This window comes from Xiphophorus couchianus, chromosome 20 (assembly GCF_001444195.1).
Source record: "Xiphophorus couchianus chromosome 20, X_couchianus-1.0, whole genome shotgun sequence".
NCBI lineage: Eukaryota > Metazoa > Chordata > Actinopteri > Cyprinodontiformes > Poeciliidae > Xiphophorus > Xiphophorus couchianus.
In genome coordinates, this window is record NC_040247.1 from 21,474,564 (window position 1) to 21,618,742 (window position 144,179).

The window sequence follows — 144,179 nt, forward strand, 5'->3', positions numbered from 1 at the left end:
TAAATGATGTATGTGAGAATGTGGCTGTTCTTTTTTTTTTTTTTTTTTTGGCTAGTTTGTTGATTCTTGCATTGTGTGTGAATTGTGAGACAGTTATTTTTTGTTTTTGGGCATGTGCACCGACTGATGGCACCCTTTGAATTTCGTTGTCCTTGTGACAATGACAATAAAGATTGATCTTATCCCTATCTATATAAACCTTGAGCCACTATAAAACAAAACTAAAAACTCAAAACACTTCTCTGGAAGTAACTCTGTTTATGAGGGAGAAGAACGTGATTAAATCTCATCTGCATTTTTACTCGCATGGCAAACGCAGATTTAACCCTCTCCGCTCAGAAATGTGTGGCAAATAAAGAATCAAGTTTTGAAGCAAAGGAATAAAGATTGTGGTTATTTTATTGGAAACAGTGAAAGTGGATTATTTGAACCCCTTTTTCCCTGAATTAGCTCTACCAAACATCCTCTTTAACTACACTATGTTAGGATGAAATACAGTTAAATACTCAAGACATTACAACACAGAACCGATGATGGAAAACAAAAACAAAACAAACAAACAAAAAGAAAACACAACGAAAGTGGGAGGGTTTAACCTAAAAGCCCGCAAACCATCCAGAGATCAGCGCCTTAAAGACGACGATGCTGGCAGGAGAAGCCGTTTCGCAGCTGCATGTCTGAACACAGTGGTTGACGGTTTCGCCGCCTGCGTGTGTCGACAGATCTACTCCCCCCCCCCCCATTTGGCCTGAAAACAGACAATAGGAAAATTTGCCTCAGACAGCTGGGAGCGTCTTCCCAACATACAGTTACATAAATACGTCTTTGTGCAGAACAGGGGGGTAGTTTGTTACAGCTTTCAGGCAAGAAAACAACTGGCCTTAAATCAGTTTTAGTAATAGTAGGTCCTAAAAGTCTGGATTCACATGAACACATACATTTTTCTTTCCAGTAGACATGAAGCAAGGGGGAGGGGTTTATTTTATTTACCCCCCGCCCCCCACTTCCAAGAATCTAAAAAATTTTTTTTAAAAAGCGCTTTTCACATGATCGCTTCGGGAAGGAGATCACGCTCTGAACTTTAGCAGTACATTCAGCACTCTGTTTTAAAGTTCTCTATTGCATACAAACATGATCGATCCGTCCGATACGCCGTCACTACAGAAACACAACAACCACGATTTAAATTAAAAACATAGCCATCACAGTTTTCGCCGCAACTCTTCTCTGAACATCTTGGCGGAGCTTCCTCTTCCATAAACATCATAATTAAAAAAAAAAAACAAAACAGTAAAACGACATGAGTAAACAAACATGGGAAGGGCGGGGGCAGGGAGTTACAGTATTTATGTTTGCTAAATAAATACAGGGCTTCAATGGATTAGTGTGGAAACTTAAGGCTCATGAGAAACTGAGGACTTGTTTTTGAGCATTTCTGCTGCTAGTGACAGGAGGACGATCTCTCTTTACAACAAAACCTCAAAATAAACAGATTTAACACAACGTCTTAGAACTGGATCGACTAGGATGGGGATAAAATATGAGCCATAAGGGGGAAAGTATTAAGATACATTACAAATAATACCAAAAGTCATTTCAAATACACTAAAATAGTCCAAAAGAGCATATAGATAGCTAGGGCTGAAATGCTTTCTTGTGGTTAAAAGCAGCAAACAATTAAGTGACAGACAGTAATTCTTAAGTTTCAGTGTCCCTTTGTGATAGTATGCGAGTGGGGCAGTAGATCATCTCTACTTTTTTTTTTTTTTTTTATAATTGCATTGGTTCCCTATAGGTAGGGGTACTGTGTCAGGCGCCTGGGGCTCAGCTGGTAGGCGCTGTACGCCTCGGCTCGGGGCGTCACGCTGACGTAGGGCGAACCGGCCGCGAACTGGTGCTGGTAGGCGGCGGGCAGGCTGTGCAGCAGGTTGCTGACCGACTCCTTTCGACCGGCCGAGTCCCTCCTGGAGGATGACGAAGATGAGGCGTACGTTGCTGCATAGGCGGAGGGAGAGTGTCCGTGGCTGCCGTGGCCCCGGCTGAGTAGCTGCTCCATGGCCTGGGAAGCCGAGGAGAGCGCCGTGGAAGCTGGGTAGGTGTACAGGCCGGCCGCTGCTGCTGCGGCGGCGGCGGCCGAGCCCGGGGCCAGGGCCGACACCTCTGGGAAGCTGTAGTGAGAGGCGGGAACAGTCGGAGGGAACGTCGGCTGGCGGTGTAGAGAGGAGTCGCCGTGGGAGACCAACGAACGCTCCTGAGACGAAGAAACCACTGACTGAACCTAAAAAAAAAAAAAAGAAACATTTTAAAGCATTAACGTTAGCTGTTAGCAAAGTGTTCATCATTTAAAACGGTATGTTTTAGCTCAAACTAGTTTTGCTCAGTTTGTTTATTGTCCCACCCAACACCCAAGTTTCTCACACATACTTCCTCGATCAGAAAGTTCCTAATTTTATTCGACAAACATTAATGATGTAAAAACATATGGATTTAAAAAAGCATGGATGATGTCTATATGACCATAAAGATGAAAGAGTGAAACTTCATTATTTAATTTTTTCCATGTTTATTCAGATCTGGAAAATACCTTTAGTTAATTTCCTACTTTCCAGTCAGCAGAGAGCAAAATTATTTATTGTTGTTGGATCAAGACAAAGTTATAAACATCCATGGAATACTAAGAAGGGATCAGATCATTTCCAAACCCAGCTGCCATTATAGTCTCATCCAGCAGGGGGCAGCTTTGGCTCAGTCAATTTCTTCTCCTCTCTTATTTAGTGGGTTATTCTAATTCATTTTAGTAAAACTAAAACTTCCTAAACAGTCCTGGGAGTAATTTGTAAAAGTGTAAATTGAGTTTGCTCCGGCCTTCAGTTATAGAAAACTGAATGGACCTGCAACAAAGTTCAACTATTCTGGCGAATTCTGCATCCTTTAGCTGATGCCACAGTTTGCAGAATGATTACAAGGATCTCATTAAAGGTTTAGATCTACCTCAGTGAAAACAGTCAACAGAAACTAAAAGGAACACCACACCTACAGATGGTGGCAGCATCATGCTCTGTGGTACATTTTCTGAGTTGGACTATTGTCAAGATGGATGAAGTTGCGAACAGCTCCAAAAACCAGTCGGGTTTGATGCGAGACCTTCTAACATGGTTTTCCATTTATAGTGATTCTAAACATACATCAAGGTCAACAAAGGTTGACTTTAAAGGAGGAAAATTGCATGTTTAGTCCAGCCAGAGTCCACAATCTGATATGAGACTCTGTGGGAAGATCTGTGATGTTACAATATTACATCGAGATGTAACATGTTTTAGTCAAAAACAGAGACTGTATTATGAAACTAAAATAAAAGCTGTATTGTACAAGATATGACGCACTGAACGTGGCAACAGTCTGAGATACGGAGACGATGATGCATCATTCCAAACTCCAGGAATATTAACAGGAGCCAAGCCACAACCTGGAAGATTTCATCTCCAACTGAAGGTTCTGCCTGAGCCGTTTCCCCCCCCCAAGCAAAATCTACTGTGGTTTGGTGCAAAGACAGCGTTTAAATAATCGTTTTCTCTCCCATCCAGTCTAGTCAGTGATAGAAATATACAGAAATTGTTCACAAAATACCCCAGAGACACATGTTCATGCTTTATGGCTAAACTGGAAGTGCCTCAATGCTCCAATGTTCCATTTTTGTCTTTTTTTCCCCTCTGATCTGAAAACCGCAGAAAAGAAAAGAGGAAAGTCTATCAGAGCAAGTTACATAAGAAATGACTGCAAAGTGAAGTTGCCTTTTCAAATAAAAATGATTTTTTACTACTACTTATTATTTTAATTTGTTAATCCACTGATGATAATGTCAGTGTTATTTCATTCAGTTCACCATCATTGCTTACACACATTCATTCACCTACATTTTTTTTTCCTTTACACTACGGCACCCTTGCTATGGATTTTGTATTGTGATGTATAATTACTGAAAAAAACAGAAGAAAAAATTGACACAAACAAACAAGGCAGCAAGATGAAGCCTCACCTGGCTGAGGTTCAAAGGGTGGGACTGGCTTGGGAGCAGCGCAGCTTGATCCCGGCTTTCCCCTGAGCTGCAGGGCTGCCGGTTGGATGATCTTTTCGGCTTCATGTAAGTACCTGAAGGTCCAAAGTGGAATCAATATTCATTTATCATTAATGCTTGGGATTAAACTCGACTGACATCTGCAGCGCTCTCACCAGTCTCCACGCGGCCGTGTGAAGCCGCCGCCCTCTCAGAGGTCTGGCTCTTGACCGAAGGAGCCACCACTGCCAGGGACTTGGCCTGCCGGGACGGCAGGGGGCCGGCGGCGTTCAGACTGCGAGGCAGCGGGGTCAGCGGGCTGGTGGTGGACGAGTCAGAGTCATGCACCGTGACGCAGCTGATCACATTGGTGCGCTCGGTTCGGCTCAGTCCAACACTAGACGGATAAATATTAGTTAGGATATTTTTGCCCAAAAGCAATAAGGAGTTTAACGCGGAGCAAAGGGTTGGACTCACCTGGCCGGATGGAACTTGCGCTCATCTTCTGTGTCTGTGTCGCTGTGAATGGTGATGATGCTGACCGCTGGGCTGGGGGTGTCCGAGATGACAATAGGCTGGGACAAGGCCACAGAGGAAGTGGGCGGGGTCACGCCGCTGCTGAGTATAGATGTGGTGGATACACCCCTAGATGGAAACAATTTATGTTTTTTATTTCTCTCCATCCAGACCAGGCAAAATTTTAGAACTGATGATGAAGGTGTGGGGGATTTTATTTCAGATTATTTGAAGATTTTTCTAACATTTCACCTCAACTCATCTAATCATTATTTGTGTCTTAAACAGGAACTGTTGTCACCCAAGTGTCTCCAAGCCTCTCTATTCAACTACAAACAGGTTGGACGGACTCCGTGCGAAGCATCAGAGGCGGCTAACGGATGGCTCAGAGAGGCACAGTTTAAATCAGAAAAAAATTAATTAAGGGATTAAGTTTGCCTTCATCTGGTACAACACCTTTTCCCAAGGGAAGCCGCAACCATTTAACAAACCTGTTTCTGTTCTCCCCACACCGGGCTTTTCCTTTCTTTCTCTCTTGCTGCGTTCTGGCTTGAGATCCGTTTCTGTTGGGGGTTAACAAATAAAAAAAATGAGCACAGCAAACAACAAAAGGAAAAAAGAAAAAACACAAAAATGGCAAAGATACAATTCTGAGCTATTTGGAAAGAGAGAGAGAGAGAGAGAGAGATCAACATATCACAGCTAGGCCTGTCACGATAACTAATTTTGCTGAGCGATTAATTGCCTCAAAAATTATTACGATAAACGATAATATTGTTTGAAGACCTTTTTACACTGATTTAATGGAAATAACGTAATAATGCATGCGATTTCCTGCCAAAGACAGATACACATTATTTTCAAAAGAACACTTAACACTGGAGCTGATAAACAAAATAAACAAAACAACCAAAAACAATAGTAAAATATATTCTCAGTCTCCATAAACAAAAAATTTACTTAAATTAAAAACTAAACAACACAAAGCCAAAGTGGAAATAAATACTGCATTCAACCAAAAGAGTGCAGATTATGAAGTCTGTATACTATGTTGCCCTATAGTAATAATTAGATTTAAATAGAGAAGATGGGCATATCCACTACCTGACACAATAGTTCACACTAAACATTTTTTTTGCCCCGATTTTCCCCTTATGACAGTCTTAGAGATTGTCGCTTGCAATTTCGTAACCTATCATCCTGTAGTGTGTGGTGTGTTACGGTAGATCATCATGGCCGCTCTGATCTAAATCAGGGCTTTTCCCCGACTGGGAGAGTTAACGCAGCTTGTTGAATGTGACAGGTAGCCAATCAGAAAGTGTGGATTCCCCCTTGTGCTTTCTGAGGGGAAATTACAGAGGGGATTCCCAAACCGCTGACGGTGCAACCCAAAGTCCAGCTCTGACTTATTTATAGCATCTTGGTAAAATGAGACAAAATGTCCAAAATGTCATTTTTGTTTATATTTGGGATGATAATTTCTAGTAAAAAAAAACAAAAAACCTCACCAACATCTTAGAGACACTAAAGAAGATGAGCTTTAAAAAAAAGCTATTTTTTAATAGCGATTAAGTTCATTTTGCAAGACAAAAGTACTGCTTTCAGCATTATTTAGTCAAATAGAAAGTAATAAATATTTACTAAAAAAATAATGCAATATTCAGCTTCTATATTTCTGAGTTCTTTCCTTCTTTTATTTTTTAACTATTTATTGTATTTACTAATGTGATAATGCTTCAACGTTGAAGACTATTGACTAACCGTGTGAAATATGAAAAAAAGAAAAAACTCAATTTGTCTAGAATTATTTTTAACGGCCCGTCTTCTTCCCACACTCTGAGCTTTTTCCTCTCCAAACATGGAGTCTCATTTCTGACCTACAGATGCCAAAATGGCATCAAATGAACCTCAACATTGAGACACTAAAACTAAAACGGCAAGTATACCAAATTCCTTGTCGTCCCACAACCCTGCGGCATGTTTCAACCAGTTCACCCACCGCCAGCTTTGTCCCGTCTGCACAGCAGCGCCCGAGTGAATGGCTTCCAGGGGAGATGCTGTGACGTTCGCCTGGTGGGCAGAGCCATGGATGGCCACACCTGGGACCTGCTGCCATGACGAGGGGATGAGGATTTGTTGGGCGCCAGTTGGCCAGGCCTGCTAAGAAAGACAAAAAAGACCCATGAGTAGATGCACCCAAGTAGATACCTAAAAATGAGAATCGGTTTTCTAATTGCTGCCATGGGCCAGACGTATTAAGCCATGCTGAGAAATCCACAAACTAAAAAAAAAAGAAGTAAATAAATAAATACAAGCCAGTTGCCGGGATCGTCTACAGGCAAAAGCACAAAACTAGAGAAGGGAGCAACCTTTCCCAAGCCATTCCTTTAATTATAGCATTGGCCTGCAACAAATTCACAGGATGAAACCATGCAAAGCACAAACAATGAAGCGCTGTAAACAGATCAGATAAAGAGTCGAGTATTTACAGAACCGCGGTGCCTGTTAAAGAAGATCCAGATTAGTTCAGTCCCCTGATGCCAAACAGTCTGCTGATCGTAAATGTTGGGAAAGAGCATGCCACATGTTCAGGGGCTGAAACAAAAGAGGTGTGTGTGAGAGCTTTTAGTAGTCGCAGCTCCGACCTCCACTGCTGGAAATCGATGGCAGGACAGGACAAAGAGAAGCTACAAGCAAAGCGCAGACCAACTCAGCAGCGCATGCGCTCCATGCCCTGAGCACACCTACTGGGGGAAGAACTAGGGAATGAAAATGGGCGGATGATGTAGCGGTGGGGGAATAAAAAGGGGAAATGTCATCAATCTTGACGTCATGTTCAAACACGAAGTTTCAAAAAAAGTAAAAAAAAAAAAAAAGTGCTGTTGGATCATAAGGGGGAATTTGAGCATGGACCAAATGTGATGTGTCCATACATGAGATTGGAAACTACAAGGACTAGCCCCATACAACGTGTGGCACAGAAGGAACAGAGAACTTGCAAACGAATGGAGGGACGGAGAGAGAGAGAATGGGGAAGGAAAGCTGCCAGTGTTAGTGAGCGAGACATTCTCCACAGGATGCCGTCGGTGCTTTACCAGCACAGTGGCCGTGTGCTCCAGGAGGGCGGGCCGACCCACTCCAGGGCCCAGCCCCAGGGGAAGGGAATACTGAGGGGCTATGCCTGCTGGGGGTGGGTGCAAGGTGGCCACCATCAGGGGTGTGCAGGAACCCTGGAGGAGGAAGGGAGGATAGAGGAGGGCAGCGTTAGGTGAGAAGTTAAAAAAAAAAAAAAAATTGCAAGGTCAGGCCCTTCAGCCCTGTGATTGGCTGAGGGGAAGCACAAACAGCTGCAAAGAGACGGACAGAGGGAACATTGGTCAGCTATGTGACTGACGTAGGAGTACTCAACATCCCCCACATTAAAAAAAACAAAACACTCCAACCGGCTCTGAAAGGAAATCCACAAAGAGCCAAAGCGCAACAGAAGTACAAGCAACTTCATCTGCACAACCTTTGAAAAACCTAGATTATCTAGTAAAAACCAATTGTTAAACCCATAAGATTTTTTTGCCTACTTTAAGCCATGTTGTCAGAGGATTATCACAAAATGTGATAAAATCCTGTTATGTTTCTTCTAGTATTCACATATAAGAAAGTCAAAATCAAACACATTTTTGATCAACCTTGTGGTCAAAACTCTGAAAGAACTTATGAGTCAAAATTTATCAGGACTTCTTTTCTTAGCAAGGTCAGACAGTATTTGCTAACCACACTGAGAACAATCATTAGGGAAGCGCGAAGTTTGGCCAGAATATATTTTGAAACATATTTTCCCAACTCTAAGTTGTGTAAACTTCAAGGTTTATGGGCTTAACCGTAGAGTATGAGGCGAAGCATAATGAGGGAGAGTGAGGCCTCTGGAGATCAGCACCCTAGATCAAGGTATCCAAAATTATTAGGCAGCTAAATTAGGGAAAAAACGGTTTAAGAGATTCTGAAAACTGAAAAATTGCAAAAAGTCTGAGCGGGATGCAGCACTGTTGTGATAAATAATAAAAACCAGCAATTTTTTATTTAAAATAGTTAACCGGTTCCAGAGAAACATGACTGCAGCAATTTTAGAGAATACTTTAAAACAAATTGCTAACAGTTTCCTACAATATACGGTCGGTAACCAATGGCCTTTGCTACTAAACTGATTCCAGTAGCAGACTGGTGCTAGAGTTTACTAAACACCAGTTCTTTGAGTCTGTAAACAGAAACCTTCACCCTGGTCCCAGAATCCACCAGTAATTCTGCAGCTAGCCAAAGGAAAAAGCTCCTTTATTCAGAAACCAAAGGCTCATGGGTAACTGTAGTCAAGAAAAACATTACGCTCATTTTATATTCACCCGTCAGAGTTTAAACAGCTTTTCCCCTGAATCTATAAATGTTATTTCTGATGCCTTAACTTCTTTAACATCACCTTGATGCACTAAATTTAGCCATCTATAACTCCAGTCCTTCAGCTCTCCTAGTGCAAATCACAGATCAGCAGTTAATGGAAATAAAATTTAAGAGCTGAATCAGTGTTGTTTTTATTTTACCCCTCCAGGTGGTCTTTTGTAGGCTCTAGTGTCCCTTATATGAAAGTAGGCTGACAGGAAAGGGAGAAGAGGGGGGAACGCATGCGGCAAATATCGTTGGGTCCGGGAGTCGAGCCCGTGACGGTCAAGTCAAGGCCTCAAGGCCTCCAAACATCGCGCTATCCCCTACGCCACCACGGCACGCCCCTATTTTAAAAAAAATTATGCTTCTATAAAAATTTGAAAGTCTTGTATCTTGTTTCCCAACCCTTTTGTGTTGATGTAACACATAAAATCCAACAAAAAACACTGAAGGTTATAGTGATAATGTGAAAAGATGAGCTTTTGCAAATCCCCAACATATTTGAATATCATAAAAATGCTCACCTGGGTGAGCATACTTGGTTGGATCTGCAGTGACTGAGCAGTCTGGTTCTGAGGTACTATCGGTACAGAGTTCTCCACCCTGACAGGGAAGCTGGAGCTCTTACTCGATGGTTGTAGCCCTGAAAAACAAAACAACAATTGAAACAAAAACACAAAACCAGAAAAACAAAACAATAAAAAATAATCCAAAGATCATAAAAAGCAATTTTTTCAAATAAAACTAAACCCTATTTTTTCGTTCTGTTTATTAGCATAGTTGTGAGAATGCAAGGCTTCTCTAGTACAAAGTGGAGGCTGTGGTTCCGTGGGTTGCCACCAGGGGGCGCTAAGGTGGCCTCAGAAAGTTGGGAAGATGAAGGAAACAAATGCAAAAATAAAAACTGAACCCCATCTATTTTTTAATCAATACATAAAAATATAATCAAATCTGTTTTTCAATCATTAATATAGAATACAAGTTAAAATAACTTAAAACTGATCTATATACATTCAATATTAAAAATATAAGTATTTATAATATTTGTCATGGTCATCCTTCTGATCAAGCTGCTTTCTCCTCAAGCTAGCATAGCACAAGGAAAATGGACAAGTATATGAAACATAGCTTAGATTTTATTTTACTTTATTGAACAAGACTTGTGTTGGAACTGTGGGATTAATCTAAAAAAAATATAACAGATTTTCTTAGAATCAAGAGGGGATTGTGGCGATTTTTGTTTAGTATCAGGTAAAACTTTATGACATCAGAATGAATAAAGTTATATTACCTGATAATAAAAATGTTCACCACAGAATTCATGGCCAAATAAATTTAAAATGCATGAGACAGCATTTATGTTAAATGAAAGCAATAATTATTGAATAGTGAATAAAAGTGGGGAAAAAACATTGTAAAAAATTGATATCCCTTACATATTTTGAAGCATTTTCTGTGGGCTTCTAAAGGGGCAGAAGGTAATGCTGTTTGGGGGACCAGAGCATCAAAAACTTTGGGAACCGCTGCCTTAGTCTAGTATATGCTAATGCAGAATAAATTCTAAGAGAACTGCTGTGTGACTAAAAGTCTAAGATCTACCTTGAATAGTAGAGGGTGGACACACAATAAGGGTCTGCTGGAACGGTTCTGTCTGGCTACACAGCCCAGCAGGACGGGCTGGAAGTGGGACGCTTTGTTGAGCCAAACCAGGAATGTTGATAGTGGCCTGTTGGTAAAGAGCTGGCTGGTAGTTCAGCAAAGGCACCGCACCCCCTGCAGAAGGCACCTGTTGGGATGACGCCACTGATTAACACCAGAAGGCTTAAGGGTTCAGAAACACATGTTTACTGTCATTCATCTTAGATACTTCACAGAATGCAGTTCTGCTTTAATCTGGTAAACCACAGCGTCAATGCTGACACAACTGCCCTAAAATAACTTGATATGGTCAACTTCACTGTCCAGCTCAAGAAAACACCACTTTAGTGGACACACTGCAAAAACACAAAACATTACCAAGTATGTTTGTTCTAGTTTCTAGTACTTTATCTTATCAGTATTAAGAAAGTGACTGAAAACAATCTCCTCTAGCTTGCTGAACTGCTGCTTGTAAGTTCGTTTTGTCTTATCTCAAGTGTACCAAGATATCTGCAGTAGAAACTAGACCAAACATACTTGGTAACATTTTGTGTTTTTGCAGTGGAAAGACAAAGATCTCTGTAATTATTCCCCTGTAGAAAGTGGCACTCTTTGAAAAGCTACAGATACCACACATGGACTCTGCTGAAAACAATTTCTAACTTTTTGGAGAAGAGTAGAAAATACATTTTGTAAACCAAATTGGCTTGAGAGTCATTTAAAGATATCAGGATGAAGTGTTATAATACATGACATAAGCAGAGTCAAAGGCTTAAAAACCGGTTTATGACAGAGAGCAAAAAAAAACAATGAATAGCCACATTTAGTGTGTGCTATTATAGCCAGGTGTGCATAAATATTTGCACGCACAGCTCCTACCTGGTTATGCTGGTTAAGCTGGCTACTGAAGGTAACAGTGAGGTTTCCTGCGGCAGCACTGGGAACAGCATTGGTGGAGTACAGAGACTTGCTACTGTCGTACGTGCTCCGACGTTTGCAGATCTCCATATTTTGGAAGCATGACTTGACACTGGGGGAAAAAAAGTTAGAGTGCCAATATTTTAGCAGCTACACCTAGGTAAGCACTTTCTCCAAAAACTGATTCGACTCCCCCCCCCCCCACCGCCTCCACTTACTGTGAGCTGTGCGGATAATTTATTAGGTGACTCATCGTGACAAAAGGGTGACCCAGCGTTTTTGTGGGAGTGATTCTTTTGTCAGCATCAAGACGAAGCATCCGTTTTAAGAGATCTATGAACTCTCTTCTGTCAGCTTTCTCAGCCAGCATGTCCGTCCCCTCCAAATGAGATGACAGGTTGACCTGAATGGAGAAAGTAACAAAAACGGTTTCATAGTCAACAAATACTTCATAAGATTTCCGAGACATTAAAACAAAGTCTACAAACTAAAGATGAAGCGTACCTGCATCATGTCATCTAGACAGTTGAAGATGTACTTTCTGGCCTCCTTCGATTTGATACCCATCTCCATTTCATGCTCTGCTGGTGTCTGGGGGGAAAAAACCAAACAAACAAAGAATATAACGCATGTATATCTTTAGAAATAAAACCATTTTGGAATGATGAACCAAATTATGAGAGAACTTAAACATTATGCCAATTATGAGAGAATTTTAATGAAACATTGCATCAAAAAATTGGGGCAGGATTTGTTGAACAGCTTTAATTGTTTAAACTTGTTGTTTTATGAGACAGATTAATGATCTGTAAAGTAGGAAGTATATGTAGGAAGTTTTATAGAGCAACACAGATTTCTGCCTGATAAAATTGTAATGTCATGTATTAAATATACTTTTACCATTTCAAGTCTGTTATGTTTTTACTTTTGTTTTTAATCTCTAACGACTGTGTTGCACAATTTGTACAAAATTCTCTAAGAAATAAAATCTAAGCTGTGTTTCATAAAGATATTTTATGCAACAAAACACTAAAAAATACCTTAAAAAAGGTTTGACTTGTTTTGGATGGTTTAAGTTTTCTCAACTAAGCCCTAGTCTGTGCAGTAAATCACTTTATTGTGCTACAAGAATCTCTTAAAACTGGGATATTTTAGCAATGTTTCCATCTAGTTGTCATCTACTACATATGAGTAGTAGATGTGTGGTAAGCTTTAGTATTCCATATCAACCTTAAGCCGCCAGAGCGGGTAGCTGGAGTCTGGGCCTCGGTTGAAGAAGCGGCTGGTCTTTGTGCCGGCGCTCAGGAGGTATTCAGCTGGGAGGCCTTGAGTCTGAGAAATGTATCGGATCTGGAGACACAGAGGAGAAGGAATCAGTTTGTTTCGTATGACCTGCTGCATCTTCTCATTTTAGATGACTAGATTTAAGATCTGACCAACATCCATACTGACCTGGTCATACTCGGAAGCTCCAGGGTAAAGAGGCCAGCCTAAAAACAGCTCAGCAATCACACAACCCAACGACCACATGTCGATGGCCTCACAGAACGGCAGGCCCAAAATGATCTCTGGAGCCCTGGATGGCAGACAGAAATTGGCAATTAATGAATGAAGTGACAAATCTGATCCCAAATGTTTTTTTCCCCCCAAAATAACAGCTTGCGTCGAGTTTAGTAAAATACCTGTAGTAGCGAGACTGTAAGTAGGTTGAGCACACAGCTTTCGACACATGACTCGCAGAGCCGAAGTCTATAACCTTCACCCGGTACGGCTGCCTGATCGGGTCAACCAGCATGATGTTTTCAGGTTTCAGGTCTGCATGGATCAATCCTAAACTCTTCAGTTTCATCAGTGCTGTGGCCACCTTAAAACGCAAACAGCTATTACAACTTCTTGACATACAATGACGACGACGACAAAAAGAAGACGCGACGTTTAGCCAACCTGCTGCAGGATGGGTCTGATGTGTCGTAAGGGGAGCGGGCTGAACTTGCTGTGCTTGAGAAAGTCATACAGGTTCTGCTCCAGCATCTCAAACACCAAGCAGGTGTGGCCCTTGTGTTGGAAGCATTCATACGAGCGCACAAAATTGTACTCGTCTGCGTTCTCTGCACTCAGCCGATTCAGAATGCCCACCTGTGGAAAACAGAAACCAGCTAGTTAGAAACAAAAGCTGGTTTACGAAGCTTTCCATCAGAAAAGTCCAAATCCAGTGAGATGAAAAGCTCCTAGAGATTCAACCTACTGAATCATGAACGTGCTTTACCTCGATTTGTCCCTGACGAGCATATGAAGGATGGTTTTTCAGAATCTTGATTGCCACGATCTCATTGGTGCCCCTTTTCCAACACTTGGCCACTTGCCCGAATGTGCCTCTTCCCAGGAACTCTAGGACTTCATAGCTGGAGGACATGGAGCAGAGGATCTCATGCTGAACGAGCTGATAATCCCCCTCGCCGTTGGAGCTGCTGCTCTTGGTGGTCGGAGCCGAGTGAGGTATAGACTGGCCCGTGCCGCCTCCCCCCCCTCCGCCTGTGCGGGTGGAGTAGGTCGCTGCGGGAGCCGAGAGCTCCTCCAGGATTTGAACGCTGCCACACCCGCTCCCGCTGCCCTCACTGACCTCCTCTATCTTTCTCTTCTGGCCATGCCTTTGGCTCCTAACTTCTGACGATCTCTCGTGATTGTATGAAGAAGAGGTCGCCTGCTCAGGGACGCGGCGACTGGACCCGCGAGGAAGACTACCTGTGCTATCAGCGGCTCGCACCACCACCTGGCCCCTGGAGCCCGTAGCAGCAGGAGGGAAGACGAGCGATGGCGCAAACGGAGGCACGGCCATGGCTGGGGTGAATGCGTACGCCGACTGGCCTGCTATGGAACCATAGGCTTCAGTGGTGGAAACGTCCCAAACATTGCTCTCCACCTTGAGCTTCTTAACTCGGCAAAAGGCACTGGAGGAGATTGAAGGGGGAGAGAAGACTTGCAGCTGTGAACTCATTGCTGCAAGAAGGAAAGAAAAAAGATTTACAATAATTGGAAAAAATGGAAAATAATCAGCATCCTCAATGTATAATTGGGTATATTACCATACGTCTGTGGCTGCAGATTTTTGCGCAAAGCGCTGAATGTATGATTATGCAACTAGCAGTGATACCTCATCAACAACATCTTATTTGCTTCGGCGAGTTGCAGATAATTTATACAAGAAATGTAAGGAAAACACACCCAGAATGTTATTCGTCAGCCAATTTCTTCCTTGGTGTTAGTGATATGGCTTGTGAACAGAGCTGAAATGTCATTCAGTCAAAACAAGAGTTGATTTACTTGAGAAAACAACATAGATATAAATATATATACCATTTCTAAAAAAAATGCTGTTTTGTGGAATGTCTGGAGCCCACCAACAAATCAATAAATAACTCAAAAAATTTTAACAGAAAACTTTAAATCACCAAATATAATGTAGTAAATGTGACAGTTGGCTGAATAATGCCCCTTTAAAAGTCAATTAACCGAAATTTATCTTATTTACTTTAAAAATGTGTATGATCGATTAAAAACCCAGGAAAATATCAAATACGTTTTAGAAATTCTCAAGATTTGTTATTTAGGGTAACTGCTTTTAAAAGTTTTAATTAAAATCTGCACTCCCCAATTTCTGTGTGGCGTTTGAACTTTTTATTGCTGTATTCAATGGGGAAAAAGGTCCAGAATATTGCATAAATTATTCCAGTTTTGTAATTTTGGGTCACAACTTTTCACATTTTTATATGAAATTTGAGAAGCCTAACTTTTCTGAATATTTTTGACAGACTAGTAGGGAAATTCTTATGGGGATGCACTAAGAAATTTTGATGCAGACTTTACCACTTGACCGACCTGTAAAAAACCCAACAATTTAATCTTTTACCAATTGGTGACCAACAGGCCACAGAATTACATCTCACTTGGGTATGAATGCTGTTACCAACTAAAGGACACTCCAATTTTGATAGTTTCAGAATCAATGACATGTTCAAAAATCAAGCAGCATTTAAATTACCATTTAAATGATCAACTCTGAGTCATTATCCTCTTAGAATAAGAAATCCCCTGGTTAACAACAAGAGCACACAAAACGGGACATTGCCCCTGCTCACAAAAATAATTAGTGACAGGAAGGCTTCAATTTAAAAAAAAAAAAAGTATAGTTTTATATTTTAGGGGGAAAAAATGACATCAGGAGGTCTAAGCTTGATACAGATCAGAAAAGGGGTGGAGATCAGTCTCTGCTTGAAGCATCTCTAGAAACTGTTGTCACAACATTAGAAGAGAAACGAAAAGGACTGCTTATCTCTTCTCAACATAATTATACAGAGAAACTTTGAAACATGAGCATGGATGACAGTACCAGATGAACTATGCACTAGAACACCGTCACACATCACAGGCTCCCAAACAGCAAAGGCCTGTCCTGCAGGGAAAATGCAAGGACAACCCCCCAAGGCCTGGACAATATGCTGACCGATACCGACTTACATTAACATTTACTACCAATTCTGTCCTGATCTAATGAGATTAGGACAACTAAAACAAGCCCAAAACGTTATAATCTGAAGCTGTCAACGTGCTTTATCTTTCAGAGAACATTATTATATCTAAATCCTTCATTTCTCAGAGAACAAAAGAGATAAAAAAAAATATGTCTAAAATATATATTTCAGTTCTATAAGGACAGGTTGATAACAAAAATCTTTGGAAATCGAAAGTGTTTCTTAATATAATCCATACATGTATAATTACATGCGACAAACTAATCAGCAAAGCATCGTCATGAGATTGAAATGCAGAAATTTTATATTTTTAAGGATGGCTTCATCTGCTGTACCCAACTAAAGCAAAATCACCACAATATTCTTTCAAATCAGATAAGTTTAAAAAAAAACCTTTACAAAGAGGTTATTACTGACTGGGTGTTGAAGAACAGATTTCCCCAACACTGGTGTTAGAATATAAACGTATATGTATTAAAAAGTGTACCTAGGAGTTTCTGTCAGTTTTTGGCCCAAATGCATTCATAAACCTGAAGGATTTTTCAACCAAAAGCACAAAGATTGTTACTCAACAGACTAAAGCTAGCATGCTAACGCGTTATCTCCCGACAGTCGTGGCCTCACAAATCCAACGTTTCAATGTACAAAAATGAAACCAATGTTAACATACATGTCTACATCCAAACGTACAAACATAAACAGCTGTAACCTACTGCTTTATGTCGCCCCAACAGCTTTAAATCACAGCTCCGTCCACGGTTTAAATCCCACTGGTCGGCCAGTTATCCGGTTAGCCTCCGCTAGCTAGGCCTGCATTGTTTCTTCAGTCGAAGGCGAGCTGGTCAGCATTACAGCGCCGAGTTCCCACTGGAAAAAGCCCAAAGCTCTCATTTTCTAGATAAATTAAATACTCTACTTCTAAAATATGTACAATTCATAGTTAAAGGATCGCTTGCTCTGCTCTTAAAATCCGCCCTCCGTGGAGTGGCCAAATCCACTTTTCTCCGGAACGAACCACGGCCTTATATCAGCTGCAAGCTTTACGACATGTCCGGTTTCTACCGTACTTACGGTAAATTTTCCAAGGCTCGGATGCAGCAAATAAACCACATATTTTTACTGTTTTTGGGAGAGAAACTGAAAAATAATAACAAGTCTAGAGTTACAAAATAAATCCCAGACTCCTGTATATGCTACAGTGTCCTAAAAAGTAGAATCAGTGAGAGGACAGTAATATTGAGGAGGGTATCACATATTTACGGTAAAAATGAATTGACGTATGTACTGGTAATTTTCCGGATTGCCTTGGAACTTTCTGTTAACACTGGAACTGAGTGTTGTAATCTGTAGTCCTAAGTAAATACTCTTCACGCTGTTTTGAAAAGTTTATGTAACTTCTCTCTAAAAGATGTCGACTGCAGAGACAAACACTTGGTGTATTTGAATACATGGAAAACATTGGTAAATGTAGTAAGTTTCATTTTAAAACATATTATTAGAATACAGACAATACAAGTACAATTTATTTGTTTATTCTATAAATCGAGTAGCTGCAGTTAAGTATTTGCACTTTAATTAATATCTTACGAACACAGCTGTATTTATAATATGTGTAATAAAATTAGCTATTTTATCTTATTAATTATAAGTGCTTTTATTACTGATTTTCTTGTGGTATTTGTAATTAAAATACCACAAGAAGAAACTCCCAGGTTTTTAAAATTGGAAGAAGTCCTTGTCATCAACCTAATCTTTAACTCATTTCAAGTCTGGACTCTGATTTTAGTAATCCTGACTGATATTGTCTGCTTTTATGTCTATGAGAAAAAAGGTAATGTCATTATGGAGTATTTAAATATCCCAGATCATTTACTGAAGTACTCTAAACATTTGCAAAATGTACATTTTAAACATCAGAACTAGAGTTTAATTTCATAATGGTGACCAATCTTTTTATGATTGTGTTCACGTATATGTAATAAGGAATAAGTGTTTTCAAATATTTTCAAAGTGCAAAAATCTATTTCTTTTGCATACTTTTGACTACTGGACAAGTTTTACACTTTAGCCACATTCTAACCCACCACTCTCCTGGATCTGCATGTCACCATGAAGTACTTCATCCGGGCCATTTGGGGAGTAAGAATGAAAATAAGAAAAATATACCAAATAAGAAAGAAAACATCACCCCCCCAAAAATAGGTTAAAGTGCAAATTTTCTTTTTATTCTGATTTCATTTTACAGCAGAAATTATGTAAAGCATTCAGAAGACATATTCCACATATAAGGGCAATATTCAAAAACACTTTGCATGGCCTCAGCAACAAAATATTCTTTTTGAAAACATCAACAAGTTAGTGATGCTTGTGCATGCATGTTTGTAAAACAAACAAACAAAAAGAAGGGTTAAAAACTAGGCTACAAAACGAAAGAGAGAAATGAGCGGTTGAGATCGGCTTGAGAACACAACAGCAGGCAGGATGATGGTACAGCAGGAGATGAGAGAGAAAAGGGAAGACAGGGGGAAAGAGGAGGAAGGAGAGGTCTAGCCATAGGTTATCTATAAGGGTCTACCATTCTAGCATGCAATGTGGTGTTTGGCCACGCCCTCTTGAAACAAGGCCTGAAAGATTATACGGTTCATTTCTAGGCGGACGTTTGAGAACAGAGGCTACCTCCTGTTTACTGTAGCAAAGGTTCTTACCTGTCAGTCTTTACTTTATCTTAGTTACATACTCTTTACAGTCATCATCCTCTGCGAAACATGATCCTGCTGATGGAGTTTCTGTGGTGTGGGATGGTATTTTGTTTATTGTACATGTTGTTGAACTGATGCCTGTGTGTGTACATATGTGAGGGAGTTTCACAAAGTCATCTTTAGCTTTGGTGGTGAGAGAGGGAGGACAGTTTAATGTCTGTTCAAGAGGAACTGTCCTCAACATGGCCGTCAGCTAGATTAAAAAACAAACAAACTGAAAAATAAACGCCAAACATGAAGATTGTTATGATGATGGAGATGTATTACTTACAGTGCCTTTAAAAAGTATTCATAACACTGCAATTTTTTTTCTTCTGATTTTGTCTTGTTTCAACTACAAACTTTAATGTATTTCATTGGGATTATCGGGTGGCTATGAAGTGAAAGAAAAAGAATACACGATTTTTAAGATGTTTCAAAATATACCTCTGAAAAGTGTGGCAGCCATTTGCATTCAACTCTCTTTGCTCTGATACCTCTAAGTAAAGTGCACCCAGTTGCCTCTAAGGTCACATAAGAGAGTCAAATGTTTTATAGAGAAAATTACTGAACATCTTGAAGTCCAAGGAACAGAGCAGACAGGTCTGGGAGAAGTCGTGGAGAAGCTTAATGCAGGGGAAAGCTATAAAACAAACCTACAAAGACAAGGCTGTCCAGTCGAACTGAATGGCTGAGCATAAAGAGCATTAATCAGAGAAAGATTCAATCAGCTCCTCGTTACTCTGGAGGAGCTGCAGAGCTCAGCTGGGGGAATTTGTTCACAGAACCACAGTAAGGTTTTTGCACCACAAACCTGGCTTCTATAGAACGGAAGCTGACCAGATTCACGAGAAGAGGAAAAAAAGAGGAAAAATCCTGGAGAAAAACCAAGAGTCTGTAAAAGACTTGATCAGAGCTGAATTTTCTGCTGGAATGACCCTAAATATGCAGTCAGAGCTGCAGCAGAATAGTTTCGATCAGAGCATATTCCAGGCTGAATGATCAGTCAAAGCCCGGATGTAAAATCTAACTGAGCTTGAGCTTAACAAAGAAAATGGGCTCAATTTTCAGTCTCTTTAGGTCTGAAGAGCTGGTAGAGACCACTTATTGCAGCCTTAATTGCACCACTAAATTCTGCATAGAATGAATATGGCGAGTTGCATCAAATGCATATCACGCTTTTCATATTTTTATTACCAAAAGATTAAAAAAAACAACAAACATGTATCAATTTCCTCAAATTTAACATGTTAAGGTCTGGGATTGTAACATGACAATCCGCTGAGCCGAACAGCGACTTTCCATGAAAAAAGACGTTTGTGTTGCTATTTGAGCTTCGTTATCCCAGTTCGCTAAAGGGATTTGGGTCCTGCTTCAAGATCAGCTACGCTTGCTTTACGAATGCAAGCTAAGCTTTGTTTGCAACAGTATTTATTAGTGTATTGTTTTTGTTGTGAGAAAGTACGAGGGTTTAATACTTTTGCAAGACACTGCAAGATACTGTAATTCAGAATAATCTAAAAATTATAGGATCCATTATAGGATCTGGTGAGTACATTAAAGTCAAGAATATTTGCATCATTGTAGTTTCTTATTACTTGCTTTGAATGTCATTTAAATTTAGACAAAAATCTACAAATCTAGGAGTATTTTGAGCGTTTTTTTTAATTTGGAAGCTTGATCCATGACACACCTTAGGTGATGATTTTTTTGGAGGGGGTTATAAGAGCATGTGTGTCAAACATTCACGTTAAATCTGAAGGTGCTACACAGTGACTGAACAGATGTTACAGTATAAACCATGCACGCACACATACACATACAACCAAATGTACACAGCCTCCACATGTGGGACACTTGCGTTAACGCAATCCACATACCATCTCCCTGTCCTTCAACCCTGAGTATAATCTAAAGGAGAGATTTCATGCCTCCCAAAGACACAAGCACATGAGAGAAAGAGTGTGGCCTTATTTGCGTATGAGCCAGACTGTGTACGTTTGAGTTCCACGCTGTGTGTGAGCACATCGGAGTCAGCGACCAAGTGACAGAAAAAAAAAAAAAAAAATCCACAAAGAGGATGACTATGAAAGTAATTTAGCCAGATAAACACGTTAGAGTTCTGTTTAGCAAAATTATTTTCTGGGAGTAAAATAAGAGTGAGATTCAGAAAACACACGAGTCTCCCAATAGTGATACTGTGAATTGGCATGTGATAGTGCCTCTCATAGACAGAAGCAGAATTCAATGGGTTTTTTTTACTCCTCTGATAGGTACACACAAAGGTAGGGGAGATACTGTCATATTTGTTAGCCCGACATAGTCACACATATGATCAATTAGGCCATGAGCGTCCATTCATACCAGACAAATTAGGGTTTTTAACAGAGAGCAGAACACTGTCAAGTTCAATTTTAACACACAATTTAGGAAAATAAAGAGATAACTGGGAACATTTTTGGAGAATATACAATACTTCCTGATATTAGTTTTCTGTTGTTGAGCAGGCACTTTCTAAACAAAACTTTCCACAAGATTAAACTACATGTCGTACAATTATGGCAGTGACAATGAGGAAAAAAAAGAAAGAAAGCAAAAAAAAAAAAAAAAGAAACAAACCATGAGTTCAGAGACATTCTGTTTGAAGATGGAAAGCTTTGACTGGAGGCCTGGCTGGATCTGCTGTAGGTGAGATCGATGGTCTTAATAAAAGCAAGTATGTTGCTGGAGCACAACCACACAGTAAGAGATGTTAAATGGATATAAAAAGTCTACACACCTCTGGCTTTGTAATGTAAAAAAAAAAAAGTGACAAAGATAAAACTTTTTCCTCCTAAACAAACTGAAATCTTTTAGGCGAAACAAAGACCCCTGAAATAAAGTGGTTGTATAAGAGCGTAGCTCCTCTTTTGTGTGTTTGAACTCCAACACTCTCCTGTACCTGCCATGTGCCTGGGCTGTTAGGATGGCAACACAAATGCCTTTTCTTACAACGAGATTGAGCCAACCAAAAATCTGTAAAGCAACCATCAAAGTCTTCCAAAAGCATGTTTGGAAATGCATTACGCTTTGACAGAAAAAAGGTTGGACTTTTTGTTGTTTTTATTTTGGTGGAACTGCAGGGGTTTAATCAAATGAGGAGAATTCTGAACAGCAAGCACTAAACCTTCAGGTTTCTGCTAGAAAGCTGAAGATGAACAGCCGGTGCTCAGACGTATCATCTGAGGAGGGCTGTGTACAGCAGAGGCTCTCGTAATATGGCAAATTTGGATAATTTTCAAGTAAGAGTGAACAAATATTACCAAGTCAACATGTGTCCTGCTGATAGACTCTAACTCAAGCTGTAATAAAATCAGAACATGTTTCAGGAAAGCTTTAGTTCAGGGTTGTCCACACTTTTGCAACCACGTTATTATTATTATTTAAAAGATTTCAGTTTGTTTTTAACTGAGTGGTAAGGTTCACAGAAAAAAAGAGTAAATAAACTGAATTTATAAAGCCCCATCCCCAGACAAAAGGTCACCAAGCTCCCCCCATATTTTCCTATACTATACAGTTCAAATTAAATTAAGCAAATAAGCAGTTTCACGTAAAAGTTTATACACCAACGCCTATATATAAGCCTATGTTTCACATTAAAGATGGTAAGAGATGAACATCTTTTTGTATCACAGGATCCTGGCATTTTAATGTGTGCAGACTTTTTACACCCACTGTGGCACCCTCTTCTCTTCATTATTCACCAGTCATAGCATTCACATTTTAACATCATCGGCAACTTTAGCATCATCTTTTATACTTGCATCGTCCCCATCATCACTTTATGCATAAATCTACCTTTTTCAGATAAACTTCAGGACTTGTAGGTCTACATCTGAGCTAGAACTAGGTTACTATTGTTTACTGTCAGCATGTGCTGCCTCTGTGGATCTTGCTGATAACTTTAGAGTTCTGGTTTCCCCAGCATAACATACTGTGTTTGTTAGGCAAAAATAGCATTCATAATGATTGGCACTACTGGCAAAACGGGTTTAATTTTTGCTAGCCAAGAAACAAAAGCACAAAGTGTAAATGTTTATTTATTTATTTTTTTTTCGTCTGAAAGATCATGGTTTCAGTTTACTTTGTTTTCCCACTTATAGTTCTAATGTTAGATTTTTCGTTTGCATGCTTTTAAGAAAATGTTCTTTTTCAATAACACTTATACTGGATACTCTTAAAGTGAAGCAGTTAAAATCCTCTCACAGTCCATAGCCACTAACATGTTCTTTTAGCTGTTTCTTTTGTCTTAAATCTCATGCACATTACTTTGTCTGTATTATCTACATTATTTACAAGCAATATGCCGTCCTGTGTACCCAGATCTCTGTCTAAAGTTCTCGTTACGGGAAGTAAAATAATTTATAATCTTAAATACAGTCTTCTTATGAAAAAGTTTCAGGGTCCTTGTATCCCCTTACCTCGTCAGTTTATATACAGAAATATGCAATAGTCCAAAATATGGATTTGATCGCCCATATAGGGCTAATACAGGGAGCGATGCCCTATATAGGGGCAAGTATAGGACCCATGTCCTTTACAGAGCAAGCATAGAGACCTCTTGGAGTCAAGAAGAAGTCAAGGCAATGTTATGTGACTCTGTCCTCAAAACCACAGTCAGGATTTGGAGGTTCACGCAGAACAAACTAACAGAGACATTTAACCATTGGAACATGTCATATTTTATCACACCGGGAGGGGAGGGGTTTTTGAGTTGGGGGACCAGTCTCGAGTTAAGCCACTCTTGAGCCAGTTAAAGAAATAATTAGACCCTTAAAATAAATACATAATAAATAAAGCACCCAAAAAAGAAGTCGTTTGTCCTTACACAGTTCACATTACACAGGGCAAGGATAAGTCGATGAAGACATGAGACACAGTTACACATAGAAATACAAAAAGAAACAACACTAAAGCAGTTTGGCAAGCATGCAGGAGCTCATAGCTCAAACACATGCATTGAATTGAACGAACATGGACACACCACGTCGGGCGAGCAAAAGTGCTGCCGCTGAGAACAACTCCATACAAAGTCCATGTAGCAAATTAAGACATCGTTATTCAGGCCGCTTCCCTTTTCTCTAACAATGCTCCTTGTACATTCAAGTGCAGTTCCTCCCCCCCTTTTTTTTTTTTTTGATTAGGTGACTAATAGCTTTGTAAGCCGGTGAGTCAGAGTGGTTGGGTGATACTGTGAGATACTGAATCAGCAGAATGATTTGCCACTGTAGCCTTGTAGGATGATATAGAGGAGGAATAAGCGGGGGAGGGGGAAACCTTGCATGCAAATGCAACACAGAAGTGAGTTTTTTTGGTTTATGGTTTCTTATTCTTTCACAGATCTGTTTGGATACAAAAAAACACAGCGGGTTTTGTGTTTTCTGCATGTCAAAGTTGCCTCTTTCGCTAGCCAGCTGTTTCCCGTCGGAGCCTCTTCAGCACATCCAGCCGCTTGTCTTAAACAGCAAGATGTTGTCAGGCACTTCCTCTTTTTTTTTTTTTTTTTTTCCTTTTAACTGCTTGTCCCGCTCGACAACTTGCTCTTGCAAAAAAACATACCCATGAGGAGTGCAAAGAATGCCATGAGGTTAATGTGATGGCCTCCCAGTTAAACTGGAGGAGGATCAGTGCTGTGAGCAGAGCCTGGTTCTGGGACTCTGCCCAGCAGTATGTCTGTCTGAGCTGCCATGATGGACACCTATCCTGTCCTCAGTCTGTCTGGGAAGAGTTTTTTTTTTCCTCTTGAGAAATGAGGCCAGGGAGGTTGAGAGCAAGGAGGAGAAAAGAGGGGACAAGGAGAGGCTGGGCGATGGAAAAGGAGAGGAGTGGGGTTGGGACAGGAGAGATGGATTGGGGGAAAAGAGGGGAGGAGGGTAGATTGATCACAGGCTGATGGGGCTGTGTGCAGGGCCTGGTGATGCATTCTCAGGACCCCTGGCCTTTCTCTGCTCTCTGGCCCTGAGGAGAACCAAACACACATTAGACACAATCAGAAAATACGTTTACAAGGTCAGTGTGTACGTATGAAGTGGCTCGCTAAGCTATTCACATTGCATTTTGTCACATTGCAACCACAAAATTCAGTCTATTTCACTGGGAGTCAATATGAGAGACCAACACAAAGTAGCGCATGCTTTTCTTACATATAAAAAACCTGAAGCTTAGCATGCATTTGGATGCAGCTCCTCCGACTCAACATTATGAAGAGACACCTGTTGTTGCAATTACAACTGCAAGTCTTATAACATCCAAAACTAAATCTTTGACCCATTTTTCTTAAAAGAAAAAAAAGGAGCGAGAGCATCTGTGAACAGCAATATCTTAACAAATTCCCAGTCAGTAGGCCTGGACTTTAACTGTCTCGTTCAAGCACATGAACAAGCTTTTACCTGCACATCTCGGCCTGTAGTCCTGCTGGGAGATGAACCTTCACTTCAGTCTTGACTCTTTTACAGTCTCTAACATATTTTCTCGCAGGATCTGTAGTTTTAGCTCTGCTTTCCATCCTTCACGACTACCTTGCTACTCTAATCTAAAGGCCAGATCTGTGGAATGGATGGCTAATGGTAGAGGATTTCCCCACCTGAGCAGTGGATCTCTGCTGCTCCTCCAGAGACACCATGGGCCTCTTGGTATGAGGCTGATTAATATTCTCCTGTATTTTGCAGTTAATGTGGGCAGTCATTTCTTGGTGGGTTTGCAGTTGTGACAAACTCTTTTCATTTTCACACTATTGATTAAATAGTGACTCTGAGTTGTTCAAAGTTTGGAATGTTGTTAATATAACCTAACTCCAATTTAAACTTATCCACAACTTTCTTCCTGACCTGTCTGTTGCATTTCTTGTTCTTTCTGATGGTGTTTGTTCACTAATGTTCTCTAATAAACAACAAAGAAATTTCCAACATACTTCTCATGGTTTCATCTGAAAAAAAATCTATTGCTAAGCTTCCATTTCCTAATAAAATATATTGAACTTTGTGGTTGCAATCAAACAGAATCACAAAGTGATAAAATACTCTTGCAAAGCACTTTAACAGCAAGTTGTTTTTCTTTTTTGATATCCCTCAAATGTCAAAGAGAAATCAGTAGATGTTTGACAAAATCTCCTTAAATTCACATCCTTACACAGCAGACGTACACTCAAATCCTCTGTACCAGCGCCATCCATCAAGGCACACAAAAATTTGCATGCCAAGCAACCCTCGATGTCCCCTTGTGATAATCGGAACATGCCCCCAAGAAGACCGTATGCAAGATTTGCGTCTCTATCTGTCAGTCATGCACATTTATTGTCATCATTCGGCAGTCCTTCGAGGCAGACAGAGAGAGATAGGGATGAAAGAAGAGAGCAGGAGGGAAGGATAATGATCCAGGAACTCCTCTAACTCTCCCTCTCCTTCTGCTGTCATGCAAACAGGTATCAGCCTTTGAAAGAGAGGGACCAAGAGGGGACTCACCTGTTTCAGAGGCCTGTGGTCCATCAAGGGGCTTCACAGGAGCAGCAAAACAACAGCAACTATTAGCACCGCTGTTAGTCTGTGTATGTGTGCTAGTGGGTGGGTGGTATGAGAGTATGACATGGTGCCCTTGTGTGTGTGCACGTACATGAGTTTGAGAATGTGGTCGGAGGTTCACGGCTCACCTGTGGCGGCAGCGGAGCAGGAACCTCAGGATCTTGCGAGCAGCCTGGTTCTGTTTTTTAGTTAGGATGCTGCTGTAAACAAAAGATTGTGGTAGATGCTTTAGTGACGTTTCTTATGCAATCCCAGCGACGTCATACCTGTGTGTGCACATGGAGCACCTGAGGGAGTGCTTATAGGAGCGGTAGTATTGCTGGATGAGGACTGCTGCTCTACGACTCTGCTGGAACTTCCTCTGCTCATGGAAACTCCGGAAACGACTCTGGATCAGGATGGCTGCCAAAGTCATCCTCTTATAAAGTGCATACTGTAAGGGAAGACAGACATGAAGCATGATGTTAGCAAAATAGTGACTTCTGAAATTTCTTTGTATATTTTTTTTCTTACTTTTCTACATGGCCTTCCTCCAGTATTTTTACCCCTTGGAGCTTCCCACAATTTTTATGCTACAACCACAAATGTAATGTGCTGTCTTTGGATTTTGTGCAATCTTGCAAAATTAAAGTGATCTTACACATGTTTTTTTTATGTTTAACCTATAGATATCTGAAAAGTGTGGCTTGCATTTATTTTAGCTCCCTTTAATCTGATATCACTAAATCAGTTTCCTAATTCAGTCCACAGGGGTCTGTGTCCTGAATGTTCTGATGTTTTCCTGTTTCATCACAGGGAAACAAAGAATTGGTCATTGGTATGTTCCTGGAGAGCTAAATAAGAATAGCTTCATACAGTAGTGTTGGCAGTACATGTAGAAAGAATGAATAAGGACTCATTTGAATACACAATTCCCATCAGCATAAGTAAAAATGAACCAGAGCTATTTGCTGTGTGAATCAGACACTGAGATGAAGCAGGAGCAAATGATTGTTTCTCAGTCCTTTCTGAGAGTTTTTACATCTGTTTTCAGTGCCCATAACGGCCATGAAGGAACATTAATTTCCAGTCAAGACATTCAGAGTATTTTCTTTAACACACGCAGGGACCTACAAGTTATATTTACACATTTAGTGTAACACAATCCATTCCAACAAAAAAAAAAAAAACAACAAGTCTCTATTAACATCAGCAATCCTACCTGCTTGTATCTCTTGTAGCAGCGTTGAATCACTGCTGCAATCTCTTTGTGTTGTTCCTGAATGGGACCCTGAGAAGAATGTTGGAAATAATTTAACCTAACATTGCACATGTAACACAATTACATCGAACTGATCACATCGAACCCCTGATTGACAACAGTGCAAGAAAGCATCACAGAGCATCAGCCGCACCGTCTGCAGGAGCAGAAGTGGAGGTCTTACTTGCCTTGTGTTTTCTGAGGGAGTGCAGAGCACGCCTGATGGTTTCGTACAGCTCTTGCTGCTCTGACTCAGTCATGGCTAGAAAGGAGGAGTTTGCTTTCAACTTCTCCTCCTGCATAGCTGCACAGAGGAAGGAGCTCCAGTCAAAGGGAGACGAGGGCGCTTGGTTTGCATGAGGAGTCGGCTGCTCCTCCAGCCCTGAGAGTGAATTTGGTTTGGGGCTTGTAGCCTGGGGCTTAGATTTTAGAAACCTGCACAGAAAACAAAAATAAAACCAAGATACCAAGCTGAATGCTGTGACAGTGACATATATACTTAAAAAATGACTTCACATAGCAATTTCTTCTTGCATTTTTACTTCACGAGAAAACATTTAATGCATTATTTAAAGAACCATGGTAATATCAGAGATTTAGACTCACCTTTCCACCTCATCAAGGTAACCAGACAGTGACTTTATGTCACTACTGATGCCAACCTTTGCAGAATCTGTTTCAGTGACTGTAGTCTGCTTAAGCCTTCCTGCTGAAGCATCCATGATGTGATCAGCAAGCATCGTGATGTCCACCTATAATATGTGAAGGAAGTTTTAAAGTTAACTTTTCCTATCTTCTGCATGAAATCGTTACTCTTTATGTATTTTTTTAAAAATGTATTCCTTGCACCAAAACATTTGCTGAGTAGAGCAAAATAAAACTGCTCACTATACCTGCAAGTCATCTGAGTTATCCTGGTAGGTCAGCAGCTCAGTCTCCTCTCCCCTGTCGGACAGCACTCTCTGCCGCAGATGAATGGCCAACCGTTCTTTTCCTTGAATTCTCCGGACCAGACTGTTTTGTCCAAGAGACCGTCTCAGGCTCCACATGTTGCCCCCCTCAGACCTCCTTATCCTGGCCTGCAGGTGAGAGAACGGGGCACTGGGGAACTGGGGCCGGTCCGGGGTGGAGCTGGAAAGAGGTGCTCTCTGGTAGGTGAGCTCAGTTTTTTGGAACTTGGGTAAGACGGATTGGAGAGAATTAGGCCTCAGGGAAGAGTCAAGGAGGGAGCTGATGGTGTTGGCGCCGGGGGCTGAGTTGGTGAGCTGCTGTTGGCTCGCGGGGTTAGATTTGAGACGCTTGGCAGGGGGTGGACCTCCTTGTTCCACGTTGGCTCCAGGTTGGGGTGTTTGACCAGTTTGGCTCCAGCTCTGGTTTAATGGTTGGCTCTCTGTTCTGCTTCTTCTCACCTCTGCACAGGTGAAAAAAAAAAAAAAAGTTAAAAATGACAACAAATCTTACAACGCACCGCAAATTCCTACCAAAAACGACATCCTGCTCAGTCACAAAAATGACCAGAGTTCAACTAAGCCAAAAAGTATTCAAGAATTAAAAATCAACACTAATTCACGACGTGAGGAGCTCTCATTTCTTAGCAAACCAAAATGAATGTTGGAGGAGAAACGTCTCGTATTAGATAACAGCGTCGCTATAATTTGGCATAATTTGTGAAGTGGTGCTTGCCTGTGTTAACACATAATAACAGTGTCTTGCAAAATTATTTACACTCTCTTAGATATTTATATCTAACATCTTTAACGTCTCAAAATGGTTTTTACCTGTTGTAGTCACATTCTTCAATGTATTTTACTGGAAGTTAATGAGATAAGCTCACGCAACAAAGTGAATAAGTATAGAAATTAAGGAAAATGATCCATCATTTGTACGTTTTTATTTATTTATTTTTTACAAATAAAGTCCTCTAATCTGCTACCCCAAAATAAAATCCAGTGCTGCCGACTGCCTCCAGAAGACACTTAATTAGTACAGAGTCAACAGCCGCCTGCGTGCGATTCAATCTCAGGATAAATCCAGCTGTTCTGTAAAGGTCTCAGGGGTTTGTTAAAGAACATTAGTGAACAAACAGCATCATGAAAAGGCTGTCCTGTTTGCATTTTGCTGCAAGCTATTTAGGGAACACAGCAAACACGAAGAAGAGGGCCTTTGTGTCACATGAGGCAAACACTGAACGCTGCGCTTTCATCTGAAATGCTGTTTACCGGAAAACCACCTCAGATCACTGCGAACACAGGACTGCAACAGTAAAGTCAGAGTCACACTGTGGCATGTTCTTCTTCAATAGGGCCAGGGAAGCTGGTTATAGATGGATGGAGCAAAACTCTGTAAAATCTTAGAGGGGGGTTCACCTTCCAGCAGGACAGCAACTCTATGCAATGCAGCGAGAGCCACAATGAAAGGGTTTAGATTACAGCATATTTATGTGTTGTAATGGTGAACACATATTCAGGGCTCACATTTCAAATCTCTATTATCAAAACCTTTGGAAAACATTGTATGGAACACTATCCCAATTTGATGAAGTTCTCACAAGACAAAAAGTAAAGACGTTCAAGGAGTATACTTTTATAATTCACTGATTTTATCCTTGAGAATTTAGATTTTTTACATTTTTTATAAAAATGCATTGGCAGTATTATTAGACTTCTACAAATTTAGTGATGGGTGGTGTTAATGTTGCAAAAAGAACATAATTAATGTTTTTATCCTTCTTTTCAGCTTAGTGCCATTTAGTCTCACCAGTAAACATTAAGTATATCTAAAGCTGGGATAAAAGCTCAGATAGAGCTTTTCTAAGTTAAGAAAATCAGTCTGCCAGTGCAGCGTATAACACAAGACAGAAAATGATACTTAGTGAGCTTGAAACAGGCTGTTGGATGGATTTTATGACTTTGGCACAATTACTGACCACATTTGTGCAGAATACTCCCTTAATACCAACCAAAATCCTTATAAAAACGTTTCTAGTTAGTTTCCCTCATCAATTAATACCTCAATCCTGAACAAAATATATTATGCTTCTGAAAAAACAAACACAAGATGCTTTTGGACCTGGGGTTGGGTTGGTGCTGGAGCTGCTGTTGATTCCTCTGTTCTGTGATCCTCCTTTCCACTTCTCCATCCAACTGTCCGCAGGCTGTCCCTTAGTTTGAGGACTCTGCTGCAGCTGCTCCAAGAGCTCGGCCAATCGAGTGTGACCACGGGATCGGGCGATATTCAGCGGCAGGCGACCCAGAGAGTCAGGAATGGCAAGAGCTCTTGGGTCCCACTGGTACAGAACCAGTGCTGCCTCAGTGTGGCCCAAAGCACACGCCCACATCTGCAGAAGATAGAATAACATCAATCTCATACACACAGGAAAAAAAGTGAAAAAAAGAAGAAGAATGTAACAGTATTGATCACTCACAAGTGGCGTGCAGGAGAAGTGGTCGACGTTAAGAGGATCCACTTCCAGTTCCAGGTCAATGCTGTCGGCATGCTTTGTGCTGTGGAGCGAAGCAACAAATGAGAAATTACTTCATCTTCACAGTGGAGGGTCACGTCTGAGTGTTACTCACCGCCAGCGGATGAGTGTCTGGATGAGCCCCGCGTATCCCTGAGCTGCGGCCAGATGCAGCAATGTCATTCCTCTGGAGTTCTTACTGTGGACGAGCTGGTTTGAAGAAGTCCAACAGGGCTGGGACATCATCTTCTCACACACCACCACCACACGACCCTCAAATGTGCTCTGATCAGGGGGGCTCTGATGGTTGGAAAGGAAAAAGGCAAATTAAATAAATGTTGGGAAATCTTTAATCCAAATGTCTAGCTGCCAATACTACTCTCTGGCTTTGTTTGGGTTCTGTCCTGCTATTTAAATTTTTTTTTTTTTAAGTTATGAAAAAAAACAACAATATCCTGGGCTATAGAGGTAGCAGGTATGGAATTATGAGATTAAAATATCATCTTTTGCTTTATGCATCAACTCATATTTCCTTTTCCTTTGTATTATTTTTGTGATGTCAAAATAGTAAAATAAAAAAAAGCCCATGTTTTGGTGGGTGAGTTTAAGGACAAAACATGTGGAGAACCTCACGTTTTGTTGCATTCAATGAATAGGGGGACAAAAATTCAATTTTTCATTACTGTACCTGTCAATCTCTGATCTATGGGAGAGGATTGGGACCATAGAAAGAAATAAAAAGAATGTTGACTTTAATCTCAGATTTTTTTCTGTGGATCTAATCTTCTTCTCTATTGATCAGAGTCAATTGAGGAAAGATTTGTTGAGTTAACTCTCTGTCCGGTTGACTATTGTATCTCCTGATTCCTCTGGCTTTCTGCAGCACATTTACAGGAAAATGTAAAAACATGCACTTTATTTTTTAGATCAGTAAATGGACTGAAAAATGTGACAAAGATAACTCATAGAAGTGTATTTTTATCAAAATTATTTTTGTGTTTATTTTATATGATTTGTTAAGGTTTAGGGTATTCAATTCTGTCTGTGCTTGTAAGTTCGAAGAGAATAACACGTTGCAGGACGAAACTTCATCTTTATGAAACACAGTTTTACAAATTAACCTTGATTGATTTTCTTAACTTTGATGCTTTTTCTTCTTCTTTCATGTTAGACACTTTTATGTAGTTGTACATTTCCACACAACAGACTCCATGTCTTACTTGAGACCGCTGATCATTGGCTCCTCCCCCCTCCACTCCTCCACCCTTGGTTGCCATGGCTTCTGAGCCAGGGTTCTGATTGGTTATTTCAGCCATCCTTTGCTCCATTTGCTCCAAACGCTCCAGAATGGACATCCTGAATTGGGTGTCTGTGGAAATGCAGGTCAGAGGTTTAAATCTGTTTACCTTACTTAGGTAAGTGGGCAGAGTGCTTTACCGAGTCCTTCTTAAAAAACACAGTGTAATCCCATCTTCTGCTCGCTCTCTTAGTTTTCTGTTTTGGTTACTACCTATTTTATCTATGCTCCTCAAAACACAGGATCAACAGGGATGGTGGAGCAACACGTTCAACTAAAGAGCTTCCATCTTACTGACATCTTGGTGAGAGCATTTTACTGCTAATAGAGAGTAAAAAAAACATCCCTGTATCGTAGCTGTCATGCACATTAATGCTCTGTTGTTCTCTCAAGAACACATCAAACAAAAACAGATTCACACAGACTGTTTCACAATAACAGAATATAATTCAACCATCCAGCAGCTTGTCTGTATATATGCAGGGAAGAAAAGCATTGCAACCATTTTTTTAATATGCAGATATTTAAATCGTTTTGATTTGAGTTTAGAGTAGAATATGAGGTATAATTACTGTTTTTTTTATCACCAGAAGCTCCACAGCTCCATTGCTGTCAAAATTAATTTACTAGTACTTTGATAATGGCTCTTCAGCATCACAAAAAGGCTAAATACAACTGTCTTGCAAAGACCTCAGGGATTTTAGAGAACATTAGTGAACAAACAGCATCGTGGAGTACATAGAAGATAGGTCAAGGATAAAGTTGTGGAGAAGTTAGGGTTATGAAACAACACCTTGACTTTTGAACACGTCACTGTCCATTGTTATTTTAGAAAAAAAATCCAAAAATATCTAATGAATGCAGTCGTACAAGTGAGAAAGCCTCCTCAGTTCTGTGTTGTTGTCATGGGCCTTTACAGGAGCAAGAGACTCTTTCTATTGTGGTTGGAGGGATCAGTGGAGCTGTCCCCTCCTCTTGGTGCTGAAATCGCACAGGTCAGCCAACAAGAATAGACAAGGAACATTGTTTACTTCAGTCAAACAATTTTCTGTCTTACTGCAAATATAGCTACAGTCATGAGTTAAATTGCAAAAAAAAAAAAAAAACGGAAGAGAAGGGTAAGACTCCACGGCAACGAATTAACCCAGCCGCCTTCACGTCTTTTCAACTGCAACATGGCAGATAAGTGCGATCCTAACGCAGCAGCTGTAAACAATACACACCTGAACGTCAGTAGAGCAGCGCGGTGAGAAGATACCATCAGAGTCTTTGTGTCTGCTGCTGTTTTGGTTTCTGTTCCCGCTTCTGCTAAACCTCCATCAGTCTGAGGTGAACGACTCACAGCCTCGCTTCTCCAGCCGTAAAAAAAAAAACACAAATAAAATAAAAAAAATAAAAAAAGCGGAATGCAGGGAGGGACGGACGGAAGGAAGGAAGGAGGGAGGGAGAGACAGAGAGCCGTGTCTCCACGTTGTGTGTGTGAGGGGGAGCAGCGCTTCAAATCCGCCCGCCACTGTTCGAGCTGCGGGAGGCTCGCTCGTCATCGCCACAACAGACTGCACAGACCTGGGCATTAGCGTGCTGGCGGTGCCGTGTCCAGACACGTGTTTAATAGCAGAAAGCAGTTCTGTCCCTACCCTCCCCCTCCTCTCCTGGAGTGAGTATTTGCCCTCATATGTGAAGCCAAAACAGAGAAAATGTGCAAAAACAACACAGGTCGCGTCTCGATGTCCTCACTTACGGACAAAGACGCAGCGCATGTACATTTATCGGCTCCCATTTACAAGATCTGTCCGCAGTTGTTAACTGTCAAACGGAGCGCTGTGTGTGCCGTCATGTCCTTGTCCTTTATTACAGCCAACAGTCAGCATGCTGTGACTAAAAAGCCGCATTGCCGCATTGCGCAACGCAGAGACGGGGGCGAAAGCGGAGTCAGGACATGGATCGCCGATGGGACCCATGTGTTTCCAGGCTGCAACTGCATTGGGAGATATATTTACACACAGAGGCTGACCCTGGAGCCGTGAAGACATCTGCAGTAATTGCCTCCAAAGATTAGTGAAAGAACGTGTCATTGTCCTTTAGCGTCGTTTAAATCCGCGTTAAATGCAATGAAACTCACAACAGGTTACACAACCAGAGGTGAATGTAAAAAGTGTGACTCTGGTGTATGCTCACGCCTTAAAAATATGCACCAAACAGCTGTTTGTCCCATTTTCGATCTATCGATCAATCAACCAACCAACCAACCAATTCGAATTAATTTGCCAATTTATGATCAATTTGCATGCAGACAGAATGCAACAATAGGAGCAGCTTCAAGACCAGTCCAGACATATAATGACATAATGCTTCTCAAAATAGTTTTAGCACAAGTCATTTAACACACATGCACACGCCCCCACGCGCACACACCCGCGCGCGCGCACACACACACACATATATACATGTATATAACCCAATACTGAAAATAAGGAGCAAAGCAGAAAATGAATTAAATAAAACCCACAACCAATTGCATTTAGAGGTTACCTAATTACTCAGAGTCCACCAGTGTGTAATTTAATCTCTGTATAAAACCAGCTGTTCAGTGAAAACAGAGATTTTATTTTGAAACTATAGTTTCAAGCCACACATGATAAAGGTCAGGCATAGAAAGCCTTAGTGGGAATAAGGTTTCATTTCCCCAAACCTCACTAAGAGAACAGATAATCCATCATCCAAAAATGAAAAGATTACGGCACATGTGTGAAGTTACCAAAACAAAGTCATCCACCTAAACTGACAGGTTGGGCAAGGGCAGCACAACTCAAAGAAGCAGCCAAGAGGCATATTTCTAGAGGAGCTCCAAAGGTCAATGGAGCAGCTGGCTTTGAAAAAAAAAAGCTGTATGAAATCCTGTTTGGAGTTTGTCAAAACCTATTAAGGGGATACAGCAAGTATGTGGAAAAAGTTGCTCTGGTCAGATTAGGTCAAAATTCAACTTTCTGTCCAACAAGAAAAAACAGAACACAAAAAGTCTCTTAGAAGCTGGAAAAGACTTGAGATTGGGTGGAATACAAATGCACAACACTTCTCAGTCTTTTATTTATAAAAAAATATTAAAGACTATGTCTGAAACGATCTATTACTTTCCACGTGAAAATGGTGGAAGGTGTGAACCATCTAGTAGAGTAAAAAAATAATAAAATACAATAAAATAAAATAAAATACGGCAAGCTTCCTCTTATGAACCAGGAAAACAATACTTGTCTTGATTATATGGGTCAATTTCCGTCTGTGAAGTCAGATCTTTTAGTTGTTTTTAGGGGTTTGTATCAAACAAATACATGTGAAAACGACACAAAAACAAGTCTTTTGCTAACAGCAAATGTATTACATTTCTCATAGTTAAAGTTCATTCATTGTACTTTGTTTTCTTATTTTCATCCTGCTTTACATTTGTTGTCTTTGTGAACCTTATTTTTTCATCACCAAATAAAGAGAAACACACTGACAAATACTGAATTATTGTTCATTTCAGGAGTGAGTCAGTCTGCAACAAAAAGCATTTGTGCTTAGGGCACCCAAGTAGCTAGTGCCGGCCCTGGTTATGGCGTATCTAAAGCACATCCATTTCCTGGGCTTCACCCATTTGTGTCACTGCTGCTTGTTATGTTCTATGGAAATTTCATATTTAAGTAATGAAGCCTAGGCGCAAATTCAAACTGGAAGACTCTTTTATCCCCACCGGGACCCGTTAATTGAAGCGACCTGCCCACAATCGTCGACCTATCAACGCCGGACCAAGCCACGTCACGTCCAATCATCGACCAAGTCCCAGCTTCATTCATGGCGTCCTTCGCTCTCCAGCCGAGCTCAACCCACCACCACCCCTTCTCCTCCATTCGCCCGGTCCTTAGGCCCGCACCCTTCTTCAACCTCCACCACCAGTGCCGGGCCCTGGGGGATGACGTTCCTAACAGCATCATGGATGCTCATCTGAAGCCTATCGCTAACGCTGCCATAACCGTTATCCCCAGCCGGGGCCCGAGCGCCAAAGACTTTAAATTCTGTTTGTCAATAAACTCTTCTAATTGTCTTCTCATCTCCGTCTGAGTCTCTCCAGATTGAATTGCGTGAATATATATAGAGAATATAATAAAACACAACCAAAGCAGTTAAAAACATGTTTTGTTTTAATTTTCTTTACCAATCGATGTGAAGAGAAACAGTAACCCATGTACCCACATCCTCTTCCATACATCCACTCTCAGACAGTCCTCCATCTTGTTTCATAATGCCAACTTCAACCACAATACAGTAATTTTTTATCAGGCAGAGAAAAAGGCTGCCGCATAATGTGACTAAAATACAGAACCTATCTTAGGTCAGCACTGACCATGCCTCAGAAACTCTAAAAAAATCACCAGCATCTAAATTTAATAATTGTTCAAATGAGGCAGCCTTATTTGATTCATATGTAATTACATGTTCAGTGTGATTCTTTTTAAAACTTAAGAGCATGTGTCAAATTAGGACCAAAAGTACTTCTGCTTTTCATTCAGCACAGTTAAAACCTTTTCTGTATCTTTGCTAATGACTTCCAGAGGTTCCAACTGGGGCACACGTAGAACCAACGACTGGTTCTATACTGCACAGAGGGGATAGCATTTATCTCCTCAGAGTCTAGATCTTTCATGACATTATCTATTTAAAGGACAAAGAGACTGTGAAACAGGGGCAGCAGAAACTGGATTTTTTTTTCTGAAGAAATTGAAACAAACATCAGTCCCTGCAAGCATTCCCAGAGTGTGCACAAAGCTGTGGTCGGGAGAGGGCTGACATACGGCGTCTCAGCATGGTACTCCAGCTGCAATATGGTAGATAAGACGGCCCTGCAGTGGATAGTAAGGGGAGTTGAAAGGGCCCCTACCCTCTGTCCAAGATCTGCTTCAGGCACTGAGAGACTTCTCATCCCCTTTCCCTGAACTGCTGCCATCGGGCAAACTGCAACATCAAAAGTAGAAACACCCGGCTGCTACATAGCTTTCTGCCTCAAGCTGTTAAAAGACTGAAATGCTGTTATTATCGTTCAGTTTATAGTACAGCACTTAATGTATGCTCAAGCTATACATTAAGCTATGTTTAAGCTATACATAGCTTATACATAAGTTTTCTTTTATCCATTTAATCACTTTTTATTCTAACCTGTTGAGAAATAATTTGTACAATCACTTACAGTATAACTTTTCTCATTCAAAAATGTGTCTGACACATTCAGGCAAATGTCGAGGTGTGCATGACTGAAAGACTCTTTCGTCTTGAATGTGAACAAACGCGTTTATCTCTTCAGTAAACAAATATTTTCTCTCACCATCCAGGGACAGCCAGTCGTGCTGAGAAGATGGCAGTGCTGGTAGATCACGTGCCTTATATTCAAACACCACAGAAGAAGAGATGACCTCACCACCCATGGCCACCTGCAGCATCACCAGTCCTGTGTCATGAGCTGGAAAAAAAGACAGACATCAAGAGATTATTAGAGTTATTTTTTAGTTAACACTGAATAAACTCCACACAATTTAGATACATACAAAATTATTGATTCAAACCTAATGTTGCCCTAATACGGATTATACAAATCACACAGCAAGGTAGAGGGCAATATTTACTATATTTTCCTATGTCTTGTTGAAAGAATATTCTAAACTGACCTATATCTTATTTATTCAGCAAACACAGAGCCAACTCCTTTCTGTATCTTCTTTACCATCTTATACGTCTACCTCATCTCTTTTAGCCTTTTTTTTTTTTTACATTTGCTATGTCTTTGTGCTCTGGAAAGCATTCTGTAAACACAAGAATATGTGGAATATTAGGTGTTTGATACATTTTATTCTGGCGTTAATTTATTTTGGAGAAAAATTGGTGTGTGTTACCTGGGCAGTAGCAGCGCAGCACCCCGGGCTGGATGAGGGCAGCTGGGACACTGATGTGGTCGAAGAGGCAGCTGTATTCACTGCTGGACTCCAACCATGGACCAGTAATCAACACCTTTACTCCCCCCTGTGGAGCAAAAAAAAATAATAAAAAAAAAAGCAACCATTTTCTGACAGGATTACGTAGCTCAAAATCTTTACAATGAAACTAGGAGCCATAAAAACCTCTAATAATGAGAAAAGGATGTGGATACCACAGCAACAGCATTAAAACTGAAAACTTGTTTTCAGTCTGCAAATACATCAGCAAATAGCAAGTTCTTTGATGCACTCGATGCTTATTTATAGTCTAAAATAAGCCTGAAATGGGATTATTTAATGACCAGTCATTTACATTTAAGAGTTGGATTATAACTAACCTCAAACAAAATCTGTAAGGGTTAGAGCAGTGGAGGTGGACACCCTGTCTTCGTAGGTTTGCAGTGGTTTGTATAAATAATTACGTTGAAAGTACTCAAGGGTCATATTTTTTTTTCTGAGAGAAATGGCAAATCATTTAATAGTGAATTATTTTCTATTTATCTGCATGTTGATCAAATAAATAATAACGCAGATTATTCTAGTTCTGAAAAAGGGTCTTACATGCTTGTTTTTATTAAAAGGAAGTTGTTACCTGACTATTTGGGTTGAGTGTTTTATGTTTTGTTGATCTACAAAATGTTTGAAAACTTATTTAACTAACATTAAAGAATGGTTGTACCCAAGTCTGTTTTTAAAAGTAAAATGTTCAGTGTTTCAGGTTTTACTTGCTATTATGTTAAAATGAAAGCAAAAAAAACAACAACCCCCAAACAAAACAAAACAAAACATGGTTTTTAAAAGAGAAAATATTGTGTTGTACCTAACATTTTGCATTTATATATAAAAATAGAAAATCATACACAATTGTTCCAAGGGCCACAAACGGCCCTCAGGCTACATTTTAAACACCAGTAATTTATAAGTAGCAGACTACAGGGTGCATAACACAAACTTTTTGTAAACAAAATGTTAAAAACCATGAATCATTTTCTTTCCACAGCAAAATTATGCCCTAAGTTATGCTGGTCTATCACATAAATTCCTAATAATACACATATAAGTTCATGATTGGAACAAAATGGGGAGTTCAAAGGGTCTGTGTATTTTTGTAAAGTACTGTGCATTTTGGATGTTTTTTATGTTCTGAATTTCTTTTCAAAAAAAATCTCAGACTAAATCTGCAGTTAAATGTGGGTTTTATTTAATAATTGTTTATAATTATTTCCGCTATGAGACTGCTTTTAAGACATGGTGGTTCAAAGATGAAGAGTTTCCTCAACTTTCATCATAATTCAATGATAGAACCACTGCCTGAGTTATTAGAAGTGGTACACGCTCAAATTAATGAGGCCACCCAGGGGAATCTGGGGAAAAATTGAAATTTCATTAAAACCCAATCAGCTGAGTCTGAAATATTCGGCCTCCTTAATGACCACATACTGTAGCCAAGCTGTCAGTACAAACTGGGCTAAGCGTGATTGCAACAGTTAACGTCAGTACAAGCTACCATCAATCATGTGGAGCATGGACTAATTTTCCTGTGGGGAGCAGTGATGAGTAAATAATGATTACATGTTGGGTTTACTAACCTCTGGATAAGACCACTCTGGGGAGTAGTCCGTCACGCCGAACAGCCTGCCAGTCTCCTGGAGCAGTCCCAGTGCCCCCTGCTCCACCTCGGATGCCTGCAGGTGACCGGCCGCTGTGCTGTGTTCCTCTCCTACTGCGCCCTCCTGGGGCATCAGGACCCCAGAGACTGCTGCCGCCACCCCTCCCCCAGACCCCTCCACGGAGATGAAATCATTGATAAGATCGGAGAATTGGCTTCCAAATGACGCTTCAAACCCTTCCAGACTGATAGCCGCCCCGGCCCCTGCTGTCGTTGCCGGTACCCCTGCACCTTGCTGAGGTAGCGGAGAGCTGTAGAGAGCACCTTCGATGTTTGCACCTACACCTATCGACTGAGGACTGGCCACCACTGAACTACTAGCACCTGAAATGCTCACGCCATTACATATAATTTCATTTTCCGTTCCTCCTCCGCCACCTCCACCCTCGTCCCCCCCTCCGGTGTCATCTGTGGGCTGGAGAAAATGCTTGGCGTCAACACTCGCATAGGCCTCATGAGGATCTCCGGCCTTGAGGAGTAAATCTTCTCCATTTTCTGTCGGTTTCTCTAAGGCTGCGACCTCCTGGTGGCTCCTGCTGTCTGGTTGCTCAACGTCTTGTGTTGTCAGGGGAAACGACCCGACTGCTGCTGCTTGCCCATTCCTCGCACACAGCGCCTGCTGGTCTGTGCTCACTTGGTGGAGGTGTGTATGCGCTTCTCCGTTAGTGACAGGAGAGTCAGTGACCATCGGGGGGAGGCCGATGTAGGCCCGCGTTTTGCTGGATTCCTGCGTTGCCTTGGTGCCGTTGACCTGCAGCTGAGAGGGCTGGGTTGTCTGGGGGGAGGTCTGGAGGAAGAGGCCCGGGGAGGGGTGGTGTGAAGGTTGGTTCAGACTTGAGACACAGGCTGATGACATGACAGCACTGAAGTCCATCTGTTCCAGGGTGGTGCTGGGGCTAAGGCCAGTTCCTTCGCCCACGTAGCTGCTCTGGGTCGCCAGCGGCTGCTCCAGTGGCGTAGCCTCCGTCTTGATGTTGTTGACGAGTGCCGGGTTGTAAACAAAGCCGTTTGTGGAGCAGTGGAGTCCCCCATCATCACCATTGCATCCCTCTGTCTTCCCTCCACCTCCCCCGTACGTCTGGCCCTGCTTGGGATTGTTGAGGAAGCAGTCGGGGTCAAAGGTCATGGTGGTCTCAGGAAGGCTGACTCCAACTCCAGAGTCTAAAGAGCTGGACAGAACCAACTCTCCTCCTTCACCTAATCCCACCCCTCCACTGAACGATGCAAACCTCTGGTTGTCAGAGGCGACAGCCAACAGGATACCCGTGGCGGTACTCTCGTGGGTCGAAGCCAACAGATGGGTGTGGCCGGCCGAGTATACCGATTCGCCAGTTAGAGTGGTGACCTCTGACATGAACACAGCAGTGCTTTGTGACAAGCCGGTGCCAATGGCAAGAGCTGGGCTGTCAGCCATGTCGCTGGCAATAGACAGAGGGGAGCTCTGGGTGGTGTCGGGTACCTCCACCTGGTTGGTTGAGGTGGAAGAAGACACCTCCATGCTGCTCTGTGGGAGAAGGGAAGGTTTGGCTATCCTGCCATTCCTCCTCTCGCCTCCACCTGCCCGACTCCTCCCCCCGCCAGGATTGGGCTCAGTCTGGCCCTCCGATACATCACTGTTCTGGACCTCCGTGCCATCTGCTTCCTCAGCTCTCTGGCCTGCTGCTACACTGGTTCCTACTGCTGTCCCTCCTCCTGCTCCGGACTCCTGTTTGGATGAGATGATACGCTGCTTCACACTGGAACATTTCTGATGCAGGCTGCTTCCGGCACCTGACAGAAAAGACAGAAAAGAGAACAGGATTCAGGAAAGTGCGCAATTTCCTGTTCTACCTTGTCCTTGAAAAATGATTATACATTTATAAACCATAAAATTTATTGCATTTTAGTGGAAATAGGATGTGAAAGACTAAACCTAAGACGTGCATAATTGTGAAGTAAAAAGAATTTTTACAAATAAAAAGCTGAAATCTTTGGAATGCACTTGAATGTATCAAATCATTCTAAAATCCAAAAATAAAATCCAGTGGAACCGAGTAGATCCTAGAGTCACAAAATAAAGTCCCCCTTTGTGTCGTTTAATTTAATCAAAGACACAGCTTTTCTTTGAAGGCCACAGAGGTTTTGTTAGAGAACATAGGGAACAAACGGCATCAGGAAAACCAGCAACCGTAGTAGATGGATCAGGGAAAAGCAGAATTAGAGTATAAAACACCTTAACTGACATACCAGCCAAGGAAAGCATTGATCAGAAAAGAAGGAGAGAGACCCTGAAGGAACAACAACAAAAAAATTTAAAATAAAAAACAAGTCAAAGGATATGAATCTTTTTGCCAGATTGTAATTAGAGAGGATGTAACAGCACCCTCTACTGTTCAGAACCTATACTGCAACGATTACACAAGTACTCTGAAATAACTGTCACAAACAAGGTGTTAAGATACATTCTATGTACTTGTTGCTCTTTTCCGGGAAATTAAACATCTAATATGCAAACCACATGTTTTCATTTACATTCCCAGCGTTTTGCAGTTTTAATTTCAGAGGTAACACCTCCCACTCATCATCAACAACCACAAGACACAGGCAAAGGGACTCGAGAAAGCAGAAGGCTCTGTGGACAATTAGCACATGAAGTAGTACTTGCATCAACAAGACACACAGGTTCGGGCTCATCTCAAACTACCTTTCTAGACCACATCAACAAAATAGATTGACTTACATAATGGTGTGTGGTTATGGGTGTGTCAGTGAGGATACTGAAATTATCTAGTCCTTCACGCTGTTTCATGAATATGAAATGCTTTATATTTTAGCCATGCTTGCCGGTTTGCTATAAATTTCTCCGTTTCATGGTTGCAGTTTGTGTCTGCCTCTAGGTGGCAGCATGACTCTGATAGCTGCAGCAACCAGCGACTTACTACATGTGGTAAAACCTGGCTAAATTACAAGTATTCTGGAAGTCTATCTAATATTAACCACGGATTAATCTAACTGAAACAAATCACTACAGGAAAAAGATTTTTATTTTTTGCCAATAGCTCAATTTTACAAGCTTTGCGATACTAAATTAAACTGACAAAAGTATAAGAAACTCAAAGCAGCAACATGTGAAGGTAGAGGTGTGAATATTAAATGAAAAATTAATCAAGTGATCAGCTATATAGTGGCCAATAATTTCCTGGCCGTCAGCTAATTGATTAATGAAATCAACTAATGGTGCCGTCTGTACTTTTATAAGCAGCTGGATGATTTAATTATCGACAAAACTGTTTAGCGTCAAATAAAAAGACCATTTTCAAATTTTGGTACTGAAAAGACGTCAAACCTCACTGTAAAACTGGGAATGCAATAAATTATTATTTAGTAAATTGCTTTTAATTGATAACCGTCAATTTGTGCAGATAAGGATGAAACTGAACGAAACACCTAAGTATAAATGAATGAATCATACATATTTTTGCATGCAAAAAATAAATAAATTTATCAAAATCATAAAATCTTCAGATTTGACTAATTTTAACCATGTCAATTTTATTTACCGACAACAGCTACAAATATAATATATTAATATATAAGTAACTACCCCCTATAACTACCATGTATGCAGCAGCATAGTGGGTAGCATTGCTGTGTGTAGTATATGATTTTCCTAAGCAAGTGCCTTTTCATTGACCTCGATATTAAAATGAGACTTGAGTTTAGAAAAGTTCATAATAGACACAAGAAAGTAACTTTTTTTTGCTAAGATAGTTTAAATGTTTATTGCATGCTGCAAGCAAAGGCATCTGCTTCAATGAGTCATTCACTTCAGGGTATTTAATCACCACATTAAATGTTTTAACATTCAGATGATAAATGTTTACCAATTAATACATGGCTGTTATATAGCTGTTTCACATATACAAACACATACATGAATGATTATCACAAACCATTTATAGAAGAAGGTTAAATTATGCATATTTTACAATCTCCTGCACTCCATCCTGTAAATAATTTAGTCATTTGCAGAACTATTCACATTGTTTTCTACTGTTCTTATGTAATTAATTTAAATAAGCACCAATTAGTACACTAATTGGTGCTTATTGTTGCTTCTAATAATTTTTTATTGTAATTTTTTTATATTTTATGTACTGTACTTCTAAATCATGATGTTTTAAACTTTAGATTAGTTAATGCTACTGTGACAAATACATTTCCTACTTGAAATAATAAAGAATATAATCTAATATATTATTTTTTTTGCTCTACTAGACTGACTCATTTAACTTGTCAGCCAGTGTGAGAGAGTGGCAGCCCATTTTTAAAATATAAATTTCACTGTGTGATGTTGGCCCTCTTTTTGCTTCAACTATAGCACCCTCAACTCTTTCAAACTTTCCATAAGGTTTAAACATTGTTTTCTGAAGCACATTTCTGAGGTCAGACACTGACGTTGGTTGAGAATGTGTGGTTTGTAGTGTGTCTGCTTTAATTCATCCAAAGCTGTTCCTTTGGGCTGAGGTCAGGAATCCAGTAAACCTCTTCCACACTAAACTTGCTCATCGCTGATTTGCTTTGTCTACTGGAAAATCATGTTGCAGCAGCGAAGGGCCATTCCCACACTTTTCCCACAACATTTTGAAAACGCCTCTGATATGCTAGAGGACTTAAGCCGCATCCACATGTCAATGTCAATGTCAAATTTATTTATATAGCACTTTAAAAACAGGCATAAAACTGCACCAAAGTGCTGTACAAGAATGACAATAACACAAATGAATAAAAACAGAGTATCACATGGGAACATATTTTTCCAAAACAGGTTGTCATTTTCCAATAATCTATAAAAGAAAAATGAATCCATACAGAAACACATACAACAAATCCCCCCCAGACCTGTAAGTGTCTCTAAACATTAAGTTTGGAACATGTGCTTAAAGCCTTCAGTAGTTCAATTGTGAATGGGAATAAAATTATAAATGGTTAATTAACTGGGAACTGGTGGTAAGACTTGAAAACCGATGTTCATAGACACCCTCCATGCTGTCAGAACAAAGCTTAAACCATTTAGCACAGAAGAATGTGGAAAACCTTTTGTCTCCAGAGATGTTCACCAAAAGATTTGCAGTTGTTATTGCAGTAGAAGGATGTTCTGCAAAATAGGGACTCAGTACTGCTGAATACTAAAACACATCAGTCCTTTTAAACTTTCATTTGTACGAAATTTCAAAACCATATGTTAGTTACAAATTAGTTAATTTGTAACTAATTTGCAAATTAGTGCAAATTAGTTATGCACTAATTTGTGTTGGTTTATCACACAAAATACCAGTAAAATCCATCCAAGTCTGCACTCATTATGTGACAAAATGTCAAGCCCTCAAGGGGTATGAATAATTTTCAATGTCCTGTATGAAAACACAGAATATACTGACAACATTAGCCATCATGACAATGTTTAACATAAAAGCTTAAATTAGTGATGTCAGTCTGGGACAGTCAAACAGCTGCACAATCTGCCCTTACGTGACTCATGAGAGGGTTTGTGCTCAAGTTAAGGAAACTCACACATAGGTTTGAGCTGTCCAATGAGCTCCTCTTTGCTCCACTTGGCCCACTCTTTCCTGTCCGTGTTGATGGAGCAGAGGACCGGACCGCACGGCTTCCCGCTGTCATCCACTGCCGGCACATTCAGGTAGTGCACCAGCACGATGTCTGGGTTCTGTAGCACACAAACATCGACATGCACACGCTGTTATTGTAAAATGACATCCATTCATTAATTCAGTGATGGGCCTTTAAAAGCGCACAGAGGGCAGGAATGAAATATATATATATATTCACAAACAGGAAAGAAGGGCAGGGGAGGAGGTTAACTGGGTGGGAAAGTGAAAGAGAAAGTAGAGGACAGGGAGGAGGTCAGACGTAGCGTGTCAGATAAGATTCTCTCACCTGCCCATAAAAGATTTAACAGCTCGAGCCCACTCATCACTCTCTCTCTAACGCTGCAGTGTCTCCACGTGTGGGTGTGTGGGTGTGTGTGTGTGTGAGCTCGATACAGGATATATGTGGAAAAACTGAACAAGAGAAACAGAGGGAGAGCAGCTCTCACTATACTGCAGGTCACCAACAGACCTATGGAATTTCTACCCTATGAATGATTCAACAAGTTCGCTCGTGTGCACGCGTGTGCTGGTGTGTGTGTGTGTGTGTGCGTGTGTGTGTGTGTGTGTGAGAAAGAGAGAGCCTGAGAGACAGAGACTTTTTTTCATGATGAAAGATTCAGTAGACAGACTCAGGTTAGGGGGTGGACCTGCTGAGGTGGAACACTTTTCTCTCCAAGAGAGGGGTAGCACACTGGGCCGCTGCTGCTCAGCGCTCTGCGGTGCAACACTGTTCATGGACTGATTTATAATCATGTTCACTGATGTGTTTTGATATCTGTGCAAAGAGCAGAAAATGGCACATTACAGATAAAGCAAGTCAAATTTCCCTTCCCATTTTCAAGATGGCAAGATTCCAACTAGTGGAGCATGCTGAAAAAGAACATATAGTGGATCGGGGCGTAATATTTCAATTTACTGAGATAGCTGATATTTCCATGTAGATTTTATGTGAAAAATTGTGCAAAAAAAAAATCTGATCAGAACTACATAGCTGTGTATGCTTGTCCATATTTTAAATATGCAATGGCATATTTCAGTTGAAATTAGCTGTGAGAAATGAAAAGTGGGGGAGTTTAAGTGGACCCAGACGTGTCCGGGAGTCATTATGCAATATGTCATGTGAAGATGATGAGGTGGCTGTTTCTTGAATTAGCAGAGCAAAAGACCTGTGTGTGTGGGTGTGTGTGCGTGTGAGAGAGAGAGAGAAAGAGAGCACATATGCACACAACAGCTGCTCTTTGTTGCCATTCACATGAGCAGTAGAGTGAGTCCAACATCTTTATGAAAAGCAACATGCTTTTATACACAATAGACACCTGTCAAGGTGTGTGTGTGGGTGTGCGTTTTAAGCAGAAGGCATGTTGTGTGTGTAGTTTGTAGCTCCAGGACATTTTCTTAGAAAGGACCGCACAGAGAGCAGCGCCTGAGTCCCTGATGCGAGCATTGAGAGTCAGGGTTAGATAACACACTGTTCTCAGGAAGTCACAGTCAGCTCCTGTAAAAATTATTTTTACCGCCCTGCACCCAGTGTGACATTTTCTCGAGACCTATATGAGCAGTGTATTCCATAGTGGTCTATATTCGTAGGTAGGACACCAGCAAGCCAAACAACATAAATTTTTACTATCAGCCCAGTCCTGGAGTATTATTTTCAGCAGCCTGAGTCTGCCTCATTAATTTGAAAGGGGAGGACTTTTATCGCTGCTTTATGGTTTAGCTCAGTTTCACCTGTTTGATGATCTAACAAGTGAAAGCTTGTGTTCTACTTTGTAAAATAAAACCTAAAATAGTTAAAAATAATGTTCGCTGTGTGTGTCGACGCCTTATGAATTCATTAAGAATTTTGCCGGTGTTAATACAGCGCTGGTCAGAAGTTTACATACAACCTAATGTTGATTTTGGGCTTTCAATGATTCTTTTTTTTCCCACCACCTTTTTTCCAGGGTAGTTTGATTACAACAAATTAGTGTGATGTTTTACAAAGTAGTATAATGTGCAAAAGCTAGAATTTATTGTGGATTTTCTCTAATTCACACGGGGCGAAAATTCTGCAGTATATAAAAGCACAGATAAACACATTGCACTTGTTATACATATTTAAATATTTGTTTATTTGTCCATTAGCAAAATGCATAGTTTTGGTTAGTTCTACTTATCAGAATGACAGCTTATTTGCTGTGTATTTTGTGCTACTCAGGCACAGACCTGCCTATTAAGCATAATTCAAAATTGTGAACTATGGCACCGTTGTTGAACACCTTCACCAGTTTCTTTTGATCTAATGGGAACTAAGGGTAGTTCAGAAGTGGCTTGTGCATGAATAACACCCTGGGTGTTCAACTTATAATATCACCCTGGGCAACTGCCCATGTTGCCTGTATCAAAAGCTGGCTCTGGATGTACCAAGAGGAAAATAACACACTACAGCTGTGTGGATTAGATGAGTCAGTTTCTGGAAAGCCCTAAGCTCAACAATATTTAAAATTTATGGACTCTTCTTAAATTCAAAATTCATGCCTGGAAATCAGAAAAACTAAAATGAGCTCTATCAGTTCTACCAGGAATAGTGATCAATTAAAAATATCCAGCTAAAATTAAGCCAGAGGTTTGTTGTTGGCTAAAATAAAAAAGTGTGCGTGAAGGTACAACTTGGGGAGGGAAATTCGTCCAAACAATAGTGTTTTGCTCATCAGTTCTTAAGTTTAGATTGCCTCTGAAGATACTGTATGTATTATATCAACACTCCTCCCTGAAAACAGAACAGTTCAAAGGTATTATTATTAAAGCCCAAAATTAAAGTAGTATTCCTTGTCAAAATTAGTATATGTAGACATATGACTGGTGCTGTATACGAGAGAGGCATAGTGGGAAAAGGGCGGAGAGCTTACCTGCAGCAGCCAATAGCATCTACGATGGAAGGTGGGGATGATGGAGGAGTGGACGTAGCAGCCATACAGACACTGGAGAGAGGATAGGAGAGGACAGCAGAGGAGAGGAGATCGCAATGGTGAACAAGACAAGAAAAAGGAAGGAAGCCGGACAAAGAAAAATTGCAAAAAAGGGAGTGGAGAAGGAGAGGACAGGGAAGGAGAGAACAGGAGAGGAGAACTTAGGTTATACCCACTTAGGTTGTATTGATTGTGGTGCTGAAAGTAAATTGCAAACATGCTGTATGTGTTTTTTTCCCTAATGTCTTTTCTAAAAAACCATCAATCTGACGTGGGCAATAACAGCACCAGAAACAAAGAAACTCACAGCCTTTGCAAAACAGGACATTTGGAATTAATAAAAACTTCAAAAGTTTTTAGTTTACTAGTTGTTAGAAAAGGGGAATATGTGGAGACTGCAAGAAACACTGAGCGAACAAAAGACACTTATAAGAACACTACAGAGTGTAAACATGACCAAATATAGGCGCAACTTGGTCAATTAGAATACCACAGAAAAATTTATGCATTCCCATAATTGCATTAAAAATGACACACAGATTGGTGTATTTAAAACATATAATCCTGGTAATTTTGACTGCTGGGGGTCCAGCAAATAAAACCTGAGTTCCTCAGAAAGCTACAGTACTACACTAATAAATAAATAGTATTTTTAAAACAGACATGTAATGATATTACCATGTTACACAGTAATGGGAAAGTCTGCTGACTTGACGATTGTCTAGCAGACAGTCATTGGGGAGGCCACAATTGGTAATTGCTAAAGCATGCAAGCATCTTAATGGAAAATTAAGTGGAAGAAAAAAGCGTTATTGCATAGGTGGTGGAGATGATTCTAATACAAGGAGAGTTGTAACAACATCAGTTCCACCATTTAGGAAACAGATAGAAGTTTTGTGAGTCTTTTAGTTGCTCTCTCCCTGGCCCACCATGGTAGACGTCAGGTTTAAAGCTGGTGTGTTAATGAGGAAAAAATGCTACACAGGTAAAAAAGTAATTTGTTTGACAAAAGGCAACATTTGTTTGGCACTTACACAGTTACAGCTAAAATAATTTGTCTAATCACTAATGTCCGGCACTAATGTCTAAATCCTTGAGTAACTGGTCACCCAAACACTTGATGCCTTCATCCATAAATACAACATATTAACAGATTGTGAGTATTGTTTTAGACAGAACTGACCCACATCAGTGGCGTTAATATCCATAACTAGAGAAATTATAAACAGCATGGACAATAAAAACTTTTGTCATTGATGGTTTCTTTCAGACCAATATGTTTGTTTGTGGAATAGGTTTCTTCATGTACTCTCTTTCTCTCACACAGACATAAACTCAACAGAGGCAGTGTTTGCGTTATGTTCTGGCTTAAAGAGTGACAGACATTGTTCTCAGTCATTCTTTTCCCTCAAATATACTTGTGAATTAGTGGCTATTTTTGCTTTTTCTGTATTATTGTTGCAACTCACCCCAGCATGCAGTACAATCTACAAAAGTAGTTGGGGTTGTAACAAAGGACATATGTGTCTTTGACATTAGCTTACAAAGTCTGAAAAACAAAGCTTTCAATCAGTATCATTTGAAGTAAACACATGTGGGTATTTTGTTGAGCAGTTTGAGAACTAGATCTCCAAGCAATCAAGGAGGTAACACATTTGTCTACAAGGAAGTGGAGAATGGAGCACTTCAAGTTTCCTTCTGCTGATAAGTTATATAGAGATGCTGATTTTATCTTCTCAGCACCTGCCCACACTGTCAAAAGCATCAATGGCTGCTGTAATGGTATCACTGCTTCGTCAATGCCTGAGCAGCACCACCAGCAATTCAGTTAAGTTGGTTGAACCAACCTTCAAAAGTTTTGAAAGTTTCAAAACCAACTTAATTTATCAGGCTTAACCAACTCAAGTTATGTCTATCCAACTCAATTTACTAAGTTTATCCAACTCAATATATTAAGATTATTTTAATTTGAATTCGTTAAGTGTGTGTAAAATTACATTTAAGTCAGTCTTACTCAGATCATGTGGTTTACATCAAAAAAAGAAGTAAACTCTAAAAATGTTTTGGGGGACTAAGCCTAGTTAGACAGGAAAGTGGGTAATGAAAGGGGGGGAAGAAATGCAACTAAGGTCATCATGCCGGGAATCTAACCTACGATGGCCGCGTCGAGGACTAAGGCCTCCTCGTATTTGTTGTGCTCTACACCTGTGCCACCCCGGCATATTTTGTGAGCTGGAAAAAACATTTCTGAACAAGACGAATAGCCGAAAGTCACATAAAAATTAGTTTCTTCAGAATTTTACACAATTTTGTGCAAAATAATTTTTTTTTTTTTTTTGTGAAATCAAAAAGATTCTTTCATGTCCAACACCTGGCCTTGGTGAAAAAGAGTGTTGTAATGTGTAACGGATGAAGGATGAAGTGAAAGCAGAAAAGCCTTCCATCAAGGTCATCACCTCCCCATTGTGAGCAGAAACCAAGACACCCACACCCGAGCATACATGCAAACGTATGAAACGGCTTTTATTAAAAACAAAATTGCTGCCAATGTAAATACATTCAATCAGGCAGTATGTAATTTACACTTCAAGCTTGTTTTGTTTTCTTTTTCATTCATGCTCATACACACTCATGTTTTGCTGCTGTTTTTCCCTTCTCAGAAGTAGCCCGCTCTCTTTCTAAAGTGTGTTTTGCCAAAGGCAAAGTGCATTTCCATATATTTCCATTCGATATGAGGAGGCTTTCCATCCAGGGTTATGTTTTTCTCTAATGCTTCCTGCCTCTCCCCATCCTTCTTCTTTCCCTCTGCTCATCTTGCCGCTCTGCTCGTTCCCTCATTCTCATTCCCTGCTCTACACGCTGCTTACTTGCTCGCTTGAGGGGTCCTGGGAAGGAGTGACACAAACAATTACTGACCAAGTGCCAGGGAGAGAAACTCTTTTCTCTGTGACCATATTTGTTTGTGGATGTTCAAGTGCACGGAGATATAAGACGGAGTGTTAGAATGTAAATAATTGCGACATCTTTAATCTTAGCCTATCTTGATGTGCCTTCTTCGAGCTGTTTCTTGTTCACTTTTAATGCATGAACCACTGAGTCCCCAGTAAGCATCCGTGTGCCTCATCACAGTTTCTCCTTTGCTCTCCTCTCCACCTCATTCTTTCTGTTTCTGACACATGCATGCTCACTCCTCTCACCTCCTGATACATTCCTGCTGAATAATCAATTTCTGAGCTGGCTGATGTGACTCAAACACACGCACTCACACCCCCCCACACACACACACACACGCATGCATGCAGAGACGCTGCCTTGAGACTGGATCGATACCCCTCTCTGTTCTGCTGAAGGAGGCATTGACATCATTCCTGGCCTGAGGCCAAACACACTCTTATCCTTCACAAAGAGAGAGGAAGGGAGACAGGGACCGGAGCTGGAAGGAGTTGGGTTGGGAGGAGAAGAAAGAGGGGTACCACTCACTTTCAGGCCACAAATTGGTCTGTAGACTAAGCGGCGGCTTATTTTGCGTGTTCGTTTGAGTTGCATGTATGTGTCTCCTCTAAATCAAGAAGAGTAAGTTAAGGACGAGGTTGGCAGCGAAGCAGCAAACACCATCATCGACTTGTTTTTCCACTGCAGCCTCTTACCTCTACCCCCTGGACTTTAAGCTTCATATGATCCTCTCGGGTGGTCTTCCCGTCTTTCCTCTTCTTCCAGCAGTAGCCATCTTTCCTGTACTTCACCTTTTTACGGTTGTAGAGGATCATAGAGCCATTCTGAGGCCTGCAGCAGGACAGGAGGAAGAAATTACAGTCATTTTTATGCGTTCTTGATCTCACACAGCATTTTGCACGGTGACGTCAGCGCTACTCTTGGCGAGTTTCACGTGCCCGCCCTCCCCCTTCACATAAATAGCCCTGTGCTCCAACATGTTAATATTTTAGTAGGGTGATTTACTGGCACAGCAAGAACATTGGCCTCCAAGCTGCCTTTCTGTATACACACCTGGTGGGATGAACACACACAGTCGCAAAGACACACACCAGGAATCATACATGAACAAAGACAGAGGTATAATAGTGATATCAGACATAGCAGGGTCTGCTGCTGTGTCTTCTTTGGGCTCAATGTCAAACCTGCTGCTCGGCAATCAATCATTACCCTTTAAAACATTAGGGACAGGTGTGTGTGTGGTTTGGGGGTGGGAGGGGGGGTGTTTGTGTGTGAAAGAGATAGATTGTGTGAGTGTGCCAAAGGAGGAAAAGTGCCTCTCTGCCTTATCTTGTGACACCAGGAGGGGAAAACAGACTAGTTAACAATCAATAAACTAAAACACAGAGCCTTGCAAAAGCATTTATACCCCTTAAACCCTTTCACATTTTGTTATGACCACATACTTTAGTGTATTTTAATGGAGTTTTATGAAATAGACCAACACAAAGAAGTGCATAAAGGTGAAGCCGAAGGAGAATAATACTCTGCTTTAAACTTCCAAAAAGCTCTTTTGCTCTTCATGAAGCTGTTTGCTCAGTAATATTCTCTGAGACCTTCACAAATCAACTGCATTCATGCTGAGGATATATTCCACACAACAAGTGATCCACATTTACTATTAAGGTGATTTCTGAGGGCAATTTGTGGCACTGGACTTTATTCAGGAGAATCCGAGTGAAGGGGGATCATAGAAATGCAAATGATTTGTAAACTATATTATTTTCCATCCACTTCAAAATAATGTCCTACAATCTCTTGGTCAATCACATAAAACCCCAATAAGTTACAGTGAAGTTCCTGTGTTAACATGAGAAAATGTGAAAAAGTTGAATATGTTTGGAACTAAAGAGTCAGAAATGCCCGCCTAACGGCAGTCGGCTGAGAAGATACACATTTCCTCCATCCCCTCTGTGCTTCGCTTCTCAATCAGCCTCCAGTCCTCATCCCTCTTATCGCATCTCCTCATTTAATTTTTTTTTTTTTGTTACTCCTACGGTCCCCCAGTTCTCGTCTCCAGTTCTTTTCATCTCATCTGTTCCTCCTGGTGCTACCCCAGCCTTTCCTTTCTCCTCTCCTCTCCGAATTTCATGTCGACACATCTATATGGACTGAGATGATAGCGGCGTACTCAGAAGGCCGTGTGTAGCGAAATTGAATTTACTGTGAGCTGATTTTCTCTGACACCTTAAATCTGTTCTGTTTTGGGGGCGAGCCTGCCAGTTTCTTAGTGGAGTGGAGACCCCCACCCTCCGATCAAAGCCAAGTATAGTCTCCGTCTCGAGCAGCGTGAGTCATCTGAGAGCTGCTGATTCTAATTATGTTACGGAGAAGATGGATGAGATCAAACGCGTGCTTGTGTGTGGGCGACAGACGCGTGCGTGTTTCGCATGTGGACGGGGGAGCGCGCTCGGGGACGGTTGCCCATGCGTGTACCTCGCGAACCTTGTGATTCAGGCAGACATAAATGCTATTGATTGTAACTAGGCTGTGATGTGTGGGATATAAAAAGCTTTTCAGCTGTTCCACGGTGTAGCAGAGCAAAAACAGGGAAGGAAAGGAGGAGGAGATGGTGGGGAGAAAAAAAAAGAAAAGAAAACGGCAGCAAGATGAAGAGGCAGAGTGGGTGTGTGAGCGAGTCCAGTAAGGGAGGAGACAAGGAGGAGCGCATAAAAAGGAGAAGGCAACTCTCACAACTTTGAACCCATGAAACAGTTCAGTGACGGGAGAAATCAAGGTCATTGATTGTGATCTTCACATTGTTCCCCCGGCAAAAGCCCTGCAAAAAAAAAATTGCAGTCATGTAAATGTCAGTGGCTCCGTGAGCTGAGCTCCTTTCCATCTGATGGGATTAGGTGTAATCTGTTCTAATCGTGCCTCGTGTCATGTGTAAATGGGATTATATCTAACTGCTGCTCAATAACACCAATATAACTGCTGCCGCTGCAGCTGCAGCTGCTGGGAGGCTGAGGCTGCACGGCAGCACAGCCAATCAATGAGAAATCCATCCACAACATAAACCGTGCTGGTGGCCCCCCGGCCGCTCCTGACAGGAGTCCTTAGGCTGACACAATAAGAGCGCACAGATATCACCTCAGTCTTTCAACAGTGTCAGTAATCAGACATGGGGGGCAAAAGGTGACTGATTCACTTGCTTCACTTCACTTTTTTCTTCTTTGCTTTTTTTTAATCCTTCTTCTGTTTCACCTCTTTCATCTTTTATTCTCTTTTGCTCACAGTATATACCTACAGTACATCTGTATTAACTAAAGTAAATGTCAATAAGGTGATTCATCAATAATTCAACTTGCCCTTTTCCCCGAGTCTTTTATTCTGTCTCGCCTTTCTTGCAGTTCTCCTTCTTGGCTCTCCTTTCTAGGAAAAGCACCACTTATGGTTCCCTCAGATCAATGAATATTCAGTCCTGGCACGTGAATCCCTGTTCGCGTCCCATCTTTTATACACATGCTGCTCCTCCCTTTAAAATCCCCCTCTCACCCTTCTTTGCCTGAATTATACATCACTTATCCTAATACATTTACATTCATTAATACTCCATTTCCAGCTGACTAGGAGCTTTACAGTCCGCTCATGTTCTGGAGTGTTCTCTACATGTGGAGTGGGCTGCTAGCAGGATGGAGGCGGGAGACAGTTGACGTACATTACTAATGTTTTAATCAAACACAGGCACTTACTCATTGAGATTAAACCACAGTGAGTCATTGACTGACTGAGTGATACCGAGTTTGAACCGTGAGACTTGGAAAGTTTGTAAATCCTTAAAAATGTTCTATTATGCATTGTTCATATGTACAAAAAACATTTTTCTTTCTTTTAAAAAAGACTAGTCATGATAATGCAACTCCAAACAAAAACTAAAGTATAATGTATGACTCAGCCACAGAAATTATTTTTCATAATGTACTGTACATGAATTCTCTTCAGTCTCTGCAGAAATATGTACCTTAAGACCAGTTCATCAGTAGACAGTGATTTTAACCAATTTCTCTTCACAGAACAACTGTGTTGAACCTCAGCTTTTTCAAATAAATGCAAAAATTGTTTTTTAATTTTTGATAAAGCCTGGGACTTTGGCTAAGTCATACTGATAAATGAACGTGTTGTTTAACTTTTACAGTCTGGTGCTTTTTGTTGTGTAACTCAGAATATCCTGAGACTGTATTTTTCATTTGTTGCAATGCAAAATGAATTCATGTCCAAGCATGACATAAGCCCATACCATTATAACACTTTCTCAGTCAGATTAAACATGTCCTTTTGTGTCTGTTTTTTTTTTTTTTTTTTGGGATATTTTTGATTTCCATAAACTGGGGATTAGCAGAAATGTTTCTCTTAACAAACAACCACTGTTTTTTAGTTTCTCCCTGACGGATGACTCATGAGTCTTACACTAATGTTAGAATACAACTCATATTATTGCTGAGTATTTTCTCTGGGGTCCCTTGTGACCTCATAGACTGAACCTGTGAGCCACACTGTTAGAAACTTCTTCAATTTCCACTGTCCGACTGCAAGATGATGGAGACAAGAAACCTTTGAGATGGTTTGACAGGCGTGCACAACCATAGGATTTGTCAACACTAACACATAGACTTTGCCAAGCAGAACTTTTTCTGACGCATTAGCACATTGTATTCACATCAAAATTACATTTTTGGTCCGCAAAGCGGGAATTTCTTTTAAGAAGTAGCAGGGAATTTCCCATTGTGAGCTAAAAATCAGTAACTTAAATGGATAAGGGGATATTATATCTGCTTCAGCTATTGTGGTAAATAAATAAATAAATAAATAAATAAATAAATAAATAAATAAATAAAGTACATTTTTAGATTGTCTTAGTTATTTTAAGCAAGTCTTAGCTTAAATTTATTGAAACTTGCACAAACCTGTGTGATCTAGAGCCCTTAGCAAAATGCTCTGCGTTGAAATGTCATCAACACGGTCACAACGTGAGCTCACTGAAGACTAGTAACTTCATGTTTTGAGTCAGAGACAACATGAGGTGGAAATTCCTTCAGCCGTTTTTTAATGTCAGCATTTATTTCATTATGTCCTCCTTCATACCAGTATATTTGATTTTAATTAACCTTTTTCTGTAATACTAATAGTTTGTTACTATGGATGCACACATTTGGCAAACAGCTCTTACTTTTGTTTAGATCATTGACTTTCCTGAGAACCTTTCCTGAGATTTTAAAGAACTGTGTAGGGAGAGGGCTTTTTATGATGCAACACCAGGAAGTAGACCAGGCGGCTGGAAGCATGGGACTTAACTCTGGAAAAGCTAGCAACTTCTAGCTCTAACTCCTAGTGAATGGAAACAGCTTTGTGTTTTGTTTTTTATTAGATTTTAACATCTGTGTTGTACTTATTACTTGTTGGTTTTAATCAGTTCTCTTGTTTTATTCATTGTTATTTGTCTAATTTTCCTCCCCTACACTTCCATCCCTCGTTTCTTGTAGACTAGCCTTTGCATATGTATTGTCCTGTGTTTATTGTTAGAGGTCAGTTCTGTTTGTTATTCGTTGTGTTTGTTTTAGTTGACCATTTTCTTTTGGTTGCTTTTCTAAATTTTTGAAATATCTGAAATATTCTGTGTTTAATTAATTTGTCCAAACACATATCCTCTGGAAAGCAATAACAGATTTGTCCTTGTGCTTCACTGCTGGGTCCCTGACAACAAAACTGTCCTGCTGAAACTCCGTATGGACGAAATATTTGTCCCCATCAGGAAAAACAGAAACAGCACCTCTGGAGTGTAAGTTAAATTTGACAATACTCAATACTAAAGCATGCAATGTAATACTAATAACAAGGATTTGATTTTACTAACTTTAAAAAAGTATTGGACTCTGCGTTTGCAAACACCTGATCTGAAGTGACTCGGTTCTGTGTGAGGAACAGCCCTTGTTTGTAGAATACATTATGTTATTTAATGCAAATACAGGGTTAAAAAAAACACAGCTGCAGGTGTGTATAAATTATCGTCTGTTCTCTGCTCACCTGGTTTTTGGCGATGTCGTCAGCCACTCATCGTGTTTCTCAAAAGTGATGAGATATGCAGCAATCTCCTAGACACACAGAGAAAGACAGAGAGGTTATATTGGTGTGTGTACATCCCCGGCAGATGGGGTGTGTGTGTGTGTGTGTGTGTGTCACGGGGAGATAACACATAACAAGTATTTCCAGATGACCTGCTGATGCCCACAGAGAGAGTGTCACTATCTGATTGCCAAGGTGAGGTTTGGCCACTTGATTGGTCACAGAGCAGCCAGTGAGGAGGCAGATACAGAGGACAGACCCCCAGGGCCAGCAACCAATCACACTTCACTTTGCCTCCTCCACTGGGGAGGAAAAGCTATCTCCTAAATACACATACTCGCACTATATGAACACACACACACACACATATATTCACATACACAGGGGGTGCAGGCCTATAAACCTGCTCAGAGAGTACGCTGATAGGAAAAGTTTTCTTGCACTTTGCAGTTTGCCATTCAGATAAAGCCTCTTCCAAACTCCACTCTTAATTCCTCCTGCTCTCATCTCATTTCCTCATCTTTCCTCTTCACAGTTCTTCTCTTCTATCTCATGTGAATCCAACAAGGAAAAGGAAAACTCGAATCATACAGGTGCATTTTACCGAGAGCGGGAAAAAAACAAAACATCCAAACACACACACACACACACCCACGCGCGCGCAAACACAGACATAAAGAAATGCATCCAAAAGCAATTGTTGTTTGTACCTCACACTTTTTAGTTCCTCATGCAACTCCGCCTTTTCTCTTTGCTCGCTGAACTTTCTCACCTCTGGTTTCCTCCTTCAAACATCACTCTCTATCCGACTATCATCGACTCCCATCTCACCCACTTGTTGGGAAAGACTATGAAATGTAAATTATCCTCTTAAGGCAATCAGCTTTTGAAATGTGGCACAAAGCAATAGTGAGGACGACATCAACACTCCAGCACTCCTTCATCTGCCCCCTCAGATCAACAGTCTCCTCTCTAGACTTTCTTTCTCTCTTATCCTCTGTGTCTTGGGGTGTGTGTGTGTGTGTGTGTGTGTGTGTCCCAGTTTGGCATGAGAGCTCCCCGGCTCGACACCGATATGACAAAAGATTTGAGATGTGGAGGGGGAAGGAGGTGAGAGGGGCAAATACAGAGCAGCTAGAGGCTGCTGACACTTAACTGGATAGGAGTTTTTTGTATCCTCAGTTTGATCCTCACTTCCAAACCCCCCCACTGGCTCGTTCTGAATTTATATCGGTATTTATATATACGTGTGTGGGTGTGGGAGAGACTGCTATCGCACCCTTTATAATTATCAATATCTGGCTTGAGAATGTATCTGTACAAGGTAAATAAAAGGCTCAGAGGACAGAATCTGTACATGAATACAAAGAAGCAAACACGCTGCTTGAACTTTTTCACATTTGCAATTTACCAACCACTACAGGGCTGGGGCATATGACTTAAAGATAAAATCTTTTCACCACCTTTTTTTTTCCCCCTGAAAAAATAAATAGAAAATATGTTAAAAACTGTCTTTTATTTCTATCATTCTGTGAATTGATCTGAATTTAAAGTCGAAATAAACAGAAGCTGTAAAACGTGTTTGTCACAAAGATGGTAATTCACTCTGAACTATGGAAATCTAAGGAATGCTTTGTGAAAAAAGTCTGATTTTCCAAAAATTAAATCTTAAAAAACAAAAAGATATGTAATTAACTGAAAAAAATCGATTTATCGCCAAGTCTTACCTCAAACTTCAACATATATTATTTGGATCAATGTGTTGGACCAAGACAAACTGTTGGAGAACTAAAATGTGGAAGAGAAAGGACAGATGGATTAATTTGAATTGCCACTTTTAATATGACACCCCAAAATAAAAATCTAATGCAAACAACTTCCTCTGGAACAAACCCTATAAATAATAAGAGTCTCACTGAGTGTAAGGCCTCAAGTGTGTTAGAGAATAGTAGTGAACAAACATCATTATAAAGACCAAAGGATAAACTTTTGGTGAAGTTTAAAACTGGGTTTGGTTAGGGGTGCAACAAAAGATTATTTTACTAATTGATTCTTCTGCTAATTATTCTGATGATTAATTGATTATTCGGAAAAAGACATTTGTTTGTCACGGACTTTGAGGGAGAAAAACCAAACATGTGGAGGGTGGCAGTGCTCTAGACAAAAAAGACCCAAATTAAACTTCTTTGACATGCTTCCAAAAACACGTTGTGTGGCAGGAAACTGACGGTGTTCAACACCTTGTAAACAAAATCTTCAAGGTGAACCACAGGGAAACTGCAGCAGGGACGGGGAAGCTGGCCAGAGTTGATGAGAAGATGGATGAAGATAAATACAGGGCCAACCTTTAAGAAAACTTGTTAGAGGCAGCAAAACACTTCAGGCTGATGGGGCGGAGGTCACCCTAAACACACATCCAGAGTGAATTGGCTTAAATCACACAACCTTCTTCTGAAACTCACAGTTATGTCTGACTTTGTGTAAAATCCCTGAAAAGCACTTTAGTGTTTGCTTGTAATGTTACAACATGTGAAAAAGTCCAGTGGTGAGATTACTTTGGTGAGACTCTGTAGACATAGGTTGGCATAATGACACACACACCCCCACACACATTAGCACACAAGGAGTGCCTCATTCATTTATGCATCTATTCATTAGCTGTGACAGGCAGCCACCTCTCCTCCTCCCAAACCACTCCGCAGCAAGTCAATATCCTATACAGCCTCCACGGCTCTGGCCAGGCACTCGGGCTCCCCTAGTGACTGTCAGCCAGCGGGAGGCGGGAGCAGAGAGGAGAGAGGGGGGAGGAGAGGAGGCGCTGGAGGAGGTGGGGTGGACAGAAGGATGGGAGGATTAAGACAGAGAGAGGGAAAGAGAGAGACTTACAATTAAAGGCCTGCCCCATAAGAGCCATTAAAAAACCAGAAACAGAGGAGTCAGCTGAAAAAGGCAGCCCGACACACACTGTGCAACACACCCACACACACACACACGCACAAGCACACACTGCTGCTGCTGCTGCTCACTCCCCCTGGCAGCGCACACACACATGCCCATGTGAAGAGTGACAGAAGTGAGTTGGTGAAGGTCGATCCTCAGGAAGTCACAGTTATTGTCCCAGTGGAAGGAAGTGATGGAGCACTGTGAGCATGCCTGGTGACACGCTGACCCTACAGGAATACTGTGAGTGAAGGTGCGTGTGCATGCGTGTGCATGGGTGCGTGTGTGTTGGCTGTGAACCGGCACATGGGCAGGGAAAGACATCGTTCTCCAGGGATCTGCTCGAGAAACCCAGACGTTCTGCATGTCTGTGTGCAGCAATACATTACCAATACATTACGACAGGCGCTCAGATGCACACACTTTCCCCACCCAACACACACCCATTTCTGCTGGCTGCTGTGCATGTGAAAGCGTAAAAGAGAGTTACTTAAGAAATATCTAACAAAGCAGGGAGCATGAGTGGGAAGTTAGATTGGAGCAAGCACTGCAGTTGGGGAAATCAGCCTCCCACTCACGCTTCACTGAGACCATCTCCCTCTGAGAAACTGGTGGCATGTACAGAAAGGCAGCCACAAAGACGCGCGTGTGTACATACAAACACATTTACAATGCCTTGGGGAGGTTTCCACTGGGAAAGGGACTTTATAGGTTCACCTACACACCCGACAGTCCCATCCAGGAACTTCTCCCAGGGATAGTCACTTACCAGGGTCTGGCCATAGGCTCGTATTTATATATCTATATGCATATAGAGAGGGAGCTGTGTGCACGTTTGAAGCCTAATGATGAGCATCACCCCGACAGAGATCTGGGGAAAACAGAGCTGTCTTCAAACTGGAACTGTCACATCCATTCGAAGTGCCTCAAATGAAAGCCGCCGCTGGCTCACAACAGAAATCATTTGGCATTGAACGGTTTATTTTGGCAGAACAGGAGGTAACAAACTGAAGTGTCCTTTCTAACTACACAATCCATACCTGCCTCTCCTCTTGGGCTTTGCAAGTCCCGCATGCATGTGTGTGTGTGTGGGTGTGTGTGCGTGTGCGTGTGTTTGGGGGGGGGGTTGAAGAACTGCATTAGCATTAAGACCAAGAGAGGTCTGCTGATGCGGTGATGTGCTCCAATAGCACCTCCGCTGGGTTTCTCCTTTCCACAGTGTCCCTGCTGATGTTTCATAATGACAGGCAATGTCTACAACGCTGCCATCCTATATGCCTTCATTGTTGTTATTATTATTTTGTGGATTTCCCTGTGGTGTTTATTCTGATCCAGTCTTGCATTTAGACAGATTTTAATCTTTTACTTTTTTTAAATGATAGACTGGTGTAAAGCGATGTATAATTGTGAAGTGGAAGGACAATAACAATGTAAAAAGTGTATTTGGATTTAGCCACTTTTACTCTGATGGTAATCCTAAATAACATCCAGAGGGGCCAATAACCTTCAGAGGTCTCCTAGTTAAAGGTCCACCAGAGTCTTTGCATGTCTTCGAGATTTGTTGAAGGACATCACTAAACACACAGCCTCATGAAAACCAAAAAACGATTAGTCATTCACTCTACAAATCTGGGCTATATGGAAGAAAGCCATTGTTGGAAGAAAACCATGAGAAGTCCTGTTTAAAGTTTAGTAAGGGTCAAAGAAAACAAGTGACAGAGGGTGCTCTGGTCAAATGAGACAAACATTTTATATTTGCCCTAACTGCAAAGACTGCACCAGAAAATCCTCAACTCACCATTTCCACTGTGAAACCTGGACATGGCAGCATTATGCTTTTCTTCAGTAAAAACAAGGAAGCACATCAGAGTTCAACCAAAGATTGATGAAGATGAATACAGGCCAAATATGGAAAACAATGGCTTGTAAAAAACATCAGCAAAGCAAAAGCCAGAGTTACAACAGAATCATTAACATCAAGCTAGATTAATGTGGTAAAATGGCCCAGTCAAAGTCTAGACCCAAACTCAGATGAGAGCTGTGATAAAATTTGGATAAGACAAAGGGTTTTTTCTGTTACAAGCTGAAACATCAGCACGGTTTTCCAGCCTGACAACTATCAGCAATATAAACTGAAAACAACATATTTCTTTGCGTCTTAAGCATTCTAATATTGTGGCAACACATTCGGAAATAGAGCTTGAATTACTAAATTACAAACTGTCCAAACATTTCATTACGTTTTGGTCAGGGTTAGTGAAACACCCCAAACTGTCCAAGTTACTGTTCTATTTTAAGGTCCATTACTCTTAAATGTTTTGAATTGGAAGTCAGATTCTCCATAAAATGAATATCGTGGTTCAAACAGACTATACTACACTTTAAAAACCAAGACGTTTTATTGTATACCAGATCAATACTGAGTGTTGTACTGTGTGTCTTTAACCATACTAATTACGCCATGTAGCTCTCAACAGAGAGAACAATGAATAATGATGGGATCGTTTTGCTCTGTTAAAGCCGCACAACATTTTATCAAGTCCATTGTAAACTATGAGAAATAAAGTGTAGCTTGTAGTGTACTCCCAAACTGCCTTGCTCCCTGCTGTGTGACTTTCAAGAGCCCTTATATTACCTCTGCTGCCTAATACAACTGCTTAACGCTGTTTCCATAACAACTGTTGCAAAGCCCCTGATCAGAATTCCTCTCGAGCTCGCCTTGTGTTTATCATATCAACACCTCATCACTCTCAAAGCAACATACATGCACTCAAACACGGCCGTAAGAGACATCTGCTCACAAACACAAATGGATTACTAGTGTAGGAAGTTGTCGGTTGCAATAAAACAAATAACATCATCACTTGTCTGGGTTTTGTCTGTTTCCCCTTTTTGGTCTGTCGACATGGACAAACACAGAGACTGCTCACAGAGACACATGTGCTAAATGCTGCCCCATCAGCAGAGGGTAGCTAGCGTCTGACCTTCAGCGGTGACGAGTCTCTGTCGCCTAGTTAAGAAAGAGACGAGGATCACATTCATCTTTGTCACACACGATTAGACACACAGGTACATAACATGACAGGAACAGAGGTGACTAAGATGTGTTCATGTACACCATGGTAAAAGTGAGCACACCGACTTTGACAACTCAAGGGTCACTTCAAAATGCCCTTCCTGATCTACTGTAAGCCGTATCCCACATTCTAATATGAATATTTTCATGACCTTGTCAGGCTAATCGATTGAATAATCGCTTGTAACTGCTGATAACGATGCAAAACATCACAATGTGATTTATTCACTGGGATGTTTATATGTTTGAAACGGTAAATGTGAAAACAAATGGGGGAGTATTTTGGTTACAGAAGCAATTGTGGACGTTTTTGGTCTCTGTCTCTACAGACAGTGAAAAACACTTGCAATTCAACTGCTTTACTGGCTAAGGTTACATCCATATCCTCTGGTTACCCCAAGTCTGACTCTGATTGGCTAAACAGTCCTTTATTTTTTTTTTTACAGGAAACACAGATAGCTAAGGAGCATAAATTTGGGCTCATTCAGAGAGAACCAGCAAAATTATTTCTCCAGCTGGGGAGAGGTCCGATTAACCTTGAGATTCTGTTACAATAAATAGTCTTGCTTGCATTGTACCCAGCCTACATTTTTCTATTTCAAAAAGCACTCTGCTTTCAGAATAGGTCTCTCACAAAGGTTTTTTGCTTGTTTTAATCCTGTGATAGTGCCAGTTTTAAGTGACGTATCTCTCATGATACTTCAAGCTTGCCTGATATTTGCTGATCAGTCAACTTGCCGTTGCCGAGGAGCTTTAGTAGGAAGTTCATTTAAGGACCCATCAAACCCAACAAGATGCACTGACAGACCAGGTTACAAAGGACTGTTCAAGATTCATTTATGGTCAATATTTTTGTAGCTATGCTGCCAAAGGTCCATTTTTATACTTGGCTGTGTGAAATAAAAAAATAAAAAAATAAAAAAATCATCCACCTTGTGTACTGGGTCATTTGGTGGCTTCCTGTGAAACATTCTTCCTTCCTTCATTCTTCAATCACCAAAACACCACTGGACCTGAGCCAGAACCAACACCTGCCACTCGCAGTTATCACTTGGCCAAAACAACAACTGTCTTTGCAGGGTTTTACCCAGGAACCAATCCACTGACAGTACTGAAGGAACTTCATGCAGTGCAAGTCCAGTCGGTTTCACGGGTAAGAGAGCACCCCAGTTTTGAAACTAGTAAAGCAGTCTTTTAATTCTTCATAATAGCAGCTCATTTGCTAAACGCTGACATTTGATCTCTCTGCCCTATTTTGTTCCTTCTTTCAGACTGTTAGGTATTAGGAGTCATGAACTACTTTATGCACTCAGGTCAAGAGAGCCTTAAAGTTTGATTCAATGTGGAGCCTGGTGCCTACATGGGTGAATACTTTTCATAAAAATTAACTCACTTTCACTTGTTCTCCTTATGGTTTGACCATTTTACTTCCCCTTCCCTCCCCCTTTTTCGCGCCTCTCATCTGCTAATTTACACAGGTCAACGCGGTGAAGGTGGCAACACAAAGATACACCCTCAAAGTGCACGGAAAGTAGCACAAACTCTTTCAGTGGAGACTTGAGAGCAAGGAAGCGCTGGCCTCAATTCACCAGGGGGAAACATCAATCGCATTTTTCTAAAGACTTCCTTTTCTTGCGCGCCTGTACCTGTCCTCTTCTTCCTCTTGACTCGGATTTGCATTTCAGGAGACGGCCCCCCCTCCTCTCTCTTGGTGGGAGGAGACGGGCGGGGGGGCACATCAAAGACGCCAACAGGTGTGTGGTGTCAAACACAATGCTGGGATCCCCCGCTGCGCTAGGGCGTAATGGATGAAACCTGTCAGAGTCCTCAAAAACTCCAGCAAAGTTAACTGGAAGAAGGTGTGTGCCACACACACGTTCAGGTTTGTATTGAAGAATGTGAGTTTCTGCCGGCGGGAGGTGGGAGAAGACAGAGAGAGGTAAGGTGGTGAGGGGAAGGTGTCTCAGTGAAGGAGTCTCCAGTGGTTGCGTTAACCCCCGCCTCAGCTCACCGTGAGTCATTCCACCCTCCGAGACTTATCTCTGCTCTGCGATTGTTGATGTTTTTGTGATTGAGGAGGTTTGCATGCTAAGGAGAGACGGCGAGCCACAGATACGAGACAGAGAGGGGGGAGTGAAAGAAAGTGTGTGCCACCTCTCATTGGCATAAATACTTGTTTACAACGAGACATAAATTGGCACCCTGTCAGTCAGCCTCTCCATTTCTCTTTGCTCTAACTCCTTTGCTCTGTTTCCTCTGCCTCTGCGCGGCTAAGTGTATTATAACACTCCCCGGTTCAGCCCTCTCTCATTACCATATTCTAATTACATTCGTTAAGGGGAGCATTTGGGAGTTTAATGAATAAATTTGAAAGATGGGTCTCTGTGGCGATCTTTAGGTTTGTCTCCTCCTCAGTCACCTAAGAATGGGAGTCAGTGTTCCTGCATAGTTTTAAATGTAAAACCCCATGCTTTTCAGGACTCACATTTCGAGAGTTTTCATTTCTTTTGGCTAATTTTAAACTACAAAAATGCTTCTTCAGTGGTCATGTTTTAGATTTGGTGCATGGAAAAGCTAGGAAATAGGGAAGGACACAAGGAAGGAAGGGAGGAATGTCCTAAAGAGTGACAGACAGAGAGAGGGAAGAAAAGAAGGAAGAACACAAGGAGGAATCAGAGGTTTGACACAAGGAAGGAAGGAAGGAAGGAAAGAAGGAAGAAAGGAAGCAAGGAAGGAAATCAAATTATGTGAGGGAGGATACACCAAACTTAGAAAGCAGGACAGGACAAAAGAAAGGGAGATAGTAAGAACACACAGAATATAAAATAAAGGATGGACGCATAGGAGGACACAAAGGCAAAAGGAATGATTGACACAAAAAAGGATGGAGGTAAGAACTAAGGAAATATAGATAAAAAAGGAAAAAAGTAAGAATGAAGAAGGTAAAGACACAAGCGAGGTAGAGAGGAAACACATGAGAAAGAAAGAAAGAAAGAAATGGAGAAGGAAAGAAAGAAGGGAGTAAAGTGAAAAGAACAGAAAGAATAATGGAAGGACATAATGCATGACAGGAGGTGAAAACAAGTAGCAAGAATGAATAATATTTTGTGAAACATCCAAATTCACAAAAAACCCTACTTTCATCATTACCTATATGTTCCACATTTTGCCTCAGTCTTTCACCACTTTCACCAATTCACTGTAGTTCTAACTATGGCGGAAGACTCAGTTAAAACAGAGGAGGACTGAGCTGGCATTTAGAACTACTTGCTGCTATGGGCTGTATGTAACTGATTTAACCCAAACACTGTTACTCATAACATTTGTGTAGCCCTTTAAAATAAAGCTTACAGAAAATTTCAAAATAAAAGCCTGAATATTACTCTCAGGCCTTTGTCCTCTTTTTCTCTCAGGTTAGTACAGAGAGAGCTACAGATATGAATACTACCGGAGACGAGAAATAGCCCTCTCATATGCTTCAAGTGGTCTTTGGATCCGCCTTACGGTTCCTGAACAGGAAGGAGTTGTTTGGACTGCTTTTTTCTGAAAAAGTGACTGCTTCAAACAGATAGAATTCTGTCTCTCATTAGCTCATTAGCATTAGCCTTTTCCCTAAAATAAGCTTGGAGCTATTTTTCTTACTTATTAGCCATGTTTAGGATACTGAATGTCAGTGTAAGACAACATGCTAGTGATATCCCACATGCTACTCACAGCAATCATGCTAACATTAGCATTTTGGCAAATTTTAGCTGATGCACTTATTTTAACATACTGAATGATGCAAGTCCATGTTAGTCAACATTCTTGTGATTATTCTCATGCTATTGATTACATTGCAGCTTTCTTTAGCATTGATGCGAATTTTTAGCATCAGAACTCTGGGTCCAAACCGACGGGCACACTTTGGCAGGCCCCGGTTAAATTTCTTCAGGAATTTTCTAGCTTTCTAAATACTTTGGTCCTGCAGATGACTTTTCCTCTTGGTGAGAGGACGGATCTGTTCAATATGTAGACAGCAGAAGCAGGCAGTTGAGAAATGCTGTTCAGTATGTGTGCTCTGTCTACAAATGTCTCACAATAGCTCCATTTCAGTAGAAACAAACAAATCTAGTTAACTCCAGAAGATTGTGTGGACTCCTGTCTCTTTATAAAAAAAGAAAATCAATTCAGAATTCTGTTTGCTTGTGCCAAGTAAAGATTTCATGTCATTTGTTTGTTGTTTATGAAAAAAAACTTGGAGCCACCCATGCTGAAGTCATGAATATTTAACCCATCTCAAACCTAAAAAAGAAACTGCCAAAGACAAGCACCAAATTACAGATGTACAAATCGTATACAATCTCCGATTTAACACAGACAACAGACCTGGGGCCTTTAAAACAGGAGGTGGGTAAGTAGAGGTAAAACAATCTTAGGCAAGCGTTAGCATTAAATCAACCCTGCCCCTGTGACAGGCTTCTTCCACTGTTGTGTGGTTTTTGATTTGTCTCTGCCTGGAACGGAGCCCTGGGTGCTAGACCTGCGCTCACTCTTTCAGGGTATTGCAAAAATGTGATATACCCTTCTCACATGGTTTAATAAAATACATTCTCCACTCTGATGATTGCCAGCTTGTGCTTCAAGGAGTTCAGCAGTGAATTTGCAACAATAACCCAAACAGTTTTTTCCTTCCTTTTTTTCCCCCCTAAAGCTTGGAAATGGATGTGCTTTTACTTGGCCACTTGCCAACGATTACTGACAATTAAACAATGCCACAAGCAGCAGCACTAAGATGAAGAATTTAATTTAACCTCTTGCCCACAGAATTTAATTTCACTGTGACTACAATTCACTTAAAATGAAAATATTTTCATCTTACTAAATAGATTTTTTTTAAATCCCAGACCAACATTTATTCATTTTGTCGCTCACATAAATGAAAAAAACAAAAACAAGCTTTTGGAGGCAGCAGAAATTAGCTAATGCCTGGAATTTCTTGTGTGTTTGTTTCATTCTCAATTCAAGCATCCTTAAATTTGCCTGGAAGCAGTGCATTAAAAACAGGCTGCACTCATCCATGGCTAACTATATATAGCATGCTCTGCAAGAGACCATTTTGGTTAAAAACGTGCTTGCCTTTAATTGTTTGTAAGTGTGTGGTATCTCCTTCACATAATGTTTGCAGTGATAATTCACTGTGCATGGAAGAGCCCTCTGTCATCACCTTCCCTTTAAGCACTGTGACTCATGCTGTGGGTGCTAGCTTTCATTTTAACCTCTATATAATGTATCATGCATGTATATAAATAAAAAAAAAACAAGAGAGGATGAGAAACATTTTCACTCTTTAGACCAGACACCAGGCATATGTGTATCAGGTTGCTTATGGAGGATGCTTTCTTTGCTTTAGTCTGGTTGTTTTCCATCCATTAACTGCATGCAGCACTAATAGAGCTGTTTAATAATTGCTAATTTAATGTGGCTTTGTAGATCGAAAAGGAGACAGACATCAGTCATTGCCTTTTGGGCTGTTGTGGTAACTTTCCACCTCATAAAAACTGTAATTGACTGTGACTTTTCTGTTCAACATGCAGTGACATATGCAGGTGAGAAGCGCCAGTAACTTAGAGCCTCGATGAAAAAGAGAAAATAATGCTGTCGTGCTTCACAAAGTGTTCATATCTTTTGAATTTTATCCCATTTTGTTAGGGATATAGAAGTGTTATCTTATTAAATAATATCTGAAGCCTTAAACATGTCATGTACCAACTGTACTGGGGTGGAGATTCACAGTCCAGCAGGACAAAGGACCAAATACAGACCGAGTTTAAATGGTTTCAGTCATGGATCTATTGCCAGTAGCTCTGAAAGCTGATGGCTTTGGCAAAAAATAATAAAGAACTAACAAGTGTTTTTTAAAAACATGTATAACAAATGAAGGTCTTAGCAATTTATGGAATAACTATATTGAAATTCTACAACTAATACTAAAAGTGTCAGTATTATTATGTTTTTAAATCTATTGTTCTTGCTATTAGTTTGGAAAATATCTGCATTTTTATTAACTTAATTTTCCACAAATATAAACATCCCATAAAATAATAAGTATCAACTCTGTTATTAGCAAAAGTTAGCTTATTTTATTTATTTCAATGTAAAAAAAAATAAAATAAAAAAATACAATGGTAGTTCTTTAAACATTAGAACAAATATTTTACAAAAACTCATAAGTTGCCATGAAATATTAGTGCCATAATTAACTTTATTTAGCTGGGTAGAGGGCAAAAATGGCTTTGGGTTGTATAAAAGCAGTAAAAGTGGCCAACCCCTGGCTTAGATCAAAGCCTGACTGTGTGTTAGAAAAAGGTCCAGTCAAAGTCTGGAGCAAAATCAAACTGAGAATCTGTGGGAGGACTTGAAGGTGGGTGTTCACACATGCCTTTCCCAGTAACCTGACTTTTTGTTTGAGCTTTGAATATTTTCAATGAGGAGTTGGGGAGATATTTTCTCTTTAGATGTGCAAAGCTGGAGCACAACCCATCGAAAAGTAGTTCTACAAAAAGTTGAAGCAGGGGGTCTAAATCCAAATGGACGCCACACCTTTTTTTGAGAGTAAATTATTTAGAAAGCAATAAATCCTTTCTAAACCACTTCAAAATTATGAACTATGTTTTGTTGATGTAGCAAATGCCAATACAGATATAAAACACCATGAAGTTTGTGGCTGTAATGTGACAAAGCGTGGAAATACTTTTTTTCAAGGCACTGCAGACATTGCAACCTGGCAAAGTTCAGACAAACATAGCGCCAGAAGATAAATGCTGCCAACAAGATGTAATTGTTTGGCTTAACAGTAATTAATACTTGTTTTAGGACTGGGAAATCCTATTGTTGCCATGTTTTACTGTTTGCTCAAACTGTGAGCAAACACTTCCACAGATTAATAGCCTAACTGTGATTTTGCTCCAAGTCTTTCAAAACCATTAGGACAGAGTCTTCAATGATAGCATGAACTATGAGAGACAAAGACTAAGCATCTTAAAAGGTGACTACTATCAGTTTCTGACACTTGGTAAAGGCACTGGTTGAAAAACAGAGACATACTTCATTTAAGTTTTAATAGTTCCCCGTCCCACTGCTTCAGACTGTACACAGACACAATTAAACAACCGTATACTCTCCTGGTATGCAAATGCAGCATCAATATCCCATATATAGTTTCCTCCTCTGAGTCTTTAGATGATGGATGATATATTACAGCTGAGCTGGTCTAAGACTAATGACGCAGCTGCATTACAATACACAACTATGCACACAGCTAATATTGTATGTGCAGGAAGACAGAACACTTTCACACAGACACAGGCACACAAACGCCACCTTGTTTAATCCCCGGGAATCGAGGAAATTTGATTAGCATGACTTTTACAAACACACTCCATATGAGAGTAGACAATCCATGCATCAGGCGAGAAGGAAAAGGGAGCGGGAGAAAGAAGCAGAAGATAGAGATGGTTGGGGAGGGGGGGGACGAGGAATGCATGATCCTTTATCCTCAGTGCAGTTTGAAAAGAGGAAAAAATAAAAAAGACCTGTGTTGTAGGCTCCTGAATGGAAATGCTCAGTTTTCTTAAGACACATAAATAAAACAGCATCTTTACCAGTAAACCTATATATAATATATATGCCCTGCCCTGCATCTTGTCAATGTGTGCATTTCCAGAACAATATTTGTGGAAAATGCACTGCACAGCATCAGGAGGCTCACATATCTCTGAATTGTTGGGGATGGGATGTTTACAGGCTTCTAATTTATCCCTGCACTCACGTTATACCTGCCAATGGTAAAAATGATGTTTGCTAAGGCTTCAAGCACGCCATCACATTTGATATTCATCACAGTGTGATTATTGCATGAAAATGGAGCCATGCTGAGGTAATTAGTTCAGTTGGAAAAGCTCATCTGCATCTGTGCTTGACTGTGACGAAGAAATGCATTCCTCGTTCCTTATAGCAGATAACAGTACAATAAACTTAAATAAAAGCTCTTGTCTAAAATCATTTTCTTATGTAAAGTTACCAAATTACATTCACAAACATTGTTTTGAAATGCCAATGAAAAATATGAACACCTTTATATTGCAGAGCGCCCTCCATGACAAGGGGCCCTTAACATAAATGTGTAAGAAGCTTCATAAATACAACCATTACTGTAGCATAGGCTCACACTGAAATATTTACAAAAATCTAACTTTTCATTTTAGTCAGTTTCTTCATTGAGAAAAAAAATAAAACCTACAATGTGAAATAAATATTTTAGCTCGCATCTCCAGCGCTGTAAATATTAGCACCACTGCTGGTATGGCTGTGTAAGTGCTGAAAGAACAGCACTTTTTTTTTCTTTTCACAAGGCTGAAGCATAGTTTCATTTCACGCCCATGATGCATTGCACACTAACAAAGACCCCAGGGACTTTGGAAGAGAAACCTACAGAATCACAGACCATCTCTCATGCATAACTGTGGACATGAGCTGCTTTTCCACATATGCATCCTTCATCTTGTGCAAAACCCTCTTGAAGTGTTCATTGCTGAAAAGCTCAATGTGTGTCTCCACCTGTTTACGTTTGTGATAGTGGGACAGAGAAAGTTTTTTCTGTCATCACTCCTAAACTTGTGTCTAATGGTTGCTATAGAGACGTTGACACCAAGGTGCCATTCTTTACTGTAGTTCATTAACAGTGAGCTCCCTAACCGTCCTCCTCACTTTATGAAAGTGGTACAATAAATATAAGTCCCTGCTCAGTCCCTGATTGCATCACCCTGTTTGAAGGAATTGGTAAATACAGGTTAGTAACAATTTGTCCTTACGCTTCACGACTCTGTGATGGTATATCACATAAAATCTCAATGACATACATTTTGTGGTTGAAATATGGTAAAATGTGGAAATGTTCAAGAGATGTCAACTGTAATCTGTTCATTTCATAATGCAAGAATTTATTTATTTGCCTGTTCCACCAAGCTGTTTCTAAAAAATAAAAAGATTGGTTCCAGCAAAATACCAAATCTATGTGCAACTTCCAATCTGCAGCCTAAACGTTTTTCACAGCTGAAAAAAACAAAACAAACAAATTTATGATTAAAACACACAATTTGTGCAGATATTTGAGTTGCTAGAGATGAGTGCACACTTGTGGATTTTGTTTGCAGCTTTTTCTTTAGAATACGATTCGCAATATTTACTAGATTTACACCTCCTGTTAAGAAAAACATAAAAACACAAACATTTTATTTGAGCTCTCAAATCTCGTATGAGAACATGTTTTTATTTCAGTTGTGTAAAGCTGCTTTGAGGTCAGATTGTAAGTTTTATTAATGTGAGATATTGTGTATCTGATTCTATTGGTCTCATAAATTCCAACTCACCAAAGAGCACTTAAAGGCTTTAGCTCCATTTGGTAAGCATCTTAAATGAAACATTCAGAGCATGATAGATGCTATTTATATTTGTGCAAAAAAACAAAACAAACAAAAAAAAACATGCAACAAAAAAGCTAAATTCCTGTGGTGATGGCTTTGAATTATTACCACTGGTCATGTGTTTGCTCATTCAGTAGTTTCATTTAAAGGTGCAGTATGAAATGACACAGAGCCCCGTTTCTTTAAGCCGCCCTTCAAAAAAGGAAAGACAAGAAAACATGGCATTCAAGTCAGCTGGACATGTATTTATCTCTATAAATAAGTAAGACTGGTACAAGAAAACAACTAAATAACTAAATCAGAATACAATTGAACAATTAAAACAACAGCAACTGAGAGGAACAACACCGAAATTAACTGTGTCACCTTGCATGTTCGATGGAGCTCACTGCTGAAAAACTCTTGGGGACACAAAGTCTCCATTGCAACATGTTTGGGAGTGATGTCAGAAAAAGACCTTTCTGTCCTACCACTCCAAAAGTAAACATGTGGAGTCTGCATAACTCTAATCGAGACTTTAGCTGGAGCCACATGGTTTGGTCACACTGAATAAAGCCTGACCTTTATGGTGTCTTCCTTGGCCTTCAAGATGATTTTACTGACTAATCAAGTGACTTTTGAAGGCAGTTGATTGCACCGGTAATATTCCTGTCAGTCACCACGAGGTTAAGTTCTGGGTTTTATTTAGGGGCATCAGAGTAAAGAGGGTTGAATAGAAATGCACACAAGGCTTTTTAGATTTTCATTTGTAAACCCTTTGAAGAATACTGTATAGTTTTATTTAACATTTTATCATATTAGTCTACCTCATAAAACACAATAATATGCCTTCACGCTGTTGGTTGTAACACAACAAAATCTGAAAAGGTTTAAATGATGTGAACACCTTCAGAGGCACAGCACATTCTCCATAGCCAGTGAGGAAGTGGTGCAAAATGTCTGCATAAAACTTTTAAATGGCTTATGTGGATGTCACACAGATATACTCAGTGCATACTTGTCATTTACAATTACATTAAACCATCTCTGAATAGTAGCACACACTGAGACTGCCTCAGAGTGAGCAAATGAGTAAAAAAGTAGGCATCAGGGTTGTTTTTTTTTGTATTGCATTCATTTCCATTTTATGCATCGCATCCATTTGAATGCAGCATTATTTCTATCAAACCCAAAATTATGTTCGACTGGAACCAACCTTCAAAAACACGAGCATGAAATATGTAGCAGCCTCAGAAATCCTGAACTAGGCATATTACTTACAAGTCCCTCTGCTCCAGTTATTACTGAGTCAGAAAAAAAAGAAAAAAGAAAAACGCTTAAGAAAAACCTCGTCAAAAACTAAGGTTTTCAGCCTAAGTCGTGCTTGATTTGCAGTGTGATGTTTTGTTTAAAACTTGCATTTTTATGGGAATGTAAATGCATACAAATTGCCTTGCGGCACTTTAAGATACTGTATATTTAACTTCTGAAGAAATGGTAAAGCAAAAAGTTATCAAAGTGAGAAAGAGCTGTGCTGGTATCAGGACAAAGCTCTACACACTGAGAGCAAGTTCTCAAAATAGAAGAACAAGGATTTTCTCTCACACACACATTTTAATGCTTTATCTGTCCCAAATGAATTAAATCTAATTCGCACAAGTCGCAGATATTACAGAGGTTCTATGCGGGGACATTTAGGGAAACAAAAAGTATTGTTTCCACAGAACACACTGGCTCCTTATTACATCGGACTTTGCCGGCCGTTAGCTTCTTTTTCCGGTCGGGCTCCGAATCCAACGGCAAATGAAAAGACAATCACACACATACACACAAGCATACAGAATGGAGCTCAGGCACTTACGCAACACCCCCGCGCACTCTCAGTAACACATTTTCACTGTTTAATATATTTCTGTGTCTCCAGTTAACAATATTTTGTGTCAAATTATAGTGGGCAAGATAAATAGTGGGAGAAAATAGAGCAGGAGGAGGATGTGGCGCTTCCAGTTCGGTAGGAGGAATATAGAGGAAAAGGAAAAGGGGAAGGAGGAAAGAGTCCACGTTAAGTCCTTCCTCAGACACCTGGCTTTCAGAGACTAGACCTGCAAAACCTGCTTAATCCCACCTGCTTGTGAACCTGAACTGATGGTTGAAACTTGCTGAAATCTTGGCATATGCTCAAGTTTCCGTGCAAAATCTTGCTTAAAATAAGACTCAAGATGAGACTATATTAACTCTTGGTTAACATTATTTGAAATAATTTGGTTCCTTGTGGCTGGATGGTGAGAAAAAGTGTCTGTTTGGAATTTGGGTTGAATATTTAAGCCACAGCAGACACTAAAAGATGCTAGGTGCTAACTGGGCTATGCTTCCCTCAAAGAGATGGAGAGAAAGACAAAGAGGAGAATAAAAGATGCAGAGAAAGAGCCTGGAGGACTAATTAGTGATTATAACGCGGCGTTCTCCAAACATGAAATATTTCTCAGCCCAAAATGCAGAGGAAAGATTAAAAATAAAAGAATAGGAATCAAACACACAGAGCTGTGAAACACCCCTCTGGTACCGTGTGTGCACTCATGAACTGCGGCATGTATCTGCGTGCGAATGTGTGCACCAGCTTCTTTGCCCCCTCATTAAACCATGCTTTACTCTGGTAAATGGCAACAGCACAGAGCTCAATGTCAGCTGAAGAGGTTGCAGCCAAAGGCAGGCTCTGGGATACACACACACACACACACACCCCTCCATGCACAGGAAACAGATAAACTAAACCTTTTACCATCATGTTATGTAGAAAATGCTTGAAAAGCACACCCATAACTTTTCTAAAGGAAACTTTCAGAGAGTTTCAAAAAAGTTTGTGGCTTTTTCACCTCTTGTGACAAGGCTAACCTAATGCAGAGCGTGTGCCTCTCCTGGCCCTGAGCTTGTGTGTGCTGGGCGCTGAAAACTCACACACATCAGAGTCATAAATCAAGGGCGCCCTTCACCACAGTATAAATGAAACACAGAGGCCTGCAACTGGTTGTTGCAGGCCTCCTCAGAGTGATGCTAACTGCATCACTCTGGATTTCCTCATCGATTCCTAGAATGTTTTTTTTTCACACGGTTTAGTAAGTGACGGCTTCCCTCACGCAAAACTTCTTCTCAAGACATTTTTCCACTCGTAAAATTATAGCAGTACTCAAACTCCTTAAACATTTTAACATTTAGTTGCGTTACAACCACAAGCATCAATGTATTTTGGGGGGATTTTATAATCACCAATAAAATGCTGCTGCGGGGTGAAAGAAACATCCGACATTGTTTTCAAATTGTTCAATACAATGTGGAAAGTCAGTGAACATCACTAATCAACCCCCTTTACTCTGATACCAGCAACCAAATCCAATTGAATCCCACTACCTTCAGAAAAAAAGGTCATAAAATAATAACTCAAACTTTGGAAATCAAACAAAGCACTGTTCAATTCATCATGCAAAACTGGAAAGTGTAAGGCACAACTGCAAACAAACCAAAACATGGCCATTCACCTAAGCTAACAAGCAAGACAAGGAGAGCATTAACCTTAGAAGCAGCCAAGAAGCCCACTGTAGCTACAGGAGCAGCAGAGATGCACAACAGGTGTTGGAGAATCTGTTGACAGGTTCAAATATGGCCTGAAAATACCTGAGAGAACAGCATTTTTTTCCATTTCTCTCCCATGACTGCAATGAAAGAATGGCATCTTTTAGGATCTCCCAGTTTGCTCGCAACACAAAATCTCTGGAAAACATTTTTTTCTTGTGTGGTGATTGGTCAAAAATTTGACAGTGCCATGGTTACGAGGCTGAGACATAGTACAGTGGGAGAGCCTTATGATGACTTCGCATGAAAACTACACTGGAGTTTCTTAAGTATGAAATGTCTGGGATAGAGAGAACTTTGTTCTTATCACTTCAGGAAAGCAAACAAATGTTTCTATCCTTAAAGAGTATCTACAGAAGTTTTATTGCACTCTCCATAAATCTGTCCTATATATAAGAGTGAGAAGAAGAAAAACATTGTTGAAAGAAAAACATGTTAGTTCTTGGGCAAACATGTAGAAGAAGGTGCTCTGGTCAGATGAGACCAAACTATATATTTTTGGCCTATTTGTAGACTTACAAGAGATAGAGAAATAAACACTAGACATCACCCTCATCAGGCCTCGCAAACTGGGAAACAAGGTGGTGGCAGGATCATACTGTGGGGAAGCTTTTGTTCAGGAAGAAAAGTGATGCTAATCAGAGCTGATTAAAGATAACCTGGTGCAAATAACTTAAGACTGAGCTAGGATGGAATGGTTTAGATTAAGACAAATAAAATGGCACTATTACAATTAATGAAAAAAATAATGCACCTATACTCTCCATCCACTCTTGTTGTTCTGGAGAATGAGTGAAAAGTTCATATTCCAGATATACAAAGCTGATCGAAATATACCAAAGATGTATGGCGGTTCTAAAACCTTTGACACAAGCAGGTTGAACAGAAATGCACACCGCACTTTTCAGATTATTGGTGTAAAAATAAAAAATAAAATAAAATAAGTGCCATTTACTTCTACTCCACGGCATGGAAGTATTTCGTGTTGATTTATCACTTGAAATCTCCATCAAATACATGTGAGTTTGTGATTTTAATGTGACAAGATGTGGGAAAGTTGAAGTGCTATAAATATTCCTGTAAAGGATTGTATCTCCAGACAGAAAATGGGACTACTTTGTATTCATATTCAGCTTAATCCATCTGTTTAATAGCTCACAACCAGCAGTATTGACGCCGATAATAAATTAAGAGTTTTGTTTAGTGTTGGAATTGCAGCTCCCGTAAGACGCGGCAGCACACAGAGGTGATTGTGAGCACGTTCGTGACATTTTTACTTGTGATGCGGAGCTTTTGTCCTTCGCCGATTGTTTGTCTCCACTGTCACGCATGATTGGCATCTCAAGCAGGTGCACCGGTTTGTCAGGTCTCCCTATATTGCCTCCAGCTAACTTGCAAAAATCATGAGTGGGGTTTGTGTCAAATATGTATCATCGATCATACTATTAGCCCAAGAATGCGTGCATATCGCACATAATCTGTTGCCATGGCAACACCGACCCCTCCACGCACATGCACAGACAAGAGCTGCGCTGGTCCAAAATGTATATGATGATTTTTGATCCGCTTCCCCGTTCAGTCATGTTGGTGTCATCCATGCAAGCAGAGCCAGACACGAGCGTGTGTGAACTATCAACTAAGCCTGCCGTACAGCAGCTAACGCGGGAAGAACAATCGCTCTGAGGGAGCAGCGCATTTTTCACAGCATATCATTACATGTCTCATTATTGCCAAAATAACAGCAGCTCCTTCATTTGTTTCTCGTCGTAGATCTGAGCAACATGTGGCGCGGAGACAGGCGTCTGTCTCCTGCATGTGTGATGCACTGAAGTCTGTGCGTCGACCCGTTTGAGAGTTGCATCATTTGCATCATAGTGGGAGACGCTCTGGAGTCGAAGCCTTTAAAGTGCACATTAGCCCACATGATGATATGCACATTTGTGCAGTATCTGTTTTCATGTTTCTTAATTTATTCTTTCCAAAAGAAAAATCCCATTCATCTGTGTCTGGCTTCTGGAAATCAGGATGTCAAGTAACGCCACGAGGGTAATCAGACATTTTGTGTGACAAGAGAAGCGGGGAAAAAAGTTTATATTTGTACAACATTTAAAGACGTTTGATTTGCTTTTTATTGAAAGGCTTGCACAAAAAGAGCAACAACAAATTCCAGATGCCTTCAAGGTAGCGCCTCCATCATCAGTGTATCCACCTGAGTGTGGTTTGTTATCTAAAACTTGTCCGATGTCTATTACCATGGACAGATACACATACACCCCCAATCTATTATTGAACAAAAGGCTCACGCCTCCGCTCAGCCCTTCAGGGAGGAATCCATCCCTCCATCCCAGAATAATTTCACACATCAGTAGATACACAAAAGGCAGAGAGAGAGAGAGAGTAAAGGAATGAGAGGAAGGAGCAAAGGAAAGGATGGAAGAGGGGAGAAGAAGTGGATGGAGAAAAAAGAAAGAAGAAAAGAAATCTATGGGGTCACAGCTCAGCGCTCATAAGAGACCAAGGTGTCAGGGGGAGCCAAGCGTAACAAAACAGATATCAAAGAACCATATGTAATTGTACACACTTACATGAAAACAGCAGCGCACACACACATTCACACTGTTTTTTAATTTAGAAAAAGGACAAAAATAACAACAAAGACATGCATCCAGAGTTTGCCATAATCATTAGCTTTCTCATCTAAAAACAAATTGTTCTTAATATATTACATTCTTTTCTTCATACACACACACACACCCCCGCACACACCATGCTGTGAAAGAATATTTTCCCTCCTACTGATTTTTTCTGTTTTTTTCTTTTATATCACACTTTAATGTTTAAGATAGTGAAATATTTTTTTTATATGACATAGAGATAACCTGAGTAAATAAAAATACAGTTTTATCAAATGATGAGTTTATTTAATAAGGGGAAAAGGTTTTCCAAGCAACCCAGCCCTAAGTGATGCAAGTCATTGCCCCCCAATAACTTGTGGAGCCACTCTTGGCGGCAACAATTGCTATCAATCATTTGCAACACATGACCATGAGCAGTCATTTATATCACTGTAAGGGGATTTTGATCCACTCTGTATTGCAGAATCGCTATAATTTAGCCACAGCAGAGGATGTGAAATGATCTGCTTAAGGTGACATCATCTCAATCAGAATTAAGTCCAGACTTTGATTATGCCACTCCCAAAACCTTCTTTTGTAAAGAGTAATTCAGAAATGGCCCTGCTAGTGTCTTTCGGATTATTATCCTGCTGCATAAATCCAATAAGTTAGCTCTTATAGTAAACTAACAGCAAGAGGTTCACTCTCATAATTTGTTACCACCGCAGCTCAACACCGTCACACTAACACCACCATGCTTGGTGATAAGGGGAATCTGTAATACTTAAGCCTACATCATGTTGTCAGACATGCTCTGTTTCAGAGATTTCCTGATTCTATAGAACAGGCAGATTTAAGACCTGGGTGTAACTAATAAACCAGAACCAAAGGGTTTTATTATTCATGATTTATTCTTATAGTGGTGTTAGTTTAAAAAGAGCAAAATCACAAAAATGAGTTAGGGGCTAATGTCCTGCACAATAAGCACTTGAAAACTAGAAGGTTTTTATGTTATATTTTTGCTTAGTTTTAAGTGTCAGAGAAAATCAATAAATAAATGTTAAATAGTTTAAATCAATCATAGTTATGTCCTTTTAATTGAAACAGTAGATCAGGTTGTACAATTTTGTTTTAAATTGTTTGTTAATGCTGTTATACTCTGATATTTTGTATGAGAGCTCACACGGCCTGTGCCTGATCTACAGACAAAACAAGAATATTTCTACTTCTGCAGGCCACTTTAGGAAAAAAAAAAAAAAGCCTGTTCAAAACAAGATTTATAATTCCAATAATTCTTTAGAAAACCCAGAGGAGCAAACATGCTGGACACACAAACACCTGGAGGTTTCCGTGGACTGAGTAATTACTTGGTATACTCAACGCGCCATTTGTCGCAGTCGCATTAACACACATGAGCATCATCTGGAGTCTGCACCAGAACTGTATCTTATTCAATCAGATACACACACATATAAAGACCCACAGACACTAACACACACTCACGCACACACACTGAGCGGATGTCACAGCTTAAATAAATTGAAAGCTTCAAATGTAACAGCAGACTTGGCAGCTGACAGCTGATTGGTGTGGACGTCCCACATCGTATGTCTACCATTGCAATTTATTGAGGGAATAAAATAAAAATACAGACTTCTGTAATAAAGATATGTGATTTTTTTTTCTTTCCATCCCTGTTTAATAAAGTATTTTTGTAGCAGGTAAATAACATCTCTGATACTATAAACAAACACACAAAACAAGGGCAACATTTAGTTAGAAATGCTATGATCAATAGTTCTACATCCCAGAAAGAGAAAGACTAAACCATATAGACAAAAAAAAAACACAGACTGAAATGCATGCATGCACTGAAATTCATACATGCACTACACATAGAGCATGGATACATAAAACTCCCGCTGAAAAAGTACCAAAAAAAGAGAGGGAGGAAAAAAAAGACACAATTGAGTGTTTAAGTATGCAGGAAACTTTATCCCTGGTTGGAAGAAGAGCTTTGAAGGAATTCGCTCAGGGATCCCCAACCTCCCCCTGAACTGAGTGTGTATCTCCTCATCATAGAGAGAGAGAGAGAGGCTGAGGGGTGGCTGGTGATTGTGAGCTTGTGGTGGGGGAGGAATGGTAGAGAGATGAAGAAAGAGTTTACTTGGTGAGGAACTAGAGGACGCTGGGTTAAAGGAAAGCTCAAAGCAGGACCGTTGTTCATTTCCTTAAGCAGTTATTGCAACTGGACTTAAATATGCTGCCAAGTGAAGGTCTCGAACCAAATGTGGTCTTGATGCTCTCTATCATACACTATCTATTCATGTGAACGCTCTGTTCAAAAGACTCCATGCTAAACTCCCGGTATGACCTTCATTAAGATGGATAGCATGAAAAATGTAATGACTTTCCTGCAAGAAAAACCACAGGCCAAATAAGCTTTGCATTGCATAATAATGCCAGACCTGGTAATCAATAACACAAACACACGTCCGTAATGGAGTGCAAAACCGGCACATGAAGAAAATGTCTGAGTGGAGGCCGACCACATCACAGTGTACGGAGCAAACCACCGGCAGAGAGCTGCGCCATGCATAAACAGGGAGCTGTTGACAATAAATGCTCACATCCATTTCCACCCATCAAACATTTTTCCTAAGCTAGCAGCTTAAGTCTGCAGAGACGTGCAACTCTTTGAAAGCTTTCAACACCTTGGTAGCTTAGCTCTGTGTCAGATGTGGGCAATATGAAGGAGTTGTCCCAAGCTAATTTGTCCTTACTGCATTTTCAACAACTCAACTAGAGGGAGAACTTCAGTCATCTACTATAATACTGACCTTGCCTCAGGACAGCCTAATAATAATGAGTGGTAGGCATATGTTTCTGAGAAAAATAAAGCTCTAAATTTTGGTTAACATTGACTTAACCTTAAATATGCCCTTAAGTTACATAGGCATTACCTAATTCATATGCATATTTCTGAGTAAGTTATGTTTTTAAATCAGATGCAAAAAGCATACCTCTTTCCTTTTCATGGGGACAGCCTATTACACTGCAGTAGAAATGTCCTTCCAAATACAAAAAGGGGCATAAAGCCTTGGAACTAGTTAATTGCAGCCAGATAACCTTATTTATGTTAGATTTGTTACAAAACATCTCCACTTCCACTTCAGTCTGGCATTTCATCCCCTTTTAAGAGTGTTTTTCATCACATTTTAACACCAGAAAAACTTCAAAGATGAAAGATAAATAAATCACAATCAGCTTTTCCACTGTTGTTTTTTTAAAGCAAATAAGTATTTTCAAAATTAACTTTTTCTCTGACATAAATAAACTTTTGAACCATGCCCTCGCTACAAATAAAGACACCGCTGTGTATAGAAGACCAATTGTCATGAACCACAGAACATGTCCTGTTTATATGATCAGAAAACAGAAAAAATATATAGATCTTTCTGACTGGGATATGTTGAATGGAAGTGTGGCTGTGAAGGTCAAGAAGTGAAGAGGGCAGATCTATTCTTACCAACCCTAAACACTCTCGCTGTGTGAAACATTATAAAGAGATTATAAAAGTACTAAAGTCTTGGCTTCAAGGGGAGGAAACAACCCAAAGCTGCAGGAATAGGACACAATACAGTTAATGCGACAGCTGCAATAAATGATTCTTGTGGGGCCTCAGCAGCCAGACCAGTCAGGTGACCTCAGACATTGGTTGTGAGTATAAGGTAAGAAAATGCATACGGATAACATTATTAAACATCAGCTCCAAATGTTCATCTTTTACCCATGATAATTAGCAGCAGCAATCACAGGTCATTTTGTGTCTGACCAAGTGAAATTACAGGTTATATAACAGTATTTTTGACTTCCATCCCCTCCACATTTATGGGCCAAATGACATGTCAAAAAAGTAAATGTAGATGGGATTTAAAATTTTGCACAACTGTGTAGCTAAATCCTTTATTTAAAAAGAGACAAACTGTTATGGAGGAGAAAAGGGAGAATTTCAGCTTCTTCTATTTAATGGCGGTGTCGTATCCTGAGGGTGTTTGTGTTGTTTTGGTTTTTCTGTGTTTGCATTTAACTTTCTTGTTTATCTGTGATCAGCCTTAGTTTCTGCTTGTTCTTTAGATCAGTCTATTCTTTGTTGTCTATGTTAGATCTATTGTTCATTCCTTGTGTTTAGTTATTCTTTGTTAAGGTTAGATTTATGGTTTGCCAGCTCCTGTGCTAGTGCTCCTCCTCCTCTTGTCCTCCTCTGCCATTACTCTTTCTCTCTCCCTCAGCATGCCTGCCTGGTTCCCTCTCTCACCTGCACCCTGTTGCCAATCAGCCACCTGATCTTTGTCAGTAATCAAGCTCCTTTGTTTTTAGCGCCTTTGTTTCACTCACTGCTGGTTTCTTCCTGTATCTGAATGTACCTGGTTCCTGTTCTGTTCCCTGCACTCGCCCCCCGTGTTCTCCTTGTTTGTAAGTTCTTGTTTTATTATTTTTTCATTAAAATGTTCACCAACTACTCACTGCCTCTACCTGCTACCTCAATCTACAACCATGACAGGAGGTATGTTTTACTTTACCACAGTAGACTATCCTGATGACAGAGTTACTGCAACATTTCTCCTGACTTTTTCCTCCTCCCTGGACAAGTTATCATATACATTTTATAATCTCAAATTCAAACAGCACATTTTGCTATCACTGCTTATCTTAGCCGGATACTGTGTTGTGCACTGATGCCCAAGATTAGCATTCCTTAAGAAAAGCAACATAGATATTAACATTTCTACTTCCTGAGACACAATGATCTAGCAACATATCACCCTGATAAGAGTTTTAGGAACACAGTGCATCTAAAGTAAGAACAGACCAGCATGTTTTATGATTCATGTATCAAAAACAAAAAAGTGAGCAGTCCCCACTCAAATGTTGCTTTTAAAGAATATGGTTTGAAAAGACTAGCAGTAGTTGGATCATGATATTCGCTAACCGTGATGCTGTCTGGGTAATGCCATTTTCTCTTGCAATTCTTGACCTTTTAACAGAAAATACAGTTTTAATTTTCAAATTAGCCGAATTAGGATAGAGAGAAGTGAACTATAGACTGTCAAAAAGGTTAAATGAATATATTGAAATGTGGTCAGTTTATGTAATTATTGAGACAATGTATGAGATCACTGGAGCTATCCATTAATTTATTGGTAATGATGCTTCACCAAACAATAAACGAGTGAGAGGAGAAAACTCATAGATCTACCATGGCTTTCATTTCACTGATTTAAATAGTAACACCAAACCAAACAATCTGTCAGTCTGAACAGACCGAAAGCATTTTTAAAAATCTCACTTTTATTTTTTTTTCCAAACAACTAAAAACAGAGCACATGTGGATCAATAGGAGGTGCAAACCCAGCAGAAAATGTTAATTTAGCAAAATACTAGTATGAGCAGAGTCTGACTCTGACTGTATCAAAAGTTCAGAAGCTTTAAACCTTCAGCTGTTCGGATTAAAATTTCCAAACTCTATAATACAGGAATCTTTCTCTCCACTTTATTTCATCTCCCACTGTTCCAGTTTTAGGATCTCACACTGAAGAGCCGCCACTGCGTTTGTTTACCTCCTCTTGGCTTCTTAATGAGCCATCATTTAGAGATGAGTCACCCACAAATAAAAACGTAAGCTCATCTCATTGCCATGTCATGGATATTTTCCCATTCTAGCGTGTCTCTTTCTCACCTCGTTGGTGTTCCAGCGATGGCGCTCCTTGGGCAGAGAGGAACATTTGGGTAGACACTCGAGAAGCTTCTTGGGAAGGTAGATCTTTAACTGGCCTGGCTCATCTGGGGTCAAAAGGGTTTGGAGGGGGGGAGAAGAAAAATTAGGTGAATTAAAGTTGGGGATTTGCAAGAGAAATAAATGTCAATCTGTGAGCTAACTGACTAAAATCCCAAAAAAGTTTCATGTGTATTATTAATAACATCTTAATGTGACAATAAGAAGGAGGTTTACTGTTAAAAAAAAAAATTAAGACTCATAAAGCAACAATTTTTATTATTTTTTTTTACCCTTTCTAATTTATTAGAGAATTTTTGGCATAACAGTAATTGAATATGTCAGGCTAAGAGTTTGAATTCCCCTGAAAGAGTGTTATTACTAATTGTCTGTGTGGATTCTGAGTCATCCAGGTCATGGTAATCCAACTTCTTGAGCCAGAGGCAGCTTTTCTGCTCTTGAAATCATGCTTCCTCAATAGACCAATGAGCTAAAGAGAAAATAACTCCTGCATGAAAAGATCAAACATAACAAAGAACCAAAAGAGAAGCCCAGCTGCTTTCTATTCATCAATTATGGTTATTTCTAATGTATAAGCATTACTAACACTATCTTAATCATTATTATGACATCTCTCTGCATGCCGTGAGTCGGCGCACAAAAACAGTTAATTCTAATTCAAAGCTAAGTGTGCAGAGGGAAAGGCAGTGCTTTTACTTTTGGACATCAGGTGGAGGTGTGCCATGAATCTACTTTCAAACAGATTTTGGATTAAATCAGGCCCATTAGCATACATTATCTGTGCATTAGGGGTTGGTAAATATAACACCCAGCCAATCACATGGGCATTTCTTATCCACTTTAAAAGCAGTTCTCTCCCCACAGTGTTGTACAGACAGTTTGGTAATGGAGTGGAGAATCCCAAAATAGCTGCTCCTGCGAGGAAACTATTTCTGTGCAAGAGTTGGATAGTCACAGGCTTAGGGCAGGTGATGTGTAATTCTGAGTTCAAATTATGTCTCTGGACACACTCCCAGTCTTCGGGGGGCAGTGAAGCACAATCTAGAATAATAGGGATTGGGAACAAAAACACAACTTGGTAAAATCAGTTTACCTTTACTTGCCTGGCTTAATTTAACCCTGCATTATTGAAAGTATGATGTATTTGATCAAGAGATGCTTAAATTGCTTGACCAATGACTAGAATCAACCAGACTTCAGCTAAACTGGTCTGATCTGTAGTCGGATAATCCTACATTCAAGAGTCTTTTTTTTTTTTTTGCCCTGGCCAATGTACATATAGTCATCTGGAAAAAGTAGGACAGTCTACTAAAGCTTGTGTGCTATTTAACATATTTGGATATATCAGTATTTTATATAACAGATTTAAGAAAAGATGTTGCAAAATTTTTGTTAAATGTAATAGAAATGCTATTTCTGGTGAGGAATAAACTGGGACACCCACACAATTATTTCCTGTTAAAATGTCTAAAATGACATAAAGGTGCATCACATCTGCCAAACTTGATGAGAACATCATAACTCAGTAAGGGACGTCTGGTGATGCGTTATACTTTCCAAAGCAACAGCAAATGACTGATATGCTGTTGTCTTTGTAAATCAACCTTCCAGCACCTGCAAGAATAACAAGCAGATAACTTCTATTGCGCCAAATTAAGTAAATAAAGGGATAGGCGATTGTGTAAGTGGGTGCATCTGCATAAACACAGACCCCCTAGTCTACATGTGTCATCTTGTTTGTGTTCCCAAAAGGTGTGTTGCTCAAAGGGAGCGGGACCTCAAAGGTTTTTGATGAGCGTTTGAGTAGAGGGCATCCATTTATGAGTCTCCTAGGATGATAGAGCTTACAATCTATCTGGAGGGAGATGACAGAGCAAAAGCTGGTGAAGGTGTGGAGGGTCAGGAGAGACAATGAGACACAGGGACACAGTTTGGCTATAACAAGAGAAGCTTGAAAAGACAAGTTGATCCTCAAATTGGGAAAACAACGATGAAAATGAAGTTTACAAATCAAAACCGGAGTTGTGTGTCGGCGCGCGTCTGTATGTCTCATGGTATGGGGAGGTATCTAAGCGTGTGTGTTTGTGTCGGTAAGAAAGAGTGTTCAGGCACGTATGCTCCCCCTAATCAATTATGCATTTATTAATAGAAGGCCTGAGAAGACAGAATTTCAAACAGCTGAACTGTGCAGCAGCTTAGTTAAACAGCTGAATGGTGCAGCTTAGTTAAAGCCTAATTTCTTTTTTAGCAGCACTCCAGCCTCTCTGCTATGAATGCCAATCAGCGTTTAGACCCCACCTCTCCTGGCTATAACCTCCCCCACCCTCCCTTTACGCTGCTGTTCTGAAGAATTCTCATCACAGCCCTGCCTTTGAAATGTACCAGAACTACCACATCAAACAAGCCCGCTGCACATGGGGAGGCAAACACACGCACACAAAAGTGCATGCTCATACATACAAACAGACATACACATGCAGAAAAGACTGTCGATCAAAGGAAATACGTCACTGAATTTGTCCCAGAGTGGCGTTTTTGTTTTCTCTCTCTCACTCGCTCTCTTTTCCTCCCCAACTAGTGACCTTGCCTCTGTAATCCCTTCCAAAGCGCACTTTCATGAATGCTATCATCGTCCTAACCTGTCCTTAAAATTAGTTCTCCCCCGCTGATCAGGACCAGCCTACACACGCGACGTTTGCAGATTCCTTGAATGCTGATGAGGATTTTTGCACCCAGAAGAGTTGCGTCTTGTGTTTCTAACAACCCTGAATCAGAAGAATGGGTCCCAGTTTGAAACAAAACTAGCACAAGAGCAATCTTCCGTTCTGTTATGTGAGATGACTCTCTATGGAACTGGTGTGACAAAAAAAAAAAAAAGAAAAAATAAACAACAACCTCTGTTGTTCCCTGGCTCTTCACTGAAACTGAACCAGCCGGGGACACAAGAAAATAAAGCAGATCTGAATATTAAAGTGTGTTGTTTTTCATATTTCGATTTGTTTGCTGTAGGGGACAAATTTCTGCCTATATGCAGATGACTTTCTGAATTGCAAAGCAGGTGGAAGGAGTCCAGAAAAGTGCGACAATGCCAGAATTCTGGAGTAAAAAGTGAAATTGCTGAACCAAATTAAACATTACACTGGTAACCTATCTAAAACCACAATTTAGACCGTAATCACACAGAAGAGGCGCCCGCATCTGATGAATATTTTACCTCATAAAACTGTCATCTCCATATTTAACACAGAAACAAGCCAATGCCCTTGTGAGATGGCTGTCAGTTAATTATAAAACTCTACTCAGCAAAGAGAGAGGAAAAAAAATTGCTCCAAATGCAACTCTTAACTCTCCCCCCACCGATATTAGGAGGTGTCGGGGGAAATTTTCACCCCCCCCCCCCTTTTTCTTTTCACGATGAAATTAATGTGACAGAAAGAAAGGCTCATTGCACAGCAGCTTGATGGAGGGATGGAAGGGGAGGCAGAAGATATGAGAGAGATGGGGCAGAGGGAAGATTGAGAGAGGGGTGGGGGGATGAGAAATGGAGGGAGAGCAAGCAGAGGAGGGAAGGGATAGAAAGATGGGCGTGCATGCTAATTTTATCATTCTGCTGATAAACTTTTCCTCCAGTAATCCTCCGGCTGGGACGTGAGAACAGATAGGAGACAAGCATAGGCTCAGGAAGCCTCAGCTTGTGCCTTTCGGTCATCCCAAAGAGAACCATCTATGCTTTTTTGCTTTATTCTACATTAAATAACGATTTTGTCTTACACTTGTTTCTTCCTCCCATCTTAACAAGGTCTAGTAAAGCCATCCGATTCTTTTGAAGGGAACATGACAGCATGGGAAGGTGCAATGGTTAGTTTCCTCTCTCTGTGTGTGCGCGTGTGTGTCTCCACATCTGGTCCACGGCTATTTGGTTCCCAGGACAAAATCTGACCCGGACCTTGTCTAAATACCATCAAGGACAGTATTCAGTTTATGTCCCCTTTAAATAACCAACTTTTAAAAGTTCAAGCATAAACTAAACTTAAAATAGCCGATTTGCAGGTTGGTCAGCCCTAACTGGTGACCACAGCAAACACAGAAATCCAGATTTTAGTAGCGTGCTTTCAGACTACGGTGATAACAACAGTCTTTGACCCATGTCTCAGTCATCGACGCGGCCGTCATCGGTTCAAGTCCCGACCTATTGACCTTTACCGGATGTCTTCTTCTCACAACTTTTTTTCCCTGTCAGTCTACTGTGAAATAAATGCCACAGAGCCAAAAAATCCTAAAAAAAAAAAAAAAAAAACTAACACTCTTTGGGTTGGAAGTTGTTCCTGTCTGAGGAACATGCAAAGTACATTTTTATTGTTAGCACCAAATAAGTGTCTAAAAAAAATCCCTTGATTAAAAAAGACATTTTATGGAGATTTGTCAACTGTTGGTCAGGCTGCTGCAACAGAAAGTAAAATGTTCAATGGGAGCTGCTCAATTCATAGCATATATAGTTTTCATCATTTCATTCCAATATTTAAGGAACAAAAAATCACAGTTTTCTGTCAATATTTCTTTCTCTTTTTTAACTTTAATTGAAGATGTTTTGTAGAATTGGACAACAGGAGAACTGACCAGGACTTCAATAGATACCATGATGAATGAATGTACAACAGCAATGTTCTTTTAGCAATATTTATATAAGAGAATAAATGCTCTTTTATTCTTTTCCTTAACTCTGGTTGGAAATGTTGGCAACCAGAGTTAAGGCAAGGGTCTGCATTCATTAACAATTACCACCATGAGTGATTTTAATACAACTAAAAGCACTAACTGTGCTAATCTCACATAAAATATGCCAGACTATCTTTGTTAAAATTGTTAAATTATCTTTTATACCCATGGCAGGAAGGGCAGAAAATTACTTTGAATGGTTTTAAAATTGGTAGCAGACAGTTCGGAGCTTTACAAAAGCTAGAAATGAAAAATTATTCACAAATCTAAAATTTAGCCCAGGTTATTGTTACTTCTGCACTTTAAGTGACTGTACTCTGTACAGATTATAAATATAAGCTGCACACTGATACAGTTGTTAGCATTGATACCTTGCAGCAAGAAGGTCCTGGGTTCAAATCCCAGTCGGGGTCTTTGTGCATAGAGTTTGCATGTTTACCACAAACCTGCACATGTTTTCCACACAGTCCAAAACCAAAACTATTAGGTCAATTGTCTCTAGATGTGAGAGTGTGTGTGTGTGCATGGTTGTCTGTCCAGTGTGTCTGTGTTGATTTGTGATGGACTGGTGACCTGTCCAATGACCACCGGAGATAAACACCATAACAGATGAAATTGTATTTCTTTCTGTAAGCCAGCTATCAGGAAGCATGCAGAAACAAGTAGGGGAGGGGCTATGCTCCTTCCAGCCAAACAAAATTCTGCATCTAATCAAAAGTTCTTTACATTTTGAGACTATAACTTTTTAAACCTTGGTAAGCCGTCAGACCCCGCATGCTCGTCTTTAGCACTACAACCATGGCCAAATCTGGTTTTCTAACATGCAACTACTGCACTACAAGCTCAAACCAGATGTGACGTCAATCCCAGGTCCAAGACCTGCCGGCCGGCTCTGTGTTCCTTTATGCCACGCTCCTGTGTTTGCTCCTCCTTCCATCTCTTTATTTGCCTCCAATTTGTCCCCCCTAACAGACTTACATCTGCCCTCTGTCCTCTGAAATCGATAACCAATCAAAGCAATTATTGCCCTTATAGTCCCACTAACACAACAAGGCAACCGCACACCACGTGGCCACTGCACCCTCTGCACACACATGCACAGCCCTGGAGTACACACTCCATCTCACTTCTGGTTTAACAAGGACCATTGAGGATTATAGATACATAATGCCAAGTGTACAGATTAAATATGACAATAAACTACTGATAGCCAGAGTCGGCCCTGTCTGCTGTATCGATGAGCGTGTGCGCACATGCACTAATACTATAACAGCATGCATGAACAAACACGATTTGTGACAGAGCTGAATTAGAATGAAGTATCAGCAGAGAGACACAGAGATAGTGCGTGTGTCTGTGGGTGTTGGTGTGTGATCTGTTACAGGGCAGATGAGAAGGAGTCCTCGGTTTCCCTCCCCACCCTTCATACCCCAACCCTCCCCCCTCTTCGCATCATTCTGCCAGAAGGCTTTTATACTTGCTCCCACAGTCACCCTGTGCTGCAGACAAACGCCTGTGTGGCACTTAAACACCCTCGCGCGCAGACGTGCGTGCAGAAACTGTGTGAAGAGCATTTGTGTGTCTCTTACTGTTGGCGTCTGATTCGTCACTCTTAGGAGGGGTGTGTCCTGTGTAACCAACAGCAATCCTGACCATTCGCTCTGGGTTTCTTATCTTCTTCAGTCCTACAGAAAGAAAGTGAAACGCGAAAGAGAGAAAGAGAGAAAAAAAGCAGAATACATTTTAAAAACAATCAAGATTTCAGTTTCTTTGGCGGTCACTCACATCACTTCGTTCTAACGCCTCTAAACTTCATGAGCCGTGTGCATGGGAGGATCCACTAACTTGGATCTATTGTGTCCCCGGATCGATTGGCCACAGTAGATGTATTGCCTCCATGACTAACTTGTACCCAGGTTTAGTTTCTCCTCTCTCACATCATTTCTCTGTTTCCCTGATCACTGTTGCTATGATACAAAGTAGTCCAACCAGTGCAGAGGGAGATGGTCTTCCCGGCTATATGGTGGATGCCGTTTTCATGCCCACTCCGGTGTTTGGCGCCACACGCAAAAACACACACACACACACACACATCTGCCAGGGAATGGAAAAACTGAATGGCTGTCTCCCGGCTCCATGGCGAAGACTCATTTGGCTTTTAGTCAGCATGACTGAGGCTTGTAAATCATTGCATCTATTCCCTACATCACAGGCCAAAAATGCCTCATACTGCAAATGTTTGAGTCTGCCTGTGTATGTATATGGGTAGCGTCTGGGCACCAGAGTTTTCGCTGAACTGCCCATGGGCTTTCTGTCTCATCTACGTTTCTAGTCTTTACACGCAACGGGACTCTCAACTCACGGCCTTCCCTTCGCCTCTGGCAGCACACTGCATGCTCGCTTGCATGCATGCACATATGTGCATCTTCTTTGAAGTCTAGAAATCCACAAATAAAACATTAGAAATATACCTTACTCTTTGTTCATGTTAACTTAAAAGAAATATTTTAAAAATGCCCCCAGAAAATTTCTCTTTGTGTTGCTTCCTAGTGGGGAGAGCGTCGAAACGTCTCTCTATCTCAAACAGAAGTTCCATAAGTTAAAAAAGGGTCAAGTAACAAATTAGGTTGAAGTGATATGTAACAAGTTTCAGATGAGCTGGGCCACCTTTGGTGTCCATTTTGATGCAGTGTTTATTGTCTTTATTTAGTTTCCACAAACCTTCAGTTAAGATAAGGATAATATTCTGAAACACAACACAAAAAAAGCTGTCTGTGTGATATAACAGCACTTTGCTTCCAGACTGCAGGGGATGCGGGGGGTTTGTGGCTACTAGACTTTCTAATATTAACTCTAGAAAGAGTTACTAACAGGAGTTTATTTTCTGTGGAACAAGCTCTCCTATAGTCATGCATAATTTATAATTACTGTTGCCATTAACTTTGAGTTTTCTGGCCTCTTCCCACAGATGGTACACCTTGTCCGGTGCATTTGTGTGTTTTTGTGTCTTTCTTAAATAAATCTAATAAAAGAAATACTGCTGTGACTAATCTTATCTACTCTCTTTATTGTTGTAAAGGTATCAGCATGAACACAGCACTTCTCTGTTTAGCTGTGTTTGTTTTCTAGAGAAAGCCACTAACAAAGCTACTGGTGTCATTAACTGTATGTAATTTTTTGTTCCAGTAGAAAGTACTCCTTTCTCAGTACTGTTGTTTTTTACTCTGTCTCCAATCTCTCCTTTTAAAACTTAGCCTGATTCCGCTGGAGGGTTTATTCCTATTAAACTGTGTTGTTACTTTCCACTGTAGCCCCATACTTATTTAAGAGGAGAGATTGCTGCAACGTCAATGACCAGACGAAACTTGCTTGGTTTTCTGAAATCGATAACTTTAAACTTTGCATTTTATCATCAGCTGAATTTGTCTGTGTTGTATTCCAGTCAAACTGGATTGTACTTGAATTTAAATAACTAATAATGTGAAGAATCTAAAGAATTAATAAAGTTCTGAAGAAGAGGTCCAACCTGGTATTAGCAAATTTGTACCTAACTAAGTAGGCAATAAGAACATACTTCAATATAACTATATGTAAGCTGGATCTGAAATGGATTACAATAACAACCCAAGACTTTACTAAAGACATAAAAAAAATACAAAATAAAGGTTTTATTGATGATATAAGAATCTGCCAGAGGCATAAATAGATGTATATTTGGTGGCATAGGGTCGTAGGCTAACCTGAAGATCCCAAGTAAAGTAGAAATAAGAGAAGAACTGTTGAAAGGCATACAAGATATAAACATTCAAAATCATGGGTGTAATAGTTATGTTATCCAAGTTCTAATTAAATGTTGCTGATTAAATAATTGCTGCTTTTAGTTTTCAAGCGAGGGACACATTTCATGCAGTAATTACTCCTGCCTGTAGCTGAAGCTGCTTCTCTGGATGCTATGGCCTTACAACATTAGGAAGTCAGAGAAATAACTTTTCACAGTTTTCACAGCCTCTTTATTGCATTTTAGCAGTTGCATAGAGAAATTTTAAAATATCAGTGAAATAATGTTGTATTGCTACAACTGTGTGTGGAATATCTCAAGTGGGTTCTGAGCAGCTCACTCTGAAAGATAACCACCTAGTCTCATTCAGTCCAGTTTCTTAAATCCAGATCCAATTTATTTATAAAGCACATTTAAAAACCATGAGTTTTCCCAAAGTGTTGTATAAAACAAGACAAATCAAGGAATAAAAGCCAAGACATAAAACAAAAGGGCAAAACAAAGACACACATGATTAAGAAATCCCAAAGTGAAAAAATAAGAAAGAATATTAATTATTCTTAGTATGTAAATAATGTGAAGTACCCATTCACTAATTCGTATCCCCACTGCAAACCTTTCTCCTGTTATTTTCTACCTCTAGACAGACTAAATTGTTCAATCTGCTTAGCCATGTATTTAAACTTTGTATCTTTCGTTCCCATGTGCTGGTAGTTTGTTATTTTTAGGAATTTAGATTATGAATGGACATCATCTAAACCATCATAAAAACATTCAAATCTCACAAATATTTTAATTTATCTGTATATTTTTTAATAAAAAACTTTTAATTACACTCTATTTTCATAGTTTTTTGGTTTGGTTCGCTGCCTGAGCCAGTTAATATGACAAATTTTAACTACAGATCAACCAATCAGCCAACATAACTCTTCAGTAGCCTCTTGCTTGTAGCTTTTATTTATTAGTCCTATAAAAATATTTTTCTTACACTGTATTATAAAAAGATAATAGAAAATTATTTTAGCGTACTGGTTGTCAATGTTTTTCCCTGGTGGGTAAGAATTCTTGCATGTTTGACACAAATTGTGACACAGTAGACGCCAATGATTTGGACCAAAACATTTATGGTGCAACACAAAACTGCATAAGTATATTATACAAATATATTGTCAAGGGAAATATATGTAGTCGTAAGCTTAATTTAAGGAGTTCATTATAGGCTTCCTAGTTTACTATAAAACAATCAGTGTTAAATGAAGAATGTGAAAACAAACATGAACTACATAAGTTGTACTGCTTAGTGGGAGGACTTTACTCGGGTACTGGGATTCGTCAGTAATCAATGACTTTAACAATATTAATCAATTTATTTCAACATTTTTAGTGCACCTAAAATTCATGATTTGATTCATTTTCATTTTCTTGAAATTTTTGCAAAGCCTTTTTCTCCAAATTGTTGTGTGCATGGACAATTCCCTCCCTGCAGTCTGCAGTAGTTTACATGTGCTTCTACGTGCAAATCGGCCCAGTTCGACTCCAGTCATTGGCTGGTTGTGTCTGATCTAATCATTCAAAACAAACATGGTGGACAGAGTGTCTAATTGCTCCCTAATGAGTTTAAATATTAATGTTTTTCATATTCCAAAGCAGTCTAACGTTTGGTACTATACTTATAGTCTAACTTAGTCAATGATAAATGGGAGTTTTGGAGTTTTGTTGTAAACCACAGAACCACAAGCACCATTCATGAAAAGCTGAAGACCAACCCACAGGCTGCTGATGAATGCACTGTCAGACAATTGCTCATCAGCTAAATTTTCTAATTAACATTTGTCTGTGCCTGCAGATGTTAATGTGTAGAATTTTGCAGAGGCCCAAATTGATTCTTCTTCATCCAGTTTAATCCTGTTTATATGCATAGATAATGTAAATATTAAAGTTAATTAAATTTGACACTTAATAAATGCTAGACATGTTAAAGTAAAATACCATATTATTACAAAATAGGTCTTAGATGAGACCTATTTTTATTAATTGCCTATTCAATTTCATTATATTTGAGGTTCTGAATACTCGGGCTTTTGTTTATTTGTGAATTTTAAAAAATAATCACAGTTTCCTTTTATTTTTTAGTTTTGTCGTGCTGAAGCTGGCACTATACACACATGATTCTAGATTTAACCCTCTTATTTCCATCAAAATATTTGGCATGTGTCTAGCTAAATATACAAAGTAAGACTGAATAACTATCTGACACTGGCAGTTGTTCTATTAAATAATTTTCATCAAACATTTTTTTTGTCGACCGTCATAAAAGTCCAGATAAATTCACATGAACTTTATATAACTCTTGTGTTAAGCGTACCACACTATGCTTACAATATATTTTGCAGTATGCAACAGTGACGAAAAAGGAAAACAGATTTTGTTTTTAGGAAAAACACAAATTTTAAATATGTGTTAGGCAGCCCATGTCTTAACTGGAAGCTGGGCCCCCTAATTACATTCTGCTTGGGGCCGCGTACAACCTTGGTCCGGCTTTGCAAGACATGACCTAAAACTGACACACATGCACGCACACATACCCCCGTGACAACCTAAAAAGCAGCCAAATTCTCACCTACAGCCTTAGCAACCATGTAAGCGCACACACATACAAAAGAAAAACAAAAAAACAGTGGACGCAAACATAAACACACGCGAACGCACCGGTGTTAGATCGAGAGTAAAGGAGCAAATCGCTGGTCTAGGGAATCTGCAATTCAGTGATCTGTTTTATGCTTTTAAAGACAAACAGCCCTGAATAAACACGCACACGCACAGAGCGAGAGGGGGAGCATCTGAATTCCTTCAGCGAACACTCTCATCCTTCCTCATTCCGATCCCTTCTTCGATAAACTCATAAACCTAAAGCTACTCAAATGTGACGCTATCGATTATATTCAAATAAAATAAAATGAAATAGAATAAAATAAAATAAAAACTCCCCTATCCCGGTGCGGACCGCCGGGACAACTCTCCCTCTGTTATGGATCCGCTGTCGGTTTACCGTCATCCTCACAGTCGCTGCTTCAGCACCAGCCGCCGTGTTTTCGGGACAGGGGGGCCCGGAGGAGGAGAGAGGGGAAAGCCCCCCGCCGTTATCTCTGTCCCGCTCCGTGTCATTTACCTCCGTCCTCTCCTCGGCTGGTTTGAAAGCTCCCTCCTCTGAATTATCCAGAGCCGAACTCAGAAATAAAAAAGCCCGTTATTTCTTCTTACCTTCCGGCTTGTTTTCGGCAGCCATTTCCCCTCCGCCGCGCGCCTCATCCCTCCTCCTCCTCTTCCTCCTCCTCCTCCTCCTCGCCTCGACCTAGTGATGGGAGGGGTGGCGGTGCTGCTGGTGGAGGGGAGGACCACGCGCGTGCACGGCGAGGTCGGCTCAAGGAGGGGGGCGGGTCTGGGAAGGAGCGGGGGGGAGGCGGATGGGAGGCGGATGGGAGGCGGATGGGAGGCGAGCCTGCCGCGTTCGGTGATGCTATTCGCCCGAACGGTGAGGAATGGCGGCGGGGGTCCGCTGATGGTAAGCCGCGGTCTTCTCCATCCTCTCCGCTTCTTCCCCGCTGTCCACGCCCCCTGATGTACTCTCTCTCTCTCTCTCTCTCTCTCTCTCTCTCTCTCTCTCTCTCTCTCTCTCTCTCTCTCTCTCTCCCTCTCTCGCTCTCTCTCTCTCTCACGTCACTGAACAACGTCTGTATTCGAGGACACCTTGACAGCCTCCCACAGCATCATCATCACCATGCTCAGCACCGTTCTCTCTCCCTCAAACATGCACTGTATAAAATGGCCAAATCCATCCGGTGAATGTCATTAAAACAGGAAGTGTAAAGGCAAAGCTGAAAATTTGTTTTAAAATCTAGGAATTTCAAATTGGCTTTTGAACCTCACTCAGATTTGGAGGCGCATTGTTTTTGATACTTTATAAAAAAAAGTTTGGTTTTTTCTCTCTTAACAATTTCTTAATGTGAGATTGTTGGCAAACAAGTTGGATGGTTTCTTCATAAAAAGAATCATAAACATTATGGACAAATCTGTTCATCAGTGTATTATACAGCAACAAAGTGTCTTCAGTCAGAGGCTTCTTCAGATCTGCACTACTACAGACAGCTACAGGAGAGCATTTATCAGCATTTAGCATTTGCATAAATGCTAGGAGAGCATTTATACAAAACAAGCCTTTGAAGAAACTTGGATAACATGACTTTCAACAATATTTAATTTCACTACTGTATGTATAAAGTGATATTGAATTGAATTGAATTGAATTGAATTGAATTGAATTGAATTGAATTGAATTGAAAGTGATGTCCAAGCAAAACTAATTTGTTTGGAACAACACTGAATCACACTCATAGTATTATTTCTCTCTATTTTAACTCGTCATCATTGTGAGTGCTATTTCTGCCTACAGGTGCCGTATTTATTGTTTTTATTGAGTGTGTAGTTTTGTTTGTTTTTGCCTTGGGCAGTTTTTTTCTGTATTTTGTTAGGAGGTAGAGCAAAATGATCAATTGGGTTACCAATTTGTAAATATCCACAGAAAGAGTTTGGGTGACTAAATGCATTTCAATTAGATTTTCAGAGGAAAGTAGTCCCCTTAACTTAAAATCAAGTTTAAAAGTATTTACAGTAAAATACAAAGATAATTCCGTTTTCTGTTTTTGTTGTTAGTTGTTGTTTTTTGTTGTTGTTTTTTTAAAGAAAAATACTCACTTAAAATGTTTATTAGAGACAATTTTCCACTGGAAGCTGGGCCCCGTAATTACATTCTGCTTGGGGCCTCGTACAACCTTGGGCCGGCTCTGCATGACATGACCTAAAAAAACTGACACATGTACTCACACACACGCCGGTGACAACTTTAAAAGCAGCCAGATTCTCACCTTCAGTGACTTAGCAACCATGTAAGCACACACAAACACACACACACACAAAGAGTGGACGCCAACATAAACTACAAACACAGCACCAGCGTTAGCACATCACTGATTTGGAGAATCGGCGGTTCAGTGCTCTGTTTGTTTGTTTGATATAATATATATAATCTAAAGTCATGTTTATGGAGTATTTTTAGTTGAGTTAGAAACGCAATCGTTCCATATATATATTTTTTAAATTGAGTCAACATGTAATATTTTACAGTATACAAATACACACGACTTTCCGGCCTACACACGCCGTCATAAGCACAAACACAAACACACACCTTACACGCACGAACAATTTCCTCGCATGCAAACTCAGTGGAGTGTTGAGAAATGCGATGTAAGGTCGCGCCTCGCCATAAATTATGAACTCCCTCTTGAATTTCAATGAACAGACCTGGCGGAAAGACACTTTTTTCCCCCCCCGAAAAAGGCGCGTGGGCAGGCGGGGTGCTGTCACTCGCCCGTGGTGCTGAAGCTCGCGGTGCTGAAAGGACAGCTCCGCACGCGCCTACACGGACTGTGCGCACTCTCGGTCGGCTTTCTCTGAGTCGCGTTATTAAACTGAAGCGATGATAGGTCAGAAGCAAACTTACAGAAGGAAATGAAAAACATGCCCCCAATGTTCTCTTATTTAGGCGGTGGCAGTAAATCGTTAAAAGCGCTGTTATAATATCCCCGCAGAAAGTTTAGATCAGGAGGAGCCAATCGCAATGCTCTCACTGAAGGGCTATTTATAATTCAAACGCTCGATGCCTGGTTATCCCTTCTAAATGGTGGGGCTTTACTGGGACCATTATGTTGCCGCTTCCAGCCTACACTGCTGTCACTCTGCCGCGGGGTAGAACACCGCTTCTGCACCAAAGCCCCCAGTCTGACAGAGACAATCCTCTCTCTAGACAGGCGCTCTTTGGAAGACAGAGGTTTTGAATGCTTCTACATTGGCTACATCTGCTCTGCTTTGTCCTCGACAAAAAGGCACAAAAAGTTCAAAAGCATAAAGAGAGGTGACTGTGAATACAGCTGAGAGCCATTGATATATATATATATATATATATATATATATATATATATATATATATATATATATATATATATATATATACAGTATATAGAATATATATATAACCATCCCCACATTCCAAAGTTTAGATATTTGCTCCATCATGCGTTATTTCTCATTCATCTATAGACTATGGGAGACTTTAAAAGAAAAAAAAAATGAGACACATAAAGTGAAACAACGTTTTAAAGCTGACAAGCTTGAACCAGCCAGTGTCCGCTACAGCTTCAGGTTGTTTGTAGAGCTCATTCATTCAGTTCTGATGCTCTTCACGCCGTCATTGTAAAGACCAGCCTGCAGATTGTGTACAACCCCTTGGCAAACAAGTCCACAGAATACTCTCGGAGGAAGTTCACTGAGATGATTCACAGAAGAAAATATAAGACAGGAAATCAGTTTACAGAAATTCACTAAAATTGTAGACAAGTAGGAACAGGAGTCGATGTTTTTGAGCAATTTGCAAGAAATCATCTGAAGGAAAAGGGATTCATGTACAGAAAAGGCAAACGTTAGCATCATTAACACCTAAACAGAAGAGAACAAGGTTCCAGTGGGCTGAAGAGAAGCAGTCATGGAGTGTGGGTGATTGGCTGGAAGTGGTATTCAGTGGTGAATCCTGGATCTGCCAACATATTGGCCAAGGAGATGATGCTGGAATGATCGTTTGGTGGCAGTCTAAAGGAAAACAAATAACACATTTCCAGACTCATTGAAGATAGAACGCATATCAGACAAAAGAAGAACAGATGGTAACAACACCCTTTACACCCAAACACAAGTGGATATTGAAATTATAGACATTTTTACCAGTGCATGAATCCAAAGAAGGCTTACTGATCAGGAAATCGTTATTCAGGTGCACGGAGCAAAAAAAAAGCTCCACATTTAATGAGGGAAATGGAGAAGGACCAGATTTTTAAAAATAATTAAAAATGTATTGTGGAATAAAAAACAAGGCTGCATGACATGACTCCATGTAAAGCAGATTTGAGAATAGTGGAGAATCTCAAGCTGTTGGAGCCTGACTTGTGAAGAATGCTATTTTCTATACCTTGGGGAATTCAAGCTGTCAGAAAATTGAGTGGAAAAGTAGTACATAAGTAATTGTGCTTTTTGACTCTTTGTACCAGTTTTCCCTTGGAAATGAGCAATTCAATAGTTTCTTTCTCTCTACTTGTCCCCCATTAATAGTAATATCATGAGATTTTTAAGTATGGCTGTTTAATTAAATTTGGTGGCTTCTGAATGGGGTAGTTCCTCGTGATTCTCTCAGCTATTGGTGCTTACATGCAGCACCAATAGCTCAAAACTATTCTTAGATAAATGCAAACATTTTGTAGTGTTGGGGAATGAGGAGTTTCCAAACACCTTTTTTTATTTGATTTTGGAAAAATATAAAGATTTTCCGCATGTTTGTCGATTGCATACAGCTTTAAGTAGTTATGACAACACCGAAATAAATAAATATCAACTTTAATACCTAAACTGTCTCTTTTCTGTTTGGCTAATGTAGTTTCGCTCGAATCGAAATTCAACCAGCAGAGGGCGCCATAACAGATCTAAGAACATCAGGTTTCCCATCTCCCTGACCAATGAGCTTGCAGAATACTGACGCGATGGGCGGGATCAAACGGAACGACACGCAAACATGGCGGCGTCTACAGAAGAGGATTTTGAGTTTAATACCCAGGACTACTATTCTCTGCTCAACGTGAGGAAGGAGGTATGGTTTGTTCTTAGTTGGATTGTGAACTCTATCTTGTTTGCCGTGGCTGTTGGATAGTTTGTCATTGAACCAAAGCGGCCTACAGTCGGTGCATCGTCCTCCAGTTAAGCACCGCTCCTCAGTCAGACTGCACCTCCTCCTCAGAGGAGGAGGAGGAGGAGAGGACGAGTCCGGGTTGATGCTGCGGACACTGATCAGATTCTTCATGAATCTCAGTCTTCACTAAAACTATGCAGACGGACGTTGCTTATGCTTATTTACTGTAGGCAGCTAAAACCCTTAAGCTAAAAGCTGAGGCATTATTACATTCTTAGTATCTTAAGTAATATAAATTTGAGCAAAAGCTGCTTTAATACTACTTGTCCTTCTATATCAATTGTACCCCCTTAACTTTTTCACATTATGTCATGTTAATAGCATAAACTTCATTGGATTGTGTATACATTTTATGCTGCATACAGTCTTTTAGGGGTTTGTTTTCGTATTGGCTTTGCACATCTGAACATTTTACCCATTCTTCTTTGTAAGATAGTTCCAGTTTAGTTACATTAAATGATGAGCACACATTTTAAAGCTCGCCATGTAATTTAATTTAGATTTCTTTGACTTTGACTTTCTAAAACTTTTATCTAAGCCTCTGCAGCATAGCAGTATATATATTTATAACTATTGCTATGCTGAAAGGCATCTCCCTTAAAGTGAGCTATCGCCCTCACTTTACCCCCTGCTGGGGGAAAGCAATTCCTCAGCATGATATTGCCAACACCATTTTCACTGCATGAGCAGAACATTTTGGTCAAGTTAAATTCAACATTTTTTCCTGTCCCTGTCTGAAGTCATCCACAACAGAACTGAACAAAAAAAGACAAACACTGGCCAGATAATCAAAGGTACACAAACGCACAAGCTTTAGAGTCGACAAAAATAAATAATAAAATGGATAAAGATAAAGTCACAGTCAACAACTCACGCTCTGTTGACAGGCAGGGGAAAGTATGTTTTTTAATTATAAAACAGAAAGCGAAAGTGCCACTACCTCTGATCAACACCATGTCTTTAAAATAATTAAACTCATCTGGGCTTCTGACCTGTAAGTGTTAAACAGTACAAATTGGTGCAGCAGTTTAATGAATGGGGCACAACTAGTAAAAAAATCCAAAACAAAATAAAGGATTTTCAAATAAATTACTTAATGAATGAGGCCAGCGAGGGGAAGTCAAAAGTAAAGAAGCATCCTCTCATTCGCTTGCAGCAGTTAAACATTAAGCAGGGATATTTCAATATATACAAGAGAGAAATGGAAGATTAATTCCAAGAGTCTCATTGTAGTATTTAAGAAGTGTTATAAATGCATTTTTTGTTTGGTTTTACTGTCAGAGTTCATTTTAAACATAACAGGGTTTATTTTTGAGGACCCACTCAACTGCAAAAACGGGATTTTAGTAGTGTCTTTATCTGATTTTTAAGTTCACCAGCAGAATCCATTTTGTAACTTGAATTGGGGATAATGGCATTTTCATACGAGTCCAGGACAGAAAAGTCAATACTGGAAAGAAATTTAGCGCCATCCATCTCCTGCTGTCAGCGAAGCAGTGAGGAGGGGCCGGACCGAGCGTCCACCGATTCACCTCAGCTTTAGGTGAACCCAGCAGTCAAACCAATGAAGATGAAAGGAAATGTTATGTTTTTTTTGATGTTGTTGTTTGTTTTTAAAGAGCAGGCAAGAAGGTGCCAGAATGTGAGATAAAACATTAATCGTGAAACCAAAGGGTATGTTGTGATCATTTAAATTCCCCTGTTCTAAAGGAAGGGATTGGATTTGTTTTGATTAAATACGTGATAATTAATTTCACTCAACATTTGAATGTACAGTACAGACCAAAAGTTTGGACACACCTTTTAATTCAATGAGTTTCCTTTATTTTCATGACTATTGACATTGTAGATTCACACTGAAGGCATCAAAACTATGAATAACGCATGTGGAAATATGCACTAAACAAAAAAGTGTAAAACAACTGAAAATACCCCTTATATTCTAGTTTCTTCAAAGTAGCAACCTTTTGCTGTGATTACTGCTTTGCACAAACTCTGCATTTTCTTGATGAGCTTCAAGAGGTCGTCACCTGAAATGGTTTTCACTTCATAGGTGTGCCCTGTCAGGTTAATAAATGGGATTTCTTGCCTTATAAACAGTCATGAAAATAAAGAAAACCCATTGAATTAGAAAGGTGTGTCCAAACCTTTGGTCTGTACTGTATATCAGGCTATGTGATTGTATCATTCGATTCCATGACAAGATCCGTTATGATTTACCCATATTTTCTTCTGCTCTCTTTCTTTTAGGTCATTGAAATGTCCCCAATATTCTGTTTTCTAATCTTAATCAGTAGATACATAGGCATGTAGGCAAAAAAATAAAACGTTCACCTGATAATTAGCCAAAAGCTGAATTTAATGCATTTCTAAAGCCTTACCAAATATTGCATCCAGCCAATCTCTTGCGTTTGCAATGCTGCACACATTGATATTGCCGTAGCGATTGGGGTTTATTACATCGTTCTGTGCTGATTGTAGGAATCCCGCCTTTCTTTGCTCCTCTCGCAGGCTACATTGGACGAGCTGAAGGCGTCGTATCGGCGGCTATGCATGCTGTATCATCCTGACAAACATCGAGACCCTGAACTGAAAAGACAAGCTGAGCAACTTTTCAATCAGGTTCACCAGGCCTACGAAGGTAGGGGGATTGATTCACAATAAATACTTTCATTGAGTTGAATAAGGTAACAGTTTAATTTAATCTGTGCAGAAAGAGAAAGAGTATCTTAAAAACCATAGTACAAGGAAACATGGACCTGAACTAATATTTACTCCTCAGTGCTGAGTGACGCTCACTCCAGAGCCATCTATGACATCTTTGGGAAGAAAGGGCTGGAGGTGGAAGGCTGGGAGGTCTGTTTACGTACTTAGTTATGCATTTGTTGCTTCAGTGCACATCGCAAACGCTTCTCTGTACAATATGGTGTCACCGCGTAGGTGGTGGAGAGGAAGAGAACACCTGCAGAAATCCGAGAGGAATATGAAAGGCTTCAGAGAGAAAAAGAAGAGAGAAGACTGCAGCAAAGAACGAATCCCAAGGTTTAATCTACTTTTCCTTTCTTGACTCTTTTTACCTTCAGTGCTTTCAATATATTCCTGGAAAAAAACACTTTCTTTGTGCCAATGTTAATTAAAGAGATCGACCTGCGTAACTCATTTCAACATTTTTCCTGCTACTCTTTGTTGCTGTTTAATCCTTTTTTTTTTTTGCTTTATTACCTCCCAGGGCACAATCAGCGTCGGTGTGGATGCGACGGACCTGTTCGATCGCTATGACGACGACTTTGAGGAGATGCCTGGCGGAGGCTTTCCTCATATAGAAATTAACAGGATGCATATTTCCCAGTCCATAGAGGTAGATCAAAGCACACGCTGTTTGCACTCCCTGTCCACTGTTTCGTTCTCACGTGGAAACGGCGTCATGTCTTCAGGCTCCTCTGACCAACACCGACACAGCAATGCTGTCTGGGTCACTCTCCACGCACAACGGGAGCGGAGGGGGCAACATTAACGTGACTGTACGCAGAGTTACATCAGCTAAAGGCTGGGGAGAGGTACACACAACTAATACTAATAATAATAAAACTTTAGAGCTTTCAAAACTTGGAGTCTACTTGCATTTCTGTTCATCTTCAAAGGTGGAGTTTGGTGCTGGAGACACACTGGGGCCACTCATTGGGTTAAAGGTGTTTCGTAACGTTACACCGCGGTGGTAAGGCCTGGATTTTTGTGCAGTATTTCAGAGGCAGCGGTAATTCTCGCTTCGCAGCCAATATTATGTCATTTCTCTGTCCAGTTTTCTCACAGCCCAGTGCGGTTTGCAGTTCTCGCCTCGAGGCCTGCGGCCGAGCTGTTCTCTGATGACGGCGCGCCACCTGGACCAGAACACGATGGGCTACCTTCAGTGGCGCTGGGGGCCCAATAGCGCCATGACAACCAGCCTGGTGCGGGACACGAAGAGTAGCCACTTTACTTTAGCTCTGCAGGTAAAAACAAGTATAATACTGTATTTACAGAAGCTTCCATGCACTTATTACTGCCATTATTTATCTCATTAGTTTAAGTTGCATCACGATTTGGTTTACTTGTCATTTGTTAAGGTGGAATGATGATATAAGTTCAATAATTTATTAAAAACAAGAATCAAAAGCACTAGTTCTCATTGATTACATCCCTAATACATAATCAGTGTATACATACAGGCTGACAAATATCTCACGTTACAGAGAAACCTTTCTCTTTGTGTAGCCATCAACAAACTCTTGGCTTAATTATCACTACTCACTTTGATAGAATTGGTTCAATTCATTGAAACTTGCTGGTTTTCTGACTCTTAATCCACAAATAGGACTATGCCAGGTTTTAGATTCTGATTTAATTACCTGTTCAGAATGTTACCCATCTGAGGAGAAATCTGCAAAAGAGGCATTTCTTTACCTGTGAGTAACAGTTTGAGTCAGATGGTTAAAACATCCAAAATAAGAGACCTTGAAGCAAGACAAAAATTGACAGCTATGGACATACACAAGTGAAATGTCTTATGGAATACATAGATTAAAGGTGCGATATTATGTATTTTCTAGGTACGTAGTGCCATTTTGTAACACAATAAAGTAACTATGTCACCCTCAGTTGTCATAAATCAAACATAACTCGACTTCACAGTTTGACACTTTAAATGTCCCCTCAGTCTCTTTAAGAAGCTCCTACTTTTTAACTTTATAACATAATGTGGGCCTCAAAAAAGCTGACTTTTCAAAATACCTTCAGGCCCTTACTGAGATTTGGCCACAATGACACATGAACTGTGTCGGTGTTTGGAGGATGGTTTGAGGCGAAACCTTCAAAATGGAAGGCACGGTGGAGGCAGCATCATGCTGTGGGGCTGTTTTGGTTAACAACAGAAAGCCAACAGACTTATGAAGAAGATTCTTGCTAAAGCGATTAACTAGACGGTTGAAAATTGGACAAAGTTGAGCAGGACAATGAACCCAAACACATGTCAGAACAGAATAACCCTTAACCCTATTGGACATGTATGGACTATACTTCGTTTGTGGCAGGAAATCCACTAATTAATTATAATTTTAGTTGTATTCCGTGTTATGATTCCACCCTGGGAGACAGACTGCAGAAGCGTAATTAGATGCCTAAACCGACTGTGACGTTCAGGCCCATGAACAGTGTATGTAAACTTCTTACCAGAACCCTAATGTTTTATGCTGTACTTTGATCTTCCTGTTTGGTGTGTGTTTTTAGCTGGGTGTGCCTCATTCCTACCTGATGATGAGCTACCAGTACAAGTTCCAGGATGAGGACCAGACCAAAGTGAAAGGCTCCGTAAAGTATGACTTTCCACAGAAAAAAAGAAAAATCGTATCTTCTTTATAATTTTGATCGAGCTGTTTGCAAGACGGGCTCTCTGAGCAGCGCTTGTTATGAATCATCGAACCATTTATCGGGTTTTTATCACATTAAACAGCCGATGTTTGGGGAAAAGGAAGTGCTGTCACTTTAACATATTGGGCTTTTTTTTCCCTACACCCATAAACTGCTTCATTGTGTCCCTGAAGAACATCCAAAGCACAAGATGAAAATAATCCAGTTGTTCTGGTGTGACTCAGTGGAGCAGATTGTTGCTACAAACAGGATCTTTAGCTGCTAATCCTCCTCCCTCTCTTCTTTTTTTATCCCAGCAATAACGTAGTGACATACGCATTAGAAACTTCAAAGAATTTCAAAAAAAGATCTGGATTGCAATTGAGATATTTTTTTATTTTTTACATTTGAAAGTAATACTTAAGCTTTGCCTTTTTGCAGTGGCTGATTTTAGGTGCTGCAGTTTTGAGACTAACAGAAGAACCCGAGGTGACGTCTGCCACCTTGTAAAAAGCAGTAAATAGAAAATGACGACTTATTTCCCCTCTGAGTCTCGTTGGTTTTCTTCTAAAACATTTGTGAACATGTTCCTCCGTCAATTGACCTCAACACAGTCACCTTTTCATAAAGTGGAGACTGAAAGAGATTTCTATAGCTAAAAGACAAACAGTGTCTTTTGCCAACTTGCCTAATGGATGCTACATGATAATAATGAATAAATGTGGTGCAAAGTACAATTTGATCTTATTTTCAAAGCAAATTTTATGTCAGCAGATGTAAAATTTTCTGACTCAGTAAAACTGAATGTCCTCTGGATCTGACTTTAAAGCTGTGAGGTTATTTTGTTGCTCGCATTTATATTTACTACTTCTCCTGCTACCTGGAACATGAAAAACATCTGATGTCTTATTCACTGAATTTTGTATGACACGTTGAGAACTCTGACTGCACTGTTTGTGTACCTGTGCAAAATTTATATCGGTTCAAGTTCAGAAAAAAACTGGAAAAGCACGCATTTTTAGTTCTACCAACTTTGCACACTCTTCGGCGTCTGTCCGGTCCAATTTCTCCACCGGTCTCTGTTCACGTCTTTCGCAGGACAGGCTGGTTCGGCACAGTGGTGGAGTACGGAGCGGAGAGGAAGATCAGCCGTCACAGCGTTTTGTCGGCCACGGTCAGCATCGGGGTCCCACAGGGAGTCACACTCAAGATTAAGTATGAGCCACCCCGAGATATGATCTCACACTTTGCTGTGTGTCCTTGTCCGTCTGAATGACGGTGTTGTCTCGTCGCCTGTGCTGCTGCTAATACTCCTTCTTGTATTTGTTTTAATGAGGCTGTCGCGTGCTAGTCAGACGTACCTGTTCCCAGTCCACCTGACAGACCAGCTGTTGCCTAGCGCCGTCTTCTACGCCACCGTTGGACCTCTCCTGGCCTACGTCGCCGTCCACAGACTAATTATAATCCCGTACACAAAAGCGCAGAAAGAGCAGTGAGTAATCTAACTGCATCGCCGTTCAAGCCTTATTTGATAGATATTGATCCTTCGTCACCAAATCACCATAATCACTGAGTTATCTGTGGTGATTTGCTATTTGTTTCCCTCAGTTTCTGAGTTTTGCATCAGAAACGTCCGCCTGAAGCCCTCGTGTTGGTGAAACATTTAGCATTTCTGTTTACGAGTGTGTCGAGGGGTTTCTTTAATGCTTGTGCAACCATCAGCGAAAGCCTCCACAGTGAATCCCAGCGGGTGGCTGTTGATGTTTGCTTTGTGTGTCTCTCAGAGAGCTGGAGTTGCAGAGGAAGAGCTCCGCCACAGACATCGCCAAGAAGAAGCAGGAGGCTGAGACTGCTGTGAGTACCTCCTTCCAGAAATGCTTTTTTTCTTTTCCCTCTCCATTGTGTGGTGTAAAAGATCTCTGATGATAAGTCAGGCTCTCCTCATTATGAACTTATGACCGAATCTCATCTATCCTACACTGTTTTCCTTGGCCCTACCCATCCTCTTCCTCGCTCCCTCGGCTCCCCTGCAGGTTCTGCTGATGCAGGAGTCTGTGAGGAGAATCATAGAAGCAGAAGAATCCAAGATGGGTAAGGGAACACACACATACACACACACACAGGACCGCTGTACAGCAGAGTAACAAACAGAAACTTTTCTAGTTTGGAGCCAGTCCAGACTTGGTGTAATTCAGGTACATTTATCTTTGTCGCTTTCGGCACTTTATGATGCTCTGCGGCTTCGGGATCCTGGTTGTCTTACTTTTATTATCTGCTGCTGTGAAGCAAGTCATGATGTTGGTATAAACCACATCTGTGTGATATATGCCGCCTGGCATCCGTACTGGTTTGTATCTGAACTATGATTTCAGCTTCCCATGTGTTTGTTTATAAGCAAACAAATGACGTTTTGGGTGGAAAAATTGGAATGTACTATTACATATATATGCACATACTGAAAAGCTGTGTTTTTTATTTTATTTTATTTTTTTGGAGGGCAGGGTGAGCTTTCTATGTACTTTTATTTTTTGCCTTTGTAAAGTCCCTTCAGATGACATTTGTTGTGAATTGTCACTATAAAGATACACTGAATTGAATTGAAACTCAATTGAAAACACCAGACTACAGCTGAGAAATCACAATAGATTTGTGGAAACATTCTAGCTGTGGTATCACGGTTTATGCTTTTAATCCAGCATTTTTGGCTAGATCAGCTCCTGATCTCTGATGGAAACATAAACCACGCAGATTCTAATAATTTGATTTGGCAGCAAGATATCAAAATAGGATCATTGCACCATGGAATCAAATTACATGTTTTCTGATTGGTAAAAATATCAATTGAAATATTGTTAAGAGGGTATAAATACTTAAAAAGAAAAAGTCACTTTTATTCAGGGCCCATCAAAGGGAGACAGACATAACTCTGTTTTTCAGGGAAAAAAAAAAAAAAAGACCAAATAACGCTGGTTGTTTCACCGTCCTAAACTCTGCAATAAAACGCTTCAGTGCCGATGTTTTAGCATCACCTGCAGCTGTTTTACGAACCCCAAACACGCTGTGAATTACCACCCAGGCCTGATCATCCTCAACGGCTGGTACGGAAAGTTTGTGTCAGACACCAGCCAGAAGCAGGAGAAAGCCAAGGTGATTGACGTCACCGTGCCGCTGCAGTGCCTGGTCAAAGACTCCAAGCTCATCCTCACCGAGGCGTCTAAGGTGAGCCGGAGCAGATGATAATGGCTCCCTGAGCATCTGTAAATCAGCAGGCGTGCTCTTCGTATGAACGCCATCTCTGCCCGCAGGCGGGGCTGCCGGGCTTTTACGACCCCTGCGTGGGAGAGGAGAAGAGTCTGAAATTACTGTACCAGTTCAGAGGGGTCATGCATCAAGTCATCTCCGCAGACACGGAGCCACTACGGATACCCAAGCAATGTTAGTATTCAGCCACTTTCATCTGTGACTCATAGAGCTGCATGCTTATGTACAGTATTACTGGAGCCTGAAAGCTGAGCATTAAATAATTTTTTTTTGTCTTTTTTTTCCCCCCAGCTCACAGAACTGAGTCTGAATCCTAGACGTCCTCTGCTGTTGACGTAGGAGAATAGAACAGACTATGTACGCGGAAGAAACCAAGAGTAGAAGGGATAGATTTTTTTAAAAATCAGTTTGTTTCCCTCCTCTAGTTCTCCTCTGTCATGGTATTAGTGATTCTAATTCACAAGTCTGTGCTCCTTCCTTTTTCTAAACTCCAGTTTTATTGGGTGACATCAGCACCGGGTCTCCCCTGTTGGCTACACCCAATACACCGGATCTCATATCGGTACGCTGCAGGAGATCAGACACCGGCCCAAAATAGTTTTGTAAGACACAAAAGGACTGATTATTACAGCCAGCCGGATGGCGATTTCCCTCAGTAACGAATAAAATGTCTGCGGTTTCTCACATTCGTGTTTGTCAGGTGTGAAGGAGCTATAATTTGGTCTTATATATAATCTTCACTTATCGCCATGGCAGCATTTTGAGTCGTGAAACTGTTTGGGTTAACTATGCAGGATGGTGCCTCAGTAACCTTGAGGTCAACCAGGACTTCGCTCATGTTTTAGATCACATTCAAATAGGTCAGCCCTTCTGTTTTAGGAAACATTTTACTCCGGTATTTGCTGCTCGATGAGATGAAAGTGTAAACTGGCTCTCAAAACGTGAAGGTTTGGAAAGGAGAGGAAAAGGACTGCCTGTCATTACAGAAAAAGTTAGACTTTTCCTCCTGGATTTCTAACACTCCACGTTGCAGTTTGAAGGCAGGAATCTTGCTTGGATTTGATTTGCGTCAGTGTTTATCGATCAGCTCTGCAGCCGCAGGGAAAAAAAAACAAAAAAACCTGTGCTCTCTAATGATATTTGATAAGATGAAGGTTGTGCTTATCCTCCACAAAAGCTGTTGGTATCTGCAAATAAGTAATCGTTTTAAACCTGAAGCTGCAGCGTGTACTGAACTCGGCCATGAACGTTATTAATTAACGATTTTTTAAAACTATTTGCTTTTAGGGTAAAATGATGATAAACACACATCCACAAGGAATTTTAGAAAACAATCAGATTCATATATAGTGGATTTTCTCTCATCCAAACAAAGGCCATAACTATACATACAGTATCAAACAGTCTACTACTAATCAACACGCTTCTGCATTACTCTACCTGGGATCAGTACTATTTACAGTCCCCACAGCATGATGCTGCCATCGATGCTTTAATGTGCTGGTTTGGCAGTAAGGGGTTCACATTTGATCGGTCTCCTTTCAGTCCACAATAATATGACGCATTGGTGTTTCAGTATTTTTTCACCCATCGCAGGCTCAAGCTTATTGTTACTGTTTGTGTAGTTTTGACCATGCATGTGTAGACAAAAGGATAATAAATTCAAACTAATGCATCAATTTATCCTTTTATAAACATTCCGCCCTAGAATGACGAGACATATCATGCGTTAGAAGAGAGACTGAAGTTAATACCAATTCATGCCCATGTTTGGTGTATGTAAACCTCTGACCAGAATGCTGCACAAAGAGAGATGGAGGAATGCAGCTTCTTTACTGCTAAACCAGCTGCTGCGTCGGAGCGTTGCGGAGGCCACTTTGTTTACTTGTTTATTTTTGGGACCGTATACGTGGAGGAATCGCAGAGGGGTCTTACTGGAGTCTTTTAGTGGTTAATTCACACACTAATTAACATCTGCTGTAACTAGTTTTCTCAGCAGATTGGTACACGATACACTGAACCGCTGATGAATAGGCAAACATTGTAACACTTAAATCCCTAAGTTTTTAATTTCCGCAGCACAATAAAGCTCCCATTTAAGTCCATTAAATTAGATTTTACTCCCTATCTGATTGGTGCATCTGTTGGTAGATGGATTGTGCAATAACAAAGAGGTTGTTACTTCTTAGTTGTTTTTTTTTTGTTTTTGGAAGAGGGTATCTGTGTAATGAACTATGGGGAACCCTAAACTTTATTAAAACCATTAAAATGGAATATAAGCTGAGTTTTATTGAGTATATAGTATATATAAAAGGTTAGATTTTGCACAAAATCTACGGTATATCAGGCATTTTGTCCAAATGGTGCTGAAGACCTTAATTGTAGCTGTACACTTTTACTGAAATGCATCAAACAAGTTAAAAACACATGTTCAGATCAATCTACGAGCCGTTTTGCACTGTTACCGTTATGTGTTTGTCCCTTTTTGTTGTTTAGGTGTGTAGTAAAAGGTTTCGTCTGGTCATTTGTTCATTTCTGCCATCGCAAAAGGTGAGCGGCGAGTGCTTTGCTGATTTTACATTCCAGCCTGTGAGCCAAACGGACCGGTATAAATGTTCTGTATGTTTGAAAGGAAGATGTGTGTTCTGTCCTGTAAAGTTAATAAACATGGAATAAAAACTGATGTCTCATTTGATTAGAGGGGGTATTCAAAGGAATAGCCGAGTCTGCACGTCAACAATCACAGTCCACATTTAAAACTGTCTTTAGACCATTTTTAAAGTTCAAAAATAAATTTATGGCAGATATTTCTGCAGGTATCAAAGTTTAGATATGGAACCTGCTAAGACTTTAGAATGGATGGATGACAGATGGATAAGGTGTAGAGGAATAGTGAATGCATAGACGGATGGACAATGGATGTATGAGTCAAGGATAAGTGTGAATTACGGATGAATAAATAATGAACTAAATGAATATATGGATGTATTAATAAATGGAGTGGTGGATAAATACTGAATACATTGATAAACATGCAGGATGAATAATGGATCAATTAAATGACAAATGGATAGACAGAAATGATCAATGACTGTCAGGAAAAAGATGAACAGAGGGAAAGAAGGATGTTGGACAAACAGTTGAAGGGACAAATGGACAGTGGGACGTAAACAGGTTTCAGATGACAGGACAGGACAGGAAACATATTCCATTTTATCCAGACATGGAAAATACATTTCCATACTTTTCCAGAACACCCAGTGCAACAGGACGCAACAGAAGATCCCTCTGGTTAAAATGGTACCTCTTTATTTACAATAGTTTCACAGAAACAGTTTGCACCACAGTACAGACAACGCTTTCTCAATAAGGGGATGGGACAACCCGGGATCAGGATAAGCCAGCGGGATCACAATGAGCAGATTCATGTCTTGAAGACATGAGTCTTGAAGACACTACAATTTGGAATCTGAGCCTGAAGACGCCTTTAGTTTCAGTTAAAAACAAACGCCCCGCGGACCGACAATGATTCTGGTTTGAAAACGTCGTAAAAACATCCCTAGCTCTGCAACCGCCCGTACAAACACCAGAAGACGGGTGACCAGGTAAACATATCCAGTTCAACCTCCGTCTGTTCGCAAACAATCGTTTTGTGGTTGCAAGTCGTTCCCCGGTGAAGTTGCTGATGCTGCATTGGTAAACTTCCCCTCAATCCTGGATTTGGATCCTAAAATTCCTGCATCTAAAAATCTGTCTACAATATGGCTTTTTATATAATCGGAAACAATATGTAGTCTACACGTACAGGCCCAAACAGCAGATGGCACATAAATAACGAAGCTTAGGACTTTCATCTGAACTGGACCAAGTTTTAGAACCAAAAAAAAAACAACAAAAAAAGAAAATCCCATTAAATTTCTTTTCAAATGAATACTGTTGGAGGATGAAATCTGCTGATTAAAATGTTTAAAAGGCAAGACAAACCGATAAATATTCATTTAAAAACAATCGAGTACAAAAGAAAAATACAGAGCTTTAATGGGAACACATAGCAGCACGTGTGTGGCAAACACGCTCGTTCAACCCGACTCTGACATGCATATTTCTACCTGGAGTCTTCAGAGAGCGTCTCCGGCAGAACTCCCGTTTCTCATTTGTTAACTCCGGAACAGGATGGCCTCGCGGTTCTCTTAAACGAATGTTTCCCTCCTCCCCATCATGAAACTCTGATGGTGTAAACGAAGGAAAGACGTGAACCAAACCGAGTCCTGCTACAGAATGCACCAAAGTCACACTGACCAGAATCAACTGAAGAACATCTGTAGTGAACGCCACGATTCTTCTGTTATCTGGCTTTTTAACTTGTTCAAATACAGTTTATTGTAAAAGTGATTTTAAAAGAAAAAGTGTTTAGACACTAGAAAACATAGCTTGACGTTGCTGAATATACAGATGCATCTCCATAAAGAAAAAGCTGAGAAGTCCGTTTTATATTTTCATTGCAGAGTGATATATTCTAGTCATTTTTTGCTGTTAATTCAGTGATTATCTAACCAATCATCCCAAATTCAGTTTCTCATAAAATTTGAGTATTACATAAGAGCAATCAACAACTTGCCAGAACTGAAGCAGAGAGTTGTTAACTCTTTTCATAAAGAGGGAACCAAGAAGATGGCTGTTTAAAAACTGCTTTAGCCAAAGATAATCTAAAATTGAGTTGAAGGAAGAAATCTGCTATGAAAAATGAGCAGCGTTAAGAGGACAGTTTAATTCCACTGAGCAGCCTAATGAATTTTAGGTTTTAATTAGCCGCAAGCTATAATATGCTTCAAATCTATTGTGTTTGTAATGAATTTAAATGACATTTTTTCAAATTGAATTATAGAAAAAAACCTTTTACTCATATTCCAGCTTAATGCGATGAACCTGTACAGTCAACAAATATCTAGATTCAGCGGCTGGAAGACGAGCTTGTAAAGAAGCCACGCTTGCGTTGGATCGACACTCCGAGATAGTCTTTAACGAGGTCTTAAATATGGAAAAACAACGAGTATCAAAACAGATAAAGCAGATGCAGACCTTAGTAGTTGAACCTACATCTTTGTTCTACAGGATTATACCTCAGCTTAATATTATAGCACCATCTCAAGCAAATGACGAGGCTTTTCTTGTTTTAAAAAATGGTACATGGTGTAACAGTGAAGCCATCCTAGAGAAAACAAATCCAGTTTAATCTGAAAGACGAACATGTTTCTGTGTCCACCCTGATAGGTTAAAAAATAAAACAAAAAATAACAAAAAAAAAAAGACAGAAAAACAGTGAGGAAAAAGTGCAAACTATTTCTCCCACAAATCCCAGCATGCACCAAGGTGGGTGGCAGTTGTGAAGATATTCTCTACATATGGCAGTTCAAACGTTTCCAGTGTACCAAGTCTCAATATTGATAGTTTGATGCTTTTCTGATGCCCTCTACAGATAGGTATCCATTCAGTGATTGCCTTACGCACAAAGTCTGGAGGAAGCAGAAACGGAGCCCGATAACTCTAACACAGCAATCAAACCGTCTATAGGTGGGATAAGGCCTGGGGGAAGAGTTCCACCAAAGTGTTTTGTTTAGAAAATGTGGGTTCCTGGTTGGCTGTGATGGGGTCAGGTCCAGCTGGGTAAACCGAGGGGAAAGAGGTTTAGAGTTCATGTTCTGACCGAGAGTCAGTCTAGCAGATGTTTACGTGAGCCGATGCGTGAGCGGTGGGAGCGCCGGGCATCTGGGGGTCCGTATGTGTCTCGGCAGCTTTGGCATACGTATGTCTCTGGTACGTGACTCTTGCGGATTTTGGCGCAGGACAGGTGGATCCAGGTGTTGCACTTGTTACATTCAATCATGGCTCGGCCGGCGAAGGGCTTCATGCAGAAGCACGTCACCAAGTCCCACGAGTCGTCGTCTGAAAGACACAAGGTCGGTGAGTTTCCTTTAGTTAAACCATCAAATGGCGATATTGACGTTTTATAGCGCAACGGGATCTTACCTGAGTCCACCATTATGTCCTCGTCCTCTCCTGAGCCGTCTTCGTCTCGGAACACCACTTGCTTCCCCTGGCGGAACACAGTTCGGTTTCCTGAAAAGCCCTCCACCTTCTGTACCTTTATGACCCCCTCTTCCAGGTCTCGACCGTCCCAGTGTCGATGTTCCTCCTTTGGCTCCTCCTTGCAAGGTGAAGGGCTGGGCAGGCACGTAGGGATGAGGGGAATGCTGAACTCATCTTCGGGCTCTTCTTTGATTAGTCGGCTGCCGAAGGACAGAGGGGACTGAAACTCCGGTTCTGCTCTGTGGGTCGGCTGGGCCCTCAAATCCTCACCAGAGTGATACTCCCTCTCCTTTCGCCTCTTCTTCTTCTTCAGCTTCTCAGCTTTTCTGTGGTCGTCTGGATGCAGGGTGGAGATTGTGCGCTGCAGAGAAAGCAAAATTCATATAGCAAACAGACTGAACTAAGAAGTTAAATTATGCGTTGCCCGTTGAGGCTTACATCTCGCTTGCTATGAGAGGACAGCAAAGGCGCCGGCTGTGGACGCTTCCTGCTTCTGTCTTGGGGCACCTTGGGCGGCCGCTGGGGGCAGGAGGCTGCGGATCCGGGGGTCCAGCCATCGCTGTCGGCAGTGCTGCCTGTGCTGTTGGGAGGACTGGAGCTACTGCGAAGTGGAGAGTCCTGGAAAAGGAAGCCAGTGATGTTCAGTCAAAACTAGAAATGGTCCAAAAAAAATCGGCTATTGACCGGAACCGGAGGATTTTTAGCTCCACAGAAGGACTGGAAACCCCAGAAATACTAGATTTTTTGTTTTTGTCCTGGTTAGTGAATGCAATTGTTCAGCATTGACGTTGTTACTGAATCAGAAAGTGAAGCTGTTTAAAAATGAAGTCAATTGAAACACAGATATGCAAGAAGCTGTTTTAAAGTAAACAATTTACTGCAACATGTTGAGAGAGTGAGACCTTTAGCAGAAAACAAGACGACTTGTAAAAACAGAGGTTACAACACAGTGTGTTACAAGTATGTGTTGCATTTTAATACAACAATCATTTCACTAGAACAAATTATGTTAAGGATGAACATAATTTGTGAATGGTTCGGTGTAAATGTGAGAACAGTACTGCTATTTGAGGTGACCGTTTTTAAAAAAGCAAACAGAACAAAGAATGACAGGAAGCAGCGTAGCCATGTGTAAAACCGGTAGCGGTCTACATGTCAAAAACATACTTTTGGGCAGGAAGTGCAAAGGCTGCACTACACACTTGGACCAAGATAAACTACAGGCCCAAAGGAACCTGTTTCACATGATGCCATTGTGTTTCAAGCTTATGTACCGAAACCCAAAATTATGTTAGCCGAGAGGAACTCGGCGCTCTTATTCTGTTTTACATTAAACATAATTCAAGAACAGAAAATTGAAGCAGGTCAAAAATCTTAAAGTTGTAATAGACTTTTCTGAACACATAAAACCAAAACTGGGGTTTCTGCAAGTTTCAGTAACACATTTGAAAGTATTTTGAAGACGTCTATAATTTAAATTTAAGATCTACATTAATTACAAAACAACATGAGAAGCTGACCATAAGTTACTTTGTAGGGCCGACGTAATAAACAGGTACATAAATATTTGCCCACTTGCTTATTTTTTTCAACGTCAATCCCTTTTGCACAACATGTCATTTAGTTATTAACGACATGTTCCAGACAACTAACAAAACTCCTGCATTCTAAAAAAAGAAGACATACACATATCCCAAGACCAAACATTTCTTAAGACCTGAAATGTTTGATTTCAAAATGTTTTAAACCAACTACAATTGTTGTTTAAAAGTTTTAATTATTTTGCATGAAAGACTGAAGAATCAGCCATAAATAACCTTCTGACATCACTGCCATTAATCATGGGCCTTGTTGTTTTGTCACAGTGTAACCACATCCAAATTCCTCAGCAAAAACTACTAACACTCAAAACAAATGAACCCTGCAACTGAACATGCTAGAAAACAAAATAATGGAAGAAGAGATTAATGGGTAAATGAAGGAGTTTAATGACTAAATTTTAAATGATTACATTTTAGAGGTCTAGTAAACTATTGCCCGGAGCTCAGAATCAATGTGCATTTTTGATTGACAAGTTAAAAACAAAAAGCAATTGCTTAGAAATTAAGAACCACCATCATTCCTAGTCTATAAATGATACCAAAATCATATACTTTGATGCACTTTACAAAGATTAGTAAAATAAGTAAAAGTTTGGAACATGTGTTTTGATTCGTGTCTTGTAATTTATTGATTATCTGTTGGATTAAAACATATTTTATGCCTTACGAACATAAAAACTAAAGTCTAAATCAACATTGAGAGATCCAACATCAAAGAAAAACAGGAATTGGTATAAGCTAGAAAAACCCTGACCAATGCAAACTATTACCCATTTTCATCTTTGTGTTCAAACAGATCTATTTTTTGCTAGAGTGGAATTCAATTCAGTGTATGTATGCATGTGTATGCATACATGAACATAAATGATCTTTGAATAATTCAATAGTTTTGTAAATGTACTTTGAGATTAAATAGTTTGGATGGGATACCTAAAAATATATTCCTGTTATTTAATTTTTTTTGTCTGTTTACATGTAAAAATAAAGAGATTTAAAAAAAAAATACATTAAAAATACACAAACTGTTAAGTTCTGCTTAGGTCACTGTAAGTGTTTTGACCACCTACCTCTTGTGGATATGGGATGTAACCGGCATACGCCAACACAAACGTGCAAAACTTGTTAAAATCCTCCACTGTCCTCCTCCTCCTGTACGGCGGGCTGAAACCCTAACAAAAACACAAAACCGTGTTGTTGAAACTTGCACATCAACAGCCTCAACATGGCGATGATGACATTAACGAGCAGTGACCGCCTGTGCACCATCCACACACTGTGCAAACTAACAAGAGTTGGCACTGCGCCACGAACAAAGACCGTATTCAACAATATCATCAAAATCTCGACAGACACGAAGAAAAGTGCAATCGATTATACTCAGTTCATTGACGGGACACTATCTGGCGACCAACCCCCACCGATAAACCCCAACTACAAACTAACAGCTACAGCTAGCTGCTGTGGCTAATGGTAAACAGCCGTTGCTAAGAGGCTAGCGACAACTCAGATAAGCTGCCGAAAACACACGACGACGCATCAAACTAACTTCCCCCTATAAACGGCGTCCGTCTCAGTTATAAAAACATGCATATTAGCAAATTGTTAGCTGACGACAAAGCTAGGTTGCTTGATAGTTCAAGTTAGCCAGCGTATGTATTAGCATCCCCCGCTATGTTGATGGAATGTGCTCTTTTCGACAAAAAACCCCGGGTTGGCGAGCATTACCATGTCTCAAAACCCCCGCTTGAATTAGCAGAAACGACGTATTAATCAAACGGAACAACAACTTCCGAGTACGGACATATAAACATTCCTTAATGTTCAGCGTGTACAACTTTAAGCACTATGACAACATGAGCATAGCATGCTAACATCGGCTGCGCCGTGTGGTGGCAAACCTACATCAACTTGAACACTGCTAGCCGTGACAGAAAACTACTCACTGGGATACCGTCACATAAATCACTCACCTCCGGCTGAAACGCATGGGATGTCGATGGGTTTATGTCACCCATCTCTGCAGAGACTCCGACCACTCGACGCGTTACAGGTAAGCTCCACACAAGCTACAAATCGGGTGCCTCGGTTGGACCGTAAAACGCTTATTTAGCTTCTACTCGCTCGATGCCAACCGCTAACTGACGTTACCTGTGCTAAGAGTGGAAGCAACAGTGTTACCTCAGGTTGACATCGCAAACATTACTTTTCCTGGCAATAGTTAACCAAATAGTCGGCGAAAACACGGGAAAGTGTGACGATTAAATGAAAGCAAACGTTGCTACACTTTTTTTCCCCTCAACGGAGCTGTTCGGTGAGGTCGTGGTTTGATCCCGTTTACCGATTCTTCAGCGGTCCACTTCTGCTGTCACTTGCAGCTTCCCTCCCCACTTTCTTCTCTTTCTTCGGCCAAGTGTTAGCGCCCTCTGCTGGAGCTGCTAAAAGATTCAGAGGTTGGTCATGTTCTGTAAATACATTTAATAAATAAATAAATTCAATCTTTGTTTTAGTGCTGAGTCCTGTGTAACTATCGTGTGTCGTGTGTGACTATCATATCCCGTGGTTTCTTCTTTACATACAAGATTGCATTTACAGAACCCTTCATAGTTTTGCTGTCAAAAATAGCACACCAAATAGTTTTGAAAAATCCAACCTTCACTTTGATTAAAATTTCTTCTGTGGGTAAAAAATAAATAAATTATATATATATATATATATATATATATATATATATATATATATATTTAAATTCCCTTCTCACCCGCGGGTGGTTCTTATCCTCTGAGCTCGGGTCCTCTACCAGAGGCCTGGGAGTTTGAGGGTCCTGCGCAGTATCTTGGCTGTGCCAAGGACTGCACATTTCTGGACTGAGATGTCTGATGTTGTTCCTGGGATCTGTTGTAGCCATTGGTCCAGTTTGGGGGTGACTGCCCCGAGGGCCCCGATGACCACAGGCACCACTGTGGTCTTCACCTTCCAGGCCCTCTCCAGTTCCTCCCTGAGGCCCTGGTATTTCTCTAATAATACCAACTGCTATCACAACTTGAGATTGACGAGATAAAGATTACCAGCACCACAACAGGAGGCATCTTCTGGAGCTGCTAGATGTAAGATAACGTCACTATTTATATCTAGCAATATTTCTTTATTTTTTTTTAACTTATATATCATAATTTATTTCAAGAGTCTGGTTTATTGTCAGTGGGTTTAAGGTTGAAAAATATTGCATGACAATGGGAAAATGGGAACTACATATTTTTGGCACAAAAAGAACTTCATTACCTCCCATTATGAAGACTTTATTATATAATTTCATGTTTTAAAGTCTTCTTGCGTAGATTGTGTTTTTCTGAAATAACATTTCGGTGAAATATGCGAAAAATGTGTGCAATATTTACAACTTAAACAGTGTGTTCACTTATTCACTCACAGGACAAATATCGCAAAAATAATTTGAAACATTTCTATTATTGTTGTTGAAGAATGAATCATTGTTATGATGCTCATATCATCTTTAATATAAGAAAATTGCATTTATATATTAAGCTCATCATGGTGTTTCTTCTGAGTGCGCAGTGCCGTTTGTCCTGCAGAGGGCGGTAGTGAATCCGATTCAAAGCTAATCCATTGTAATCCCCCTTAGCGTCCGACATCTTTCCATTTCCGGTTGATAAGTAGTATTCTTACTAGGCAGTAGTGGTGCTCATGTTTACACGTTGATGTCGTATAAAATGGAAAACGAGAGACTTCAGGGTTTTAAAACGTTTTTGACTGAACACTTCACCGCGCTGGCCGTGGAGGTGTTCGGTGAGGTTGAGAGCATGATGGAGGCTTGCTACGAAGAAAACAAACGACTGAGGAACATGCTGCACATGGTGCTGACCCCTGAAATAAAGTTAACCAGGATAGGTTCGTGCTTTATAATGTTTGCAATGTCAACTGTTTGCAGTTTTAAATCGATCATAGAAGCTGATGGGCGTAGCTTTAATGGTGGTGATGGAAATCAGGAAAGTTGATCCAGAGTTCCTGCCCATATTTGAACGAAGCAATTTTCTGGTTTGGATAAGTTTAGAAAAAATATTTGTATTTTCAAGCTTAATTCCACATCCTGTTGTGTAAATGTTGTCCCCTTATGCATCCATTCAGCCATCTTACTCTTTGTCCTCTATCCATCCATTCATGCCCCTTTCCATCTTTTATTCTAACATTTCCATTTTGCACAGTGACGCTTGTTGATTTGTGTGTGTGCTTGCAAACATTTACACATGAAAACAACAATTACGAAGAAATCTTTTTGGATGCACCATTGGGAAATCACGAAATGGGTTATTTGGTCCAAGAGGGTTATTTGTTTCTGTTGGTTAATGTAAAGGTCGTGGTATTTGATTCTTTAAGTAAGGTACAAGATGTACTGTCTACTAATAAGTATGTTTCTTTGTTCTTTCTGAATGACAGATGCCAATTTGTACAAAGAAAGACCCCAAATTACTGGAAATCAGCTTTTGGAGCCAAACACAACGGCGGACCTTGAAACAGCAGAGCCGTTGAATAAAAAACCTAAAGAAGAGACGATTGAATATGAAATTACCTGGGAGACAGAACAGCAACAATGGCCAGCAGAAGTGGAAAACGCCTTTCCAGTTACCATAAAAGATGATCCAGAAGATGAAGTGGAAGAAACAACCTGCAACCCAGAGATACCCAGAGAATTGGCTGTGCAGCACCAGGACTCCTCTGCCACGATCTCGGCTTACGACAATGTGAGCGAACAGGAAGGCTGGTCGTCCCCGACTTCAGATGAAGCTGCACATGAATCATTGCAAGTAAATGAAGACAGAATGAATGTCAACCAGCAAATAAATCCTGAAACTACAAGTAAAAATGTAAGTGTGACAAAATTCTCCCCTAAATCTAAAGTTTTTGGTTAGCAAATTACATTGGACCGGATAGGTGAGCACGCATTGCCAAACATATGGTTATATGTGCGTCATTACTGTTTGTGAAAATTATTTATCAAATATCGCTATTCTACCACAAGTATGAGCTCGAAGACAGAGAAACAACACAGAATAAAACAACAATGCTGCCTTTCCCTGTCTGCTGCTGCATGATGCTATAACAAAACAGCAGCACAGGTGGGGAAGTAATTTTTTAATCATTATTAGTTATCTGCTTGTGAAATGCACAGACATCGATCACGCTTCAAAGACTCCGGGTATTTTCAAAAGTACATTTAACAGCTCAACAAATTAACAATTACTAAATTGCATTTATTCTGAAGTGTGTCGGGGTGTGTGTGTTGTGTGTAATTTTTCAAATGCCTTACTACAGAATGCAGTCACTTTTGACAGAGGTACATGGAATGCTGTTCAAACAAGTATGTTTAAAGCACAAATTGGTAAAGGAGCAAGTAGACCTGAAGAGCTTGTCTATATGTTTGGTTACTCTCCCATTTGTTGCTTAACGCCATCCCAGAGGATTAAAAATTACGTTGAATTGATGCTTTTTTTGGGATGGAGGGTTGGTAATAAAGTTAAATACTTGAATTAATGGCAAAATTAACAACTGAGTTCCAGTGCAATGTCTTGTTAAAGGACTAGTTCAAACCATTTAGATTTTCATGGCAATAAAATAATGTTTATTTTTTGGGTTTTTTTTCTTTGTATTGAAAGGAGTCAAAGTTCTCCCAACAGAAGACAATACTACAAATTCCAAGGTAAGATTTTATTTCCTGCTTTATGCTTCTATTTTTTAAAATAATTTTTACCTTCAGTATTTCAATAATTTTGCCCATAACACCTTTTTCAGGATGATTCTCCACAAGTCTTTTACACTTTCCCGAGTTGACCAACAGTCCTTTGTAGACAGACTTTCTGAAGCGTTTAGTGATTTCCCTGATGACCAGAAGCCGCTGATAACCACAGTGGGCCTAAAACTTGATGGGGAATGGACAGAGTGCGCTTTCGGTGAAGTCCCTAAAGGCTCCCCCATTTCCTACCAGTGCCCACTGCCATCCAGTCAGGATTTCAAGCCTCATTATGATGCCCCCTCTCAACCGTTGCTTCCCCTGTCCCATCACACGCTGGAGCCAGAGACTGTCTTTCCTACGCTCAGTGCTCAAGAGCAGACATTCATAAATGCCATGAATGTTACCTGGGAGGAAGCGCACAGCCTGGAGGAAAGCACCCGAGGAAATAAGGAAGCTGCAGATCAGCAACTGAAGATGCGTCTCACCAGCCGATTTAGAGACATCTGCAACCTGAAGCCAGGACGGAGCCACGCAGAACACCTCCTGTACAAGATTCAGAAAGGAAAGCCAAGGTGCAAGACTGCACAGATCGACGTGGAAATGAAGCCAGAAGCTCTTCGAGAATACTGCCGGCATTTGTGCGTCAACTGGTCGCCTTGCGGTTTGGTTGTCCACCCAAATGCTCCGTGGTTGGGAGCGATGCCTGAGGGGTTGGTGTACGACCCCAAAGAGAAGAGCAGCTTTGGGCTGGTGCACATCCAGTTCCTCAATGTCAAAAGCTTCATAGAGTGTTCATTTCTGATCTGTAAGAACGGAGCATTGCTGGTAAAGAGAGCCCACCGCCATTACTGGCACATGCAAGGAGAGATGCTGGTGACGGGCACGCCATGGTGTGATCTAGTGCTGTACACCAGGGAAGACATGCTGGTCCAGCGGATCTACCGCGATGAGGCTTTCATCAAACTGATGAAAAAGAAGCTGGAAGAATTCTTCTTCTATTATTATCTGCCTAACCTGATTTAAGTTTGATGTGACAAATTGAATCTTATGTTTGCAGCATCTCAGGGCTTTTGTTGGATAGAGGTTTTTCACTACAGCTTCCAAGTATATCAAATAATCTAGCCCGAATGGCACTGGAAATGTTATTTCATCACATGTGATTAAAAGCTTCGAGTCTAAAGCGATATTCACAGTAAGCTGTGGTTTGGCCAAATCACAAACAAGATATTTCTATTCAGTAAAACTGATTTAGGAGGAGTAGCTCAGTTTTCTAAACAGATTTCTGTATAATTTTTTTTGAGCAGCTCAGGTTCTGAGGATGGCATTGGAGATAAATATTGGTTCCCTGGACTTGTTGGGGTTACCTGTTCTAGTAAATGTTTGAAAAGTTGTGGCGAGAAATAAAAATACTGTGCACAATTCTCTGCAGGTGTTTTGTTACCATGTTGCGCATTAATTTTCTGAGCTGTAACTCTAAAACCAGTGCTGTTTCATTTACTGGGTACTTTGTTTTTAACAGATTAAACATTGTTGCCTTTTCAGACTGACCATCCAGAGCTGCGGGTGTTGTATTTCTTCTTCTTTTTTTTTTTTTACTTTCAAAAGTTGCTCAAATTCAGAAGAAAATTAACATTTGTTTAATGATTAATTTACTGATGATTAATTTGAAAGTTGGGTTGTTCAGAATTAAAGTTGCTTTTAAATCTTGTATTATTGCTTATCTGTCTAATTACTGATTTTATCAAGTTTCTTTTGCAGTCTATGAGGTACGAAGTAGATATTTTTTTTCTTAATGTAATGGTAAACCTTTGCAGTTTTATTTTAAAATGAGGGAAATGGATAAAGAAGCGTTCGAATTCAAGTCTGGAAATGTTTGGTCAAGAGTTCAGAGTAAGAACCCAGTGTTGAGGTTAAACTTTCAAATCTCAGATTTAATAATCTCCTTTTTTTATGGTGTCCTCAGCCTTTCCATTTATTCAGCTGGAGGTTTAGACATAGATTAAAACACAATTTCATTCTTTGACTTTTCATTTCACTTGCCAACAGGGGTGCTACCAGGAATATTGGGCCCCCTGACAAAAAATTTAATTGGACCAATCCATGCAGCTGCTGTTACAATTTTTTGAGTCTATCTGACCTATCAAAAGCGTCACAATTTTAAAGGCTTGCAACAGCCTTGCTTTCTTTGGTCCAATACTGATAACTAGCACAATATTTACTGCTCAAGAATTTAACATCCAACAGTCTGCATACAGTATGCAAATAGGTGGCTTACATTTTTTCTATTAGTTTTAGATTACTGAAATGTCTCTCCCCATGAGCAACAGTCATAGGCAAGATGCAAAATATACATGACGCAATCCAGACTTCTCCATAAAATGCTATGTAGTTGCATTTTATTCAAGCTGCAGTATATAACTTTAATAAAAAAATATATGTTTTCTCCATATTTGTTAAAGCTGACACCATGTCGTGACAGTTTATGAGACAGATAATCTGTGAAAACAATCTCCTCCCGGGCCCTCCTACTCCTTTTCACCAATTTTCTGCAGACGCTCCAGGTGAAATATTGCTTTATTTGTCCGGTAGAGGGCGCTGTGCTCAATAATGAGGTAAACACTCGCAGGTTACTTTGCTGCTGGGTGTCGAGAATGTTTTGTTGTTTTTTTTTTTACACCCCCCACTGGAAATGATGCGTCATGTTTTAGAATCGGCGTTTCTGTGCAGTCATAACTATTGGTCAGCAGATCAGCCAGTTATTTTGTGCTGACGGCTGAATGTGCCTGAATGAGGGAGGAGGAGTGTGTGCAGGCTGACCGGATGCAGTTGTTTTGAAATCATCAGCTCTGTCCTCTGAGGGACGCTCGGCTCCTGCTGCCTGAGTCTGCACCGAGCAGCCGCCCCGGTTAAGTCCCAAGATGCCGATCAATAAGACCCACGTCAGTGTCGCCTACTCTTCGCTCGGTGTGATCCTGGGGGTCTCTGCCTTCCTGGTGTGGAACATCGTGTACAAACAGCCGTGGACCGGGGCCACGGGGGGTCTGTCAGGTGATGTAACACTTTCCAAATTTACACTCTGGCGACAAGAGAGGTGATTTGTTTTTGCTGCATCCTGGCTGCTGTTTAGTGTCCCTGCGTGCATAGAGGTCACAGTTCAAATGTCATGAAGGTAAAACCCTCCCAATTAAACCCATGAAGGCTGATGCATTTTTTTGCTTTACGTAAAAATAAATGTTTGGTCTTTAAAAGGATTAAATGACACTTTATGTTAGGAGCCAGGGGAGAAATGTTCACGAAGCGGTGAGGGTGTATCCCTCATTTTCTAATAATGAGTTCAAAGTTCACTTTAGTGTTTGTTAAACCATATCTACAGATACAGCGTTTTGGAATTGTGTTGTTCTAGCAGCACGGTGCAAAACTGTATTAAAAATAAATACAAGATTTAGGCATAAACAACAGAAATCTCAAGCACATGACAGGTAAAAATAACAAATGGTGCTGCAAGAGTCGAATATAACGTGTTGTCTTTAATTTCAAGAACTTAATTCCATTCAATCACGGTCATATTTTTTTAGTTTAAGGTATGTTTTTTTATTTTCCTGCATTTATCAGTTTTGTTTCTTGATTTTTTTTGGTATCATTTGGCTATTTCAGTGCTGTGCATTTATCAATCTAACATTTACATCAATATCTATGGATCTATTACCATAGATATGGATATAAAGGACTCTAGTAGTCTTACCTATAGGACGAGAAGAGTTCATATCTATTACCTTTGTACACATTTAGTCCGGGCATATCCTGTAACAAGTTCAGAAAGGACGAGAAACACCTGACAGTAAAATGATGCTATGGGTGCATTTTTAAGATCAAATTGTGGGAAATTAAATGTTTGCTGGGCCCCCTAATGTGTTTTTTTAATTTTAATTTTTTATTTTAATTTTTTTTAAATTTATTTTTTATGTAAGTGCATGTATAAATATACATATGCATATATGTTGGATTCATAATATTCTTAAATAAAGAATGTTCAAAAAAGATTGTGGGAAATTACTGTTAAAAGCAATAGTGAGTTGTGTGTTATTTAAGCATGTCCATCTTTACATGGAGGTCAGAACAGTTCCTGCTGCTGTAGGGCAAACTAAGTGAAACTTGTTGACTCATAAAAAAGTCTATTCTCTACTTCAAAAGATAATGACTAACCAAAGTTAGCTGAACACCTTTGTAATGATTTGCCAAAATCAGATGCAGCAGTCTTTTCATGTTAGCATCACTGCAGACATTGGACATTGTAGTCAGTGTTTGCCGATAACGTGAGTTTTAACTAGATTTTCTTAATTTCTTAGCTGCTACTTAATTTAATAGAAACACCAGAGTCAAATTTATAATGTGCTGATTTTTTAATTTTTAATTTTTTTGTTTTTTGGAGGCACAAAAGATAGCAATGATATTAAATACTTCCAGCTGTTGTTGATGAAAAGATGGTGATGTTTAGGCTGTAGAGTCTCAGTCTGTGTATGAGGTTGGTGTTATTAGGTGAAGGTCATCGGGTGAATTAACTCCCAGTGGGGCTCTAAACTAAGTATTAGAGCTGTACTTTAGTTTGTACTTAGTCAGTTAAAAGCCTCTTATTTCTTTTTGGTGTGTAACAGTTTCAAATGAAAGCTTAAATAATCATAGATTTTAAATCGGAATATTTCGGTGGATGTAATTCTTGCAATGCAAAATGTCCCGTTAGTTTGCACAATTATTTTTATGTGCCTTTCTCTGCTTGTAGTTTTTTTTCTTTTGTTTGCAGCTGGCAAAAGAATTGCAATAAGTGCAAGACTTACAGTGTAGCTTTTGCACAATGCAACAATAACATTATACATTATTTCTGTTTTGGAGTATTGTAATGTGAAAACAACTTCTACCAGATCTACTAGAAACATAGGGGTCAGTTTGTGATGGAACTGCAAACAAAGCTCATTTTAATGGATTTATTCATCAGTCCTTCTGCCTCTCCCCTTTAGGTGTTTTGGCCCTGTGGACCCTGATCACTCATGTCATGTACCTGCAGGACTACTGGCGGACGTGGCTAAAGGGGCTCAAGTTCTTCCTTTGCGTGGCGATTTTCTTCTCTGTGCTCGCCATCGTGGCCTTCATCACTTTCCTCTCCATTGCCATCAGCAGGAAGGAGTGTAAGCTGTGCCACATCACTTACCAATGAAGGATTAAAAAAATTAAAAATAAGTAGACAAGTTAAACTAAACGGGGTAAATCCAGATGAAACCACCTAGTTGCATACACAAAAATCTTTTTTGTTTCAGGACTTGTCTCCATGAATTAACTTTGGAGTAATCTTCTTTTCTGAGTGACTTTTTGATTTGGTTGATTCAAACCTTTTACAGTAAAACATGCAAACCTCTGGGACACAGAGTCCATCTCCTTCCTCAACTGTCTGATGACTGGACATCTTCATGCAGTGCATTCTTGCACAGTAATGTTGTAACAGAGGAATGAGGCACCTGTTAGAGGAAACTAACCAAACTTGTATAGATACATGGTACATTTTCTTCCTGATTTCTTGGCTTTGTTTTGTTTTCTGATGATGTAAAACAAAGTGGTAATGCGTTTAAGATGTTACCATAGAATACATTCGTAGGTGTGTTCCCAATTAACTCGCATATGAATCATCTGAAGCGTATAAAGCCAGGATATCATCATCTGAACTTTCCCTGATTGTTGTAAGGCATAATATCCTTAATTTGTGTTAGGAAAAAAAAAATCTCTAAGAATTCTAGTTTAGTCTGATTTGATGTCAGACAATGAGATTTGCTCACTTTTGTTTCAATATTATAGCAAATTACAGAGTTTAATTTAAATCTGCATGATTTTACACAATTCAACAAACCTAACTAGTGTTCAAATGTTCCACGAAAACAAAGGTTTGATGCATTATTGATCCTTTAGTGCTAGTCTTGTGAGACTTGCAGTAAGGAGGAGTCAGATTTTGAGACTAGTTCTGACTGTTGCTCGAGACCAAGATATTTAAATAATTTTATTTATTTATTCAGTTGTTTATTTTAGCACCCAGCTTCCATGTAATCCGTGTTGTATCAGTGTGTGTGTAGATACTCCTCTTTGGTTTTTCACGGCTCTGTGTAACACATGTCTCCCTGCTTCAGCTTTCGCTGACCCTCGGAGTCTCTACCTGTCAGCTGTGTGGAGCGCTATGAGCCTGAAGTGGTCCTTCCAGCTCCTCCTGGCTGCCAAACGCTACCGCAAAGAGTTTGCGGACATCAGCATCCTCAGTGACTTCTGAATCCGCTGCCCTCTCCTGCAGCCACCACTCGGAGACTTTGGAGTCCAGTCACTGTGCTGGCTCTACAGCCTGAATGAGCACTGTAGCAAATTTGGAGGAACTGCAGGATGTTTGAAAACTAATTTCTTCTCTTTGTCACACTTGCATCACCGCCTTATTTTCTTACTATAGGAAGGACTTCTGTTGAATCCAGCACTCTTCTTTGCAGTCCATGATAGATTTACTATTTGGCATCTACAAATGTAATCATTTGCACATTCCAGTCTTTTTTCTTTTCCTCTAACGCTAGAATTTCAACACTCTTGTGGAAATAAGTTACAGTTTCATGCTACTGCCACTAGAGGTCCCTACTCCTCCAACTATAACGAAACAGTTTGGATTTCTGTTTGTTAACCTGACTGTGGCTCCCTTATTCATGTTGTATGTCATGGATGATCTTCCCTAGAGTATGAATAAAGTCTTTTACAGATAAGTCACCTTCCTAAACAGTGTAAAAAAAACAAAATGACTGAAACATTTTGACTTTCTTTTGCAAATGCTAACTATGTATAAAAGGCCCATGTGTCTCAGTTCAGGGGGATATTAATGTAAATAAGTTTTGTAGTATTTATAATTGCCTGCAAAAGTTTTGTTGTGTGTGCTTAAGTGTTTGTTATTCTGTCCTGCTCATTTATGTCTACTGCCATTATTTAGATTATTTTCCATTTCCACTTTAAGCCTCGTTCTTTGGGATCCATCTCTCTGAGCTAATCTGAAGCTTTATGGCATTACACATCGGCATGCATCTGTCAATTGAATGTAGAACTTTGGGGATTTTTTTGTACAAGATTGGATCTGTTATTAAAGTGCACTTTTCACATCTAGAGGGTATTGTGTGGTGCAATGGGGACAATAAGTGTTCCTCTTTTTTAGGGTTTGATAGCACTTTCTGTTCCTCTGAAACTTTTTATATTTGGTATAGTTAAAAAAAAGATTCTTTTTTTTTGTTCGTTTTTGCCGTGTCATGGTTGCGGTTTTATTTCAGTTGTCTCATTATAGATATGCTACACCTTAAATAACAAAGTTAAACCTGTAAATGTTCTAGATTTAGCCAGACTAATTTTCTTCTGTAGTCCCAACATTAAGAGGAAGAAAATATAAATTCTACTGACAGAAATTGAAGTTAACACCTAAAAATACATATGACAGAATAAGAAAATAGTAATAGAGAAAAGAAAAGAATTTAAGAGTCAAAACTCTTAAAAAGCTTTTAAGAGTTTTGACAAATTGAACGTTGCTTCAGATGTTCAACCTGTGGAGGCCTGAAGACAGAGCATGACTCTTCAAGTTGAGGATAAAAACTAATCCAACACTTCCTTTGTTTCGCAGTATGTTGTGTCCATGCAGCACATATCCTCTAGTGGTGGTGGCTGAGTCAGCATGACTTTGCTTAAAATCTCCCTAAAAAAAGGTTGGAGCTAAGTCCATGCAAAAATGCATATAAAAGCGTAAATTTATAAAAATTGATGTATTTCTCAGAAAGGCATCAGCAGATTCGTTTTCTTGTGAGATGTTACAGTGATTAGATGTATAGGTGATAATGAGAAGTTACATGAATTACTAATACAATAATCCAAAAGGTGGAATTTAGACAATTTGGTATTTAATAATATAAAACATTTAAAGAGCCAAATTCTGTCATTATGTGAGAATCAAATATGTTATTTGGGCAGATTTTTTTTTTAAATATCACCGTGTCATCTGCATAAATTGGGATACTGACATCTGGTAAATACTTAAATATTTGAAGATAATTGAAGAAATAATGGAAGATTGTAGTTTTTAATTACAGCAATTAAAACATGGTTTAATCAAGTCATCTGCATGCAATTTTTTTGGATACATAAGGTCTATGTTGTCATATATTTAACGTGACTAAAAAGATCTGAAAACAATATACACAAAAAAAATTACTAACTTTTCTCAACATGTTTGAGAACAACATGGAACAAAAATGATCCATACTTAAATGTAAGTATGTGGTTAATGTTGCTGTCCTTACTTTCACCTTATTTAGGGACATGTCTCCAAAAACAAGGTTTTTTTTGTCCCTGGCCACATTTGCAAACTGTATTTTTATGTTGTTTTGGAATAATGACTTCTTCCTCTCTCAGAGGCATTTCAGACCATGTTGGTACAGGACTGGTTTCTCTGTGGATAATTACAGTGTCTCAGCAGCTTCCATGCTGTTTATACTGCCATAAAGTTGTTAGAGCAGATAAACATGGCACTTTCAAGCACCTGGAAATTGTGACCAAGGAGGAACCAGACTGGCTAAAGTCCACTTTTTTTTTTTTGCCTGATAAATTAGTTGCCGCTTCTTTTTTTTTTTTTCTTTCTTCTTCCTGACATTGCAATGTGTCCTAATCAGAAACTTAAAAAGCCATGACATCATCTTCTGTGCTTTCCCAAATTGTTTAAAGGGTAAATTGTTAGACTGTAGGTAATCATCTGAGTTTGAAGAACGTAATACGAATAACAAAAAGATAAATAATTGCAATTGTAATTGGACGCACACTGATCGATTGATAGGAAGGTGTGTTTCTAATGATCAGATTTGAAAGCAGACGAGCAACTGCATCAGCAGTTTAATCAGCAACTTAAATAACTGACTGGACATGCAAAGACATGAGATGGTAGTCATTGTTTTGCACTTAAGAAGGATCATTGCTGGCCTTTAGAGAGTGAGATTTACATCATAAGAGGAATGAAACAAACCTCCCCCTCCCTTTATACAGAGAGAAAACACCCCACTGCATTGCAACAGTAAATGCAGCCCAATAACCTGCACTTTGAAGTCAAGCAATTATTCCATCCATCCGCGTTTTTATTCCACCCCCTTTAAAGGAAAGGTGGGGCGAGGGGGCTGGGGGAGCGGACGTGCAGTTTTTTTTGGGTGCCTGATTGGTTAATACGTGGACTTTGAAGTTGATGTGAAAAATATGTGAGTGACTTATTAAAGCTCTATCAGTGTTTTTGGTGGATTTGAACCCGTTAGGTGATTTGTTAATCGCACGTTGGCGAACAAAAAATGTCCCGCTTGGATGCATTTTTGCAGCTGGAAAAGACAAAGTTAAATGATCACTAAATGTGATGGGAGCTCGGTGATTATTTCACTTTCTCTGTGGCTTTCTTGCCTTCTTCCTTCAGGACATTTTCTTGTGGCGCTCATACCTTAATGGCATTATACTGGTTTATTTGCAAGCCCCAAGAGCCTAGTTGCACCGAGGTAATTGGGATGTTGTGGTTAAATCCCCATGGTAACGTTTTTTAATCCGGCTGTTATAAACTTCGACATTAAGAGTCTGAAAAACAATCTGCCTCACTTTCCACTGAGGAGGCCGGGGGCTTTTGGAACCAAATGCATCTTATTAAGTTTTATACACCAACCTTTAAAACGTATGTGTGTGTGTTGCATGGAGGAGAAAGGGGGGGGCTAGGGAGTGTGGAGGGGGTCTTGTTTTATTCAATTATAAGTCTCCTTTCTACACAAATCAAGGAAGGAAGCCGCCTTGACTGGCAGTCTGGCTGAGTGCGGTGAGACTGGAAACAATAGTTTACACATTGGAAGAAGCCAAAAATATCCCAAACATCCTGCACAATTAGACACTGGAGTGACAGCAACACAAAAATCATAATCTCCAGCAAATCATCTGCTTTCATGAAAGAGACACATATGTTGCATTTCAATGAACCTGTTTTGAGGAAATTACGCAGATATGTTTTTGGAGCAACTCTTTCTTTTTGCATGTGTGTCGATACGCGATTTAATAGCAGTTCATAAAAAAAACAAAAAAAACAAAACGCAAAACTCATTCATAATTTTGTGGAAACTAGCTCTGCCTGGTGGGAATCATGAGCTGTTGTGCAAATAAACTACACTGACAGTTTACAGTTATGGTAGAAAACACCTTTAAACCTGGGCTATAAAAGATTTGAAGGACTTTATTGTACAGTATTAGTTAAGCAATGCTGCCCTCCCTGTTTCCTACTTCTGATGCAAAGGCTTTAAATACACGCAGGTGATGCACTCCAATTTCTTTTATTACAAAAAAGTATTTCCTTATTCTGTTTTCTGCTTATTTTTGGCATAATGTTTTCTTATATTGACAATTTTCAAAAAATTTAACTTGAAACTTTACATGTCGCATTACATCTTTAGTCTGAAGTTAGATCTTTTTTTTCAATTCTCATGGGAATTGTTCTCATGCCAAAAAATAACTAATTTAAAAAACAATGAACATGAAGCTTTGCACCTCATGCTCACTGATAAGTACGGTGGATGATTTGTAATGCTGTGGGCTTGTTTCTCTCCAGATGGCTCTGCAAGCCTCGTCACAGTACATTAACTCTCAGAAATGCCAGATAATTTTAAATAGGGATGAGGTGGCCTTTTGCTAGCTGAGAATGGATCCATCAGTCGGGTCATTCAAAGGGTTCATGTGGCCTGATCAGCTCAGAAACAGTTCACCAGGTGCAAAATCACCTGCGCTCTCAGACTTAAATCCTACAAGAAGCCTGCTGGGTGAGCGGGAAGAAAACAGAGGATGAGGGAGGATCTAGAACTCTAAACGATTCAGACAGATTGTGCAAAAAGAGGTGAGATGTTACAGGCAAGAAAATAAGATTATGCCAAAAGGAGCTTTAAGACGTGTTGATAGAAAGAGTGCTAATAATTGTTGCACCTGTCATTTTGTTAGCCAAACAAAAAATAGAAGTTTTCCAATTCTGGGATTTTGTTTTCGCTACATTAACTATCCTCAAATTAAATGCTGATTTGTTTTCCTGTGTGAAATTAAGCTACTGCAATAAGAAAAGAACAACAACAACAACAAAAAAAACAAGATTTAAGGGTTTTTTACACATCTTCATGCAAAGGTGTACATATATTGCATGACATGCAACAGTTGGTATTGCAGGTGTCTCATGTATAGTAAAGACGAAGTCGGTTGTCTGGGTTTTGATTCCCAGCCTCTGCCATTTACTGTATGTCTGTCCTCCTTCCTATCTACTAAGCTTTCACACAAGTCCAACTGTGACAAAAAAAAAATCATTGAAAAGAAAACCTAGAAATAAAATAATAATAAAAAAAACCAAACAACAACCCAACAATAGAGGTTTTCATAACTGCACTAGAAGTTGTTTTGAGCAACTTCAACAGTCGAACTGTGATTCATTCATCCCCCATCTTTTCCATTGCAATATTTCAAGAGCATTACTGATGATACCAACCTAAATCATTTGATCTAAAAAAAGAATGACGAGGAGGAGGAAAAAAAGAGCAAACATCTTGAATTGGTCGAGAACCAGATGGCCTTTCTGACTTTAAGAAGCTGCTTTGGCATTTTAAAGAAGGCAGCCTCGGAACGCTTACAGAGGAACTTCCGCAAAGCGTGGAACAAGGCCCACAGATATTTGAGCAACATCCAGAGCAATTTACTGTTTTATTTACAAACTAAAACATATGTCCTCAGAGCTTCAGAACCCCCTCCCAGTCCACATCCACCCTGTTTCCACACTAATTTACTGTCACTGACTCTTTTTTCCCTCTAATTTATTTGTCTTTTTCCCCACTTGATTTTCCATCTCCCTGTCTATCACTCAGCAGTCAATCACAACCTTTCTACACCCCACCGGTGTGCTGACTACACCTTAGATCCCTGTGCTTTAATGTACTTTTAGATCTTATGGGGTTTTTTTTATGCTGGTGTTATTTTGTCTGATGCTCTCTGTGCCTGTGGGACCATCTGAAACATCTTACAGAGAGAGACACATATTTGCCGTTTTAGAGCACAAAAGGAGATGCCGTGGCGGAGGGTGTTTGAAGTGGCTTCACAGGGGGAACCAGAACCAGAGCGATGGATTTGAGAAGCCATGCAGAAATGTTAACGCAATGTAACTCTGCTAGGGCCATCTAATCTAATGGAGGCGGATACTGATTCAATGTGAAGGCAGGCGCCTTTGAAGCCGGGTTCTGTTGACGTTTCTCATGCAACAGCTCTGTTGGAGGGAAGCGGCGTTCCTTTCCAACCACCTCAGGCAGTGGCTCTCTGTAAACGTCTGACACAACTGGATGCGTGATAGCATCCAATGCTGGAGATCCCAGGTTGACAGTCCTTTTCCAGGAACATTAGGTGAGCAATTAAGAGTTAGAAGCAGTTGACTCGCAGACAGGGTCCTCATCCGAGTAAATTAACCTCAACGTGATTTGTGCTGTTTGGTTTTCCACTTAAAGGCCAAACAGGTGTTTAATTAGCCGGTAACATCCAGGTACTAAGTGTTTGAACGGCCTCAGGGTTTCATCTGTGCTTCCCATGTGGTGCAGGGCCATCATCATCATCCCTCTCTGTCTTGTATCAGCATCCAGTAGGTTATTTGCTCACCTGTAGCTTGGCAAGCACTGCACAAGATTGCACAAGCCGATCGCCACCTTAATCGAATGACTCTCTGAGTGACCTTTACCCTCTGCAGAGAATTGCTAAAGTATTCATACCTCTTTTTTTATACTTTGTCACATTACAACCACAAACCTTAATGCTCCCCATCACAATTTTATGTGATAGACCAAGTAAAATATAGCTTACAATGTTTTTTTTTTCTGATTCACATTTAACTGTATAGTATGTAACTAGTATAAACAATATATATCTTTACATATAAAACTGTCACCATGTCATAACAGTATATCACGGCACAGACAATTTGAAAAAATCAATCTCATTTCCCTCCTTCTGTAGAAATGCACCGCTCCCTGTCAAAAACAACCAATCAGAGCCAAGAGGAAGGTCTTAGCGTTATCTATGATGCTCAGTGTGTTAATCACCTAGAAGGAACTTACCATTACAAAAAAAAAACCTGTTTATTTGTTGTCATCCGTGGCTATGCTAACTAGCCTTGGTATTCATGGCAGGCTCTGCTTTGGGGAACTAGCTGTAGCGTAGCAGAAAGCAAGTGGAGGGTGTGAGCAGCTCACGCTCGGTCAGATTGGATGAACAGTGTGTGTATTCAGCTCCATCATCCTACTCATCAAATCTGACCTGTTACTGTGTCCCTGAAAGTAAGAGTATATTCGCCACCACTGTTAGGAAACATGATTGAGTCGGTGTGTTTCTGCCCGGCTGCTTGGAGTGACACTTTAACTGAGATGAGATGAACTTTTTTTTTCTTTATGTTTTTCCCGGTTGGTTAGACAGCAGATCTGATGGAAATGCAATGTGTTCTGCATTTGCTGGGTCGCCCCTGTGTCACATTATCACTTTCAGAATGAGTTCATGAGTCCTGCTGTTTGCACACATGGACACGATATGATGTAACGCCGAAGCAACATTTCAGACACACGTTCTCACAGAAAAGTAAATGAACGTTGTTTTCGAAGGAACTGTCTCTTTCACGGGCCTATTGTTGCTTACACGCAAATGACTCCCATAACGAAAGATTTCATTTGCTGCTCAGATGATTTTGTCACTCCGAGCAGTCACGATCCCAGCTCGTGTTGTCTTTCTTGGGTTTTTTTTTCTGTCATATCTTATAACAGCTGAGCCTCTCTTATCCCTGCATGTCCAAAATAATAAGAACTGTGCGCGTCATCGTCCAGCCTGACCTGCCGTGCACTGTGCCATATCCCCAGCTCCACTGGGAGCTCCGCTGGGACTACTTGTAATGTGCCTCAGACGGACCCCTGTACTTGAACGGCGTAATCAGTGCCAGAGCAGGATATTAGCTAAATTGCACATGAAAGAAGGGATATTTAAAGGAAGCTCGGGCGCTAAATATTATGATAAATTATGTTCTCATATGAGAGGATACGTAAGAGTTGAACGAGAATAACAGAGGCTCGCACGCAGCAGGAGAGGGGTGTATTTTTTGAAAGCACGACTGTACCTTTTATTTTGAATAAGATAGAAAGATCACAAGAGTCACTGTACAACAAAATAGTTGTATTTCTGTGTTTAGTTCTGTCTTTTAATGGATGGACTTTGTGTATTTTCTTTACCATAGAGAGTACATTAGACTTTCTATGGTCTCGCTATGGTCTTGAAACCATAGCGTCTCTAGACTCTCTATGGTCTAGAGAGTCTAGACCATAGAGAGTCTAGACCATAGAGAGTCTAGACCAGGGGTGGGCAATCCTGGTCCTCGAGGGCCGGTGTCCTGCAACTCTTAGATGTCTCCCTGGTCCAACACACTTGAATCCAATAGTTGAATCACCTCCTAAGTGCAGTCAAGTTCTCCAGAGTCCTGTTAATGACCTCATTATTTGACTCAGGTGTGTTGAAGTAGAGATACATCTAAAAGTTGCAGGAGACCGGCCCTCGAGGCCTGGAGTTGCCCACCCCTGGTCTAGACCATAGAGAGGGCTTAGATGTTTGCCTATCTAAGACAAACATCTAACCTCTTTCTTAGATAGAACTATGTTTGAAATAAACTTTGTTTACTTTCTTGGTTTTTCTTACCATAAAAAAGTACTGGTGGCTCACTTCATGAGGTATTTCTGCCATTAAAATTCTGCACTCTCTGTTTTTCTTTCAATAGAAAGTATCCCTGACTCCCTGAGTCTGTTTCTACATCTCAACCCCGGCCTGAACTATTAACTATTAATGACTTCTGAAAACTTGATATTTTTTCCTCCCAATCGAAAGTACCACTGCCCTCTTCCTTCGGCATTTATATGTGTGTGTTTTCTGTTCCTGACAGGGCTATTGGTGCCATTAACTTTGAGCACTCTATTTGTTTTTCTTTCCAGGAAAAGTATTTCTGGCTCAGTGTTTCTGTAGTTGTGTATTTGTCCTGGATGCAGTCATTGATAAAACTAGTGCTGGCATTAACTTTGTGTTCCTGCTTTGTTTTTTTCTGTTCATAGAAAGTACTCCAGGATTTATGGGTTTGTGTGTGTAGGCTGGGTTCTATCATTGACTAAGTTATTGCTGTAAGTAGCTGTATTGTTTTTATTTTAATGGAAGAAATAAAGTGTCAACCACCACTCAAAGTTTTTTGCTCCACATTTGTCTGCAGCACGCTCATGAATTTTGAATAAGAAGTAACTTAGTGGTGACAGAGTGAAGTAACATGAAAATCCAGTTCACCACCTTAAGGCTTGTGTTCGCTGTTGTTCTTCTTCGACAGGATTGTTATTTCCCCTCAACTTTTTCTTACCATCCAATTGCACACGTTGAGCTCAACGTTTTAGTTCAGCTAATAAGAGGAAGATCAATGCTACTCAAATTATGCAAATAAAATAACTTCAACTCAAACAGCTGTTTCTTTCAAAAAGACTAAAACAGTTAATCCTGAACCTAATACAAAACATGCTCATAACAGTTTTGGACAAGATTATTGTCGGATAGTGAGATTTGCTCTGTTCTGCCTATTCTGAGCTTCTTTCAGAATGAGCTTTTTTTATGGCCTCTTGTCACTTTAAATCCTAATAAGCCGATGCTGGCCACGCCCCCTGTCTCAAACTGTACACGCGTAGGTGAAAATGGCGGCAAACAATTATGGAACCATACATGTTTGAAAAACCGAAGTGGGGCCTCTTGCACAACCAAAAACATTGCAGGAAATAGTTTCTGGATGGTAAGTCAACAACAAAACACCTCAGCAGTCATTGTACAGCGCATAAAGCGGTAAACCAGCTGACCAAACGTCCTGGGGCTCAGCTTGGGTTGCTAGGTGATTGCTAGGTAACGGTACAGTGTGTGACTTAACATTTGGACGTTTGTAAACGGCTTATTTTATGGACACAAAAGAAAAAAACGAACATTATATTATTATAAAAAATGGCTTAGTGTGTTTTTTTCTTTCTAAAGCTTGGGTTGTTTGTCGAACCAGCTGAGACAGAAAGTATTGAGTGGCCAATAGACACCGCTTTGCATTTTCTTTGCTCGGTTTTATAACTTTTTCCCCTCTAATTGATGTCCAGGTGTAAATTGTTCCTCCCACTTGTTGTGAATATGGTTTTATTTCAGGTTCACCTACATATGCTGGTTTCCAGAAAATTATGTGAAGTAACATTTTCTTAATTTTTCTTAGAATAAGTTCAAGTATCTTATTCGTATAAGTAGAAAAGGTCTTGTTATAAATACACTAGTTTTAAGATATGTGTGGGTTCATTTTGGTTAGATATTTTTTTCTTGTTTTGGAAAATCTTGACCAGGTAAATTTTCTTGTTCTTATTGGTAGATAATTTTTCTTATTTTAAGAAATATATACCCTGTTTTTGTACTTTTTTTCTTGTTTTTGAAAGGGAATTTTTTTCAGTGTTTTTATTTTTTTCCTAAGAATCAAATCATGTCTCCATGTAACTCAATTATCATCCACACCTTTTGCCCAAGCCCATCTCCTCCTCCTCTCCGACTCCCATCACCTCCACCCATAGGCACTCCCCTCTCCCCACCCCACTCTTCCTTTAAAACCTCTCCAAGTGGATACCCCACAGGAAGGGTTTCTCCACAAGGGGAAATGGGTCCCAGATGTTTGTCTTTTGTGTCCCCATAAGCTCCTCCTTGGATGGCGGGCTTGAAGGGTGATTATAGGAGAAAAGGGTGTGTGGGGGGGCATAGTGTGCTGTGTACAAACATTAATACCCACAGCCCAGGAGGGTGAAGAAACTCACAGGGCGGAGGAAAAGGTGAGGAGAAACGCAATGACTGGTTCCCTTTGCTGGGCCGGCACAGATATCCAAACACACCAGTTATGATTGGTCACGCTGCTGCGCTCCTACCAGCTGAAGACGTCATCGCAGGGCTTCGAGCTTTTGTTCTTTGATGGAAATTGAGTTGACTGCATTACAAATTTTAAGAAACTTTTTTCTTCTTCTTCTTTCTCCCTGCCTTTGGACTTCAAAGTTTAAAGCACGACGTCTCTTCAGTGTTTTATTCCTGTCAGGTCAGAACCATCTGGTGTTGAGACACAAATAGACAATACATCTGCCTGTTTTGATATCCAAGCTATTCCTGCTGCGCATAAAAGCCGGCGTACTGTACAGTGATGTATGTTTTCTCCAGAAAGGGTTAATTACGGACCCTCGTGGAAACAGAGCAGAGATGAGAGCGGGGCCTAAGTGTTTAGCGAAACATTATGTCAAGACTCTGACAAGGAAATGAAATGTGCAACATCAATCAGCCTATGAGGATCGAGATCAAACAAGCCTCCACACTCCTGCATCTGGTTCTGTTTGGACAGCCGCACCATTCCCCCCCATCCCCCTTCCCTTTTCTTCTCTTTTTCCTTTCCCCCTTCCTTATTCTTCTCTCCCTCCATTCCTGCTCTTCTATTCTTCTTTGAGCCGCAACATTCCTGTTGTTAGCTCATTTTTTCCATCACGGTGGCACAGAGCCACACTTTTGCTCAAGGTAAGCAGCAGCTCCAGAGACTGAAATCAGCAACAGTGTCTCCCTGTGTTAATGCCGTTCAATTCTGCAGTCGATTTGACTTGTTCCATGAATTTAAGCCTCACTGTCTCTGTGCACGGTCTTGCTTTGATGATTTGATGATTTTTTTTTTATTTTTGCTCTCGTTCTCTCTTCAGAGACAATTAAACCCAACAGGCACTGACTTCAGTTTCACAATATGGATGATATGTGAACCAGTGCAATCACAGGGCTCATCAAAAACGTCCTGCCCTGTGTGGAAATCACACACAGGTTTTTGGCTGCAAACTCTCAGGCAGCATCTACAGGATGACATGGAAGAAAGAAAAAAAAAAGTCACAACAGAAGTACCACTTGCTTGTGAATAATACCAGTTTCTTACACAACAGCTTGTTCAAAACTAAATTTAAACCAGCGTCGTTCCTGTGGAGACAGATAGATTTTACATAAAAGCCACCACAGATCGTGCTCTCGACCAAAAGTCCAGAATTTCAACAGCAGGAAACTCCCCACACCATGTTCTCCAGCTATCTGGGGATGAGTCACTTCGCTCATGACGCATGTTGGGCATAAATGGTTGCTGCTGGGGAAACTGACAAGGATGCAAAGGCAGATTCATGGACCATTTAGTAATTAAGTCAAATGCACAGTTTGAACAAACAGAACCTGACGTCATTTTCCCAGCAAGGTCTCCCTGCTGGGTCACGACTGGCAACGTGAGGAAAACGTCTTCTAAGTGGCTGCAGACGCTTCAGCGGGTGTGGAAGTGAAACATGTGCTGGCTCCAGCCCCGAGGCGTGGATGGCCCAATTAGATGCTCTCTTACCTCTACTGGCTGAAGTTCTGGAGGGGGTCACCGAGGTCAGGGGTTATTTAAGGTCCGACCTTCATTGACTTCCTAACGCGAAACTGATGAGTTGGACAGCCTATATCAAGAGCATTCGTAGAGACGGTAAATGGTTTTAGCAGAGTTTTTCTCACTTGTACGTCTTAAAGCTGTTGCTGTCTAACATCATGGTTCTCAACCTGCAGCACAAGCCTCTGATGATAATTATTTGCAACGGTAAGAGCAAAGAAATAATCTAAGATGTAGAGAAAATATACCAAAAACATAACTTTGAGAATGTTGATGTTTGCATTTGCAGAGACTTCTTAAAACGAAGGTGCAATAAAAAAAAAAAGAAGAAAACTGGCAATTCCCTGAAGTGGATGACAACAAGCCAGGAGCAAGTGCTGGTGACTATTTATGCTACATTTTATGTATCCAAATCCAAATTTTGACCTGGGAATTACATGGAGCTCAACCTTAGAGAGATAGTTGTGTATTATAGAGTGAGGTTCTGTGAGGTAGAAAAATGTCAAGTCATCACTGGTTTGCTGAAAATTAAATAAATATTCATGTTGTTGTAAAGCTGACAGCTAGATGGATGCATCCGAACCAACACAAACATTTTTTTTTTAATATCTGTGGATTACAAAGTTACATTTTTAACAATCCATACTCTGAAGAAGTCAACGACCACTAGTTAATAACCCTAAAGATGAGAGATTAGCAGCAAGCAAGCAGCGATCCATGCTAATTCACTTCCACGTATTAAAGGTTTTGAATATTTTCAGATTTTTCCATAAATCATATGCATTTGAGAAAAAAAATGCAGTTTAGGAAGCAGAATATAACACTACTTGACAAGCTATTGGCTGGCATATGAAAAGAAGGCAATCCAGAAGTGCCTTTCATTTCCCTTGGCACAGATTGGCTGAAGCCTTAGAGGAAATAAGGAAGACTGTGGATGTTAGCTTCTGCGTTAATGCTAAGCCAGTTTCCATTGTGTGCTTTGAGATATTTGGTGTTTAAACTATTAAAATAGACAGTTAAAAGCAATTTTTAAGGGTGTCTCAAGTATTTGCAGATTTTAACAATTTAACCTTTTTTTTTTTTAACCAGAAACGCTATTTTGGCAATGGTGCCAAAAAAAGTAACGGGTCATTAATGTCTACTAATATATGAACAGTTTCAGCTTTTTTTTTTTTTTTTTTAAGTGCTCAACTCTGCCAAACGGCGTCCATCCGATTAGCTGCTAGCCTTCAGCAGTACCTCGCTTTTCTTAATGACCATTTTAACCATGAGACAAAATACATAATAGTGAAATTAAACAGCTCTCTGTTGCGAGACCACTCTGCCTGCAAGTGTGTTTGTGTCAAACATTTCAAGAGATGCAAAATGTCCAAAGGTTTTTCTTTACTTGGCTCTCAGCAGGTTTCAAATGCAATGTTGCTACATTTTGTGGCTTACTTACTTGAGATTCCAACTTCAGCTGACGTTTGTTTATTTGTCAAACATGGAACTTAGAAATTCAGCTTCTGAGCAGAAACGTAACAAAGAGCACAAAATCTGCTGCATTGCACTTTTGAAACACCTGTCATTAATACCCGTTTATAAAAGTTTGAGAGACATTAGTCTAACATAGTTATGAGAGCATTGGCAGATCTTTATGTGACTGTCATTTATAAACATAAATTTCTCATATATTTCATCACACACATTTTCCCCTCTGCTGAGATGTGTTTCAGTCCAGATTTTATGAAACTCTGGAGAAACGTGACGCATCCCAAAGTCATTCAGTGCTGGCTCAGATGATTGCAAGATATGGCAATAAAATAAAATAAAAAAAATTATGTGTCTTTCTCCCTCATACCATAAATCTTCTTCATCCACATGGCTATTATACCGCCTGATCTGTGGTGCATCAGGTTGTTTTCGCAGTCTGTGGTCACACAAGCATGACCAAAAATAATGACAAATTTTGCTAAATTGTTAGAGAAAAAAATGCAAAGACATCAACAATGTGTA

The 144,179-nt window shown here is 40.2% G+C and overlaps 6 protein-coding genes across 14 annotated transcripts; 3 read left to right on the forward strand and 3 right to left on the reverse strand.

The window, feature by feature from the left end:
* Positions 1-381: 381 nt before the first annotated feature.
* hipk1b (homeodomain interacting protein kinase 1b) lies at positions 382-19,026 on the reverse strand. 6 transcript variants are annotated; one of them, XM_028004169.1, is made up of 19 exons: positions 16,797-17,126; positions 14,777-14,838; positions 13,821-14,551; positions 13,499-13,690; positions 13,237-13,418; positions 13,007-13,130; positions 12,785-12,904; positions 12,059-12,145; positions 11,773-11,957; positions 11,516-11,666; positions 10,598-10,784; positions 9,523-9,641; positions 7,666-7,800; positions 6,570-6,730; positions 5,062-5,133; positions 4,532-4,699; positions 4,231-4,451; positions 4,037-4,149; positions 382-2,278 (listed from the first exon to the last, which is right to left on the reverse strand). In XM_028004169.1, exons 3-19 carry the CDS (start codon positions 14,547-14,549, stop codon positions 1,790-1,792), a joined length of 3,435 nt encoding a protein of 1,144 aa, XP_027859970.1. In that variant the 5' UTR covers positions 14,550-14,551; positions 14,777-14,838; positions 16,797-17,126; the 3' UTR covers positions 382-1,789. The 6 variants fall into 6 exon arrangements, with proteins under 6 accessions (XP_027859970.1, XP_027859968.1, XP_027859967.1 ...); XM_028004167.1 differs by lacking the exons at positions 14,777-14,838; positions 16,797-17,126 and adding an exon at positions 18,990-19,026 and having other exon boundaries at positions 6,570-6,727; XM_028004166.1 differs by lacking the exons at positions 14,777-14,838; positions 16,797-17,126 and adding an exon at positions 18,990-19,026.
* LOC114136273 (calmodulin-binding transcription activator 1-like) lies at positions 18,283-96,944 on the reverse strand. 4 transcript variants are annotated; one of them, XM_028004165.1, is made up of 22 exons: positions 96,679-96,944; positions 91,502-91,597; positions 85,140-85,243; positions 57,660-57,727; positions 52,292-52,427; positions 48,585-48,656; positions 45,599-45,752; positions 39,966-41,815; positions 38,296-38,422; positions 37,731-37,865; positions 32,298-32,446; positions 31,193-31,377; positions 31,042-31,120; positions 30,687-30,954; positions 28,511-29,028; positions 28,224-28,369; positions 27,806-28,052; positions 27,579-27,647; positions 26,665-26,810; positions 26,506-26,574; positions 26,321-26,351; positions 18,283-24,818 (listed from the first exon to the last, which is right to left on the reverse strand). In XM_028004165.1, exons 1-22 carry the CDS (start codon positions 96,743-96,745, stop codon positions 24,786-24,788), a joined length of 4,749 nt encoding a protein of 1,582 aa, XP_027859966.1. In that variant the 5' UTR covers positions 96,746-96,944; the 3' UTR covers positions 18,283-24,785. The 4 variants fall into 4 exon arrangements, with proteins under 4 accessions (XP_027859966.1, XP_027859965.1, XP_027859964.1 ...); XM_028004164.1 differs by having other exon boundaries at positions 26,506-26,577; XM_028004163.1 differs by lacking the exon at positions 26,321-26,351.
* A 4,389-nt stretch (positions 96,945-101,333) lies between these two features.
* Positions 101,334-112,861, forward strand: LOC114136024 (dnaJ homolog subfamily C member 11-like). The gene is made up of 16 exons (XM_028003778.1): positions 101,334-101,440; positions 104,051-104,180; positions 104,322-104,395; positions 104,480-104,581; positions 104,769-104,897; positions 104,974-105,096; positions 105,181-105,254; positions 105,339-105,528; positions 106,802-106,887; positions 108,020-108,136; positions 108,258-108,413; positions 108,706-108,775; positions 108,955-109,012; positions 109,998-110,140; positions 110,227-110,356; positions 110,474-112,861. The coding sequence occupies exons 1-16, from the start codon at positions 101,366-101,368 to the stop codon at positions 110,497-110,499; spliced, it is 1,683 nt and encodes a 560-aa protein (XP_027859579.1). The 5' UTR covers positions 101,334-101,365; the 3' UTR covers positions 110,500-112,861.
* A 608-nt stretch (positions 112,862-113,469) lies between these two features.
* On the reverse strand, positions 113,470-120,288 carry phf13 (PHD finger protein 13). The gene is made up of 5 exons (XM_028003721.1): positions 119,841-120,288; positions 118,938-119,039; positions 116,708-116,887; positions 116,210-116,630; positions 113,470-116,125 (listed from the first exon to the last, which is right to left on the reverse strand). The coding sequence occupies exons 1-5, from the start codon at positions 119,883-119,885 to the stop codon at positions 115,893-115,895; spliced, it is 981 nt and encodes a 326-aa protein (XP_027859522.1). The 5' UTR covers positions 119,886-120,288; the 3' UTR covers positions 113,470-115,892.
* A 685-nt stretch (positions 120,289-120,973) lies between these two features.
* Positions 120,974-125,164, forward strand: LOC114136018 (uncharacterized). The gene is made up of 4 exons (XM_028003770.1): positions 120,974-121,776; positions 122,323-122,750; positions 123,540-123,583; positions 123,676-125,164. The coding sequence occupies exons 1-4, from the start codon at positions 121,587-121,589 to the stop codon at positions 124,637-124,639; spliced, it is 1,626 nt and encodes a 541-aa protein (XP_027859571.1). The 5' UTR covers positions 120,974-121,586; the 3' UTR covers positions 124,640-125,164.
* Positions 125,165-126,218: 1,054 nt separating this feature from the next.
* On the forward strand, positions 126,219-130,783 carry LOC114136019 (heme transporter hrg1-A-like). Its single transcript, XM_028003771.1, has 3 exons — positions 126,219-126,664; positions 128,629-128,796; positions 129,784-130,783. The coding sequence occupies exons 1-3, from the start codon at positions 126,535-126,537 to the stop codon at positions 129,918-129,920; spliced, it is 435 nt and encodes a 144-aa protein (XP_027859572.1). The 5' UTR covers positions 126,219-126,534; the 3' UTR covers positions 129,921-130,783.
* The last annotated feature ends 13,396 nt before the right edge of the window (positions 130,784-144,179 follow it).

Bases quoted from the DNA above. Each gene is read 5' to 3' on its own strand.
- phf13 (XM_028003721.1), bottom strand. From the start codon at position 119,885: ATGGGTGACATAAACCCATCGACATCCCATGCGTTTCAGCCGGAG. The intron at 119,040-119,840 runs GTGAGTGATTTA...TGTTTTTGTTAG, and splicing joins CCCATGCGTTTCAGCCGGAG to GGTTTCAGCCCGCCGTACAG. The intron at 116,888-118,937 runs GTAGGTGGTCAA...TTCCTTTTCCAG, and splicing joins ACATCCCATATCCACAAGAG to GACTCTCCACTTCGCAGTAG.
- LOC114136018 (XM_028003770.1), top strand. From the start codon at position 121,587: ATGTCGTATAAAATGGAAAACGAGAGACTTCAGGGTTTTAAAACGTTT. The intron at 121,777-122,322 runs GTTCGTGCTTTA...TCTGAATGACAG, and splicing joins AATAAAGTTAACCAGGATAG to ATGCCAATTTGTACAAAGAA. The intron at 122,751-123,539 runs GTAAGTGTGACA...TTGTATTGAAAG, and splicing joins CTGAAACTACAAGTAAAAAT to GAGTCAAAGTTCTCCCAACA.
- LOC114136019 (XM_028003771.1), top strand. From the start codon at position 126,535: ATGCCGATCAATAAGACCCACGTCAGTGTCGCCTACTCTTCGCTCGGT. The intron at 126,665-128,628 runs GTGATGTAACAC...TCTCCCCTTTAG, and splicing joins GGCCACGGGGGGTCTGTCAG to GTGTTTTGGCCCTGTGGACC. The intron at 128,797-129,783 runs GTAAGCTGTGCC...TCCCTGCTTCAG, and splicing joins TGCCATCAGCAGGAAGGAGT to CTTTCGCTGACCCTCGGAGT.
- LOC114136273 (XM_028004162.1), bottom strand. From the start codon at position 96,745: ATGACGGTAAACCGACAGCGGATCCATAACAGAGGGAGAGTTGTCCCG. The intron at 91,598-96,678 runs GGGAGTTTTTAT...TTCTTTCTGTAG, and splicing joins GGCGGTCCGCACCGGGATAG to GACTGAAGAAGATAAGAAAC. The intron at 41,816-45,598 runs GTGAGTTTCCTT...CTTTTCTGTCAG, and splicing joins TGGACAGCTCAAACCTATGT to GTGCCGGAAGCAGCCTGCAT.
- LOC114136024 (XM_028003778.1), top strand. From the start codon at position 101,366: ATGGCGGCGTCTACAGAAGAGGATTTTGAGTTTAATACCCAGGACTAC. The intron at 105,255-105,338 runs GTAAGGCCTGGA...TTCTCTGTCCAG, and splicing joins CGTAACGTTACACCGCGGTG to TTTTCTCACAGCCCAGTGCG. The intron at 106,888-108,019 runs GTATGACTTTCC...CGTCTTTCGCAG, and splicing joins AAAGTGAAAGGCTCCGTAAA to GACAGGCTGGTTCGGCACAG.
- hipk1b (XM_028004166.1), bottom strand. From the start codon at position 19,026: ATGTTGAGGACAGTTCCTCTTGAACAGACATTAAACT. The intron at 10,785-11,515 runs GTAGGAGCTGTG...TCATCCCAACAG, and splicing joins AGCTTAACCAGCATAACCAG to GTGCCTTCTGCAGGGGGTGC. The intron at 4,150-4,230 runs GTGAGAGCGCTG...TTGGACCTTCAG, and splicing joins ACACGGCCGCGTGGAGACTG to GTACTTACATGAAGCCGAAA.